Source organism: Aquarana catesbeiana, unplaced genomic scaffold (assembly GCF_042186555.1).
Source record: "Aquarana catesbeiana isolate 2022-GZ unplaced genomic scaffold, ASM4218655v1 unanchor237, whole genome shotgun sequence".
Lineage (NCBI taxonomy): Eukaryota > Metazoa > Chordata > Amphibia > Anura > Ranidae > Aquarana > Aquarana catesbeiana.
In genome coordinates, this window is record NW_027362665.1 from 2953664 (window position 1) to 3086763 (window position 133100).

Sequence of the window (133100 nt, forward strand, 5' to 3'; positions counted from 1 at the left end):
TGAAAAACATTTCCCGCACTCAGGACAGGAATACGGCTTCTCCCCCATGTGAGATCTCTGATGTCTGTTAAAAGTGTAATTGTTTGAAAAACATTTCCCGCACTCAGGACAGGAATACGGCTTCTCCCCTGTGTGAGATTTCTGATGTCTGTAAAGATGGGACTTCTGTGAAAAACATTTCTCGCACTCAGGACAGGAATACGGCTTCTCCCCCGTGTGAGTTCTCTGATGTATGTAAAGATTGGACTTCCGTGAAAAGCATTTCCCACACTCAGGACAGGAATGCGGCTTTTCACCTGTGTGTAATCTCTGATGGGTACGAAGACTGGACTTCCTTGAAAAAAATGCCCCGCACTCAGAAAAGGAAAGTGGCTTGTCTTCTGTGTGAGATCTCTGATGTGTGTAAAGGCGGGACATCTGCGAAAAAGATTTTCCGCACTCGGGACAGGAATATGGCTTTTCACACATATGAAATCTCTGATGTCTGGAAAGATTGGATTTATCTGAAAAACATTTCCTGCATTTAGAACAGGAATATGGCTTCTCCCCTGTGTGGGACCTCTGATGTGTGACAAGTTTTGCTTTTAATACAAAACATTTCCCGCACTCAGGACAGGAATAAGGCTTCTCACCTGTGTGCAGTCTTTGATGTGTGTAATAAAGGGACTTGTGTGAAAAACATTTCCTGCACTCAGAACAGAAGTACGGTCTTTCCCTCGTGTGAAGCCTTTGATGTCTGACCAGATATGAGTTTTGTATAAAACATTTCCCGCACTCGGAACAGGAATACGGGTTCTCACCTTTGTGCAATCTTTGATGTGTGTGATAAACGGACTTGTGTGAAAAACATTTCCCGCATTTAGAACAGGAGTATGGTTTTTCCCGTTTGTGAAGCCTTTGATGTATGACCAGATGTGATCTTTGCATAAAAGTTTTCCCACACTCAGGACAGGAATGTGGCTTCTCTCCTGTGTGAGATCTTATATGCACATTAAGTTTGGATTTAGAAGGGAAACACTTCCCGCACTCAGTACAGGAAAAGCTCTTCTCTGTTGGAAGGACGGCACCGTCCCTCACAGTCTGAGGTTCCTCAGGATAAGAGGAATACGATGGTCCAGCTACACTGTGTGGTGCCGGATGGACATTTGAGGTAGTCGGGTTTTCTCCTGGACTATACTGTGTGATGTCCTCATCTTCTACTTTACAGTCTGGAGACAAAGTGAGACAATCCTCTGAGGTTTTCCTCATCTCCCGTCCATCTACTAAAATAGAAATAAAAAGATTATTACTAGACATGAGCTGATTGGTTGCCCTAAACCAGGACTCCGCCCACATCAGGCAGCTTTGTCTCTGAGGATCTTACAATTCCCCCCTCAAGGTAACTAGTAAATGGGTCCTCTGATCTCCTACCAGATCATTTCTTTATTCATAGACCTTAGTCAGAGAGTGAGGAAACAATGAGAACTGTCTTTTATAGGAGTGACAGTGATGAGGGGATTATAGGACGAGTGTCCCCACCCCCTCTATCACTCATTGCCATCTTCCCAACACAAGAAGTCCTGCACTTCCTTATTTAGTCCATGATTTAGTCATGAATAACAGCGGGGCTGAGCCCCACCAGAGGTCAGAGAGTGAGGATGGGGAGAGAACAACCAAGATGAAGACTGGACTGATCCTGAAGACCACCATCATTGGGTTATTGACTCCTCCCTCATTATCACTTTCTGTTTAAGGTTCCAAAGTTTGAGGATGTTATCACATTATTATCAACATGTAAAAGTCTGTGCTCCAATCACATCATCAGATATAAAATGTCCAGCTGGTAGGAAATGGATGTAACAAAAGAGAATACATATTATGTGTATGTAGTGTGTAGAGGGGAGAGAGCAGAAGTTAGGACTATGTAATGTACAACATATTGTATAAGATACAACAGATAGGACTATATAGTATCAGAATGATGTAATGTACAACATAGAGTATATAGTGCAGGGATCATGACTATGTAATATATATATATGTGTATATATATATATCCTTCAATGGAGTAGGGACTATTATGGGCACATCAAACAAAACAAATTCCAAAAACATGGATTATAAAGCAATATAAATGTTATTACATACAAATTAATAACATGGATTATAAAAGAATGTGGCTTGTGAACATTTGTGTAACAACATGCTAGAAAGAGAGGCTGAATTGTGCTCATGTAACATGAACTTCCAGACTGGAGAACAGACTGGAGAAGAAGGAGTGGTGCAGCTGAGCTGACAAAGCGGTCCTGTGCTTTGCTGTTGCCGGTGTTTTGACAGCTTAACTACAGCTAATAAATAACGTTGGGTAATATCCGCGCTCAGATTGTAGGGCACATAAAAGATACCAGCAGCTGACATAAATATTGTTGATTGCAATATATAAATAAATACAAAAGTCCATATGCAGCGCTAAAAGTGGAATGTAAAGAAGTCCAAAAGAAATGGTGAGCAAAGATAAACGAAGGAGGTAAGACCCACACACCAGCTTCAGTGTATATTCAAACACACCACCGTGGTCACACACCTCTGACGATGGCCCATAGGCTGAAATTCATCAGGTGATGCTGTGAGGACGCTAGCACGCTACAACCGCGGTTCTTTTGAAAAGGCATCTCTTATGCTCGATTTTGCCAGTTGTTTGTGAGTACCCCTTTTTTAAATAAATTTGAGGTCCTTCTCATATGGGCTTCACTATATGCCTCTTTATTTCCTTCTTGGGGTGAATTCATCTAACCGATGTGACTGGAGTTGATGTCACATTCCTTGGTAGTGAAGGCTGCAGAAGATCCTCTACCCTGAGAGCTCCTGTGCTGATTACACTGTGTGAGAGAGGTATATGGCACATCCAATATCTATGGGAGATATATACCCATATACCCATATGCCTGCTTTATCTAACTTTCTGGTAAGAAGAATAGATGTGAGCACGGTGGTGTGTTTGAATATACACTGAAGCTGGTGTGAGGGTCTTACCTCCGATTATCTTTGGTCACCATTTCTTTTGGACTTCATTTACTTTCCACTTTTAGCTCTGCATATGGACTTTTGGCCTGAACTACACCACCCAGCCTGATTAATCTGTGAGTGTGGAAGTTCATGTTAGATGACCACACCTCAGCTGCCTGCTCTGTATTCAGCACCTATCATTGGATGACCGTTCCATCTAGCAGCATGGTGTTTGCTGTCATTAGTGTAATTATAGGGATCTATCTGAGGATACCTGCTCCTATTTTGATGCTCCCTGCGGCTCTGCAGACTGAATCACAGCGCCCTCTATCTTAGGTCCAAGACATCAACGTGGCGGGGCACAATTTCTCATCTTAATGATCCTTGGCTTGTCCATGTGAAGGCACCGTATATGGCCTGAATACCTTTATACCCACCATATGAGCATCCCCCAAGAAGATTGCCAACCCTCATTTTCAAAACGCCTCGGATGTATCATCTCATTATTATGTTTTGGTTGAGATCCGGGTAGTCACACTGTTCAGCTGCTATTGGACAAATGTTCACAAGCCACATTCTTTTATCATCTAGTTTTTAACCACTTAAGGACCAGCCTCGTTTTGGAATTTAGGTGTTTACATGTTTAAAACAGGTCTTTTTGCTAGAAAATTACTTAGAACCCCCAAACATTATAGATTGTTTTTTTTCTAACACCCTAGAGAATAAAATGGCGGTCATTGGAATACTTTTTTTCACACCGTATTTGCGCAGCGGTCTGACAAGTGCGCTTTTTTTGGAAAAAAAATTCACATTTTTGAATAAAAAAATAAGACAACAGTAAAGTTAGCCCAATTTTTTTTATATTGTGAAAGATAATGTTACGCTGAGTAAATTGATACCCAACATGTCACGCTTCAAAATTGCGCCTGCTCGTGGAATGGCGACAAACTTTTACCCTCAAAAATCTTCATAGACAATGTTTAAAAAATTCTAGAGGTTGCATGTTTTGTGATACAGAAGAGGTCTAGGGCTAGAATTATTGCTCTCGCTCTAACAATTGCGGCGATACCTCACATGTGTGGTTTGACCACCGTTTTCATATGCGGGCGCTACTCACGTATGCGTTCGCTTCTGCTCGTCGGGACGGGGGGATTTTAAAAGAACATTTTTTTAATTTTTCTTATTTATTTTACATGATTTTATTTATTTTTACACTGTTTAAAAAATAAATTGTGTCACTTTTATTCCTATTACAAAGAATGTAAACATCCCTTGTAATAGAAAAAAGCATGACAGGTCCTCTTAAATATGAGATCTGGGGGGTCAAAAAGACCTCAGATCTCATATTTACACTAAAATGCAATAAAAAAAAAAAGTCATTTAAAAAATGACATTGAACAAAATATACCTTTATGACGTATGGGCGGAAGTGACCTTTTGACGTCGCTTCCGCCCTGCAGTGTCATGGAGACGAGTGGGCGCCATCTTCCCCTCACTCGTCTCCAGGCACAGAAGGGAGACGGACATGATCGCCTCCGCCGCCACGACGGCTCTGGTAAGCGGCGGGAGCGGGGGCCTTCTCCTGCCACCGATATAAGTGATCTTGCGGCGAATCCACTGCAGAGACCACTTTTATCTAAATGATGACCGCCACACAAAAACGGGGATACCGGGGTTATGGCAGCTAGCTGCTGCCATAACGATGTCCGCCGCAAAAACTTAGGACGTACATCGGCGTGCGGCGGTCGGCAAGTGGTTAATCTGTATGTAATAAAATGTATATTGTTTTATAATCCATGTTTTTGGAATTTCTTCTGTGTGACACACCCATAATAGTCCCCACTCCATTGGAGGGTATTTTTTAAATGTTGTGAATGAGATGATGGCATTCTCACAGCTTTCCACCATTTACATTTATAATATAAATTATACAGTGTAAGGGTCAGGACTCATAATATTGGTATTCAGTAATCAGTGGAAGATTAAATGTTTACATGAGACAAGTTGCAGAGGTCCCACACCGCTGCCTCCCATCTCCTGAGACTGAATACATTGTTTCTATGTGTTTATCAGATGATGGGGGATCTAGGTGGACCCTCCGTACTGCTCTCTCCTTTACAATAAAGTCTCCTCTTACCCGGTGATGTGAGGGGCGGCTGATTGTCCATCATGACGTCCTTGTAGAGATCCTTGTGTCCTTCTAAATACTCCCACTCCTCCATGGAGAAATAGACAGTGACATCCTGACACCTTATAGGAACCTGACACACACAATGATACAGTCACCATCCAGACACATCCCTTGTCTGTTACTGGATCATGTCCCAGAATTCCCAGAATCCTCCTCACCTCTCCTGTCAGCAGCTCCATCATCTTCTTGGTGACTTCTAGAATCTTCTCCATGTTGTGTCTCTCAGGTTTTAGGGAGTCACATGGAGGCACTGTGATGGTCATATGATCACCTGACTTCACAAGAGGAAATCTCTGTATTGAGGAAACAATAGGAATATCATGTTAGAATCCCAGAATCCTCCTCACCTCTCCGGTCAGGTCTGTGTTTTATTAATAGAGATAAGAGTGATGTCATGTGACCTCCCAGAATCCTCCTCACCTCTCCGGTCAGGTCTGTGTTTTATTAATAGAGATAAGAGTGATGTCATGTGACCTCCCAGAATCCTCCTCACCTCTCCGGTCAGGTCTGTGTTTTATTAATAGAGATAAGAGTGATGTCATGTGACCTCCCAGAATCCTCCTCACCTCTCCGGTCAGGTCTGTGTTTTATTAATAGAGATAAGAGTGATGTCATGTGACCTCCCAGAATCCTCCTCACCTCTCTGGTCAGCAGGTAGATGATCTCCAGGGTGAGGTTTAGTATCTTCTCAGTCATGTGACTCCGGTCCTCCTCCATCCTCATTGGTCCCGTCATTTGATCTATACAGGTCTCCTTGTAGACGGATAACTTTGGGAAATGAAAGTAAGAATTATTTGGATGGTGTTGGTCACACAATAATAGGATGTGGATGTGAGGGGGTAATAGGAGGGTTTCTATACATATAAGAACTACTCCCCCCCATGGGAACAGATTTAGTTTGGACTGTTTAGCGTCTGATTTTTTTGTGGGCTCCTGGGACCCTCTTGTCCTGCCAGATCAGAAATTCTCTTTTCTCTATTGGGTTTGTTTGGTTTCTGAACTGGATTTGATTAGTTTTAGATCTGCAGACAAGGAATGATAAATACGATCCTTCCTTTGACTTGTTTGCTCTGAGGCAGTGCTGTGAGGACAATGTCGGGTCATCATGATGTCCAGGAAGGGGAACTTGCTGACTTTTGGTCGGAGTTGTCGGCTAATCAGGATAATTGGCAGAACTCCGGCTGCAAGGCTCCAATCTCCGGCAGCCTGCTGACTGATCGGAGTGATGTCACTGTCACTCTCTGCAGTAAGAGAAGGGATCGGATTGGATAGCAGGAGGATGCTGCTGGTGGAGTACAGAACTGTGGGGGAGGAGTCAGTTTTGTTCTCTCCAATAGCAATTCAGTGTGGGTAGGAGGAGGGCAACAGGGGGAGGGGTTTGTTCTCTTGGTCTATTTTGTGTTGTGGAACATTTCTCTTGACCAGTGATATGGTGAGGTGAAGACTTCCTTCACTTACTGAAGAAAAATGTCAGAGAGACGACTCAGTGCAAAGTGTCACATGAGAAAATCCTGGGAAATAATTCCGGACTAATAGGTAGAAATAAATCGATCAGCCAATGATTTGATAAATGATTAATAAATTATAAATTGTATACAGAGACAACGTCCATTACAGAATTGAGGTTAATAATGGAAGGAATATGACATTGCATATAACGGTCTCTTTTCATCATCAAGTCCTGTTTGACTGAACTATTGTCTTATTTCCACTTAGAACTTTACTATTGTCCGGCTCCGACCTCTGTTCATTGATTCTGGTTCAGTGGAATAGCTCCGATTAATCACTACAGCCTTATTGATCAATCAACTGCTGATTTGGATTACGTTCAGTCTAAAGGATACACAGCTGGTTATCATCTACAGCTTGTTGGACTTTGTATATCTGCAGTTGCAGACGGCTCCCTGTTTTCATCTCCCCCTTTTCTCCAATCCCCTGGACTAATTTTGTCCTTTTACCCGGCAATTTCTACCACGGACTGTTATATTAAATGTCACATTGTTTACATTATTAACCTCAATTCTGCAACGGCCGTGGCCTCTGTATACAATTTATAATTTATTAGGCTTGGTGGTGATGTTCTTTTACTGTCTATTACATTTATAGCGCTATTTGATGAATTTTGTTGGTGGAGTCTTGTCTCTGTCTTATGTGTGTCTTTGTTTGTCTTTGTCCCCAGACCTTTTGTCTTTTCTTAGTATAAGATGTGGAATTACTGTCATTTTAACAATCAATCCTTTTTCAATAAATTAATCATTTATCAAATCATCACTAATCAATGTATTTATACCTATTAGTCCGGTATTATCTCCCAGGATTTCTTCATGTGACACTTTGCACCGAGTCGTCTCTCTGACACAGAGCACATTTTTCTTTATGTTCCCGCTTAATACAAGTGTGCGGTACAATACCGGTGGGTTCCTTATGTACCACAATTTTTTGGTTCCCTTCCATCCCCCTTTTTGTTATATTCCTTCATTTGCTGGCAGAAGTTCTTTAAGAAGGTCAGAAAAGTAAGTGCAGGTGGGGTGGGAGGACCATCAGAGACCAAGAGCCCCTATGAGCCCTGAAGCCCCCTCTTATCTCAGAGCCTTACAGCCTGACTACCCCCTTCAGAGCCCCCCACAGCCCTTCAGCCCCACTAACCTCTCAGAGTTCTTCAGTCCTATTACTTCCTAGGAGCCCCCCAAAGTCCTTCATCTACACTTCCTCCTCGGGGGTCCCAGAGCCCTTCACATGAAGTCAACTCTTTAGAGGCTCCCAGAGTCCTTTAGTCCTACTACCTCCTCAGAGACCCCTCAGCTCCTCTAGATTACTCAGAACCAGTGGCAGAACTATTACGGTCACAAAAGTCACACCTGTGACCCTGGCATTCTGCCAACGCAGGGAGGGGGGCACCAAGACAGCAGGAAAGGGTCTTGCTGCCAGACGAAAGGGTCCCAGGATCAGGGGAGGCTCCCCTGGTGATCGCCAATTAGGATTGCTGAGAACAGAGTGTGCCGCACATTCAGCCTTTGCAGAGCCCCCTTGCTGTCTCTGATCTGCTCCCAACACGGGCACAACGCCCTCCAACATCAGCCAACTCCTCTCCCCGCTCCTCCTCCCCCAGACACAAGCTCCAAGTTCTCCATACTGGGCGGACTCTGTGCCCTGTGCCAGCTCTGAGGGACCCGTCACTGATGCCAGCTACAGCGCCAGAGCCTGGTGAGTGCCTGTATGTGGTGTGGGGGTCCTCGGTGTGTGTGGGGCCATGAGATGTGTGAGGGGGGCAAGATCAGCTCTCTGCACATCCCAAACTCCTCTTCTACATCTGCCAGCTGCTCTCTGGAGTTTCTGCCCAGCCCTCTGCCCCCCCCATCTCTCCCCAACACCTTCCAGGACTGCCCATATTATTGCCCCTTCATCTGTCCCACCCATTCCTATCCATCCTCCTCATCTCATCTCTCTGCCACCCCTGCCCATAACCCCCTCTGACTGGCACCCCAGTACAGACCCCCTCCCCCCATTCATACATCTCATCTCACCCTTTGTCATCACTTGGGAATCTCAGTGTCTGCAATGTGCCATGTTTGGGGTCACCGAGAACAAAGAGCCTCACTGGGGGCTGCTGGAAGTGATCGGTGGAGGTGACCCCGGTGTGTGTAAATAGAAAATAAGATCTTATTACCTCCTCTGATGTTACTTCCAGCAATGTCTTCTCTTCCCTGCCACATGGAATGTCTTGTCTTTATTCCAGATTACTTCCTGTCTGTAAATGACATCACTTCCTGTCTGTAACTGACATCACTTCCTGTCTGTGACTGACATCACTTCCTGTCTGTGACTGACATCACTTCCTGTCTGTGACTGACATCACTTCCTGTCTGTATTCCATAGAAACTTCCTGTCTAAATATGAGTGAGATCACCACCTTGTGGAGTTCAGCAGAGCTGCAGCCCCAAAAAATGTCTCATAGTAACCATTCCTGTAAAATATCTTACAGAGCTACCACAGAAGTTCAAATATAACATAAAAATAGTAAGAAAAAAATAAGAAAAATAGATACCGTTCTTATGTAACCAATTGTTTAACAAAGATATTTTTATTACATATAGAAAAGTCTTAAAGATACAGAACACAAGGTCACAACAAATGTATAGCTAATAAAACAGATACCCCCCAAAACTGATCCTTTTGGTGAAGAAAATGCAAAAATATATCCAAAAACATACATAAATATATATCAATCCACTTATAATGAAGAAGTTAAAGATAAATTGCAAGTATGTAATGTTCATATAGGAATGGTGGTGAGGATCTCTCAAAGTAAGAACACTTCCTTCAATGCTTATATATACAGTATCTGACAAAAGTAAGTACACCCCTCAGTCACATTTCAGTAGATATTTTCTTCTATCTTTTCATGTGACAACACTGAAGAAATGACACTTTGCTACAATGTAAAGTAGTGAGTGTACAGCTTGGAGATTTTCACTTAGGGGTGTACTGACTTTTGTTGCCAGTGGTTTAGACATTAATGGCTGTGTGTTGAGTTATTTTGAGGGGACAGCAAATTTACACTGTTATACAAGCTGTACACTCACTACTTTACATTGTAGACAAGTGTCATTTCTTCAGTGTTGTCACATGAAAAGATAGAAGAAAATATTTACAAAAATGTCACTGAGGGGTGTACTTACTTTTGTGAGATAGTGTACATAAATGAATGAATTATTGAGTGAAAAAAGCTGTAAAGCAATAAATAATATATAAACTGGGTCATCCACTTCATCCATAAAGACATTGTGATTCCAGATCTTCTAGATCACATAGAAGGAGGACTCATCAAGGATTTCATACATTTGTTTGGAAGGATAGAAGAATCCTCAGAAGGGATCATGTAGGATGACAGGAAAGTCTCCTGACTGGTGAGATCATCCAAACATAATGATTACATCCATGAACTGGAGCTCGTTGGGGTGATAAAGCCAATCTGTAAACACTGTGTAGACGTTATCCAAGAACTCAGCACACTCCAGGTGTGGAGAAAGTCTCAAGGTGGATTTATCCTGTCATTTATCATAGGTAGAAATGTCCACACATGGATTTCCACAGGGACCACCGAGACTACATATATAAAATGTACAGTGTCCCCAGGTGGATTTAGCCTGGAATTAGCTGCTTCTCGTCAGACAGATAGCAGCATGATGGACAAGTGGGAGCTCTCCCATCCTGGGTGGACATCATATGAAGTCCTTCAAGTCTAGTAGCCATGCTGCAGCTCCATCGAATGACAGATCATTGTACCGGGCTGGTCCCAGTACTGTGTGATCTCTGTCACCAATCACAGCGATCACATGACAGTTGTACACAATGAATGGCTTTCATTCATAGTTATTCATTGGGGCTGATTTACTAAGAACAGTGCATTGCACCGGTTCATACCTTAATTGGTGCGCCAGAAAAGTCATTAATCTAACGTGCGAACCGGCGCACTTTGAAGCGCAAAACGATAATAAATATGTAAACGGCAACTGTTGGCAGGGTAACGGCTCTTTTTTCATTGATAATAGCGCATCTCATTGGATGTGTCTTGTTAGGCAATTAGTAGTTGTTCTCTCTTAATTAAACCTTTTGATGCTAATCTCATTCCTATTACTTCTAATATATCTTTTTTTTTCTATTTTTACACAAATATTTCAATACATTACAAAGAACAGAAAAGTGTTTCTAAACCCAAAACATTAATATTTTCAGATCTTGATCTTTAAAGGTGACCATACACTGCAATCAGTTAGATCTTAAAAAAATTTGATTTAGTGCAAGAGCCTGATTGATTTCCTATAATTTGAATTATATGTTCAAGTGCGTCTTCCTATTACCTATTTTGCAGAAATATTGAGTTGTACAGAGATTGGCCAATCAGATTGCATAGTGCATGACCATCTTAAGTGCCAAATTTGGAATGTAGAAAACTGACCCCCTTTTTTTTTCACAAGTGGACACAAGAACCTACATCTATAGATATATATTTGTGCAGCACAGTGGTGTAGTGGTTAGCACTTTCACCTAGCAGCAAAAAGGGTCGTTGGTTCGAATCCCTCCCATGACACCATCTGCCTGGAGTTTGCATGTTCTCCCTGTGCCGGTGTGGGTTTCCTCCCACAATGTAAAAACATGCTGTAAATCGTATTCTGTCTAAAGTGGCCCTCGTATGTATGAATATGTGTTTTTCCAGGACTGGACTAACAAATGTTTCTAGTGAAAGGCAACTGATGTTTTCTATTAAACAAGGTGTAAATGGGCCATGGACATGCATCACAGTTGTACTTAGGAATGTGTCATTGAAAAGTTAAACTAAATGAAATCCTTTCTTATTTTTGCTTGGGAATAGAGTGCAGAGGGATTAGAAGTCTGGTCCGTTTTTGGGAATGTCTGCACCCCTGATAGGGTGAAGACACCTCCCAATTTCTGCCACTTTCTCCTTCAAATTTACTCACTTCCTGTCACATAGCCAAACAGGAAGTGAGGGTAAAACCCTACCAATGTCTTTCTTTGGGGACACACAGGTCAATCTAAATAGATTCCCCATTATGTAAATTGCACTCCAGCATTTTGCTGTGTACACCCCAAATTATTAGGTACCTTGGACTTTGGGGTTTATTTACTAAAGGCAAATCCACTTTGCACTACAAGTGCAGTTGGTGGAGATCTGAGGGGGACATGCAAGGAACATAAAAATACACCATCTTTGCTTCTACTTGATTGGATGATAAAATCACCAGTGCTTCCCCTCAGATTTTCAGCAACTACACTTGTATTGCAGAGTGGATTTGCCTTTAATAAACCCAAAAATTTCTAATAATTTGGGGTGTACACAACAAAGTGCTAGAGTGCAATTTGCCTAATGGGGACACTAGTTAGATTGACCTATGTGTCCCCAAGAAAAGACATTGGTAGGGTTTTACCCTCATTTCCTGTTTAGCTATGTGATAGGAAGTGAAGCCAATTTTAAAAAAAGGGACACAAAGCCCAACCTAAAAAAGACAATCAGGGGTTCTAACACTCACTTGGTTTCCCTCAAATGTCCACAATTGGAATAGGATTGTCTTGACCTCGATTTTAGTGCAGTGCTCTAAATCAGTGGTTCTCGACCCTGTCCTCAAGTACCCCCAACAGGCCATGTTTGCAGGTTTTCCTTCATCTTGCACGGGTGCTTTAAATCACAGTCAATGGCTTGGTATTTTGGACAGCTATTCTAGACAAGATAAATTCACAAAACATGTCCTGTCGGGGGGGGGGGGGGTACTTGAGGACTGAGGCTGAGAACCTGTGTGCTAAAAAGTAAAATTGAATACTTACCACTCTGTAGATTTCCTTTTCTGGTGACTATCCATGGCAACATACACACAATCCATGCATATGCTACCAGGCACCAGGAAAGTAACTTTTAGACAAATCACACCTTTTTTTTGTTTTGTCATGCCAATCAGCCTAGTTAAGCTGCAGCTGGAAAATCTGTTCCATGAAAAGTAACAAAGACACAAAAAAAAAACATTTTAAGAAAATTCTATTGGTCAACAAAACAGGACTTGGAAAAGAGCAAGGAAAGCAAAAAAAACATGTAGGTTAATTTGAGATACTAACAGAATATGGTTTTTGAGGTCTGACCATTTTGCATTGGAAATTAAAAGGACTGTACACACAAATGGACATCTATTAAGGATTTAAACATTAATTAGTCACAACATCTTGAGAAAGATTTTGCAAAATAATGCAGCACAGACAATTAAATCAAAGTGAACAACCTAAAATCGACACACATTGACAACATCATAAATTTTCAGGGGAAAATATTCTCCACCCAAAAAAATACAATTATTATTATACAGGATTTATATAGAGCCAACAGTTTACGCAGCGCTTTACAATATAAAAGGGAAACAATACAGTTATAATACAATAAAATACAAGAGGATTAAGAAGGCCCTGCTCAGAAGAGCTTACAATCTAATAGGGTGGGGCAGTTGGTACTAAAGGTTGTAACTGTGGGGAATGACCTGTTGGAAGTGGTAGGAGATTAGTTGGAGACGTGATAGGCTTTCCTGAAGAGATGAGTTTTCAGGGTTCGCCTGAAGGTAGCAAGAGTAGGGGATAGCCGGATAGATGGAGGTAGCGAGTTCCAGAGGATGGGAGAGGCTCTGGAGAAATCCTGGAGACGAGTATAGGAGGAGGAGATGAGAGAGCTTGAAAGCAGGAGGTCTTGAGAAGAGCGGGGAGGTTGATTTGGGTGATATTTGCAGACAAGATTGGTGACGTAGCTCGGGGCAGAGTTGTGAATGGCTTTGTATGTTGTGGTTAGTATTTTGAATTTAATTCGCTGGGCGATTGGGAGCCAGTGTAGGGATTGGAGGAGAGGGTTGGCAGACACTGAGCCGTTGGTAAGGTGGATAAGTCTGGCAGCAGCATTCATGATAGACTGAAGAGGGGAGGGGCCTATGGAGAGGAAGGCCAATGAGAAGGGAGTTGCAATAGTCAAGGCGAGAGATAACAAGGGAGTGAATGAGGAGTTTGGTGGTTTCATTTGTTAAAAAGGGGCGAATTTTAGAGATGTTACGGAGGTGAATTCTACAAACTTTTGACAACGATTGGATTTGAGGCTGAAATGACAAGTCAGAGTCTAGGATTACACCGAGTACCCTGGCATTAGGGGAGGGACTGATAGTTGCATTGTTGATTTTGATGGAGAAGTCATGGAGGGGGCCACGGGCGGGGGGAATATTAATAGCTCAGTTTTAGAGAGATTTAGTTGAAGGAAGTGGTGCGACATCCATGCTGATATGTCAGTTAGTAAGTTAGTAATGCGAGAGGAGACTGAAGGAGTGAGGTGAGGAGTAGACAGATAGATTTGGGTGTCATCAGCATATAAGTGGTATTGGAAGCTGTGGGCTGTTATCAAGTGACCAAGGGAGGATGTGTAGATAGAGAAGAGAAGGGGTCCAAGAACAGAGCCTTGGGGGACCCCCACAGAAAGGGGCAATGGAGAGGAGGAGACAGAGTTGTAGGTGACACTGAAGGAGCTCTGTGATAAATAGACAGAGAACCAGGATAGAGCAGAGTCTTGGAGGCCAAGGGAATGTAGTTTATTGAGAAGGAGCGGGTGGTCAACAGTATCAAAGGCCGCAGAGAGTTCAAGTAGTAGAAGTATGGAGTACTGGCTGTTGGTTTTAGCAGTTAGTAAATCATTAGTGAGTTATAGAAAGGCAGGTTCCGTGGAGTGCTGCGAGCGAAAGCCAGACTTTAAGGGGTCAAGAAGGTTATTTTCACTGAGGTAGGAGCTAAGACGGTTGTAGACCAAGCGTTCTAGAAGTTTAGAGGTGAATGGGAGCAATGAGATGGGTCTTAAGTTGTTCAGGTTGGTGGGGTCCAGTGAGGGCTTTTTAAGTATGGGAGTGATCTGCAAATGTTTTAGAGAGGAGGGGAAGATGCCACTAGAGAGGGAGAGATTGAAGATGTAGGTGAGGGAGCATAAGATAGAAGAAGAGGGTGATCGCAGTAGTTGTGAGGGAACAGGATCCAAGGGACAATTGGTTAGGTGGGCATCCGAGAAAAGTTTTGTAACCTCTTCAGTAGTAGCCAATTCAAAACAGGAGAGTGTTGAATGTGCTGCTAGGCAAGGTATGTTGGGTGGGGGAAGACGTACGCACAGTGGAGATGTCCTCACGAATTGCATCCATCTTGTCTTAAACCAATAAACCAAAGTCAATGTTTTGCAAAGACATGACATAAACAAAATACAAAGAGAAAATACATGTGTTACAAACTCGATAAGGACACCCGAATGTACTCTCTTGCCGGCCCCCCATACCCTTACCCATACCCATACACACACACACACACACACACACACAATCTTGCCTCCTTTCAGAGCAAGGTAAAGAATGTTATCTGCAAGCTTTATATGAAATAGGTTTGTGTGCTAATGAGGCAATTGAAAACACATCCACAGTCCATGAAACACACAAAACGCAAGTTCACCCAATGTAGACACAGAACTTTAAAGTGGGTACACCTGTTAAGGAAGTCTTTAAATTACTAACCCAAAAAACACGCTCTATGAGCATGCCCAGAAACATCCAAGTGCTGTTCACACACAAAAAGAAGAAAAAAATCAAAGTCCCTGAGCATGCCCAGACCAACCCAAATGCAGCTAGCACAAAATAAGCCACCCCCTGTCCAAAATTAAGCACATCTTCCAGCATGCTACTAAATAAGAGATGGGACAAACACCCCCTGATCCAGGAGGGCAAACAAAGAGCCTAACATGGGCAAAAGTTAAACAACAAATACCATTGCAGTCTATGGGAACCGACTTGTTCATTTTGCGAGTCTCCACTTGGCTGGCTTATCTTCTAGTTATTGGCCTTAAAATGAGTATGGGGGCCCAGGTCCCATCCTGAGGGACATAGATCAATGTCACCAATTTTGACAACCCCAAAAAATGAAACAAGGAGAAATTCCTTTAAAGTTCCAAAATGTATTAAAATCTAGTAACTGGGGGGTGCTTACTTTGCCTGTAAAGTGGTACATCTGTAGCATGTATCCAAAATGCTGCATCAAAGATGTACGGCTTTAGAGAAAACGTACAAATCTACATTGCAGCCGCAAGATTTTAACACAAAACAAAAAATAGCCTGCCCCCCCCCCCAATACATACAAGGCCATTTGGGTCTGTTAAGGCTTAAAATGAGAACCCGCACATGAAAAATCCCACCCCAAACTAAAAAAAGATTGTGCCCCTCCCACACACTAACAAACCCCTAGCCAAACACAGCAAGCCAGCCCATGAAAGGGGGGTGTATGCTTGGGGGCAGGAGGGGCTCGGGCACCCCAAAAGTCAACCACCTTGTTCCCATATTCAGGGGGACAGGGGCCTCTTCCACACAACCCTAGGCCGGGGTTGTGGGGGCTGCAGACAGGGGGCTTTACAGAATGTGGAAAGCCCCTTTAAACTAGTGTGTACAAGGTGCTTTGTGGTTGGTATTGGGCTGAGCCCAACATGCCCCAAAGGCACCCACCTATGTTGAGTGCATGTGGCCTTGTATGGTTCAGGAGGGGGTTGGGTGATCACTCTTCTCGCCCCTTTCCTAGCTGGCCCTGTTGTTTGCTCTGAAAAAGGATGTGGTTTGGATTGGTGAAGGCAGCTCACAGCCTTTTGAGAATGAAGTGGAGTGTGGAGTTCCCCTTTAAAAGCAAAAGCTATCTCATGGAAATCCATGGGGTTAGAGGGGGGAGACATGAGCATTGGAGTGTAGAGTTCCCCTTTAAAAAGCAAAAACTATCCCAAAAAAATCATATGCATTAGAAGGGGAGACAAGAGCATTGGAGAATGGAGTGTGGAGTTCCCCTTTAAAAACAAAAACTAGCCCAAGGAAATCATATGCATTAGAGGGGGAAGGGTAAATGCTCTTTTAGGAGGGGCTAGAGGAGCGAGAGTCTTTTTACATAATTCTAACAAGGTACATGTCACATGTTGGCAACGTAACACGCTAACATGACCTGTGTGCAAATATCCTTAAAAAATACATAACGGTGAACCAGCGTAAACAAAAAATTGTCAAGATTAGAGTTGCGCCCGTTCAACCCACACAATTGCATTTACGTTGCTTGACTTTTACTAAGATTTTGGCTGCACAGTGAACAAACGTATTTGAACGAGCGCAAGAGACACTTGCGCATGCGCAGTGCTTACATTGATCTTACGCAGTTCTAAACGTACTTGCAGGCACAGCAGGCTTGTTCAGAAAAAGTTACTTTCTCATTATATTTTGGGGATATTTGTTACTTGTGCAGTTATTACTAAACTTCCTCACATCACCCCATAATATTGGCACTTCCAGCTTCTTTTCATTTTGAATTGAAGATGCCGTGCTCCATGTCCATAGTGGCGCACTGATCGCACTCTCCTGTGTGCCAAGATTACTTTCGTAAATGGGGATTAGCGATGTGTTACCGGCGCAAACGTTTCATAAATATCGAAATGTACATTGCGCCTCGCTGTGCGCCTCAACTCACGGCGAAAACGTTTCATAAATCAGCCCCAATGTCTGTTCACTGTTATTTGAGACCTAGGAGTCCCTTATCCATGGCCGCCATCAGGGGGGTACAGCCGTCACAACTGTAAGGGGCCCCAGAAGAAGGCAGGACGGGTGAAGGGGAGACGTGTTGTGCATTACAGAAACGTTTTCACAGCTTCTGCTCTTCTCGTCTCATTGAGATTAGACATCGAGCTCTTTACTGCCACCTCTGGCTACTATGTGATCTGCACAATGCTTCTTAGCAACATGTCAGCTTTGTGAAAACAGGCTGGGACCAGGTAGGAAGATCTTCTTTACAAGTAGGGGCTGTGAGGGAAAGGGAGGGGGGGCTGTTTGTGTACAGGGAGGGGCCAGAGCCTTGTGTGTTAATAGATTTGTGTATGTGAGGGGCTGGCATATATACAGGGTTGTGTGGGGGGCTGGCATATATACAGGTGGGGGTGACATATATACAGGTGTGTGTGGGGGGGGGCTGGCATATATACAGGGTTGTGTGGGGGGCTGGCATATATACAGGTGTGAGGGACTGGTATATATACAAGTGTGTGGGGGGCTGACATATATACAGGTGTGAGGGGGCTGGCATATATACAGGTGGGGGTGACATATATACAGGTGTGGGGGGCTGACAAATATACAGGTGGGGGTGACATATATACAAGTGTGAGGGGGGCTGATATATATACAGGTGTGAGGGGGGCTGATATATATACAGGTGTGAGGGGGGCTGACATATATACAGGATTGAGGGGGGCTTACATATAAACAGGTGTGTGGGGGCTGACATATATACAGGATTGAGGGGGGGGGCTGACATATATACAGGTGTGTGGGGGGGGCTGACATATATACAGGTGTGTGGGGGGCTGACATATGTACAAGTGTGTGGGGGTGACATATATACAGGTGTGTGGGGGGGCTGACATATATACAGGTGTGTGAGGGGGCTGACATATATACAGGATTGAGGGGGGCTGACATATATGCAGGATTGAGGGGGGGCTTACATATAAACAGGTGTGTGGGGGGCTGACATATATACAGGATTGAGGGGGGGGCTGACATATATACAGGTGTGTGGGGGGGGCTGACATATATACAGGTGTGTGGGGGGGGCTGACATATATACAGGATTGAGGGGGGCTGACATATATGCAGGATTGAGGGGGGCTGACATATATACAGGATTGAGGGGGGGCTGACATATATACAGGTGTGTGGGGGGGCTGACATATATACAGGTGTGTGGGGGGCTGACATATGTACAGGTGTGTGGGGGTGACATATATACAGGTGTGTGGGGGGCTGACATATATACAGGATTGAGGGGGGCTGACATATATACAGGTGTGTGGGGGGGCTGACATATATACAGGTGTGTGGGGGGCTGACATATATACAGGTGTGTGGGGGGACTGACATATATACAGGTGTGTGGGGGGACTGACATATATACAGGATTGAGGGGGGCTGACATATATGCAGGATTGAGGGGGGGCTTACATATAAACAGGTGTGTGGGGGGCTGACATATATACAGGATTGAGGGGGGGGCTGACATATATACAGGTGTGTGGGGGGGGCTGACATATATACAGGTGTGTGGGGGGGGCTGACATATATACAGGATTGAGGGGGGCTGACATATATGCAGGATTGAGGGGGGCTGACATATATACAGGATTGAGGGGGGGCTGACATATATACAGGTGTGTGGGGGGGGCTGACATATATACAGGTGTGTGGGGGGGGCTGACATATATACAGGTGTGTGGGGGGCTGACATATGTACAGGTGTGTGGGGGTGACATATATACAGGTGTGTGGGGGGCTGACATATATACAGGATTGAGGGGGGCTGACATATATACAGGTGTGTGGGGGGGCTGACATATATACAGGTGTGTGGGGGGCTGACATATATACAGGTGTGTGGGGGGACTGACATATATACAGGTGTGTGGGGGGACTGACATATATACAGGATTGAGGGGGGCTGAGTGTGTACAGGTGAGGTGGCTGGTGTTTGGATTCAGTGGGATGGCCCGTGGGCAAGCCCTGGAGAATGTTGGTGGTCAGGCTGGGGGGGGGGGGGCAGGCCTAAAGCTGTGTAAGGGGCCCAAAAATGTCTGATTTCTTAACATAACATTGGGCCTCCTTGGCTAATGCCTTAACTGATTAACTAACGAGGATTCATAATTTATAACTTAGTAGAATATATGGTGAGGCCTTAAAACCTTCCTATGAAAATCTCTTCTCTAAGGACAGTGAACTTTGTTTAATCTCTTAAAAAAAGATTTTGAACAAGATGGCTACTACTCATGTCCAGAGAATCAAAAATAATATATTTAGACCATTACAAATTATTGTTTTTAACCTCAATAGGTCTGACGATATACAGACACTTGTATACAGACACATATATATATATATATATATGTACCAGCATCTTGCTTTACGGGAAAATAAGTAGAGCTTCATTATCTGGTCATTGAAGTCCACCCCTCCCATATAAAGATTATATTCGTGGACACAGAGAGGCTCTTCAACTACATCAGATACCGTGCAAATTTGAACCATAGTTTCTGCATTAATGGAATTAACCACTTGCTGCCCGCCCCGCTGTCAAATGACGATGGGGCGGCTCTCGTTCTGGGTGGACATCATATGACGGCACCCAGAACGCCCGCTCTCGCACGCCCACGGGGCGATCGCAGCTGCGCCGTGTTGGTAGGACACGGGGGGACACCGATCTCTGTAAAGAGCCACGACCGCAGCTCTTTAGCCATGTGATCAGTTGTGTCCAATCACAGCGGGTCACGTGTAAACACGGAGATGCCGGTAATCGGCGCTCCTCGCTTCACACTGACAGAGTGTGAGGAGAGGAGAGCCAATAAGCGGCATCTCCTCGCAGAGGACATCTAGGTATGTAATCAGGGCACTGATCATCAGTGTCCTGATTACAGTAAAGCCCACACAGTGCCAGCAATCAGTGCCCACCAGTGCCAGCAATCAGTGCCCACAGGTGCCAGCAATCAGTGCATATTAGTGACGCCCATCAGTGCTGCCTATCTGTGCCCACCAGTGCCACCTATCAGTGCCCATAAGTGTGGCATATTTGTGCCTCTTCATCAGTGCCCATCAGTGAAGGAGAAAAATTACTTATTTACAAATATTACTGACAGAAACTAAGAAAAACCTTTATTTTTTTCAACATTTTCTGTCTTTTTTTTTTAGGAAAAGATAAAAAATCCAGAAGTGATTAAATACCACCAATATAAAGCTCTATTTGTGTGAAGAAAATGATAAAAAAATCCACATGGTTACAGTGTAGCATGACCGCGCAATTGTCATTCAATGTGTGACAGCGATGAAAGCTGAGAAATGGCCTGGGCAGGATGGGGGTGAAAGTACCCGGTATTGAGGTGGTTAATTGTCCTTCCACTTCACTGTGAACAATTCATTAGTTCTCAAGCAGGCTTTCTCCTCCTTTCTAAGTTGGATGTTTTACAAGCCGTTGGGGGAAGCCCCGGCATTTAGGTCACACGGTGCCACGAGCCAATTCCAAGATTGTGTCTAAAAAGTGTCACGTGGGCTGCACAGACTCCCTAGACCCGGAAGTCCAGGGAAGGTTTCCCAGAGATTGTGGTTAATCCACTAATGTAAAGTGGTGTTTATGTGCTGGATATTATATAAAAAATAATTACATGTATAGCCTGTGGTCCTATCACAGAGCTTCTACATTTGGACCTCAGATCTTGCACGCTTGCTGGGGAGATGCTGTTTGATTGGAAGGTGACCAGTGAAATGTATGATGGACTCATCTATTTAGATGGTTTGTTGGGGCGTATACACATCTGAAAATTTCTGGGAGGGGTAGTTTATGAGGGGCAGAATTTTGTAAAGCTGATCATATTCAGGGTCACCCCGAGGACGACAAAGTGTGTGATCACTAAAATACATAAAACGCATTATCATCTCATATCTATGCCTGGCCATTGCAGCAGAGAACATGGGCATATGATGAATCGGGTCTCTAGACCAATTTAATTAAACTAAAGAAGAAAGCCGCGCTTAGGAAAAAGGTGAGGTAAAAAAGTGAAGGTTGCTGCCTCCCCTGATAGGGCTCCCCTAGGGGAGCTCTAGAAATACCAAAACCAACAAATGATAGGGGTTAGGTGGTGCTACCTGTTGACTAAGGGCACTAAATGTATGGGAAGGGGCGGGGGGCTAGGCCAAGGGTAGAAGAGGGACTATACCCTGGGTATTAAATCACCACCAAGCCTCAGCTCCTATATCACAGCTTGAAGACCTCAACCCAGTGCCTAATGTGGGATTACTACTGTTGTGTGTATGTGTAAGTATGTGAAGAGCACACATCCAAAAAACCATATAATACATAAAAAAAGGAAAATGTATTGTCAAATACTTACCGTAATTTTCCTTTCCTGATGGACTCCATGGCAGCCTACGTGTGGGTTAACCTCGCCTCCTCTCCAATGCTATAGGACCCCATTCCCATAAATGAGTACTCACCACTAGCTACTGTGTTCCGTAACTAGCCTACTCTTTGACCAATGGGTGGAAACTCCGTCTGTCATGGAGTCCATCAGGAAAGGAAAATTACGGTAAGTATTTGACAATAAATTTTCCTTTTTCCTGACAGACTCCATGGCAGCCTACGTGTGGGAAATAACTAGCCAACCACATGGGTGGGTATGCTGAACAAAACATAATTTTAATTTGCCCTATCAGCCGATAGGATTTTCAAACCAAAGTTTACAGAGGACAGTGAAGCTGGCTCTATGCAGTAATGAGACATGAATGTATTAATAGAAGCCCATGAGGCTGTTTTGCAGATGGTGTCCGGAGCCACATGTCGGGCTGCCGCCCACGAGGCTGCCATTCCCCTGGTAAAGTGAGCTGTCACCGCCTCTGGAGGAGCCAAGCCCTTAGCCCTGTATGCTTGCTTGATGGTCTGCATGGTCAAGGCCGAGTGTCCTGGTTGAGGGTTTCTTCCCTTTATTGCTGTCTGAGTGTAAGACAAAGAGATGATCAGAACGTCTAAAGGGAGAAGTAATTTTCATATATTCCTTTATAGCTTCGCCTACATCCAAAGGGTGAGTTTCAGTGGACCCTGGGGACATGAACGTAGGTAAGACGATCTCCTGATTCTCGTGGAACACGGAAGACACTTTCGCGTTTGAACCCATCATAGGAATGGGAACTACACGGTTTGGGAAAAACGTCAAGAAGGGTTTTTCATGACCCAGTGATCCGATCTCAGAGACCCTTTTAGCCGAGGTAACGGCTACTAAGAAGGCGACTTTTGCTGAAAAGTCCTTGATGGAGAGCGGGGAGGGCCCCGTAGTACTGAGTCCAGAGATTGAGTCAAGGATAAATGGAAGGTCCCACTTGGGAAATCTGGATTTCCTTTGGGGCTTGAGCCTTTATGCCCCGCAAAAAAATTGCAGAATCAAAGGATGAACTGCCCACAAAGTACCGGAGAAGGCCGATAACGCAGATACTTGGACTCTAAGAGGGCTGATAGATAAGGGTAAATCTAGGCCTGTTTGAAGGAAGCTTCGAACAGTATGTTGTCTACTGGGCGCTCGGGTTCAGCACATCACGGATCTTGTGGACCGATTACTGGGAGGGGCTGGGGAAGACCCAGCTGTCATGGTGCACGTTGGCACCAATGACAAAGTCAGAGGCAGATGGAGTGTCCTAAAGAACGATTTTAGGGACTTAGGAGCTAAATTGAGGAAAAGGACCTCCAAGGTAGTATTCTCAGGAATACTACCGGTACATCGAGCCACACCAGAAAGGCAGAGGGAGATTAGGGAAGTAAACAAGTGGCTGAAGAGCTGGTGTAGTAAGGAGGGGTTTGGGTTCCTGGAGGACTGGGCCGACTTCTCAGTCGGTAACCGGTACTATAGAAGGGACGGACTGCACCTAAATGAGGAGGGTGCAGATCTGCTGGGAATAAAGATGGCCAAAAAGTTAGAGGGGTTTTTAAACTAGGCGATGGGGGGGGTCCAGAGGTAGAGATAGTCAGCGCGGAAGATATTCCAGAGGGTAGTATTGGGGGCATTAGTGGTAGGTTAACCAAAGCACAAAAACACAAGGTAAGTATAGTAGCAAGTCCTAGTTGCAATCTCGAAACACCCAATACGAGGAAAATATGCGACCGGTCTAAACTATGTGGCATGTTCACCAATGCCAGGAGCATGGCGGACAAGATGGGTGAACTAGAGATACTGTTGTACGAGGAGGATTTGGATTTTGTGGGAATTTCAGAGACCTGGTTCAACAGCTCTCATGATTGGCTGGCAAACATTCAAGGGTATACCCTATACCGCAAGGATAGAGAGGGTAAAAAAGGGGGAGGGGTATGCCTATATATCAAGAATAATGTACAAGCGAATGTGAGAGATGACATCACTGAGGGAGCTAGGGAGGAGGTGGAATCTTTATGGGTAGAGCTCCAAAGGGATGAAGCTAAGGGGAAAATAATACTGGGAGTATGCTATAGGCCCCCTAACCCGAGGGAGGAAGTGGAGACGGATCTCCTATCACAAATTGGATTAGCAGCAAGGATGGTAAGTGTTATCATAATGGGGGATTTTAATTATCAAGACATAGACTGGGCGGAGGAAACCGCGCATTCATTTTTTTTACAATATTTATTTATGAAAACGTTTTCAATAACACTTTATCAAACACATATACATCCAAATGATAAAACAATTCTATTATTTTTTATCAGAACCTTATTCAGATTTCTTTTTCACTTTAAGTCTTCATACTATTAAATCAAGGATGTAGAACCTATATTTAGAACCTACCTACCCGCCCACATCCCCTCACTCATGCCCATTCATACAAACAGAAAAAAAAAAAACCCTTTTAGAGGGGGTCTCTTCCTATTTATGTTCTTCATTCTTTCTAAATTGTCCTCAGAAGTCTCGGAGAGGCTCTGAACTCCTCCCATCTAGCCCATATATTTAATGTTTGTTTTTTTAACCCTTCTTCTATTATCATTCTTTCCTCCAGGGCACGCATCTCCATCATCTCACATTCCCATTCAATAACAGAAGGCCCAAGTGTATTTTTCCATTTTCTTGCTATAACAGTTCGAGCCGCTGTCAAAAAATATTTCAAAATTCCCTTTTTTATGGTTTTTATTGATCCTGGAATCATAGATAATACTGCCACTTGTATTTCTGGATACAGTTTGGTCCCGGTCAGTGCTCTAAAGATCTCAAATATTTTTTGCCAGAATGGTTGGATTTCTGAGCAATAGTACCAAATATGTGACATTGTACCTTGAGCTATATGACATCTCCAGCAGATGTCCGTATTGTCCAGATTAATTTTATGTAAGTCCACTGGGCATCTTTACCATCTGGCTAAGATTTTGTAATTTCTTTCCTGATGTTTAGCCGATATTGAGAGTTTATGAGTCGCTATAATTGCCTTTCCCCATGTTTCCCTGGGAAATTCTATTCCTATCTCTAATTCCCATTTTTTAACATATGGTAACGTCTGTCTATTGTTTTCTGAGATTAAATATTTATAAATCTTAGATAAGACATGGGTGGGTCTAGGTTCTTGCAAGAAATTTTTTTCTAAATTTGTCAAAGGCCTATCTATTATGGATTCCTTTGTTAAAGATTCTATATACCGCTGGAGCAGACCATACTGCATCCATTTACTTTTATGTTCTACCCCCAACTTTTCCAATGGGAGGAGTTTATTCCCTTCCATCGTTTCCACTATCCTAGTGTCCTCACTTCTTTTCCACTTAAGAAATGTTTTAGATTCAAGTGTCAGTGGAAACTCTGGGTTGCTAAATAATGGGGTCATAGGGCCTCTATAAGTAGATCCACTCCCTCTTTTTATTATATTATCCCAAGCTTTTAATGTTGATACCACTAGAGAGGGCATCTCCCTCTCCGGCGGTCTTTGCACTCTTTTGATCCAGGGAAGGGATTTTAACTTAAAGCTGTAATCTCTTCTTCAAGCTTCACCCACTGTTTATTATCTCTGTTGTGGAACCAGTCTACTATTCTGGTTATTATTATTGCTCTGAGATACATATCCATATCTGGAAGGGCAAGGCCCCATCTTCTTTTGTTTTATTTAACACCGTTCTTTTAATTCTGGGGGTCTTGCCTCCCCAGATAATCTTTCCTATTAACCTATGCAATTTTTCCAGAGTATTTGTTGAAGGAAAAATGGGTATTGCTTGAAGAATATATAATATTTTGGGCAGTATATCCATCTTTACTATACTTATTCTACCCATCCAGGAGAACATCCCCTTTTCATATTGTTGTAACGTTCTCATAATTTTTTGCACCATTGGGACGTAATTATACTCCTGTAATTTGTCAAGATCAGTAGGGATGTAGGTACCTAGATATTTAATTGCGTTTTCTTGCCATTTGAATGAGAAATCTTTTTTAAGGAGTTCCACCATAGCGCTTGGTAAATTAATATTCAAAGCTTCAGATTTACTATAATTTACTTTGAAGTTGCTTAATGCACCAAATCGATTAAATTCAGATATCAAATTTGGTAATGATATCAATGGATTTGTAATATATAGTAGAATATCGTCTGCATATACAGACATTTTATACTCCTTATCTCCTGCTTTAATTCCTTGTATATCCATATTTTTTTGGATCACTATTAATAAATGCTCCATCACCAGTATGTATAATATTGGGGATAGCGGGCAACCCTGTCGGGTTCCATTTGTTATAGGGACTACCTCCGATAGATCATTGTTTGCCCGTATCTTAGCTGTTGGATTCTTATATAGAGACATTATTTTATCCAAAAGTATAGGACCCAATCCCCATTGTACTAAGGTCTCTCTAAGGAAGCTCCATCCCACCCTGTCGAATGCTTTCTCAGCATTGATCGCTAATAGGCAGGATGGGATGGAGCCCCTTTGTGCGTGTTCCACTAATGTGAGTGTTTTTAGAGTGTTATCTCTTGCTTCTCTTCCCTCTATAAAACCCACTTGATCTAAGTGTATGTATACCGGCATTAATGGGGCAAGTCTATTGGCAATTATTTTAGCATACAATCTCAGGTCAATATTTGTTAGAGAGATTGGTCTATAATTTCCACATAGAGTATGGTCCTTCTCTGGTTTGGGTATAAGTGAAATATAGGCCTGCAGGCTTTGTGGGACAAAGGGGCGTGCTGTGGATATTGCATTGAATGTCTGCTTCATAATGGGGACGAGTTCTTCTTTAAATATTTTATAGAATCTTGGGGTAAAGCCGTCAGGGCCTGGGCTTTTCCCCAGTACTAATGCATCAATTACACTTTGTATTTCTATCTCTGAGAAGTCCTGATCTAATTGTACCCTATCTGTCGGAGCAAGTACTGGGAGTGCTGTTTCTCTCACGTAATGTTCTATACTTTGTTGAGTTCCCTCTAAATCTCTATTCGTGACATAATTAGGAATATTATACAATTTCGTAAAAAAAAGTCTGAAACTCCTTCAGTATCTCCTTTGGGTCGTATCTCAAATCTCCTTTTTCTGACTTGATCTTAACAATAGGCTGTGTATTGCCCCGATGGCGCAAAGCTCTTGCGAGAAATTTACTTGGTTTATTACCGTGTTGATAGTATAGGGCACGGTTATTGTCTCTTATACGTAAAGTTTGCTCATTTATCAAAGTTTTTAATTCTGTTTTCTTTTCCGTTAACTCTATTAATATTTCACGCACTGGGTTTTGTTTATGTTGAGCTTCTATTTTGGGTATTTCTTTTAATAGTTGAGTTATTCTGTTGCCTTTTCGTTTTTTCAATCTAGCCCCGTGTTTTATAAAAAGGCCTCGGATTACACATTTTAATGTTTCCCACTTGATCGGCAAGGATGTAGTATCCTCTCTGTGATCATGTAAGAAATCTGATATTGCCTTCCTTATTTCTGTCACACATGTCTCATCATGAAGCAGGTTATCATTGAGCCTCCAGTTCCCCTTGTTATTGTTACCCTTAAGCAGGTCCAAAACCAAAAATATTGGTGCATGATCTGACCATAACGAACTACCTATTTCGGTAGATAAAGTTACCGCCATCCCCATTTGGTTTATCAAAAAAAAGTCCAGTCTATGGTATGTCTCATGCACTATTGAGTGAAATGTGAAATCCCTTTCTGTTGGGTGTAGTACCCTCCATATATCGATCAGCTGGTATTTTGATATCATTTCTAAAAAAAAAATTTTCTCCCTGCCCATCTGTATTATTGAAGGTGCTGTAGTATCCATTTCCCTATCAAGGACAAAATTAAAGTCTCCTCCGATTATTATTATCCCCTCGGCTTTTTCCATAAGCTGTTTCAGCATTTGTGTTCCTATTTTATGTTGTCCTTGATTTGGTAAATATATATTGATAAATGTATACTTTTTGCCATGAATAATAAGTTTGAGTAGTATTGCTCTTCCATCCTTATTGTACCTGGTGAGGTATTGTTTTATGTATTGCTATAGAGACGCCTTTTGATTTTGAGTACCTATAGGAGTCATGATACCAAGTAATGTAGAATCTATTTTGTAAATTTGGGATGTGGTCCGTACAGAAATGCGTCTCCTGGAAAAAGATTAACCCAACTTTCTGTTTATGAAGAGAATACAGAACCTGTGACCTTTTTGTTGCTGAATTAAGACCCCTAATATTATAAGAGCATATTATTATATCTTAAGAGCCAATAAGAAGAGAGAAGAGGAAAGAAAAAAAAAAAAAAAAAAGAACCCCGCCCTCGGGAGAAACAGATACAACCCACACTCACACTCCTCTCACACACAATCTATCCTATATCTATTTGACTTAAAAAAAAGTCTTTCTTACTTTCTAAGTAAGTTCCCTACTATGGGGGGTTGTGAGTCTGGTGACCAAGGGTCGCCTCTCGACCGCTGACCTCCTGCTGCAATTTACTATTTCTTTTTCTCTTTCTCTTGTTTTGGGTCTCTTTCGCCTCTATTTTCTTTAACTCTCTTTCCCTTTTTTTCCCTCTCTTTCCTTGGGGAGGGGTGAAAAAAGGGGGGGATTCCTGTAGTACTTCCCAAATACGCTATTTATCCTTTTAGCCTTATTGTTTCATAATATACAATTTTGTCCGAGGAAAAACGTTCGAATATAATTTATAATGTAGTTATCTTCTCTATACTTGGGGGAAAAAAAAAAAAAACACCCTGCACTCTTTCTTTAAGTCATATATTCCCTTTCATATCACCTAGTGCATAAAACTGACATATTTCAAAATAATTACATAATAAAACTTACAAATATCATTACCTCCAAACACATTTCATATATCCCAGCGTGATATAACGTACATATAAATATTACCTTCTCTGTCTATTATTCGAAAGAGAAAAAAAAATGTGTATCAACTCTTACATTTATATATCTTAGTGCAAACAGCCCACACATCAAAAAAAATAAAAAAAAACACCCTGCACTCCTTCTTTAATTCATATTTTCCCTTTCATAACACCTAGTGCAAAAACCTGACATATTTCAAAATAATTACATAATAACACTTACAAATATAATTACCTCCAAACACATTTCATATATCCCAGCGTGATATAACGTACAAATAAATATTACCTTCTCTGTCTATTATTCGAAAGAAAAAAAAAAATGTGTATTAACTCTTACTTTTATATATCTTGGTGCAAACAGCACAAAAAAAAAAAAAAAAAAGAGAAAACCCTCCATCCTGTGCTACAGTTTACTGTGTACCTTCTACGTACATGATTACCTTTTCATATCACTTAGTGCATAAACTTATAAACATCATTATCTACCTGTGTGTACATTACATATCTCTTAGTGCGAACAACATAAATATATATATTATCTCCTTTGTGTTGTGTAAGGAGAGAGGATCAAAAAAAAAAAAAAAACCCCATCCGATGCTACTGTTAACTGTATACCTTCTACGTTCGTAATTACCTTTTAATATCGCTTAGTGCATAGACTTATGAAAATCATTATCTACCTGTGTGTATATTACATATCTCTTGGTACAAACAACTGCCTATATCATAAAAATATGTATTATCTCCTCTGTGTTGTGTAAGGAGAAAAAAAAAAAAAAACACAACCCTCACCCCCAAACCACGTCTAAATTTTACGTCAATATTCCGACTTATCTAATTATTATACCCCGCTTCCTCATCCTTTTATCTTATCCCCCCTCCCCCCTTTCCCCTCAAGGGCCCGCTTATGGTTTCTTAAATGTTTGCATATATTTTATGGGCCAGTCCGGTAATGCTAGCTCTGAGATTTCTAGAACCACTAAAAATTCCGGTAAGTCCTCCAGATCTCTGAATGAGATGGTTTGTCCTTCCTTTTGAATTTGCAGCTGAAATGGAAATTTCCATCTATATTGGATATTATTTTTTATTAATTGCTCCACCAGGGGCCTTAGCGCTCTTCTGCGATCCAATGTATATTTTGATATATCTTGAAAGAGCAGGAGAGGTTCTCCTTCAAATTGGATATTCTTATTTTGGCGGGCTGCAAGCATAACTTTAACCTTGATATGAGCATAATGCATTTTGCAGATAACGTCCCGAGGTTTGTTTATATCTGGTTTCCTTATTCCTGCTACCCGATGCGCTCGGTCAATAATTAAATCTTTTATATCAATGTCCTGAGTAATTTCCTGGAATATTTTTTGTAGTGTTGTTATAAGCTCTTTTGGGCCCACTGACTCTTTTAAACCTCTAATTCTTATGTTGGATCTTCTGCTTCTATTCTCCTGTTCGTCTAAGTTATTTATTACTTGCTTTAGTTGGATTCCTTGCTTCTGCATTTTTTCTTTTATCTTCAACAGTTCCTGTTCCGTTTTTAACACCCTCTTATCTATTATGTCCATCTTTTCTTGCATATCTTTTGTAGATATTTTAAGCTCATGATTCTCTTCTTTATATGATTTTTCCAGCCTATATACATATTGATCCATATCTGCCCTGGTTGGAAGCGAACGGATGTATGCTCTTATATCCCATTTTTCTTTATCTTCCTCCTTTTGTTCACTTGAAGACCCTGTTGTGTCCATTAGTGAACTATTTCTGGGATGATTTAATTGCTCTTCCCTTGATGATCTAGATGTTTCTATTGGTTCTGCTATATTTGACAGATCATGTGATGTATGTAGTATGTGAGTTACTTGAGGGGAGTGTAGCTGTAGCTGTAACTGTTGAAAAAATTCCTTAATATCAGTTGTTTGTGTTGGTTGTACACCTGTAGTGCTTTTGTTAATACCTTCTATTTTGTCCTTTTTACTTTTTTGAGCTTGCGGTGTCTTACTGCTCTTCTTAGGGGCCATGTTTCTTTCTTTTCCCCTTTTTTCCTCTTCTTCTTTATCCCCTCTTCCTCTTTTTCCTTCTTTACTCCTTCCTTCTTTACTCTTTTACCTTCACTCTCTTCACGCTTTTTTTTTTTTATTTACCTCTTTATCAACTCTTTCTTTTGATGCTCTTTTATTTTTGCATTAGGGAAAATAAAGAAAAAGAGGAGGCAAAGGGGTGTCAAAGGAATCCCGTTGTCCTGTTGTCTGTTACTTGCTTTGGGGTCCCTTTAATTCAGTAGTTTATGTTTATTTATTTACCTCTAATATATGTATCAATCTGTATAAACGGCTGTAAAATTTTCCTTCCCTTTTTCCTTCTTTCCTTTCCTTTTCTTCTCCTCTGCTCTCTCCTTCCGCTTCCTTTCCTCTCTTCCTTTCTCTCTTTATGTATTTGATTTATTTTAAGAGCTATATCTTTTAGGTCCTTAGTATGTTGCACGGATTTCAAATCTACAAAATATTTCAGAAGATGACATAAGAGACATGGAAGCAGGGTTTTATACCGCTCCTATGTCCTGCCTGCAGCTCCAATCTTTGTGCTGTGACATTCAGTGGTTTAGTAGCTTAGTAGTGAGGCGGCTGACCTTTATGTTTTGGAGATCCCGGGTCCGTCTGTTCTCTGCCGTTCCGTTCCTGATGACTCTGTCGGAGAGGATGCTCTCAAGCGAGGACCACTGCCGTCCGCTTCCACAGACCTACAGAGGCTCCCGCCTCCCCGCGTCCGCTGTCTCCTGACTCCGTGCTTGAAGAAACTCCCGGCACTCCACAGGCTTGTTTCCCGTCGTGTCTCTCACAGGTCTCCGCTCCTATGAGTCACGGATGCCGCCTTGACCGCTCTCACTGACACCCCTGTTCTGTTGCAGTTCAGCTGGATAAGTAAGAGGGGGATTGCTCAAAAGGAAGCCGGCGGCATATCAAAAGCATGCACCGGCTGTATAGACGTCAGACGCCCAGTGTTTGCAGCATGTCAGTCCACGATCTACCTAAGCGGCCATCTTGGTCAGCAGCTCCTCCCCCCAATCTTGCTCCCCGCTCATTCATTTAAGGCTCACCAGTTCCTTAATGTCTTGCAGGCCAATTTTATGGGTCAGATGGTAGACGCACCAACTAGAAATAAAACATTACTGGATCTACTGATTACCAACAATACAGACCTGATCACGGATGTGGAAATACGGGGCAATTTAGGTAACAGCGATCACAGGTCAATTAGTTTCAGTATAAATCACACAAATAGGAAACATGAAGTGAATACAAAGACACTGAATTTCAAAACAGCCAACTTCTCTAAACTACAAACCTTGCTAAAAGGCATAAATTGGGATAAAATATTAGGAACAAAGAATACGGAGGAGAGATGGGTTTGCTTTAAGAGCATATTAAATAAGGGCATTAGCCAATGTATCCCATTGGGTAATAAATTTGAAAGAGCGAACAAAAGTCCTGGATGGCTTAACTCCAATGTAAAAATGCATATAAAAGCAAAGGAGAAGGGCTTCAAAAAATACAAGGTTGAGAGATCATCCTCAGCATTCAGACTTTATAAAGAATGCAATAAGAAATGTAAGGGTGCAAATAGGACGGCTAAGATAGAACATGAAAGACACATAGCGGAGGAGAGCAAAAAAAATCCCAAGAAATTCTTTAAGTATGTAAACAGTAAAAAAGGAGGAAAGACCATATTGGCCCCATAAAGAATGAGGAAGGACATCTGGTTACAAAGGATGGGGAGATGGCAAAGGTATTGAATTTATTCTTCTCCTCAGTCTTCACGAGTGAATCGGGGGGCTTCAGTAACCAAAACTGCAGTATTTATCCTCAGGACACAACACAGGAAGCACCTCCATGGTTAACAGAGGACAGCATTAAAATTAGACTTGAGAAACTTAACATTAATAAGTCACCAGGACCAGATGGCTTGCATCCGAGGGTACTTGGGGAACTCACTCAAGTGATTGCCAGACCGTTGTTCCTAATTTTTACAGACAGTCTACTGACTGGAATGGTACCAGCTGATTGGAGAAAAGCCAATGTAGCACCAATATTTTAAAAGGGCCCAAAATACATCCCTGGGAATTACAGACCAGTTAGCCTAACATCAATAGTATGTAAACTCTTGGAGGGGATGATAAGGGACTATATACAAGATTTTAGTAATAAGAACGATATCATTAGCAGTAATCAGCATGGATTCATGAAGAATCGTTCTTGCCAAACCAATCTACTAACCTTCTATGAGGAGGTGAGTTGCCATCTAGATAAAGGAAGGCCCGTAGACGTGATGTATCTGGATTTTGCAAAATCATTTGACACAGTTCCCCATAAACATTTACTGTACAAAATAAGGTCCGTTGGCATGGACCATAGGGTGAGTACATGGATTGAAAACTGGCTACAAGGGCGAGTTCAGAGGGTGGTGATAAATGGGGAGTACTCAGAATGGTCAGGGGTGGGTAGTGGGGTTCCCCAGGGTTCTGTGCTGGGACCAATCCTATTTAATTTGTTCATAAACGACCTGGAGGATGGGATAAACAGTTCAATCTCTGTATTTGCAGACGATACTAAGCTAAGCAGGGCAATAACTTCTCCGCAGGATGTGGAAACCTTGCAAAAAGATCTGAACCAATTAATGGAGTGGGCAACTACATGGCAAATGAGGTTCAATGTAGAAAAATGTAAAATAATGCATTTGGGTGGCAAAAATATTAATGCAATCTATACACTGGGGGGAGAACCTCTGGGGGAATCTAGGATGGAAAAGGACCTGTGGGTCCTAGTAGATGATAGGCTCAGCAATGGCGTGCAATGCCAAGCTGCTGCTAACAAAGCAAACAGAATATTGGCATGCATTAAAAAGGGGATCAACTCCAGAGATAAAACAATAATTCTCCCACACTACAAGACTCTGGTCCGGCCGCACCTGGAGTATGCTGTCCAGTTCTGGGCACCAGTCCTCAGGAAGGATGTACTTGAAATGGAGCGAGTACAAAGAAGGGCAACAAAGCTAATAAAGGGTCTGGAGGATCTTAGTTAAAGGAAAGGAAAGGAGAGGAAAGGTTGCAAGCACTGAACTTATTCTCTATGGAGAAAAGACGCTTGAGAGGGGATATGATTTTAATATACAAATACCATACTGGTGACCCTACAATAGAAATAAAACTTTTTTGCAGAAGAGAGTTTAACAAGACTCGCAGCCACTCATTAAAATTAGAAGAAAAGTGGTTTAACCTTAAACTATGTAGAGGGTTCTTTACTGTAAGAGCGGCAAGGATGTGGAATTCCCTTCCACAGGCGGTGGTCTCAACGGGGAGCATTGATAGCTTCAAGAAACTATTAGATAAGCACCTGAATGACCGCAACATACAGGGATATACAATGTAATACTGACATATAATCACACACATAGGTTGGACTTAATGGACTTGTGTCTTTTTTCAACCTCATCTACTATGTAACTATGTAAGCTGAGAACATTTTGGACTTCTGGATGTCTAAAAGACCTGCCCTTAGAAGAGCAAAATTCCATGAATTTGGACCAAATTCTTCCATAGACCTTATTTGTGCTAGATCTTCTTGAACTCATGAGGGTGGAGATCACTTTTGAGGCACAGTCAAGGGATTCTAGCCTCTCCCTCTCAAGAACCAGACCATCAGTCTCAGCACTGTCGGACAAGGGTGCAGGACTGACCCCTGAGAAAGAAGGTCCGGCCTGAGAGGGAGAGGCACTGGGTCCCAAAAACTGAGTTGGACAAGGAGAGGGAACCAAGGCCTGTTCAGCCAATAGGGAGCTATTGTCACCACTTCGACTGCTTCCTCTCGGAGCCTCTGCAGGAATCTCAGGATAACTGGAAGTGGCGGAAAGGCATACGCCCTCCTGAACCTCCACCGATCCATCAGGCCGTCTGTTCCGAAGGCCTGGCTGCAGCGGCCCCTAGTATAAAATGTCTTCAGCTTGAAATTGCAGAGGGAAGCGAACAGATCTACTTCGGGATCGATTCCCAGTGACAAGATCCACTTGAACGTCTGTACATGAAGGGACCACTCGTTGTCCAACTCGGTACGTGATAGGAAGTCCGCTTGAGTGTTTTGGACTTCTGGGACGAAGACTGCTGAGATGTTGGAAAGGTTCTTCTGTGCCCATGATAGAATGGGCTCGACTTCCCGAAGGAGAGTGGAACTCCGAGTACCCCCTTGCCTCTTTACATAGTGACCACTGTGGTGTTTTTCATCCTTAACAACACTGACACCCATTTCAGAACGTGAGAGAAGGACTGTAGGGCATACCAGGCCGCTCGAAGTTCCAGGACGTTCGAACCTGGGTCGGGGAGGCAGGTGTCCCACTTGCCCTGAGCAAGGTTCGATCCGCAGAGGGCTCCCCAACCGGTACAGCTGGCATCGGTCGTGACCGTGACCCAAGAGATGGGAGCAATGGAGTGGCAAGTCAGAAGGTTTTTGCGCTGAAGCCACCAGAAGAGGCTGTTCTTCATTGTCGATGTTATGTGGATAACTTGATTCTTGTCCCCTGTCTTCCATTGTTGTAGGAAACCTGACTGGAAGGGACGTAATCTCCACAAGGCCCATTTGACCATGGGAGTCATGGAGACCATTGTGCCGACAATTTCCAGGCACTAGGAGGCTTTCAGGTGCGGTGCGTGTAGGGCCCGGGAAATTGTGTCTCGAACACTCTGGATTTTCTGTAGTGGAAGGGAGATGGTGTTTTCCACTGTGTCGAACTGAGCTCCTAGGTATATTAGACGTTGAGCTGAGTCTAGATGACTTTTTCCTAAGTTCAGGAGCCACCCGAAGCTGGACAGGGTGGAGATCACTTGTTCCCGGTGGGCCAGCAACTGCTCTCTGTTTTGAGACAATATTAGGAGGTCGTCGAGGTAATGGTAAAGACGTACCCCTTTTAATCTTATGAGAGCCACTGTAGCTAGGAGAACCTTTGAAAAGACCTGGAGGGACGTTGTCAGCCCGAAGGGGAGGCAGATAAATTGTAGATGATCTTGCCTGACTTGGAATCGGAGATATTTGTGAAACTCCTTTTCCACTGGGAAGTGGAAATAAGCGTCCTTCAAGTCCATTGAAATCATCCAATCGACTGGCTGTATGGCTCGCTGGATGGTTGACAGAGTTTCCATTTTGAATTTTCCGTGCTCTATGAATTTGTTGAGGTAGGTCAGGTCTATGACTGGGCGCCAAGAGCCACTCTTTTTTTGAACTAGGAAGAGAAGGGAGTATATCCCCTGGAACCATTCATCCTTTGGGATGAGTACCACTGCTCCCTGAGTCTTCAGAAGGTCCACATAGGACAACAACACTTGTCTCTTTTCCTCTGAACGAGGAAGAAGAGTGGAGACGAATCTGTGGGGAGGAGTACTGGAGAAGGCCCATCTGTGACCTGACGAGACTGTCCTTATAACCCAGAAGTCCGAGATTGAGGCCACCCAGACGTGCCAGAAGAGAAGCAGACGAGCCCCCACCCGACCTGCCTGGGCGGGCGCAATCTCAAAAAGACTTGGCCTGCTCACGTCCGCCAGATGTCTGGCTTTTAACAGGCTTACGAAAGGATGCCTGCCCTCTGCTCCAATTTTTCCTGAAGTCTCGGCCAGGCTTGTAAGAGCGTACTTCTCTGGAGCACTCCGGGCTGCGTCTTCTGAACTGGGGTTTCTACCAACCAAGCAGGCGCCTGTCCTGGGGAAGGAAGCCCAACTTACCGCCTGTGGCCCGTTTTATGGCATCATCAAGTTTGTTGCCAGTGAGGACCCCTCAATGGGCATTTTACACCATGCTTGCTTGGAAACCGGATCCGCGAGCCAGGGGCGCAACCATAGGGCTCTCTTGGCCATAACCAAAGACAACATAAAACGTGCCAGTAGGCGAATCAAATCAACAGACGCCTCCCCCAGGAAGACTGCTGCCAGCTTTAGTTCCGTGGCTGCTGAACTTCCGGCCAGTTCCTCTGAGATGCCCCTGAGGAAGGATTCTACGTTCTCCGTCCAGGCTTCCATGGCCTTCGACATGGCTGCTAGTGCCAGGGCCGGTTTACAGGCCATACCAGCAAGCCTATAAATTCTTTTTAGACCCAGATCTATCTTCCTCTCTAGCCCATCCTTGAAGGACACTGCGTCTTCCAAAAGATGAGTAACATGTTTGGCCAGACGCATTAGGGCTGCGTCCACAAGGGGAGTATTCTCCAGACTCTTCACTTCTGACTTGAAGGGGTATAATCTGGAGGTTTTACTTGACATGGAGGACTTCTTTTCTCTTACTCCATTCCTTATCAATGATGTCCTTTAGTTCAGGAAGGAGCGGAAAATTTGAGCGTTCTTTCCCCAGATGTTTAAAGAATGTTTTCTGTTTGGCTGGGGGAGTGGAGGGGTCTTCCCATTTCAGTGCCTCTTTGATTAATGGTGAAACCATAGTGAAGTCAAAGCCTCTGATGTCCTCCTCGTTTACAGATTCATAATTCGAATAGTCAAGAGAGGCAACATAGGATCTTCCTATAAAAACACTATCATCTGTGAGAACAATTATTTTCTGGCCAAGGTCGCTGCTTCTCATGCTAGCATTATGGTATATATCTATGGCACGTCCATCCTATCTGGAACCAAAGGGATGCTTTTGGGATCTACATAGCAGACACTCTGATGAACTGGCATTATAGAGTGCAACAATTATGCGCATTACCCCTGCAGGGGTGATAGGATTCGGTGAGTGGGGACCCTTGAGGGGGAGCACATAAGTCACCTGGACATATAGCAAGCACTCAAGTCACCTATGATGATTTCGGCTATCTCCATGTGCACTACTTGATTAATATTTACATGTGGACTGCTATCATTTTTATCTATCTATATAGTTGTATACACATTCTTTTTGGTGGTGCTTTGATCTTTTTTATTTTTTTGAAATTTGTCATTTTACTCTGGTTTATGGACATCTGAACACTTGGGACATTATTTTTTTTTTCTAGGTTGTTTTTTCTGGATATTTTTCATCCTACAATATTTTATTCATAACATCTATTGGATGTAACACTACTGGGCACTTCATCTTAGATTTCTCTGATTGCACAGATACACATTTGTATAGCATTTTATTGTATATGTTATGCAATTTTCTTATGGTGGTTTCTCACGTATCTGTATGCACATTTTTTATTATGTACTTTAAGGTTAGCCCCTGTGGTACCTTAGTTTAGGAATATTATTTTTTATGTATTACTTATATGGTTTTTTGGATGTGTGCCCTTCACATACTTACACATACACACAACAGTAGTAATCCCACAGTAGGCACTGGGTTGAGGTCTTCAGGCTGTGATATAGGAGCTGAGGCTTGGTGGTGATTGTATACCCAGGGTATAGTCCCTCTTATACCCTTGGTACAGCCCCCCGCCCCTTCCTATACATTAAGTGCCCTTAGTCAACAGGTAGCGCCACCTAACCCCTATCATTTGTTGGTTTTGGTATCTCTAGACCAATATGATCGCAGCTCATTCTTTTTAGTAATGCCCATGTTGGGTTTTAGACCCAAAAAAGTTTTTGAACCTTGATAGGTCTCCAAAAATCTAGGGGAGTTGTTAAATTTGCTGTTTCCACCTGAATTCCAGGTTGGGCAGTGAATGGGGGAAGTATGAGCACTGCAGAATCTGTGGGCTGCTAATCAGGACTTGCACAAGCACATCTGGAAGAACACTATGGGCTCTATGGGTCTGTGGTCGAATTCATGGTGGCTGTGGGATGCCACTAGTGCTAGCCACCTCACCAGCTTGGGCTGCATTTTTGGGACCCACCAGGTCACCACAAAATACTTCTGTCCTGGTATGTAAAAGACTAGGATGTACTAGGCCGCTGGTACCAAAAGGTAGTGCAGCACTAGTACTGGCATACTGCTACATATAAAACAAATCAAGTGTGCCTAGCACTTCAGATACCCGGGGTTGGGTGGGCCTGACCTTAGCAGGGACCTCTCCTCCATCCTCTGAGCTCCCTGTCGGGGTGCCGCTGCTCTGTACAGGTTCGTATTCAGAGCCTGATTCTGTCAGTGAGGACTCCTCCTTCACTCTCAGCTGTCATACTCAGAATCCTGTAGGCCTCTTCACTAGAGTACCTTTGTTGGGACATTTTGGCCACTAAATTCACAGATACCTAGTGTGACTCACGGGAAAAAGAGCTCCTGGCTGTCAGGGACTGCTTGAACTACTACAAATGTAGCAAGGTCTCCACCCTCCTTCAGTCTAATAAGAACCTCCGGGGCCAGAGATAGCTGACATCCTTCTGTATGTGGTTGGTTGTGAGGCATAATGGGTGCAAAGTGGAAGTTATTGGGTGCCAGACACTTCTTGAATGCAAAAGAGATGTTTATTTCTCTTACAAACTTTTTGGGGGAAAGAGGGTTAGGGACAGGACACCCTTACATAGTTGCAAGTTCAATTAGCAGACTCAGAGACTTCAATAGGACAGCTGTGCAGGGAAAGGCATCCAGCAAGACGCCACATCTGCACGTGCAGGAATGCTATCTCCTATGGCAACAGTCTTTACCAGTTCCTAACACAAAGCATAACAGTTCTTTCACCTTCACTACAACTTCTCCTTGTAGTTCTGCAGCCCACTGAGCTCCCGGTCTCTCACTAGACCCTCTGATTCACTGACTCTGAATCCCTTGAGCTTCTCCAATCTTCACGGTGGTATCTTCCTCAAGTGTCACCCCCGCGTCTTTGCTGAGTCCCTAGCACTCCAGATACTTCTCAAGCTTCACCCTACTGGCCTTCTCGGTCCCTGGCTTGACACACAAGGCTGCTCTACAAGTGTCACCTCCGCTGGTTGGGTCCCTGGCTTGATCACTGCCTGAAGTTTCCTGATTCTCCCCATGTCCATTCGGTGAGAATACTGCTCCGGTTCTTGCTTCAGTTACTCACTGTGGTCCCTGGTAATAAAGTGGATGGTCCCTTAGTGGCGACAGCTTGTCCTCTTCCTCCGACCATGACAGGTTCTCAGGCCAGCAGAACCGTCACTTTTGGTTGGACTGCAAGCCACATTCCCAACCCTGCTCTGCTCTCTTGCTTCTGGATAGGCCCTCAGACAGCAGCCAGATATGCCCGGGATAAGCCCAATCTCTGGCCTAGCAGCCCGGGACATACGACACATGTCCGCCTAGACAGCCATCCAGGTGGCACAGAACATCGATCACCTCACTCCACAAGAATAAATAGGCTCTCCCAGCAGGCCAAGGGATTCAAGAAAACCCCTGCCCATTGGCTGAGATACCCCATATACCCATAACCTGACCTTGGATTTCCCTTCTCATATCTAGTACCACCAAGTGCCCGGCCACCTAGTGGTAGAAGAGAAAAGTGCAACAAGGCCAAACTTAGTGAGAAATCAATAGATCTCTATCAACCAGGATAACTACTCCTGGCAAGTAAATTTGTGAGGAGTTCCCTGCCTAAAATCCAGGGTGCTACACAAATAAAACTTACCAGCTAGTGCTAGAGGAGATCAGGCCTGATTCTGCTAACACTGCGGTTATGTGTGCAATGTATCAGAGGTGCCGGTGATCTACTGACACTGCACTTGTTGGGGGGCAGAAGGGCTGATCCTGCTAATGCTGCGTTATTAGGGACACTATACTAAGGGGGGACATTAATATAGTTCTGTTCATGATCAGGATATTGATCCATACAGACACTATACTAAGGGGGGACACTAATATAGTTCTGTTCATGATCAGGATATTGATCCATACAGACACTATACTAAGGGGGGACACTAATATAGTTCTGTTCATGATCAGGACATTGATCCATACAGACACTATACTAAGGGGGGACACTAATATAGTTCTGTTCATGATCAGGACATTGATCCATACAGACACTATACTAAGGGGGGACACTAATATAGTTATGTTCATGATCAGGATATTGATCCATACAGACACTATACTAAGGGGGGACACTAATATAGTTCTGTTCATGATCAGGACATTGATCCATACAGACACTATACTAAGGGGGGACACTAATATAGTTCTGTTCATGATCAGGACATTGATCCATACAGACACTATACTAAGGGGGGACACTAATATAGTTCTGTTCATGATCAGGACATTGATCCATACAGACACTATACTAAGGGGGGACACTAATATAGTTATGTTCATGATCAGGATATTGATCCATACAGACACTATACTAAGGGGGGACACTAATATAGTTCTGTTCATGATCAGGACATTGATCCATACAGACACTATACTAAGGGGGGACACTAATATAGTTCTGTTCATGATCAGGACATTGATCCATACAGACACTATACTAAGGGGGGACACTAATATAGTTATGTTCATGATCAGGATATTGATCATACAGACACTATACTACCAATGGCGGTGATCAGGATATTGATCCATACAGACACTATACTAAGGGGGGACACTAATATAGTTATGTTCATGATCAGGATATTGATCCATACAGACACTATACTAAGGGGGGACACTAATATAGTTATGTTCATGATCAGGATATTGATCATACAGACACTATACTACCAATGGCGGTGATCAGGATATTGATCCATACAGACACTATACTAAGGGGGGACATTTATATAATTCTGTTCATGATCAGGTTATTGATTAATACAGACACTATACTAGTAATGTTGGTGATCAGGATCCTATAGCGTGAGTGTGATAGTGTGTGGACAATCTAATGCTAGCTGACCCTGGCACCATCTGATGTAACAAGTGACCCTAATACAGCGATTGGTGAAAAATACTGTACACTGACGGTGTACTAATGGCACTGGTTGGGTGACAGGGGTGATCAAAGGGTGAATGAGGGCAATCAATGTGGTTAAATGTGCCAATCTAAGGTGTGTGGATGTAAAGTGTGGTGATTATACTCAGTGTGGTGTTCTCTTCTCTTCCTGAACCGAAAAGGACTCGGGAAGAGAAGAAATCACAAGATAGCTCCCCGTGTTTACAAAATAAAACACAGGAGTGATTTGTCATTGGCTGCAGGTGCTCAGCAGGGTAGGGGGCAAAATTAGTGGCTGGAACCTGCTGACAAACTTATCCTACAGCCAATGACAGTGGAGGTTTCTGTGTGTGCGCGTGCATGGGTGCGGACCTGGAAGAAAGCCATGACATAAAAGTACATTACCAGACCTGTATGAGCCGCCCATCCATTGTATTTTTACAACACTTCATCCATGTCTTTGGTGATCTCTGATCTCCTTTATCAATTGTTTCTTACATGATGAAGATCAGCCATGGAGTATATCTGAGGTGTATATCAGGGTGTGCTTCTTCCCCACATGAGAGCTGTGATGTCCAGCAACATTCATATAGAAGACATTTCCCGCACTCAAGGCACTAATATACCTCAAGGGTTGTGTGGGATCCCTGATGTACAGGAAGACAGGACTTCAGTGAGGAACAATTCCCTTACTTAGGGCAGGAATAAGGCTTCTCCCTGTGTGAGATCTCTGATGTGTATAAAAACTGGACTTCTGTGAAAAACATTTCCCACACTCAGGACAGGAATACGGCTTCTCCCCCTTGTGAGATCTCTGATGTGTGTAAAAATGGGAATTCCGTGAAAAACATTTCCCACACTCAGGACAGGAATACGGCTTCTCCCCTGTGTGAGATCTTTGATGTGTGTTAAGATCAGACTTCTGTGAAAAACATTTCCCACACTCAGGACAAGAATATGGCTTCTCCCCGGTGTGAGATCTCTGATGTCTGTAAAAATGGGAATTCTGTGAAAAACATTTCCCACACTCAGGACAGGAATACGGCTTCTCCCCCATGTGAGACCTCTGATGTCTGGAAAGATTGGACTTATGTGAAAAACATTTCCTGCACTCAGGACAGGAATATGGCTTCTCCCTCATGTGAGATCTCTGATGTGTGTTAAGACTGGACTTCATTGAAAAACATTTCCCGCACTCAGGACAGGAATATGGCTTCTCCCCCATGTGAGATTTCTGATGTGTGTAAAGATTGGACTTCTCTGAAAAACATTTCCCGCACTCAGGACAGGAAAACGGTTTTTCCCCCGTGTGAGATCTCTGATGTCTGTAAAGATCGGACTTCTGTGAAAAACATTTCCCGCACTCAGGACAGGAAAACGGCTTCTCCCAGATGTGAGATCTCTGATGTATGTAAAGATGGGACTTCCGTGAAAAACATTTCCCGCACTCAGGACAGGAATACGGCTTCTGCCCTGTGTGAGATCTCTGATGTATGTAAAGATGGGACTTCACTGAAAAACATTTCCCACACTCAGGACAGGAATGCGGCTTCTCCCCCGTGTGAGATCTCTGATGTTTGGAAAGGATGGACTTCTGTGAAAAACATTTCCCACACTCAGGACAGGAATACGGCTTCTCTCCTGTGTGAGATCTTATATGCACATAAAGACCAGATTTAAAATGGAAACACTTCCCACACTCAGGACAGGAATACGGCTTCTCCCCCGTGTGAGATCTCTGATGTTTGGAAAGGATGGACTTCTGTGAAAAACATTTCCCGCACTCAGGACAGGAATACGGCTTCTCTCCTGTGTGAGATCTTTTATGCCTATTAAGTTTGTATTTAGAAGGGAAACACTTCCCGCACTCAGTACAGGAAAAGCTCTTCTCTGTTGGAAGGACGGCACCGTCCCTCACAGTCTGAGGTTCCTCAGGATAAGAAGAATACGATGGTCCATCTACACTGTGTGGTGCCGGATGGACATTTGAGGTAGTCGGGTTTTCTCCTGGACTATACTGTGTGATGTCCTCATCTTCTACTTTACAGTCTGGAGACAAAGTGAGACAATCCTCTGAGGTTTTCCTCATCTCCCGTCCATCTACTAAAATAGAAATAAAAAGATTATTACTAGACATGAGCTGATTGGTTCCTGCTGTGCTCCAATCAGATTATCAGATATAAAATGTCATGTGACAGAACCCACTGAGCCCTCGGAGGGGGCTGTGGGTTGGCCTCCTACTCACAGACTATGGTCCAGCAGAGAACGGGAGATTTGGAGGGCTATTTGCCGTCTCCCACCACCTGGAGAAGATGCCACCTCCAGACATTTGTGTCCGTGGTCGCCGGTTCATCAGAACCGGGTGAATGCGGTCTCTCTGTGGCTGGGCTTGTGGAGTCGTTTCCGGCTACCTAAACCTATTGGCCCGGCTGGGCTATATATATATATATATACTTTTATTCCACAAACAATATACTTTTAGCTGATAAAGACATATACAAGATGGCGGCATTCCCAAAGCGTGGGGCTACGAGACTTGGGGACAAAATGACAATGGGATAATGTAATGAAGGTCCCTATATCAGCTGCATCCCATCCCCCCCTCTTGTTATTGGTGTAATTATGTTGGGTCATGGCCTGTAGACAAAGGTCTGGAGACACATCTCAGGAGGGGATGTGTAAGGAGGGGCTGCCTGCTTATCAGAATCCCTTTATGTGGTTCAACTCTAGTTTCTGTTTCAATGTACAAGTGTTGAGTTCCCATTGGTTCTTCCTTGTCCCCTCCCCCTCTATGACAAGGCTAAGGGGAGTGTCCCTAACTGTGTATAAAGGTGGATGTTTTGTGTTTAATTAACAGTTTTATGCTTTGCATGTTTAACCCTCAACACAATGTGTGGTTTGTCTCGTGATTGGGGGGTTAAGGGCTGGTTATGATGAGTCTGCAGGCTGCGGGTGTGTTTGGAGGACAGGGGGCACAGGTCTGGTGGAGGGGCCCATATGGGGTATCCGAGATCCGTCACAGACCAGCTGGTAGAAAATGGGTGCAAAAGAAGTCAGGACTATGTAATGTACAACATATTGTATAAGATACAACAGAGAGGACTATATAGTATCAGAATGATGTAATGTACAACATAGAGTATATAGTGCAGGGGTCAGGAGTATGTAATGTACAACATAGAGTATATAGTGCAGGGTGTCAGGAGTATGTAATGTACAACAGAGTATATAGTGTCCACAGTCTCTGACTTCCCATGTTCACAGACTCTGACCTCCCATGTGCCATGTCCACAGTCTCTGACCTCCCATGTGCCATGTCCACAGTCTCTGACCTCCCATGTCCACAGTCTCTGACCTCCCATGTCCACAGTCTCTGACCTCCCATGTCCACAGACTCTGACCTCCCATGCTCACAGACTCTGACCTCCTATGTCCACAGACTCTGACCTCCCATGTGCCTTGTCCACAGTCTCTGACCTCCCATGCTCACAGACTCTGACCTCCCATGTGCTTTGTCCACAGTCTCTAACCTCCCATGTCCGCAGACTCTGACCTCCCATGTGCTATGTCCACAGTCTCTGACCTCCCATGTGCCATGTCCACAGTCTCTGACCTCCCGTGTCCACAGTCTCTAACCTCCCATGTCCGCAGACTCTGACCTCCCATGTCCACAGTCTCTGACCTCCCATGTCAACAGACTCTGACCTCCCATGTCAACAGACTCTGACCTCCCATGTCCACAGACTCTGACCTCCCATGTCCACAGACTCTGACCTCCCATGTGCCATGTCCACAGTCTCTGACCTCCCATGTGCCATGTCCACAGTCTCTGACCTCCCATGTCTGCAGTCTCTGACCTCCCATGCCCGCAGTCTCTGACCTCCCATGCCCGCAGTCTCTGACCTCCCATGTCCACAGTCTCTGACCTCCCATGTCCGCAGACTCCGACCTCCCATGTGCCATGTCCACAGTCTCTAACCTCCCATGTCCACAGGCTCTAACCTCCCATGTCCGCAGTCTCTGATCTCCCATGTCCACAGACTCTGACCTCCCATGTACCATGTCCGCAGTCTCTGACCTCCCATGTGCCATGTCCACAGTCTCGAACCTCCCGTGTCCGCAGTCTCTGACCTCCCATGTTCGCAGTCTCTGACCTCCCATGTCCACAGACTCTGAACTCCCATGTCCACAGACTCTGACCTCCCATGTCCACAGTCTCTGACCTCCCATTGACCATGTCCACAGTCTCTGACCTCCCATTGACCATGTCCACAGACTCTGACCTCCCATTGACCATGTCCACAGTCTTTGACCTCCCATGCTCACAGACTCTGACCTCCCATGTCCACAGTCTCTAACCTCCCATGTCCGCAGACTCTGACCTCCCATGTGCTATGTCCACAGTCTCTGACCTCCCATGTCCACAGTCTCTGACCTCCCATGTCCACAGTCTCTGACCTCCCATGCCCACAGTCTCTGACCTCCCATTTGCCTTGTCCGCAGTCTCTGACCTCCCATGTCCGCAGTCTCTGACCTCCCATGTCCACAGACTCTGACCCCCCATGTCCGCAGTCTCTGACCTCCCATGTCCGCAGACTCTGACCTCCCATGTCCCATGACCACAGTCTCTAACCTCCCATGTCCACAGACTCTGACCTCCCATGTGCCATGTCCACAGTCTCTAACCTCCCATGTCTGCAATCTCTGACCTCCCATGGGCGCAGTCTTTGTGGACTGTGATGTAAGGAGGAGTTCTCTGGACTCTTGTGTAAGGAGGGGGCTGTGGTGACCAGAGACTCCCTTTATATCACAGTTTCCCTTTACACCAGAGTCAGCCATCAGATTCCACAGAGTTCTCCTTTACATCAGATTCCACAGAGTTCTCCTTTACATCAGATTCCACAGAGTTCTCCTTTACATCAGATTCCTCAGAGTTCTCCTTTACAGATTCCACAGAGTTCTCCTTTACATCAGATTCCTCAGAGATCTCCTTTACATCATATTCCACAGAGTTCTCCTTTACATCAGATTCCACAGAGATCTCCTTTACATCAGATTCCTCAGAGTTCTCCTTTACATCAGGGTCCACAGAGTTCTCCTTTACATCAGATTCCTCAGAGTTCTCCTTTACATCAGATTCCGCAGAGTTCTCCTTTACAGATTCCACAGAGTTCTCCTTTACATCAGATTCCTCAGAGATCTCCTTTACATCATATTCCACAGAGTTCTCCTTTACATCAGATTCCACAGAGTTCTCCTTTACATCAGATTCCACAGTGCTCTCCTTTACATCAGATTCCACAGTGCTCTCCTTTACATCAGATTCCTCAGAGTTCTCCTTTACATCAGATTCCACAGTGCTCTCCTTTACATCAGATTCCTCAGAGTTCTCCTTTACATCAGATTCCTCCTTTACAGATTCCACAGAGTTCTCCTTTACATCAGATTCCTCGGAGTTCTCCTTTACATCAGATTCCACAGAGTTCTCCTTTACATCAGATTCCTCAGAGTTCTCCTTTACATCAGATTCCTCAGAGTTCTCCTTTACATCAGATTCCACAGAGTTCTCCTTTACATCAGATTCCACAGAGTTCTCCTTTACATCAGATTCCACAGTGTTCTCCTTTACATCAGATTCCACAGTGCTCTCCTTTACATCAGATTCCACAGAGTTCTCTTTTACATCAGATTCCACAGGGATCTCCTTTACATCAGATTCCACAGAGTTCTCCTTTACATCAGATTCCACAGAGTTCTCCTTTACATCAGATTCCACAGAGCTCTCCTTTACATCAGATTCCACAGAGTTCTCCTTTACATCAGATTCCACAGGGATCTCCTTTACATCAGATTCCACAGAGTTCTCCTTTACATCAGATTCCACAGAGTTCTCCTTTACATCAGATTCCACAGAGTTCTCCTTTACATCAGATTCCTCAGAGATCTTCTTTACATCAGATTCCTCAGAGATCTTCTTTACATCAGATTCTTCAGAGTTCTCCTTTACATCAGATTCCTCAGAGTTCTCCTTTACATCAGATTCCACAGAGTTCTCCTTTACATCAGATTCCACAGAGTTCTCCTTTACATCAGATTCCACAGTGCTCTCCTTTATATCAGATTCCACAGGGATCTCCTTTACATCAGATTCTACAGAGTTCTCCTTTACATCAGATTCCACAGAGTTCTCCTTTACATCAGATTCCACAGGGATCTCCTTTACATCAGATTCTACAGAGTTCTCCTTTACATCAGATTCCAGAGTTCTCCTTTACATCAGATTCCTCAGAGTTCTCCTTTACAGATTCCACAGAGTTCTCCTTTACATCAGATTCCTCAGAGATCTCCTTTACATCAGATTCCTCAGAGTTCTCCTTTACATCAGATTCCACAGTGCTCTCCTTTACATCAGATTCCTCAGAGTTCTCCTTTACAGATTCCACAGAGTTCTCCTTTACATCAGATTCCTCAGAGTTCTCCTTTACATCAGATTCCTCAGAGATCTCCTTTACATCAGATTCCACAGAGTTCTCCTTTACATCAGATTCCACAGAGTTCTCCTTTACATCAGATTCCACAGAGTTCTCCTTTACATCAAATTCCACAGAGTTCTCCTTTACATCAGATTCCACAGAGTTCTCCTTTACATCAGGGTCCGCATAGTTCTCCTTTACATCAGATTCATCAGAGTTCTCCTTTACATCAGATTCCACAGAGTTCTCCTTTACATCAGGGTCCACAGAGTCCACCCTCACACTGTAAAGGAGAACCCTGTGTTGGGTTATATTAACCTGACCTTCATGTAAATGGAGAAATATGTTTTTTGCTATAACTTAACCACTTGCTGACTGGCTGCAGTACATACACTGCGGCCGGTTGGCTCTACTGCGCGAAACGACATACCTGTACATTATTCTGTGCAATATCCAGCAGGGGCACTTGCGCTGAATGGCCACAGGGGGAGCCAGTTATTGGGTCTGGCGGAAGCAATGTCCTCCGGCCACCCGGGATCCTTCCCCAGAGGGACAGGACGGCGGTCTCCCAATGTAAACAAGGCAGATCGCCATTCTGTCAGGTATGAGCAGCATGATCTAGTGTTCCTGCTAAGCAGGACACAGATCTGTGTTCCCCCAGTCAGTCCCCCCAAACAGTTAGCAAGTACCTCCCAGGGACACATGTAACCCTTTGATCGCCCCTGATGTTAACCTCTTCCCTGCCAATGTTATTAGTACAGTGACAGTGCATATTTTTAGCACTGATTACTGTATTGGTGTCAATGGTCCCCAAAAAAGTGTCAGTTAGGTGTCTGATTTGTCTGCTGCAATGTCGCAGTCCCACTAAAAATCGCTGATAGCCAACCTGCTATGTATCCTGGGCTCTGCTTGCCCATAGTGGGTGCTTCCGGGTGGAAGGGAGGGAGAAGAACTGACATAGGTCTGCTCTCCTCCCCTTCTTGTTTCTGACCTGGAAGCGACTTTGACAGTTTCCCCAGCCATGAAGGCCGGGAAAGAATGTAATGCAATGAGAAGATGTACACTGCATTATATTCATGAATGAATGCAAGGCAACATTGATGATGTAACGTCAGGCAAATAAAGTGTATGCCATATGGGGGTGGGGGGTTTGCATTGTGGAGGGGAGGGAGGTAGCAGGAGGACGGTTGAGGGAGCACCAAAATGCACCTTCACCTAAGTAGACAAAAATCCCTGCACCGACCCTGGGCAGGAGTATATAATGTACAATATTAATTATACAGTGTAAGGGGCAGGAGTATGTAATATACAATATAGAGTATGCAGTATAAGGGTCAGGAGTATGTAATATACAATATATAGTATAAGGGTCAGCAGTATATAATGTATAATATTAATGATATAGTGTAAGGGTCAGGAGTGGGTAATGTACAATATAAATTAAATTATATAGTGTAAGGGTCAGGAGTATATAATGTATAATATAAATTACACAGTATAAGGGTCAGGAGTATATAATGTACAATATAGATTACACAGTATAAGGGTCAGGAGTATATAATGTACAATATAGATTACACAGTGTAAGGGTCAGGAGTATGTAATGTACAACATAGAGTATATAGTGCAGGGGTCAGGAGTATATAATGTACAACATAGAGTATATAGTGCAGGGGTCAGGGGTATATAATGTACAATATAAATTATACAGTGTAAGGGTCAGGACTCATAATATTGGTATTCAGTAATCAGTGGAAGATTAAATGTTTACATGAGACAAGTTGCAGAGGTCCCACACCGCTGCCTCCCATCTCCTGAGACTGCACTCAGTGACTTGGGTCTGAGACTATACAGACATATCCCTCCACCCGGCACAGCCAGCAGACAACAGAGGAAGTAATCCTGGGGGGATTGTTCTGTCAGAGATCTTACTAGACCCGGGCATGGTGAAGGAGACCAAGGCCTATACCCCAGGTGCCTAGGTCTAGTAACATCTATGGTGAAAATGAACATTTTGCTGCCAGCTGAACCCCAGAATCTCCATAAATCCAGTCTAGATACATAAATTGTGTCTGCAGCACAGAGAAGGAAGATTATCCTAGAGAAATACAGGAATACAGGACGGGGAACACAGCTCAGGAAAGTAACCAGGGGATTACAGGCTGATATCACCCAGTCCCCGCCCTACTCTGGACCAATCAGTGAGCAGTATGGGTGGAGGAATGTATTTAGTGTTAATGACCCACCTGTGCTGATCTCTGTAGGAGTGTCCTCCTCTATAAATGTCCCCGTTATTCCATCCTCCTCCATAGACTGCTGATCATCCCTCACATACCTCTCTTCTTCTTCTGATTTAACCTCAAATTCTATATCGATTGGATCTCCACTCTAAACCAAGAAAACTAAAGTGAATATCATCTGTAAGATATAAGTTCATATAAAAAAATCCACACATCATCTCTACAAGGCCATGTTTTAGACACTCTGTCCCACCAACCTTGTAACGGTGAGGGATGGTGTGACCTTCCTGTGTGGAATCCCGGGAATACAGAGGACGGGGACATCTCTCTGGTGGGTTTCTGTAGCTGGATGACTCCACCATGGTGTCCTGGTACAGATCTTTGTGTTCTTTAAGATACTCTGACTCCTCCGTCACCCCATCCTCATCATCCTCCTCTTTTATCTCCTCTTTAACCTCAACTTTAGAATCTCTCAGGTTTCCACTCTGAATATATAAAAATGACATCAATGGTAACAATGCAGATAATGTACAGATCCTAATGATACTATCAGTGATTGTTCCTCATCTACCTGATGGAGAAATAGACAGTGACATCCTGACACCTTATAGGAACCTGACACACACAATGATACAGTCACCATCCAGACACATCCCTTGTCTGTTACTGGATAATGTCCCAGAATTCCCAGAATCCTCCTCACCTCTCCTGTCAGCAGCTCCATCATCTTCTTGGTGACTTCTAGAATCTTCTGCATGTTGTGTCTCTCAGGTTTTAGGGAGTCACATGGAGGCACTGTGATGGTCATATGATCACCTGACTTCACAAGAGGAAATCTCTGTATTGAGGAACCAATAGGAATATCATGTTAGAATCCCAGAATCCTCCTCACCTCTCCGGTCAGGTCTGTGTTTTATTAATAGAGATAAGAGTGATGTCATGTGACCTCCCAGAATCCTCCTCACCTCTCCGGTCAGGTCTGTGTTTTATTAATAGAGATAAGAGTGATGTCATGTGACCTCCCAGAATCCTCCTCACCTCTCCGGTCAGGTCTGTGTTTTATTAATAGAGATAAGAGTGATGTCATGTGACCTCCCAGAATCCTCCTCACCTCTCCAGTCAGGTTTGTGTTTTATTAATAGAGATAAGAGTGATGTCATGTGACCTCCCAGAATCCTCCTCACCTCTCCGGTCAGGTCTGTGTATTATTAATAGAGATAAGAGTGATGTCATGTGACCTCCCAGAATCCTCCTCACCTCTCCGGTCAGGTCTGTGTTTTATCACTAGAGATAAGAGTGATGTCATGTGACCTCCCAGAATCCTCCTCACCTCTCCGGTCAGGTCTGTGTTTTATTAATAGAGATAAGAGTGATGTCATGTGACCTCCCAGAATCCTCCTCACCTCTCCGGTCAGGTCTGTGTTTTATTAATAGAGATAAGAGTGATGTCATGTGACCTCCCAGAATCCTCCTCACCTCTCCGGTCAGGTCTGTGTTTTATTAATAGAGATAAGAGTGATGTCATGTGACCTCCCAGAATCCTCCTCACCTCTCCGGTCAGGTCTGTGTTTTATTAACCACTTCGCATCCAGGCCATTTCTGACACTTTGCTCCTACATGTCAAAAATCATCATTTCTTTGCTATAAAATTACATAGAACCCCCAAACATTATATATGTTTTTTTAGCAGAGACCCTAGAGAATACAATGGCAGTCATTGCAACTTTTTATCTTGCACGGTATTTGCGCAGCAATTTTTCAAACGCGTTTTTTTTGAAAAAAAAAAACAGTTTCATGCTGTAAAAAAAAACAAAACAGCAAAGTTAGCCAAATTTTTTTGCATTGTGTGAAAGATGAAGTTACGCTGAGTAAATAGATACCAAACATGTCACGCTTCAAAATTGCACACACTTGTGGAATGGCGCCAAACTTTGGTACTTAAAAATCCCCATAGGCGACGTTTTAAAAATTTTTACTGGTTACACGTTTTGAGTTACAGAGGAGGTCTAGGGCCAAAATCATTGCTCTCGCTCTACGTTCGCGGCGATATCTCACATGTGTGGTTTGAACACCGTTTTCATATGTGGGCGGGACTTCTGCGTGCGAGCTCACGGGGACAGGGGCGCTTTAAAAATTTTTATTTTTTTTTTTTATTGTTAATTTTACTTACATTTTTTTATTTTGACACTTTTTAAAAAAAAATTTTTATTTGATCACTTTTATTCCTATTACAAGAAATGTAAACATCCCTTGTAATAGGAATATGACATGACAGGTCTTCTTTACAGTGAGATGTGGGGTCAATAAGACCCCACATCTCACCTCTAGGCTGGGAAGCCTAAAATAAAAAAAAAAAATAAAACGATCACCGCTTCCCAGCCGAAGCGGCGCCGTTTTTTTGAATGCAGAGGCCGGGCGTGACATCATAACATCGCGCCCGGCCTCCGAACGATCATAGAGACTCTGGCGACCATCTGGTCCGCCGGAAATCTCTATGGTGAACATCCGGCGCCAGCGGATCCGCTATCCGACTCACCGATCGCTGAAGTGAGTCGGTAGAAGCACCGGAGGGTGGCGGGAGGGGGGGGAGTCCCCTCCCGCCACCCGTAAGAACGATCAAGTGGTGGAACAGCCGCTATGATCGTTCTTATGGTTTACGGAATCGCCGGCTGAAAATGCCGGTATCTGAATGATGTCTGTAGCCTCATTCTGTAGGCATCATTCAGATATAAGCCCCGAAAGTCAAGGCCGTCATATGACGGCCTCCGGATGTCAAGTGGTTAATAGAGATAAGAGTGATGTCATGTGACCTCCCAGAATCCTCCTCACCTCTCCGGTCAGGTCTGTATTTTATTAATAGAGATAAGAGTGATGTCATGTGACCTCCCAGAATCCTCCTCACTTCTCCGGTCAGGTCTGTGTTTTATTAATAGAGATAAGAGTGATGTCATGTGACCTCCCAGAATCCTCCTCACCTCTCCGGTCAGGTCTGTTTTATTAATAGAGATAAGAGTGATGTCATGTGACCTCCCAGAATCCTCCTCACCTCTCCGGTCAGGTCTGTGTTTTATCACTAGAGATAAGAGTGATGTCATGTGACCTCCCAGAATCCTCCTCACCTCTCCGGTCAGGTCTGTGTTTTATCACTAGAGATAAGAGTGATGTCATGTGACCTCCCAGAATCCTCCTCACCTCTCCGGTCAGGACTGTGTTTTATTAATAGAGATAAGAGTGATGTCATGTGACCTCCCAGAATCCTCCTCACCTCTCCGGTCAGGTCTGTGTTTTATTAATAGAGATAAGAGTGATGTCATGTGACCTCCCAGAATCCTCCTCACCTCTCCGGTCAGGTCTGTGTTTTATTAATAGAGATAAGAGGGATGTCATGTGACCTCCCAGAATCCTCCTCACCTCTCCGGTCAGCAGGTAGATGATCTCCAGGGTGAGGTTTAGTATCTTCTCAGTCATGTGACTCCGGTCCTCCTCCATCCTCATTGGTGCCGTCATTTGATCTATACAGGTCTCCTTGTAGACGGATAACTTTGGGAAATGAAAGTAAGAATTATTTGGATGGTGTTGGTCACACAATAATAGGATGTGGATGTGAGGGGGGTAATAGGAGGGTTGCTGGACATTTAAGAACTACTGCCCCCCATGGGAACAGATTTAGTTTGGATTGTTTGTTACATTTTTGAGGTGTGGGACCCTCTTGTCCTGCCGGATCAGATATTCCCCTTTCTCTGTTGGGTTTGTTTGGTTCCTGAACTGGATTTGATTGGTTTTAGATCTGCAGACAAGGAATGATAAATACGATCCTTCCTTTGACTTGTTTGCTCTGAGGCAGTGATGTGAGGACAATGTCGGGTCATCATGATGTCCAGGAAGGGGAACTTGCTGACTTTTGGTCGGAGTTGTCGGCTAATCAGGATAATTGGCAGAACTCCGGCTGCAAGGCTCCAATCTCCGGCAGCCTGCTGACTGATCGGAGTGATGTCACTGTCACTCTCTGCAGTAAGAGAAGGGATCGGATTGGATAGCAGGAGGATGCTGCTGGTGGAGTACAGAACTGTGGGGGAGGAGTCAGTTTTGTTCTCTCCAATAGTAACCCATCTGCCATCTATGCTGATTATGAAGATTATAACATGTAAGTGTACTATTTGTTTTTATGGAATAAATGACTTCATCATTCTAATGAGGATCTCGCGCTGTCATTTCTTTGTTGTTTAATCTCCTTGGATCTTCCCGGATCTTTATCTGACAAGCTGCAGGACCCTTGTATGTTGGAATGAACATTTGTCCTCATCATGCTGTTACCATAGACTGCTGTCTGTTGGGCTGGACCTTGTAGTGCACATTACTGGTGTGTGATTTTTATTTCAGTGCTGGTAGGAGGACAGCAGGGGGGAGGGGTTTGTTCTCTTGGTCTATTTTGTATCCTGTAACATATTTCTAGAACGGTGAAATGGTGAGGTGAAGGCTTCCTTCACTTGCTGGCAGAAGGTCTTTAAAAGAGAAGTATGATTTTTATTTTCTTTCAGATTCATACTTACCTAGGTGGATGCAGCATCGTTCCCCCGGCACCTCTTCACTGAGAACCGATCGATCTAACATCTGCGATGGCTCGGTTCTCACAGCTCTGCCCCCCCGCACTCACTGGAGATGTGGAGGGACGGGGAGCGCCCGTCTCAGTCTCTCAGTGGCTCGCTGAGAGGCTGAGATGGCCATCAGTCCAGACACCTGGAAGATCCAGACTTCATTGTGGTGATGATGCGGTGCCTGGACTGATTCCAGTGATGTCACCAGAGAGAGGACTTCATCCCGCTCTCTGCTGAAAACAGGTCACAAGAGTGCAAAACGAATTGTACTCCTGTAACCCATAGGAGAAGACCAGCCAAGTGATCTCAAGCTGGACTTCTCCTTTAAGGAGGTGAGAAAAGTATGTGCAGGTGGGGTGAGAGGACCATCAGAGACCAACAGCCTGTGTAGTGTAATAATTGTCCTTTGTAGGCCATGTATGGTCAGGAGGGTCATTGTCTTGTCTATTTATTGTCAGTGATGTTTGTTTAGAGGAACATATTACTAGAATTTATCTCCAAAATGAAGAGAATGTTCCGGCCCCATAAGTGGGGAAATGTTCTGACCCTGAAGGGGTTAATCTAGGTTCTCACACTATATATGTGTGTATCATCATCTGCTGGAGATAAAAGACATCACAGTGACTATGGAGGAAGAGGACGGACATGACGGGGGGTTACTGGGTGTAAATAGAAAGATCTTATTACCTCCTCTGCTGCCACTTCCAGCAATGTCTTCTCTCTACTTCCTTCTGACTCACCTCTCACCCAGAACTTCCTGTCTGTACCTGACATCACTTCCTGTTTTCCATAGAGACTTCCTGTCTGTACCTGACATCACTTCCTGTTTTCCATAGAGACTTCCTGTCTGGGTAGAAGTAAGATCACCATCTTGTGGAGTTCAGAGGAACTGCAGCCCCAAGAAACGTCTCATAATAACCATTCCTGTATAACAGGGCAATGTTAAAAACCTGCTTTAACTGCTAATTGCGCGGTCATGCAATGCTGTACCCAGGAAAATTTGCATCCTTTTTTTCCCACAAATAGAGATTTCTTTTGGTGGTATTTGATCACCTTTGCGTTTTTTATTTTTTGCGCTATAAACAAAATAGACCAACATTTTTGAAAAAAACCCGATATTTTCTACTTTTTGTTATTAAAAAAAACAATAAACTAAATTTTAGTCATATATTTAGGCCAAAATGTATTCAACCACATGTCTTGGGTAAAAAAAAAAACAATAAGCGTATATTTATTGGTTTGCGCAAAAGTTATAACATCTACAAACTTGGGTACATTTTCTGGAATTTACGCAACTTTTAGTTTATGACTGCCTATCTCATTTCTTGAGGTGCTAAAATGGCAGGGCGGTACAACCCCCCCAATTAGCCCATTTTGGAAAGTAGACACCCCAAGGAATTTGCAGAGAGGCATGTTCAGCACATTAAGAAAACTTTTTTTTGTCACAAGTGATTGAAAAAATGACAAAAAATAAAAAAAATTACACAAAGTTGTCACTAAATGATTTATTGCTCACACATGTCATGGTTATATGTGGAATTACACCCCAAAATACATTCTGCTGCTTCTCCCGAGTACGGGGATACCACATGTGTGGGACTTTTTGGGAGCCTATTCACGTACGGGGCCCCGAAAACCAATCACCACCTTCAGGATTTTTAAGGGTGATTTTACTTCCTCACTACCTATCACATGTGACTACCTGTCACATGAAATGCCAAGATAGCACAAATTCCCCCATTTTGGAAAGTAGACACCCCAAGGTATTTGCTGAGGGGCACGGTGAGTATTTTGCAGATCTCACTTTTTGTCACAAAGTTTTGAAAATTGAAAAAAAAAATGTCCTTTTCTTTCTTCATTTTCAAAAACAAATAAGATCTGCAAAATACTCACCATGCCTCTCATCAAATACCTTGGGGTGTCTACTTTCCAAAATGGGGGAATTTGGGGGGATTTTGTGCTATCTTGACATTTACGCCCTTAGAAAGCCTGAATGCAATGATTGGTTTTCGGGGTCCTGTACATGGCTAGGCTCCCAAAAAGTTTCACATGTGATATCCCCGTACTCAGGAGAAGCAGCCAAATGTATTCTGGGGTGTAGGAGACACTTTGGGACAAGTCCTTTATTAAAAAATAAAAAAGTCCTATGATGTAGATCCATCTCACGCCACCCGACGAGCCGAAAAAAGAAAAAAAAAGCTGCAACAGCTCCGCCTCCATGGGAGACTCCCGCCGAGTGGCGCTTCTTCTCAATGACAGCTGTTATATAGCTGAGGGCGGGGCCTCTCAGTGACATAAACGGGTGACCCCGCCTTCCTCTGACGCCACATTTGTCGGGCGGCGTGAGATGAATTTACATTGCGGAACATTTTTATTTTTTGATAAAGGACTTGCCCCAAAGTGTCTCCTGTCATTTTTACTATTTTTTGTAAAATGGTAGGGTTACAATGTACCTGTTACCAATTCACATAGGGGGGGCCCTCTTGTTAAAGGGGGCTTCCAGATTCTGATAAGCCCCCCACAACCACCGGGCAAGGGTTGTAGGGATGAGGCCCTCGTCCCCATCAACATGGGGACAAGATGCTTTGGGGGGCTACTCCAAAGCACCCTCCCCATGTTGAGGGCATGTGGCCTGGTACGGTTCAGGAGGAGGAGTCCTGACCTCAACCTGATAGAACACTTTTGGGATGAATTAGAGCGGAGACTACGAGCCAGGCCTTCTCGTCTAACATCAGTGCCTGACCTCACAAATGCGCTTCTGGAAGAATGGTCAAACATTCCCATAGACACACACATAAACCTTGTGGACGGCCTTCCAAGTAGAGTTGAAGCTGTTAACCAACTCAAGTTGGTTCAATGGTACTCTCACCCTACTCAAGCAAGAACGTAGAAGAGCGGAAAGAGCATGGAGAAGAAACCCTACCAAGGAAAACCTTGCTAACTACAAAGCACTCACGGGGAAATACCACAAGGCAATCTTCAAAGCCAAAAAAGAACATTTCTCAGACACCATCTCATCCGCATTAAACCGTCCGCGGGAACTTTTCAAAATAGTGGCTCAGTCTATGAACCCGACCTGCTTGGAACCCCCAGGAAACGATACTCAAGAATTCTGCAATGAGTTATCAGATTTCTTCATCGACAAAATCGACAACATTCGGAAATCAATCCATCAGAAAACAACTATCACCCTCACTGAACCAAAGCAAAAAGAGGATATTGACACAAACATCACTCAACCACCGAAATTCTTTTTGTCCCCAATCACCATAGACACAACTAAAAACATCATCAGAAGCCTTCGAGACAGCACATCACCGAACGACATCATCCCCACTAAACTGCTTAAAGAATGTTCAGACATCTTGGCCCATATCCTAACACAGCTGATAAATCAATCATTCAAAGAAGGGACTGTCCCAAGCTCCCTCAAGCAAGGCATCATCAAACCTCTGCTAAAGAAAGCCAATCTCGACCCTAAGGACCCTAACTGCCGTAGACCAATAACTAGCCTCAACGCTATCTCCAAGATCATGGAAAAAGCAGTAGTACAGCAGCTACAACACCACCTGGACACACACCTCCTCCTGGACCCTCTGCAATCAGGCTTCCGCCCAGGCCATGGCACAGAAACGGCACTTCTCAAAATATGGGACGATGCCCTTGAAGCAGCAGACGACGGAGAACAGAGTCTCCTGGTACTGTTAGACCTCAGCGCAGCATTCGATACAGTGGACCACAATACTTTACTTGTCCGCCTCGCTGAAGTAGCAGGAGCTACAGATTCTGCCCTAAAATGGTTCACATCCTTCCTAGAGAATCGCTCCCAGACAGTGAAACTAGGAACATTCACCTCGGAAACCCGGGCAATCTCCTGCGGAGTCCCTCAAGGATCACCCTTGTCACCAGTACTATTCAACATATACATGCGCCCACTTCTCAATATCATCAGGAAAACCGACCTCTGCTTCCATTCATACGCTGACGACACCCAACTCTACCTTCGCATCAACGGACAAAAAGACCTTCATCAGCAATTACAGAAATGTCTCACCTTAATAGATGACTGGATGACCACCAGCTCCCTCAAACTTAACGGATCAAAAACAGAGCTTCTTCTCCTACATGCCAACAAAAATTCCAAAATAAAGACTCCGTGGACACCTCCCACCATCCTTGGACAGACCATCTCCCCAAACACCAAAGCCAAGAGTCTCGGAGTCATTTTTGACTCAGGAATGACAATGGACGCACAAATAGGATCAGTGGTGAGCGGATCCCACCATCTCCTCCGTCAACTACGCAGACTCATCCCCTTCATCCCAGAAGAGGACAAAGCGGCAGTTGTGGGAACAATCATCAATTCCCGACTCGACTACGCAAATTCGCTCTACGTAGGACTACCCCAATATCAGCTTGCGCGCTTACAACTCATCCAAAACACGGCGGCAAGACTGTTAACAGGAAAAAAACCCTGGGAATCCATCTCACCCTCCCTAAAGAGCCTTCACTGGCTAACCGTGAAGAATCGGATCACATTCAAGACCCTCTGCCTCACCCACAAATGCGTACGAGGGAACGCCCCACCATATCTCCGCGAGAAAATAAAACACTACACACCGAATCGCAGTCTTCGATCGGCTAACCAAAACCTCCTTACCGTTCCCAAATACCGCTACAAAGCAAAGGGAGAACGAAGATTCGCAGTCCAAGGACCTCGACTATGGAATGCTCTTCCAACTAACATCCGCATGGAAGAAAACCACCAGGCATTCAGGAAAAAACTAAAGACCTTCCTTTTCTGAGAAAGCTGACATCAGAGAATACATCCAGCTCCTTGAGGCGATTCAGTTCGCATTTGCAGCGCTTTACAAATCATTCATTCATTCATTCATTCATTCATTCAAATCAATTGTGAACCCTACGGACTAAGACTGGGATGCCATTAAAGTTCATGTGTGTGTAAAGGCAGGCATCCCAATACTTTTGGTAATATAGTGTATCTCAGGATAAATAAACATGTGTCATAGTGATTAATACAGCCAGGGATCTCATACCCACAGAGCGGCTACAAATCCTGTTCGTGTTTCCCTCCTGTACCAGAACTTCCTCAGGAGGCCTCAGGTGGGTCCTGACCTTAATCTGTATTGAGGTCTATACACAAGGAGATCACATATTATCACTGGGTGTGTGCATGTGTGACTGAGTCTGTTCGAAATTCGAAAGCCGCGGAACACCCTTTAAAAGTCTATGGGAGAAATCAAAAGTGTTAATTTTAAAGGCTTATATGCGAGTTTTTGTCCTAAAAAGTGTTTGGGAACCTGGGTCCTGCCCCAGGGGACATGTATCAATGCAAAACAAGTTTTAAAAATGTCAGTTTTTTCAGGCGCAGTGATTTTAGTAATGCTTAAAGTGAAACAATAAACGTGAAATATTACTTTAAATATTGTGCCTGGGGGGTGTCTATAGTATGTCTGTAAAGTGGCACATTTTTCCCGTGTTTAGAACAGTCCCTCCACAAAATGATATTTATAAAGGAAAAAAGTCATTTAAAAGTAATAGCGGCTATAGTGAATTGTCGGGTCTCGGCAATACCCATAAAAGTCATTGATAAAAACAGCATGGGATCCCCCCAGTCCATTATTAGGCCCTTCAGGTCTGGTATGGATATTAAGGGGAACCCTGCGCCAAATAACTGTTATCTGCAAGGACGCATCATGCGGCGGGTGCCTCCCATGGAGGCAGATCTTTTTTAATTATTTTTTTGGTCCATCGGCGGGGCGAGAGAAGAAGATGAATGGACTTTGTGGGACATTTTTATTTTTTAATAAAGGACTTGTCCTAAAGTGTGTCTTGTGGCTTTCTTTAAAAATGTGACACTTTTTTTGTACCCGTTACCATTTTAAACAGGGGGGGTGGGATCTGGGGGTCCCCTTGTTAAAGGGGGCTTCCAGATTCCGATAAGCCCCCTGCCCGCAGACCCCCACAACCACCGGGCAATGGTTGTGGGGATGAGGCCTTTGTCCCCATCAACATGGGGACAAGGTGCTTTGGGGGGCTACCCCAAAGCACCCTCCCCATGTTGAGGGCATGTGGCCTGGTACGGTTCGGGAGGGCGGAGCTCTCTCATCCCCCTCTTTTCCTGGGGCCTGCCAGGTTGCGTGCTCGGATAAGGGTCTGGTATGGATTTTTGGGGGACCCCCACTCCATTCTTTTTATTTTGGCGTGGGGTTCCCCTTAAAATCCATACCTGAAGGGCCTGGTATGGAATTTGGGGGGACCCCCACGCAATTTTTTTTAAAATTTTGGTTCGGGGTTCCCCTTAATATTCATACCAGACCCAAAATGCCTGGTAATGGACTGGGGGGGATCCCATGCCGTTTTTTTCAATGATTTTTATCTGTATTGCCGGGACCGACAATTATAGCCGCTAGTACTTTTAAATGACTTTTATTCCTTTAGAAATGTAATTTTGCTGTCAGACTGTTCTAAACACTGGAAACATGCGCCCCTTTACAGGCATACTATAGACACCCCCCAGGTACAAAATTTAAAGGAATATTTCACTTTTATTGTTTCATTTTAAGCATTATTAAAATCACTTCTCCCGAAAAAACGGCCATTTTTAAAACTTTTTTTTTGCATTGATCCATGTCCCCTGGGGCAGGGCCCGGGTCCCCAAACACTTTTTATGACAATAACTTGCATATAAGCCTTTAAAATTAGCACTTTTGATTTTGATCTTTTCACGTTCGTGTCCTATAGACTTTAACGGTGTTTGCGTGTTCAAACTAATTATTTGCCTGTTAGCATGTTCTACTGTTCGGCTCATCCCTATTGCTGACCACTGCACTCTATACACAGGACTGTATATGACATGTTCCTGACCACTGCACTCTATACACAGGACTGTATATGACATGTTCCTGACCACTGCACTCTATACACAGGACTGTATATGACATGTTTCTGACCACTGCACTCTATACTCAGGGCTGTATATGACATGTTCCTGACCACCGCACTCTATACTCAGGGCTATATATGACATGTTCCTGACCACCGCACTCTATACACAGGGCTCTATATGACATGTTCCTGACCACTGCACTCTATACACAGGACTGTATATGACATGTTCATGACCACTTCACTCTATACACAGGACTGTATATGACATGTTCCTGACCACCGCACTCTATACACAGGACTGTATATGACATGTTCATGACCACTGCGCTCTATACACAGGACTGTATATGACATGTTCCAGACCACTGAACTTGGTACCCAGGTCTGCATATTATATACTCCTGCCCACTGCACTCTGGGCCATTATTCACAGTTAATTCCAAACTGATGACTTGTGAAGGCTTTTAACACATCACCTAGGAGAAATTGTTGGATACTGTCATCATTGCACCGACACACACCACCATAATTTTTTTTCACAATACATTTTTTATTAAAATGCTCTTTTTCCTCGTTTTTTTTTTCTTAATCAGATACTTTTAATTGGATTTTTTTTTAAATTTACCACAAGACATGCCCACTAAACATACACCAAAAAAATTGCCTTTTAACAAGGTCATAGAATCTGGAAATAGTAAAGGAAGAAATCCAATTGGTCAGGAAAATGATGTGTTTGGAATGTGGAGGCGGAGTCATTATTAATTTGTGTACAATACAATACACAACGTGTTCCATTATTATAACAATATATTGTAGAAAAGATCACAACATAGAAAATGGGGGAAAGTAGAAAATAAACCCGGATATGAAGGTGACATTTGTGTACGAGGAACACCTTAACAATTACCACCATTTTATTCTCCAGGGCCTCTTCTTTCAGAAAATATGTTTGGGGGTTTTATCTAATCTTCAGGCCCAAAATCTGCATTTTATCACGTGTGCAAAAATAATGGAAAACCAGCTCTGGCAGTGAAAGGGTTAATGTGAGCTAGATGGGATCACTCTGCTGTGGTCACACTCTAAACATTAGAGCTCCCCCTAGCTGCAGCCTGGTAATAACATTGCTAGGAGGTCTATTCATTTATCTGCTACATACTTCCCATCTTTATATAAAAACGTCTCCTGACATTTAGGGGTCTATTCTTAATAAACTGCATAGCAGTTAGCCCGGGGAAAGTGCATGTACATTCCTTCTCTGTAAATGGGGGAAAAAGGTGAAAAATTTGTTATACGCATGTGACAAGGATTTTCTCAGTCGTGATTAATTCTGGCAGTAATTTAATTAAAGGGGTTGTAAAGGTTCGATTTTTTTTTTAAATAACAAACATGTTATATTTACCTCCACTGTGCAGTTCGTTTTGCACAGAGTGGCCCCGATCCTGCTGTTGTGGGGTCCCCCGGCGGCTGTCTCGGCTCCTCCCCACTAAAGCTAACCCCCTCTGGGAAGCTCTTTCCTGAGGGGGTTAGCTTGCGGGCTCCTGTCTCAAACAGTTGGCGTCCATAGATGCCAAGTGTATGACTCGGTCCTGTGTCATTGGATGTGATTGACAGCAGTGCGAGCCAATGGCTGCGCTGCTATCAATCTATCCAATCAACGGCCAGACTCAGTGGAGAAGAAGACGCCGGGGGACGCGCACAGCAGGTTAACGGGCTCAGGTAAGTAAAACGGGGGGCTGGGGGGCCCATGACAGCGAGGTGTTTTTGTACCTTGATGCATAGGATGCATTAAGGTGAAAAAACACAAACCTTTACAACCCCTTTAACATTTCCCTTGATTGCAGCTCCATCTAGTGACCATGATGGGGTATATTTCTTGAAATAGCAGGAAAAATAACTTAATACCACTTTATGGCCACTAGATGGAAATTACGATTATAGGAAATCGGTGTATGAAATAAAACTACCACATTCATCACAGCTGGGCAAATGCGTCTCATTTTCCTTAACCACTTGCTTACTGGGCACTTAAACCCCCCTCCTATTCAGACCAATTTTTAGCTTTCAGCGCTGACGCACTTTGAATGACAATTGCGCGGTCATACAACACTGTACCCAAATGAAATTTTTAGCATTTTTTCCCCACAAATAGAGCTTTCTTTTGGTGGTATTTGATCACATCTGCGGTTTTTATTTTTTGTTAAAAAAATTTTTAAAAAACGAATTTAAAAAAAAAAATTATTTTTTTTTATATTTTGTTATAAAATTTTTAAAAAGGGTAATTTTTCTCCTTCATTGATGTACGCTGATGAGGCGGCACCAATGGGCACTGATAGGTGGCAGTGATGGGCACTGATCTTGTACACTGCTAGGTGGCACTGATTGGCACCACTGGTGGGCATTGTTAGGTGGCAATGGTGGGCATTGATAGGTGGCACTTGTAGGCATTGATAGGTGGCACTTATGGGCATTGATACGTGGCACTGGTGGGCACTGTGATGTGGCAATGTCAGGTGGCACTGGCAGAGGGTACTTGTGGCACAATTGAGGCATTATTGCCTCCTCCTCTTCGGGACCGATGTCCCTTGCTGGTGAGCCGGTGATCTTTTTTTTTTTCTCCTCGCACTGTCAGCGCGAGGAGAAAACAAAATGATCACAGAGCTTTTGTTTTGATCATGTGATCAGCTGTCATTGGCTGACAGCTGATCACATGGTAAGGGGCCGGGACCAGCCCCTTACTTGGATCGTTGATCACCCGAGTCTCAGTGACTCGGTGATCACAGGGCGCGCGCAGGGCACGTGCACAGGGGAGGCCGTTATATGACGGCCTCCCGAGAATTCAGGTCCGCGCTGTAGCCGTCATTCGGCTATAGCGCGGATGTCAAGCGGTTAAAGAGGGAGTCCACCTGAAAAAAAAATATTAAAAGCCAGCAGCTACAAATACTGCAGCTGCTGACTTTTAATAAACGGACACTTACCTGTCCCGGGGTCCAGCGATGTCGGCAGCCGAAGCCAAGCAATAGCTCGGCTCTCGGCCGCTGCTGTCACCATTCTTGGTGAGGGAATAAGTGAAGCATGGCGACTTCACTTCCCGGTTCCCTACTGCGCATGCGTGAGTCGTGCTGCGCATCCTAATTGGTCCCCGCTATCTCCTGGGACCTGTGTGTTTCCCAGGAGACAGCAGGGTGGTGCGGGAGGGGGCGTGACTCCCGGGGGAGTCTATTCCCGGAAGTGGGTGAAGATACCTGTCTAATACAGGTATCTGCACCCCCCTGAAAGGTGCCAATTGTTGCACCGGAGGGGGGGGAGGAATCAGATGAGCGGAAGTTCCACTTTTGGGTGGAACTCCGTTTTAAACAACTTTTTTTTAAAGTAGACCTCTAAGTCTTCACCCCACAAAATGTACTCAGCCAATGAAAGGTAATGACTCTATTTTTATTTTTCTCCTGCTATCAATGGCCAACACGGTACAACACTTCATCCATGTCTTTGGTGATCTCTGATCTCCTTATCAACTGTTTCTTACATGATGAAGATCAGCCATGGAGTATATCTGAGGTGTATATCAAGGTGTGCTTCTTCCCCACATGAGAGATGTGATGTCCAGCAACATTCATATAGAAGACATTTCCCACACTCAAGACACTAATACACCTCAAGGGTTGTGTGGGATCCCTGATGTACAGGAAGACAGGACTTCAGAGAGGAACAATTCCCTCACTCAGGACAGGAATACGGCTTCTCACCTGTGTGAGATCTCTGATGTGTGGAAAGATTGGACTTCTGTGAAAAACATTTACCGCACTCAGGACAGGAATACGGTTTCTCCCCTGTGTGAGATCTCTGATGTGTGTAAAGACTGAACTTCCGTGAAAAACATTTCCCGCACTCAGGACAGCAATACGGCTTCTCACCTGTGTGAGATCTCTGATGTATGTAAAGATAGGCCTTGTCTGAGAAACATTTCCCGCACTCAGGACAGGAATGCGACTTTTCACCCGTGTGAGATCTCTGATGTGTGTAAAGATTGGACTTCCGTGAAAAACATTTCCCGCACTCAGGACAGCAATACGGCTTCTCACCTGTGTGAGATTTCTGATGTGTGTAAAGACTGGCCTTGTCTGAGAAACATTTCCCGCACTCAGGACAGGAATGCGACTTCTCCCCCGTGTGAGATCTCTGATGTCTATTAAGATTGCACTTCACAGAAAAACATTTTCCGCAATCAGGACAGGAAAACTGCTTCTCTCTCGTGTGAGATTTCTGATGTGTGTAAAGATTGTTCTTCCGTGAATAACATTTCCCGCACTCAGGACATGGATATGGCTTCTCCCCAGTGTGAGATGTTTGATGTATGCCAAGACTGGACTTCTGTGAAAAACATTTCCCGCACTCAGGACATGGATATGGCTTCTCCCCCGTGTGAGATGTTTGATGTGTGACAAGACTGGACTTCTGTGAAAAACATTTCCCGCACTCAGAACAGGAATACGGCTTCTCCCCTGTGTGTGATCTCATATGCTCACTAAGCTTGGATTTTAAACGGAAACACTTTCTGCACTCAGAACAGGAATACGGCTTCTCCCCTGTGTGTGATCTTATATGATCATTAAGCTTGGATTTTAAACGGAAACACTTCCCGCACTCAGGACAGGAATACGGCTTCTCCCCTGTATGAGATGTTATATGCACTTGAAGATGGGATTTAAAAGGGAAACACTTCCCGCACTCAGTACAGGAAAACCTCTTCTCTGTTGGAAGGACGGCACCGTCCCTCACAGTCTGAGGTTCCTCAGGATAAGAGGAATACGATGGTCCATCTACACTGTGTGGTGCCGGATGGACATTTGAGGTAGTCGGGTTTTCTCCTGGACTATACTGTGTGATGTCCTCATCTTCTACTTTACAGTCTGGAGACAAAGTGAGACAATCCTCTGAGGTTTTCCTCATCTCCCGTCCATCTACTAAAATAGAAATAAAAAGATTATTACTAGACATGAGCAGATTGGTTCCCCTAAACCAGGACTCCGCCTACATCAGGCAGCTTTGTCTCTGAGGATCTTACAATTCCCCCCTCAAGGTAACTAGTAAATGGGTCCTCTGATCTCCTACCAGTTCATTTCTTTATTCATGGACCTTAGTCAGAGAGTGAGGAAACAACGAGAACTGTCTTTTATAGGAGTGACAGTGATGAGGGGATTATAGGACGAGTGTCCCCTCCCCCTCTATCACTCATTGCCATCTTCCCAACACAAGAAGTCCTGCACTTCCTTATTTAGCAGAGTGGATAAAAATCAATGATTTAAAAAAAATAGGATTTTTTCATCATACTTACCTGTAAAATCCTTTTCTTTGAGTACATCATGGGACATAGAGTCAGGCTAATATTCATTACCTGCTGGGTTATACTTCATCATCAGGTGAATGGACACTGGTAGACTAAAGGTCGTTAGAAAGGAAGTGATCCCCTATATAACCCCTCCCATACAGGAAGCACATCCGTTTTGTAGCAAGCACTGAATCCTCAACAAAGAGGGGAGGGATCTCTGTGTCCCATGATGTAATCAAAGGAAAAGGATTTTACAGGTAAGTATGATGTAAAAATCCTAGTTTCTTTTTTATACATCCTGGGACACAGAGTCAGGTTAATATTCATTACCTGCTGGGACGTCCCAGAGCAATAGCCTTGAGGGGAGGGAGACACCCTGTCAAACAATAGCCATCAGAACTTACTGCGGCCGAAAGCCGAATCCTCGGATGCTCGAACATACACTTGATAACATTTTGTGAATGTATGCACTGAAGATCAGGTGGCAGCCTTACAAATCTGAGCCACAGATACCGGATGGCGAAAAACCCAGAAGGTTCCTACCTCCCTGGTAGAATGAGCTCTTACCCTAAAAGGGAGGAGCTTTATGTTTTAGATCGTAGGCCTGAATGACCAATTGACGGGACCCCTTTTTGGGTCCTTTTGGTAAAACAAAAAAAAGAGTCTGATCCTCGGATCTCCGCAGATCTAGGCAAATAAACTTTGACTGCCCAGACAACGTCCAGAGAATGAAGTCTCTCTTCCGCCGAACGAGGCTGAGAGAAAAAAGAAAGCAAAATAATGTCCTGATTTAAATGAAAGGCTGACACCACTTTTGGCAAAAAGGACGACTCTGTCATGGTGAAGGATCAAGTACATTTACCTGAATGTAAGGGCCACCAACTATGACACCCTTCTAGCCGAGGTGATAGCCATCAGGGCTAGCTTGTGTGACAGCAAGTCTAATGGAATCTCCTTAATAGGTTCAAATGGTTGTTTCTGTAACACAGGCAGCACCAAATTCAGGTCCCAAGGACAGATAGGTGACCTAATGGGGGGAAGCAAATGAGTTGCCCCCTGCATAAAGGTTCGGATCAGTGAATGGGAGACTAAAGGCCTTTAGAAGAATACTGATAGGGCCGAAACTTGACCTCTGATTGTACTCAAAGCCAATTTGATTTTTACAGCCGACTGTAGAAAAAATGCAAGTTAGACTTACCGGTAACTTGTTTTCCAATAGGCTTTCAGGACAGCACCCGAGAGATCATGGCTCCTCCTCCCACAGGAAACACCTCATCAATTAAGTCTTTAATTGGAGTCCTCCACGTTGCCTCGTCAGTTGTTTGCAGAGAACTCCAGCCCCAGCTGCAACACATAAGCGACAGTTATATCATAGTATTATAGCATCAGCATAAAAAAAGGGCGGGTTACTGCTGTCCTGAAAGCCTATTGGAAAACAAGTTACCGGTAAGTCTAACTTGCATTTTTCCAAAACTTCTTTCAGGACAGCACCCGAGAGGATAATCGAGACTTACTCCATTTAGGGTGGGACAACAGCCTGTAAGACTTTTCTTCCAAAAGCCTGGTCCCCAGCCATCATGAGATCTAACCTATAATGACGGGCAAAGGTTGTCAGACTTGTCCAAGTAGCTGCCTTACAGATTTGTTCGGGGGTGGCACCAGCTTTTTCTGCCCAACTCACCGCCGAAGCTCTTGTAGAATGAGCCCGGACATTCACTGGACTCTCTTGACCTGTAAGGGAATAGGCTTCTGAGATAGCCATTCTCAACCATCTGGCAATGGTTCCTCTAGAAGCTTGTCTTCCTTTTTTATTTCCGGAAAATAAAACAAATAGAGCATCTGAACATCTAAAGTCTTTAGTGTTTTACAAGTAACTCAAGACTGCTCTTTTAACATCCAGTGTATGGAATTCTTCTTCCTTCTTACCCGATGGATTAGAATAAAAGGTAGGAAGTATTATCTCCTGAGTTCCATTCTGGACCGAAGCGACCTTCGGCAAAAAATTATGATCCGTCTTCAGAACAATTCGGTCTGAAAAAATGGAAAAGAAAGGCTCCCCGATTGATAAGGCTTTCAGCTCACTGACTCTTCGAGCTGTTGTAACCGCCACTAAAAAAAACTGTTTTCAAAGCAACTAATTTCAGGGAGGCTAAATTAATGGGTTCAAAAGGTTCCTTGGTCAGGGCCTGAAGAACAACCGATAAGTCCCATGCTGGACAGCTTTTGATCACCACTGGTCTAGACCGGGTGAGAGCTTTGAAGAATCTAATTACTAAGGGTTCTGATGAAATGGATTTTTCCAGAAATACCCCCAGCGCAGCAACTTGAACCTTGAGGGTGCTGACCGCTAGGCCCATGTCCGCTCCTTCTTGCAGGAACTCAAGAACAGAGGAAGTTTGTTTTGGTGATCTGCCAGATGCTGTGCACCAGGAGTTGAAGACTTTCCAAACTTTGGAATATATTGTTCTTGTAACCTTCTTTCTGCTGGATAGGAGGGTAGCCACCAATCTATCCGAGAAACCTTTTCTCTTCAAGAGCTGTTCCTCAGTAGCCAGCCGTGAGTTTTAGCTTTGCTACTTCCTGGTGAAGCAGAAGACCTTGTAACAGAAGGTCTTTCCTTAACGGAAGGTGCCAATACGGTTTTAGTTGCATCTGCAGAAGGGATGAAAACCAAGGCCTTTTGGGCCAGAAGGGAGTGATGAGGATCATTGTTGTATCCTCCTTACTGATTTTTGCTATGACCCGAGGGATAAGCTGAAATGGGGGGAATGCGTAACAGAGGTGAAATTTCCAATTGTGCGCCAGAGCATCCACTCCCAGTGATGCCTCGTTCCTGTTCAGGGAGAAGAAACGAGACACTTGCGAGTTTTCCTGGGTCGCAAAGAGAGCCACTCTTGGGCGCCCCCATTTCTGCACTATCAAATGGAAGACTTCTGGACTCAATTGCCACTCCGCTTCTAATATCTGGTTCCTGCTTAGGAAGTCCGCTACTCTGTCCCTTTTAAATGGACTGCGGATAAGGATAGAGTATGGAGCTCTGCCCAACTTAGAATGCCTCTTGCTAGGATTTGCAGAACTTTGCTTCTGGTTCCCCCCTGTCTGTTTATGTAGGCCACCGCCGTGGCGTTGTCTGACAGGATCTGAGTATGCTGTCCCTGGACTTCCTTTGCAAAGGTCAGTAAGGCTATCTCTATAGCTTTTAGTTCCCTCCAATTTAAGGACCATCTTTTGTGGATCACGAGCCCTGGGCCCACCGACCGTTCATATGAGCCCCCCAACCCCAGGAACTGGCATCGGTTGTTAAGCTCACCTGGGTTGGAAAGGACCATAACAGACCCACTAAATATCTTGTCTGGTTCTTCCACCACCAAAGTTTTCTTTTCACCGATGTAGGGATCTTCACTAGTGAATCTAGTGAATCCTGCTGGTGATTCCAGGTTTTTAACAGGAAACTTTGCAGAGGTCTAAAATGGAGCTTTGCCCACTGGACGGCCGGTATGGAAGAGGTCAGGGTTCCCAATGCTGACATGACCTTCCTGATGGACAGAAATTGATTGGACTATAGCAGTGACACTACTTGTACCAACTTTTTCTGTTTTCCCTCTGGAAGAAACATTTTTTGTTCCAAAGAGTTGATACGGAAACCCTAGGGGGCTGATATAATTGGCACCTGTCCCTCTGCCCAGGCTAGTATTTAGTTTACCTCCTTCAGAGCTGAATGACTCCTGGTACCACCTTGATGGTTTATATAGGCCACTGCCATGGCATTGTCGGACTGAACCCTGATAGGGCAGTCCTGAAGCTCCACCGTCCATGCCCGTAATTCTAGGACGTTGATGGGCAGAATCTGTTCTGTCCTTGACCATTTCCCCTGACCTGGGAGCCCTTCTAGGGTCACTCCCCAGCCTGAGAGACTGGCATCTGTAGCCAGTACTCTCCAAGTTACCGAGAGAAAGGATTTTCTCTTTTGCAGGTTCTGGTCCTGCATCCACCAGTTTAGGCTTAAACGTGCCTGAGGAAATAAGGATTGGATAATCCAGGGCTTGTCCTCTTCTGTTCCAAGCCAAAAAGATGTCTCGTTGTAGTGGAATTGAACTGGGCATAGGGCACTGCCTCAAAAGAGGATACATCCTCCCTAGAAGACTTATATAGAGCCGAATGGAGGGTTGTCTGGTGCACCCGATTCTTCAGGGCACAGACCCTTGCAGGTGGCAAGAATACTCTTGCTTGGACCGTATCTAGTATCAGACCTAAATACTATAGACTTTGATCTGGCCTCAAGGTTGATTTTTTGGCATTTATGATCCAGCCTAAGCTTTCCAAATACCGCACTGTACATGTTATGCTCTGTTGTAGAGCCTGTAGTGAGTGATCTCTGAGCAGGAGGTCGTCCAGATACCCGAGGACCAAAATCCATTGGGCCCTTAAAAGACCCAGTACTGGTGCTAGGACCTTTGTGAACACCCAGGGAGCTGGAGAAAGCCCAAAGGGTAGAGCCACAAACTGAAAATGACATTCCTCTACTGCGACTCGCAGGAACCTCTGATGAGGTTGAAAGATAGGTACGTGTAAATACATGTTCTTTATATCTATGGAGGCTAGAAAGTCTCCCATTTGGAGTGAGGTTACTACTGAGCGGACAGACTCCATCCAAAAGGATTGGATCAGTAGATACTGGTTCAGGGATCTTAGGTCCAAAATGGGCCTGGTGTCCCCGTTTGGTTTTTGAACCGTAAACAGGTTTGAGTAAAATCCTGTGCCCTTTTCGGCTACAGGGACCTGTATAATCACTCCCTGATGCACTAAATGATGTAGTGCCTGAAACAATAATGTACACACAGGCGGACTTTTCAGCATCAAAAGGTCCGACGGTCTTTCCGACGGTCTTTCCGACGGACTTTCGAACGAACGAACTTGCCTACACACGATCACATCAAAGACCGACGAATTTGTACGTGATGACGTATGACCGGACTAAAATAAGGAAGTTGATAGCCAGTAGCCAATAGCTGCCCTAGCATCGCTTTTTTTTGTCCGTCGGACTAGCAAACAGACGAGCAGATTTTTCGACCGGACTCGAGTCCATCGGAAAGATTTGAAATATGTTCCAAATCTAAAGTCTGTCTGATTTTCGACTGAAAAAGTCCGCTGCAGGTCCGATGAAGCCCACACACGGTCGGATTGTCCGACGGATTTGTCCCGTCGGACCAGTCCAGTCAAAAAGTCCGCCTGTGTGTTCACGGCATTAGTCTCGTTTTGGAGGATCCGAGGGAACGCTGGATCTTAAAAACCTCTGAGGGGAAACCCCCCGCAACTCCAGCTTGTAACCGTGGGATATAGTTAAAGGTGACCCACTCGTCCTGAACTATTGTTCTCCAAATGTCCGCAAAGTGCAGCAGCCTTCCCTCCACCCAATAGAGTGGGGGCGTATCCTCAAAAGGAGGGCTTGGTGCTAGATTTAGAAGAATTTTGGACCCAGGGCTTTTTCTAGCCCTGGCCTTGTGGCTTGCCTCTAGCTCTAGTTCCCTGTTGGCGGCGGAACTGCCTTGGTGCTGAGACATTTGAGGAAACAGTCCCTGAAGTTTTAAACGAGGGATGCCTAGTGCTTTTCTTCACAGGGAAGTAGAGAACTCTTCCCTCCGGAAATCTTTTGGATAGATTTGTCCAGATGATCGCCAAATAAACGTTCCCCAAGAAAGGGGAAACCTTCCAGTTCTTAAACCACAAGAGAGCCAGACGAGAAACCTTCTGTATTGAATCCTTTAAGGTGTCAACAGCAAAACACAGCGCTCGAGGAATATTTACTTATTTTCAGTCAGATCATCCTCCTGGTTAGGCCTATCAGGCTGTTGGACCTGGTCCTTTACGGACTGGCAAATACAATTTGCTGCAACAGCTGGCTGAATAGCTGAACTGGCCAAAGAACTGGAAGCCTTTAATAATGACTCCAATTTCTTGTCATCAGGGTCCTTCAGGCCCAGTGCATTATCCACTGGACAAGTTAAGTTCTTGTTTAAGGAAAAGACTGCTGCATCTATGGCTGGCATGCTCCATTTCTTAGTGAACTTTTCATCCATGTCAGGATGTTCCCAATCAGCAAAGTTACATAGTTAGATAGTTAGTCAGGTTGAAAAAAGACACAAGTCCATCCAGTTCAACCATAAATAAAAAATAAATATATATAATATCATACAATCCCATATACCTAATTCTATACCCACAGTTGATCCAGAGGAAGGTGAAAAACCCCAACAGAGCATGCTCCAATTTGCTACAGCAGGGGAAAAAATTCCTTCCTGATCCCCCGAGAGGCAATCAAATTTTCCCCGGATCAACTTTACCTATAAATGTCAGTACCCAGTTATATTCTGTACATTTAGGAAAGAATCCAGGCCTTTCTTAAAGCAATCTACTGAGCTGGCCAGATCCACCTCTGAAGAAACCTTTCCCTATTTAGAGATGAAATCTCTTTTCCTCTAGACATAAAGAGTGCCCCCTTGTCCTTTGTGTTGACTGTAAAGTGAATAACTCAACACCAAGTTCACTATATGGACCCCTTATATATTTGAACATGTTGATCATATCCCCCTTATTCTCCTCTTCCCAAGAGTGAATAAATTCAGTTCCTCTAATCTTTCCTCATAGCTGAGCTCCTCCATGCCTCTTATCAGTTTGGTTTCCCTTCTCTGCACTTTCTCCAGTTCCCCAATATACACCGCCTGTTCCAACAGAGGGTGTAAGGGGAAAGCCTGTGTGGGCTGAAGAGGCCTCAGGGACCCCAAAGAGGACCAGGGGGCTCAGTAACCTCAGCAAGAGGCAACTTAAAGGCAGAGCAAACCATTTCGGTAAGAGTCAGGGTCAAAAGCCTCTGTGATTGAGAGGCAGACACCAACTGGATATCTTCTTGTCCAGATTGCTCGGAAGCAGACTCATCTGCCGGGCACTCCACTGAATCCTGAGCTTTTAGCTCTTCCCCATCCTCAACCCATTCCTGCTCCAGACTCGGAGGCTCTGTGGAGGGGGATCTGCAATCCTGTCGGCAATCCTGTGCTCTAACCCAGCAAGTGCTGGGGACAGTTCATCCTTAGTGATAAAGGGTGACACAGCAGCGTTGACTGTAGCCACGATACCAGATAGGCGCAGCGGCTCAGCTTGCCCGGGAGCCTCTGGTCCTTCAGGGGATACAACACTAGGGATATGACTAGGTTCATCAGGGACTACTGATGACATAGGTGTGCCCTTCCCTGTAGTGTTAGTCCCACTCCTCTTTTTTGAAGACATTTACTAGCCACAAAAAGGGAGTACTTGGGTGTAGATTTAACACACCTCAGAAGGGAGATCTTTTAATAGGGCTCACCAAGCCCCTATGCAACAATCCTGCTGAGCACCTTTAGCCTGCCAAGCAACACTTGGTGACTCACGTGACCCGGGTAAGGAGAAATGAACCGCTGCAAATGCCTGGTTCAGAGTCTGCTCTGTGTCTCACAGCTGCCTTCTGGAAGCACCGCATGTTTGGCATAAACAGCTTAAATAAGCTGGCTGTGCGCCAGAATGTTCTGTGCGTGCGTACGTGCTCGGTCCTGGCGAACGGGTGTGATGCGAATCTTCTTCACCCAAAAAGATTACTGCGCATGTGTGGCCAAGCCGCGTGTGCCATGGCCACCAAACAAACTGCAAACAAACTGTGAATGCACGTGCAGGACGAATGATCGTGCGCCATCATACAGCTAAAAAACAGTCACACAAGCAAAAAAGGTACACTTTGCAAACAGCTAGCCCAAAACTTCCCCGTATGGTCACCCCACACAGGTGTTCAGCCTCTAGCTAGCTTAACTGATTGTTACAATCACTGGGGCACCCCACAATAAGTAAATAAGGGGGTTTCACTTACCCGTCCAGGCACAGGGCAGCTTAGAAACTAAGAGCCAAATCTTCACCCTTCACGGCAGGTTCCTGTCACTTGGACCTTCAAGGACTGGGTACCCTTTCATGTTTAGGGTCCACTCCCTTGGATCTGTACAACACCCTGCAGGAAATGCCTTAGCGCTGTAGTGTCCAAGATTTCCACTTCACAAGGGTCCAGCGCCCAGAGGCCACATTACAGGCAAAAACTTGCAGGATCTTGAGTCTTCTTTGCGAAGCTTGAGTATCATTTATCTAAGCATAAAAGCCTGTGTCAAATGGATCCGATCGACCTGGAGCTCAAAGAGCTCAAACAAACCGTGCCATCCACCTTGCAGACACTGGTAAAAAACTGATGTGCTTCCTGTGTGGGAGGGGTTATATAGGGGATCACTTCCTGTCTAAAGACTTTTGGTCTACCAGTGTCCATTCACCTGATGATGAAGTATAACCCAGTAGGTAATGAATATTAGCCTGACTCTATGTCCCATGATGTATGAAAAATAAAAAATAAAAAAACATAGCTTTACAATCACTTTAAGGTTCGAAAGTGTGAGGATGTTATCACATTATAGTCACATTGTAAAAGTCTGTGCTCCAATCAAATCATCAGATATAAAATGTCCAGCTGGTAGAAAATAGGTGTAAAAGAAGTCAGGACTATGTAATGTACAACATATTGTATAAGATACAACAGATAGGACTATATAGTATCAGAATGATGTAATGTACAACATAGAGTATATAGTGCAGGGGTCAGGAGTATGTAATGTACAACATAGAGTATATAGTGCAGGGGTCAGGAGTATGTAATGTACAACATAGAGTATATAGTGCAGGGGTCAGGAGTATGTAATGTACAATATAAATTATACAGTGTAAGGGTCAGGACTCATAATATTGGTATTCAGTAATCAGTGGTGATCTAAATGTTTACATGAGACAAGTTGCAGAGGTCCCACACCGCTGCCTCCCATCTCCTGAGACAGTGAGGCCCGGAAAGGAAAAAGAAGAAAGTGTAAAAAGAAGTGTAAAGGGGAGACAACAAAGAGTTAACAGGAGAGGTGCTAAGAGGGGAGGTGATAGTGAGAAGAGTCAGAGGGGGAGTGGTATTATTTAAGGAGGAGGCGGTACTTGCTGAGTAACAGAAGATGGGGAGAGAGAAAGGAGGAGGCAGTTTTTCCCACCCGCCCTCCCTACATGGTGTTTGTTTTCTTTCGTTTCAGGTGTGTTGGAATCTGATCATCTTGGCAGCTGTGGATTGGCGGTGTATTGTTGGTCTTTGATGGTGGCAGTAAACATATGTGATGGAAGGGGTGGGGGACTCATCGGTAGTATGTACCCCTCTGATGTTAGCTGGAATACGGTAATGGTTGCACTGCAGGAAGGGCGTTGTCTCCAAGCTGGTGATATGGCTGGAGGCCTATCATGGTGAAAAAGGTCCCGCAGTGTATTGGTGGAATATGTGTTCGGGGGTGCCGTCAAAGACCAACAGACTGGGATTAAAATAAGTTGTTGCAGATGTTATATTTTGATATTGGAATTATTTAACCTCCCTGGCGGTATGATTATTTCGGATTTTAGGTGCTGAAAGCGGTACAATTATTTTGCATGGAAATTTGGAGTTTTATATTGTAGGTCTGTAATTCTTAACAATAACGCTGTCCAAACAAGAGTCTAGTAGATATCCCGGGGATGATGACGTTTGAAACACAAAAACATAAATTATAATATAATAAATAAAAATAAATAATTAAATAAATAAATAAATAAATAATAATAAAATAAATTTCCCCACGATTCACTATCGCTCAATTCTGCAAGTGTTCTAATTTACTATCGCTGTTTTCTAGCTGGTCTAAAGCCACTTTTGACGTAAAGGGACACTTTTTGGTTGCTATGGACAATCTCCAGTTTCCAGGCAGAAAGAACAGTATATATCACATAAAACTGCATGCAGGACATGGGTCAAAGCACTGGGGACAAAAGGGATGTGAAATCATTTCATACAGTACTGTAATCTGTAAGATCACAGTACTGTATGTGTTATGATTTTTACAGTTTTGTGAATTTGCCGCCAGGCTCCGCCCCCGTGCGTCGCGACGCTCGCAGGGAACAGAGCCTGGCGCGGAGAGGCTTCGGAGGAGGACACAACCCACGGACACTGCGGGGGACATCGCAGGATCCCGGGGACAAGGTAAGTAAAGCCACACCAGGATCCTGCAATGTAATCCCGAGTGTGGCTCGGGGTTACCGCTAATGGTCCTGAATTTTAACCCCGAGCCACACTCGGGAAAACCACCAGGGAGGTTAATATTGTGTTAATAAAAAGGCTGCTATGGCCATTTATACTCCAAATTAAGGTGTGGTCTCATCATTTAAAGGGGATATAAGGGGGTGTTGGAGTACGAGTGGTTAAAGTGGAGTTCCACCCTCTTTTACAACTCTTCAGCATCCCTCACTAAACTGTGCACTGTAAACAAATTGGATATTTTTTTTTCTCAGCACCTCCTGTATTATCTGCTGTATTCATTTTTCACTTCCTCCTCCCTGGCCGCGGCCCATCGCATCATTTCCTGTTTGCAATGCCTTCTGGGAAGGGGCGGCAACTTCCTCTGAAACTGCCGTTGCTATGAAAACCTAACCTGAAACTTATTACACTGCTTGTGCTGCACTGAGCATGTGCGAGATCTGCAAGGATGAGATCCAGGAAGAAATACAGTCTGGCTTCAGATGCCCACACTTAAGATGGCCACGGCCTGCTGTAAGTTTATAAAATAACAAACTACTGCTATAAACTAACAAAACAGACCTTATTTTTCAGACTAACTTTACTAGAATACATTAAGCTTGTGTATTATAGGGGTATTTTTATTTAAAAAGTATAATTTCGGCCGGAACACCACTTTAAGCAGTAAAAGGAAGGTTGGGTACATCTGGACTACACTGGTCATGCACTCAGTGACTTGGGTCTGAGACTATACAGACATATCCCTCCACCTGGCACAGACAGCAAACAATAGAACAAGTAATCCTGGGGGGATTGTTCTGTCAGAGATCTTATCATACCTGGGTATGGGGCAGAAGACCCAAAACACATACCCCAGGTGCCTAGGTCTAGTAACATCTATGGTGAAAATGAACATTTTGCTGCCAACTGAACCCCAGAATCTCCATAAATCCAGTCTAGATACATAAATTGTGTCTGCAGCACAGAGAAGGAAGATTATCCGAGAGAAATACAGGAATACAGGACAGGGAACACAGCTCAGGAAAGTGACCAGGGGATTACAGGCTGATATCACCCAGTCCCCGCCCTACTCTGGACCAATCAGTGAACAGTATGGGTGGAGGAATGTATTTAGTGTTAATGACCCACCTGTGCTGATCTCTGTAGGAGTGTCCTCCTCTATAAATGTCCCCGTTATTCCATCCTCCTCCATAGACTGCTGATCATCCCTCACATACCTCTCTTCTTCTTCTGCTTTAACCTCAAATTCTATATCAATTGGATCTCCACTCTAAATCAAGAAAATAAGAGAGAATATCATCTGTAAGATATAAGCTTTATTATTGTGACATCACATATAAAATCCACACATTATTTCTACAAGTTCATGTTCTAGATGCTCCATCCTACCAACCTTGTAACAGTGAGGGATGGTGTGATCTTCCAGTGTGGAATCCCAGGAATACAGAGGACGGGGACATCTCTCTGGTGGGTTCCTGGTGTTTGGTGGCTCCATCTTATCCTTGTGTCCTTCTGAAAACTCCTCCATCACTCCATCCTCCTCATCCTCCTCTTTATACTCTTCTTTAACATCAATATTATCATCCCCGAGGTTTCCACTCTGAATATATAATAAAACATTCATTGTAACAAACATGCTGTGTATAAATCAGAACTACCAATAATTATCAATCATCTACCTGATGATGGTGGGGGATGGTGTGATCTTCCTGTGTGGAATCCCGGGAATACAGAGGATGGGGACATCTCTCTGGTGGGTTTCTGTAGCTGGATGACTCCACCATGGTGTCCTGGTACAGATCTTTGTGTTCTTTTAGACACTCTGACTCCTTTGTCACCCCATCCTCATCATCCTCCTCTTTTATCTCTTCTTTAATTTCAATTTTAGAATCTCTCAGGTTTCCACTCTGAATATATAATAGAAATGACATCAATGGTAACAATGCAGATAATGTACAGATCCTAATGATACTATCAGTGATTGTTCCTCATCTACCTGATGATGGTGAGGGATGGTGTGATCTTCCTGTGTGGAATCCCGGGAATACAGAGGACGGGGACATCTCTCTGGTGGGTTCCCATTACTGGATCCATCTGTAGGAAACACACACACTGACTGAATACATTGTTTCTATGTGTTTATCAGATGATGGGGGATCTAGGTGGACCCTCCGTACTGCTCTCTCCTTTACAATAAAGTCTCCTCTTACCCGGTGATGTGAGGGGCGGCTGATTGTCCATCATGACGTCCTTGTAGAGATCCTTGTGTCCTTCTACATACTCCCACTCCTCTATGGAGAAATAGACAGTGACATCCTGACACCTTATAGGAACCTGACACACACAATGATACAGTCACCATCCAGACACATCCCTTGTCTGTTACTGGATAATGTCCCAGAATTCCCAGCACCGCTCACCTCTCCTCCATGATCTCTCTGGTGACTTGTAGAATCTTCTTTGTATTTCTCTATTCTATCAGGGAGGGAGGTGGAGACAATGTGATGGTCATATGATCTCCAGACTTCACAGGAGGAAAACTCTAGATCTGAACACAAATAGTAAAATGAAATGATATTCCCAGAATTCTCCTCACCTCACCATTCCGGTCTCCATTTTATTAAAGCCCCACTTCAGACTGAGGTTTTGGTTGCAGCCAATAGCTTCATCACTGATCTGTGTATTCTGAGAGCGGAGGAGCGCCCCCCATTGTCAGAATACAATAGTGCAGCGGAGAGGATTCCCCCATCCCTCTCCAATGTGTGGATGGGGGAATTGGTTCAGATTTTTCACTCAGCCCTAGGGTTGCCACCTCATCCTTTAAACCTGAACACATATGAATTACTCGGGTTCTGAGGCTGATTTAATGCAGATAAGGCACCAAGTGAGTTTAATTACCACCTTAATCAGCCACAGAACCTGTGTAATTATTATGTGTTCAGATTTAAAGGGATGAGGTGACAACTAAGGATGAGCTCCGGCGTGTTCTCACAGCCCACATGCAGAACCCGCCAGGAAGTCGGCACTGCGGAGCGCTAATCTCAGGCAGTGAGACATTTCCCGATCTCTGCAGCCGTGCATCGGGACAATGTCTCACTGCCTGTGATTAGCACATCACAGTGCTGACTTCTTGGCGGGCTCTGCACGTGGGCTGTGAGAACACGCCTGAGATCATCCTTAGTGGCCCACTGGCTGAACGATAAAACTGAACCATGTATGGCCAGCTTTGGAAGCAAAATATATTAATCATCAACTGATCCCCCTGAAGGGGTTAATCTTCATATTACCTCCTCTGCCGCCAAATCCAGCAACCTCTCCTCTCTACGTCCTTCCAAATGGAATGTCCTGTGTACCTGACATCACTTCCTGTCTGTATTCCATAGAGACTTCCTGTCTGGGTAGAAGTGAGATCACCATCTTGTGGAGATCAGAGGAACTGCATCCCAGAGAATTATCTCATAGTGTGAACACGGCCTTGTGCTGTGTGTTTATACTGTATACCCTTTCTCTCCTCGCTGAGTGTTTATGAAGAGGCGGAGCTCTGAGTGTGTATGAGGAAGCGGAGCTCTGAGTGTGTATGAAGAGGCAGAGCTCTGAGTGTGTATGAAGAGGCGGAGCTCTGAGTGTGAATGAAGAGGCGGAGCTCTGAGTGTGTATGAAGAGGAGGAGCTCTGAGTGTGTATGAAGAGGCGAAGCTCTGAGTGTGTATGAAGAGGAGGAGCTCTGAGTGTGTATGAAGAGGCGGAGCTCTGAGTGTGTATGAAGAGGCGGAGCTCTGAGTGTGAATGAAGAGGCGGAGCTCTGAGTGTGTATGAAGAGGAGGAGCTCTGAGTGTGTATGAAGAGGCGGAGCCCTGAGTGTGTATGAAGAGGCGGAGCTCTGAGTGTGTATGAAGAGGAGGAGCTCTGAGTGTGTATGAAGAGGCGGAGCTCTGAGTATGTATGAAGAGGCGGAGCTCTGAGTGTGTAGGAAGAGGCGGAGCTCTGAGTGTGTACGAAGAGGCGGAGCTCTGAGTGTGTACGAAGAGGCGGAGCTCTGAGTGTGTATGAGGAGGCGGAGCCCTGAGTGTGTATGAAGAAGCGGAGCTCTGAGTGTGAATGAAGAGGCGGAGCTCTGAGTGTGTATAAAGAGGCGGAGCTCTGAGTGTGTATGAAGAGGAGGAGCTCTGAGTGTGTATGAAGAGGCGGAGCTCTGAGTGTGTATGAAGAGGAGGAGCTCTGAGTGTGTATGAAGAGGAGGAGCCCTGAGTGTGTATGAAGAGGAGGAGCCCTGTGTGTGTATGAAGAGGCAGAGCCCTGAGTGTGTATGAAGAGGCGGAGCTCTGAGTGTGTATGAAGAGGCGGAGCTCTGAGTGTGTATGAAGAGGAGGAGCTCTGACTGTGTATGAAGAGGAGGAGCTCTGTGTGTGTATGAAGAGGCGGAGCCCTGAGTGTGTATGAAGAGGCGGAGCTCTGAGTGTGTATGAAGAGGAGGAGCTCTGAGTGTGTATGAAGAGGCGGAGCTCTGAGTGTGTATGAAGAGGCGGAGCTCTGAGTGTGTATGAAGAGGCGGAGCTCTGAGTGTGTATGAAGAAGCGGAGCTCTGAGTGTGAATGAAGAGGCGGAGCTCTGAGTGTGTATGAAGAGGCGGAGCTCTGAGTGTGTATGAAGAGGAGGAGCTCTGAGTGTGTATGAAGAGGAGGAGCCCTGAGTGTGTATAAAGAGGCGGAGCTCTGAGTGTGTATGAAGAGGAGGAGCTCTGACTGTGTATGAAGAGGAGGAGCTCTGTGTGTGTATGAAGAGGCGGAGCCCTGAGTGTGTATGAAGAGGCGGAGCTCTGAGTGTGTATGAAGAGGAGGAGCCCTGAGTGTGTATGAGGAGGCGGAGCCCTGAGTGTGTATGAAGAGGCGGAGCTCTGAGTGTGAATGAAGAGGTGGAGCTCTGAGTGTGTATGAAGAGGCGGAGCTCTGAGTGTGTATGAAGAGGCGGAGCTCTGAGTGTGTATGAGGAGGCGGAGCCCTGCGTGTGTATGAAGAGGCGGAACTCTGAGTGTGAATGAAGAGGCAGAGCTCTGAGTGTGTATGAAGAGGAGGAGCTCTGAGTGTATATGAAGAGGCAGAGCTCTGAGTGTATATGAAGAGGCAGAGTTCTGAGTGTGTATGAAGAGGCGGAGCTCTGAGTGTGAATGAAGAGGCGGAGCTCTGAGTGTGTATGAAGAGGCGGAGCTCTGAGTGTGTATGAGGAGGCGGAGCCGTGCGTGTGTATAAAGAGGCGGAGCTCTGAGTGTGTATGAAGAGGAGGAGCTCTGACTGTGTATGAAGAAGAGGAGCTCTGAGTGTGTATGAAGAGGCGGAGCCCTGAGTGTGTATGAAGAGGCGGAGCTCTGAGTGTGTATGAAGAGGAGGAGCTCTGAGTGTATATGAAGAGGCAGAGCTCTGAGTGTATATGAAGAGGCAGAGTTCTGAGTGTGTATGAAGAGGTGGAGCTCTGAGTGTGAATTAAGAGGCAGAGCTCTGAATGTGAATGAAGAGGCGGAGCTCTGAGTGAGTATGAAGAGGCGGAGCTCTAAGTGTGTATGAAGAGGCAGAGCTCTGAATGTGAATGAAGAGGCGGAGCTCTGAGTGCGTATGAAGAGGATGTTAAGTGCAATTCTCAACTGAATTGCCTCTAGTTTATATTGCTTTGCCAAATTTAGCTCTCAAAGAAGTAAGACACAGAATCAGGAGTATCTGTATATTAGTTCCGAGCATAAAGGACCCGTACTGTCTGTAGCTGCCCTTCTTTATTGGAGCTTTTATAGGGCTGGTTACAGAAACATATGTTTCAGCAAAATTTCCATATAAGGTAACAAGCAGTATATTTCAACATACATGTGTTGGACACCCATATAGGGGAAACCTCAAGCTAGTCTTGCAACATATGCTGACATGTACACATAATGCAGAGGAATGAAAAACAACTTAAGTAGAACTCTAATCCATTATTTCCAATCTTATCAATTTCCCCCTTTGACATCATCCCCTCCACGATTCTGGGTCCTTGCAAACAAGTGAACAGCCGATACTTCAAAGAGTACTATCCCTGACTGCGGGTTGTCAGAGGAGGATAAGTCTTCTCTATTTACCCTCATCCCTTAAATCCATACCTGCATCTTATAAGCAAAGAGAATAGAAAAGGGGTGATGTCAAGTTACCCTTTTTGTCATTAGAGTTCCTAATACCTTTCTCTTTCTATTCTGTCTGTTCGTGCCTTAATCTTCCTATATAAGCAACAGTTTATCACGGTAAGCAGTACAAAAGCTAAAATTAGAATAAGTATCGGATTGAGCATCCAGTTAAGAATTGCCGTAGCAGTGGGTGACCATCCAGCAAATACATCATACCAGTGATGTGTTGTTTCATCTCTTATTTGTGAGGATAAATGTATTAATTTCCCTTTATCTATAACCGCAGATATTAGATTATTTTGAAGGGTATGTTCTTGTGTCTCTATGTGTTTTCTAAGTATTTCGGACTCATTTAAGATTTGCCGTAAGGGCTCTAATGATATTATAAAAGGAGTAGTATCAGTAAGATTATCTACCGTCCATTCTAGATTAAATATTTTATGTGCATCTGGTTCAAAAAGGAAAGTGTCATTCTGCCATTTAAGCATTTTAACATTCTTTACGCATCCTGAAAAAGGGGCCGTTTTATTTAAACTTTCCATAGTTTCCTGATCATTTGTGACTAAACAAATATGTTGTGGTCCTATCTCCATAAATCTGTTTCCTACACTTACTGGTAATCTCTGAAACTTACATATGTTAGATTGATGTTTCAATAAGCAAGGTTCATAGACAGGAGAACTTCTTCCATAGACTATTCCCTTATTAGTTTTAGCACATAGACTTAGATCATGAGTCATGTTTTGTGTATCTACATAGTGTCCATAAATCTCAGAATACCAAAATTCAGGTAGATCCTTTCCTATCAGGAGTGGCATCACTATTAACTTACACATTACCTGGACCTCCTCCACTTTGTATACATCAAACCTTCCAGCACACCATCTTTCCTCACATTCAACTTCTTTTCCTGATACTTCAAACCATGTACTTTCTAAATTTAAACCCTTGAAATAATTCATCCAAGTGCGATAATTCCCTAATCGTAGCTCATCTCGAGCTCTATTAATTTGAAAGTGATAAGATAGTGTAGAAAAAGCACATTGAGTAATGTTTATGAACTTCTGATTTGCTTTCCACAACTCCAGACTGGCTAGTGCTGTGTGATTAACCATAATATTGAGATATTTAGTTAATTGTACCTGGCTAATTTGTGTTTCGAATGTTGTAGGTAACCATTTGCTTGTGATTATTAAACTATCAGCTATGTGACTTCCTGCACGTTTCCACTTATTTTGTATCATTTCCATCTGTATCCCATTCATTATTCCCATTCCGGGTTCCTGCAGCCCCGAGAACTGTATCATACCATCCTCGTCGATACCTACATTCTGGTAGCTGGGGCAAAGTTACATTAAATTTGATTTTTGTTTTCTGTTGTGATACCGAAACATTTATGCAAGATCTAGGAAAAGGAGTTAATACAGAGGATTCGAAGATGGTGGGTAGAGCGTCCTCTATCTTTATATTGAAACCATAATGTTGCCATTGTATATATCCTCCTGTTGTGTAGTCTGATTTCCTTACTAGTACAAAATACCATGCTGTACAAATATAAGTTGCAGATTGATTGGTACTAAGAGGACCTATTAGATTGAATTGCCCACTCCCCCTTGCTGGTCTAGGACCTTTTCCCTTTTGTGCTGTCTCGTATTCTTTTGAATTCGGAGTTCTAAGTAACTGTTGTAATTTGTCTTTTACTTCCCTCCATGTTTCAGATGGACCTAATTTATGACATTTATGTGGTGTGTGTTATTAAAGGGCTATGTTAAATTGTCCCTCCAATGGAAAGTTATGTTTACTTGTGCTTGTGATTTGGCTTTTATCCACACTACTGGTGAATCCATATTCTGCATCATGTAAAAAGGACCCTCCTGCCCTGACACCGTGAAATTTCCTACCGTATACCATTCGTAGTAAGGATATTGTGTTATACTCTTATCCTGATTTACCCATCTAAGATCAGTACTGTTTTCATGAACTGTTACATTGATACCGGGAGTCCATGTGTAAACAAACATTTGAAAACATTCAAGCACTATTATCATAGTTAGAAGGATCGTCATTCTGTTTCTCTCGGTTCAGGACTCTTTTTGCAGTGTGATGCGTGGATCCAGGCTGCTTTTCCTTCCAATTTCACTGAGGTGGCTGTGGTCAAAAGCACTTGATAAGGACCTTCAAATCTAGGTTCCAATGTCTTTATGGTGTGTTTCTTAACATATACATAATCTCCTGGTAGCAGTGTATGTGTACCTGCTATTGAGTTAGGGTCTGGAAGAGAAGAATACACACTTTTGTGGATCTTAGTTAGACGTTGTTGTAATTGTATCACATATGCAGTCAAACTATCACATTGCAATTGCATACTCTGTGGAAAGTATAAACCTAATCTAGGTGCATTCCCAAAAAGTATTTCATATGGGGACAACCCCGTTTTTCCTGTTGGGGTATATCTTATGGAAAACAAAGCCAAAGGCAGGCATTCAGGCCATGGCTTGTTTAATTCTTGCATGGCTTTCTGTATTTTTAACTTTATTGTCTCATTTACTCTTTCTACTGACCCTGAACTCTGTGGGTGATAAGGGGTGTGGAAACTCTGTTGAACCCCTAACATGGTCATCACATTCTGCATGATTTCTCCTGTAAAGTGTGTCCCCCTATCTGATTCTATGGTTTCAGGAAGACCAAACCTAGGTATTAACTCAGTGATCAGTTTCTTGGCTGTGGCTTTTGCTGTAGCTGATTTTAATGGATAGCTTTCGGGCCAACCTGAAAATAAATCGATACACACGAGGACAAATTCAAAGGGGCCGCTCTTAGGCATTTGTATGTAGTCAATTTGCAGTCTCTGGAAGGGGTATTGGGCCCGGACCTGGTGTTTTCGTGGGGTTTTTACTTTCTGTCCTGGGTTATTCAGGAGACAGATTTGGCAGGCTGCACAGCAGTTTCTCGCAGTACTGCTGAATCCAGGGGCGAGCCATCCTTGGTTCACAATCCTATACATGGAATTGGAACTGACGTGTGTGGGTAGGTGAACTGCCGCTGCCATTGCTGGGTACAGAGAGGCAGGTAGGCATACTTTGCCTCCTTCCCTCCATACATTGTCAAGGTCTGGTGCTGCTCCCATCCTGACCCACTTATCTTTCTCGCTCTCCCCTGCTTGCTCCTGTAATTTACTCAGCTGCTGCCATGTTGGTTCTGGGATACTCACCTCTACCGCTGCTAAGGTCTCAGGGCCTCCTTCCCCTAGAGCTGCCTGTTTTGCAGTCAAATCTGCAAATGCATTTCCTTTTGCCTCAATTGTTTTTGCGCTCGTCTGTGCTGCTATCTTCATGATGGCCACTCGTTTAACCTTTTGAAGATTGTTCAGCACTCTCTTAATCCCTTCTCCATGTTTTACAGGTGTACCTGCTGCTGTCAGATAACCTCTAGCCCTCCATATGTGGCCATAATCGTGCGCTACACCATAAGCGTAGGCAGAGTCAGTGTAAATATTCCCTTTTCGTCCTTTTAAGTATTCTAGGGCTTGTTCTAAAGCTTTTAATTCTGCTTCCTGTGCTGACATGTGGGCTGGTAAGGGCTGTGCTTCAATCACCTGTGTATCAGTCACTACAGCATACCCTTGTGATATTTACCCTTGTCATCAGCAAACCTGCTGCCATCTATGTACAAAGTGTGCTCAGCGTTTAAGATTGGTGTATCTGTAACATGTGGGAATCCCATTGTCTCCTGTTCCATGAGCTGAAAACAATCGTGCTCATCTATTTCTTTAAACTGAAGGGTGTCAGTTTCCTCATCTCCTTCCTTATTAGCACTATTAGCACTATCATTATCATTCCCCCTTGCCAAATCTGGTGACTGAAGAGGCAAAAAGGTGGCCAAATTTAAAGTTGTACAGCACTGAAAAGTGACATTTGGAGGTAAAAGTAAAGTACACTGTAACCTAAGTTGCCTAGCCATGGAAATGTGTTTGGGCTGTACCTTAGACAAGATTGCATGTATGTCATGTTTGTACTACAACTGGATTGTCTAGAACAATCTCTGACGACTTATCTATGATTATCGACAACGCTGCTACCGCCCGTACACAGGACGGTGAACCTCTGGACACTGGATCTAATGCTGCTGAAAAGTAAGCGACGGGTCTTTGTTTTACATGTGCCTGTGTCAAAACACCTGTGGCATGTCCGGTGATCTCAGCAATGTACAGATGAAATGTCTTGGTGTAATCTGGTATACCGATGGCCGGTGCAGAAATCAACAACTTTTTCAAAGTGACAAACGACTCATAAGCTACTTCCGTAAGCATATACGGTACAATTTTCAAACAATCATATAATGGCTGCATCAAAGCGCTAGCGTGTGGTATCCATTGTCTACAATATGACACAATACCTAAAAACATACGCAATTGTTTGAAATTCCATGGGGGTAACATTCCCTTTATCACTTGAACCCTCTCCTCAGTGAGATGTCTCGTACCCTGTGATACACAATGTCCCAAAAAGATAACTTTTTCCTGACACACTAGAAACTTTTTCTTATTAACCTTGCAACCTTTTTCTGCCAAAAATTGCAACAAATTAAGGGTGGTGGCCAAACAAGTTTCCTTGTCAGGGCAGCATAACAATAAATCATCCACATATTGTAACAATACACAGGAATCTGGTGGTACCCATTCTCCCAATACTGTTTTTGTTGGGGAAGCACTGCTCCTGGAATCAGCTATAGGGTAACCGGAGGTATGGGCAAAAGTCCAACATCAGCTGGATGTTTCTCCCATAGTTCTTCTGGAAGGGACGACAAAATCTGATCTAAGTCTGAAGGAGCTGGACCAGACAGTTCTGATTCCTCCTCTAGGTATTGTATCAGGTTACACATCTCCATGTGTTCTTGATTATTCCCTATAGCTAAGGTGACAGTGCCATCTGGATGATAGGTAATGTTAGCTCCTATTTTCTGCAAAATGTCAGCTCCTAGCAAGTTAGTGGGGGCTCCTCTAGATACCAGAAAGCGTGAAAGGAACATGTGGTTCCCTACTTTAACTTTTAGAGGTTTTGTCAGCGGGGCGTCGGCTAAAATGCCATCATATCCAGTTATCAATAAAGTGTCAGGTGATTCTTGCTCAGGGAGTAGTACAGAATCAGAAAGTAGCGAGCATGAAGCTCCTGTGTCAACTAAACAGGAAATTTTCTTATTACCAACCGTTATAGTAGTCTTAAGCATTTTTGTTTTGGATTTTTCTAAAACCGGGGCGAGTCATGCCCGTGGATCATCTCCCTGCCGCCTAATATCACCATTGTTATTGCCCCTGGGCTGGTTCCTTCTCTGATTAACTGGAGAATCAACACCTTACTCTCCTTCATCCCTTATTCTTTTCCTACAGTTGCATCTGATGTGACCAATCTTGTTACAGTAGTAACAGGTAAGGGGTTTGCGGGAGAAACTCTACCTTGCTCTTGGGGACCCACAATCGCATTGATTGCATGATGTTTCCTACCTTTGGTTTCTGCTAAGTCCGCCTCTATGCCTTGTGCTTTCTGTAACAACGTCCCTCTATCTCTAGTTGCCCTCCACTCTGGTGTGCAGGCTTTCAGTCTTTCACTTATCTGTGGAATTAATCCTTCCATAAACTGTCTATTGAAGGCTCGGACCGTGACTGGCAGAGCTAAATCCAATCCCTCATCTGCCATCATACTTTCCATAGATAAGTAACATTCCAATACCGTCTGTCCTGGCATTTGTTTCATGGGTGATATGGACCCCCTCTCTTGTTGTTTTACCGTACAGAAAGCTTCTAATCTAGCAATAAAAGGGGCCCTTGAGTCTATGTGTCTGACATGTCCTGCCTCCAGGTTGCCATCCCCGTCAGCTCGGTCTGCAGGTCGGTGCGGACCTATTTCAGTCATAAACTGGTTAAACAGGGTCAGAGTCATTTTATGTCTGCATAAATCCTCCCCATCCTGCCAGGTTGCTTCATGTGTATTCATTAACTGTGTCACAAATCTACAGAAAGCAGCTGGCTTTGCTACCGGGTCTGGGGCGCTCTGTATTAATGCCATAAGGGTGTCTTCTGACCATGGTGCCCAAGTCCTTATTTGCATCCTATGAGTAACAGTAGGTGGGGCGTGTGGATGGGCTGCTCCGAAGTCTGGATTGTTTACCTGTACAATGCGTGTATCAGTGCGTACGGGGGCTACAGTTTCTGGATGAGGTTTTTGTGCCCCACAATGCACACATTCTACTGCCCATTCTGGATTTTGTGCTCCACAAACCTGACAAACCCATCCTCTCCCCTCAAGTACAGGATATATCTTGTGTGGTTTGCATTCTATGTCAGTATATGGGGGTGGGATGACTGAGCTGGGGTCAATCAGAGCCTCAACATTTTTTGTTCTTCTATCTTTCATATCCCAACCATCACAATCTGGATTATATTTCCACCCCTCTTCTTTCGCTCTATTTGAGACCTTAATTAAACATTGAACCTGGCGCATCCATTGCTTCTCTAACACCTCTCCTTGTCTGTGCCTTTTTATTTCACTCCATACATCCGGGTCTAAGCCCGCTGCTCCTTTCACCTTAAATTTACGAAGGACATCCTTTAAGTCCTGTGCTTCGTCTTTCCCATAGATGTTCTTAATTATCTGTGGTACCGTATAATGCGCCACAATTCCCTGACGGGGTTTCGTGTTCTGCTGGCCCATTCTGACAGTCCGTGCCTAGGTAGCGTGTGGGACCCTTAGTGTACAATATTAAATACTGAAAAAGCTACACTAGTTCCTCATTGCCTTCCTCCTAGGGTGCCAGAATACTAAAAACCTCTCCTGGATGAGATTTCTGAAAACGAATTACCTTATATGCTAGCCAACTGACAAATATTATGACCAGACTGACGGCTACAACATATACAAGCATTCCTTTAAGTGGCCAGGTATCCAACTAGATCTCCGGACTTTATGGAGACCTTATTCCCCCCTGTATCTGGGATCCCTCTCGTGCACTCTTATCCCTGCTCTATGGAGCAGACAGGGCTTATACTCTCAACCCGCCTATGGTTTATGAATTAGATGTGAGGTTAAGCATAAGCGTCAGACCCCCCGAAAGGGCGCATTCCGTTGCTTAGTTCAGCAATCCCCTTCTAACTTATACCATCCTTGACAAGGCTCATTCACTTTCTCAACAAGACAGACAGACAAACAACAAATAATTCCAGCAATATAAACCAAAATGTGCAGTAATTCTAGACTCACCACCACAGAGGCTGGTGTTTTAAAACCAGGAGAACTGTAACTGACAGAACGGATAGGCACAAATCAGGGGAGCACAGAATATAAGAAAAATAAAGCTTTTTCTTACCTGCGCAGGTTTTCGATCTGTGGTTCCCGGAATGCCTGTTCCTTTTGTTCCGTCAGCCTCGTTCAGCCACCTCTTGTAGTATCATTGGTGAGTCCCTGTGTTCGGGCGCCAAAACTGTTAGGTGCAATTGTCAACTCAATTGCCTCTAGTTTATATTGCTTTGCCAAATCTTAGCTCTTAAAGAAGTAAGACACAGAGTCAGGAGTATCTGTATATCAGTTCCGAGCACAAGTTGTCCCGTACTGTTGCCGTCCTTCTTTATTGACCTCAAAGCATTTATAGGGCTGGTTACACAAGCATAGGTTTCAGCAAAATTTCCATATAGGGTAACAAGCAGTTTATTTCAACATACATCACGCGATGGACACTCATTTAGGCGAAAACCTCAGGCTACGTCTTGCAACATATATTGACACGTACACATAATGCAGAGAAATGACAAACAACTTAAGTAGAACTCTAATCCATTATTTCCAACCTTATCAGCGGGGTATGGCGGGGTATGGCAGAGTATGGCGGGGTATGGCGGAGTATGGTGGGGCATGGCGGAGTATTGCACAGGGTTGCACAGGATCATTACAGAGTATTGCACAAGGTTGCACAGGGTTGCAGAGTATTGCACAGGGTTGCACAGGATCATTGCAGAGTATTGCACAGGGTTGCACAGGGTTGCAGAGCTTTGCACAGGGTTGCACAGGGTTGCAGAGTATTGCACAGGGTTGCAGAGTATTGCACAGGGTTACACAGGATCATTGCAGAGTATTGCACAGGGTTGCAGAGTATTGCACAGGGTTGCACAGGATCATTGCAGAGTATTGCACAGGGTTGCAGAGTATTGTACAGGGTTGCAGAGTATTGCACAGGGTTGCACAGGATCATTGCAGAGTATTGCACAGGGTTGCACAGGGTTTCAGAGTATTGCACAGGGTTGCACAGGGTTGCACAGGATCATTACAGAGTATTGCACAGGGTTGCACAGGCTTGCAGAGTATTGCACAGGGTTGCACAGGGTCATTGCAGAGCATGGGGGGGATGGCTGAGCATGGATGGATGGATGTGACTGTACATGTCACTGAGCTGCGCTGTGGGCACTACACATCCAGCCCACAGCACGGCTCCCATCTGTTCTCTCCCCCTCTGTACCGATCGGTACAGAGAGGGGAGGGAGGGACCGGCATCATGACATGACGCCGGTTTGTTTACATGTGATCGCTCCGTTATTTGACGGAGCGATCACATGGTAAATGGCCGCGATCAGCGGCCATTTACCGTGATCCGTAATGCGCCGGGTCCTCTGGACCCGGCGGTCACGGATGTTCCTGTGTGCGCGCCCCAGGGGTATATGACGTGATCCCAGAGTTATTCAGCCGCCCTGCAGCCGTCATTTGGCTATGGGGCGGTTGGCAAGTGGTTAAAGGTGACCATACACTGCAATCAGATCTTAAAAAAAATAAATTTAGTGCAAGAGCCTGTTTGATTTCCTATCATTTGAATTATATGTTCAAGTGCGTCTTCCTATTACCTATTTTTCTGAAATATCGAGTTGTACAGAGATTGGCCAATCAGATTGCATAGTGCATGACCATCTTAAGTGCCAAATTTGGAATGTAGATGTGCCATGACCCCCTTGTATTTTCACAAGTGGACACAAGAACCTACATCTATAGATACATATTTGTGCAGCACAGTGGTGGAATGGTTAGCACTTTCCCCTGGCAGCAAAAAGGGTCGCTGCTTCGAATCCCGACCACTGACACCATCTGCCTGGAGTTTGCATGTTCTCCCTGTGCCGGTGTGGGTTTCCTCCCACAATCTAAAAACATGCTGGTCTAAATTGGCCCTCATATGTATGAATATGTGTTAGGGACCCACACAAACACCACCCCATATTAAAAAAATAAATAATTGTATTAATTTGCAAATAATGATGATCTCTTCCTCAGAGAACAGTGAGCGGGGCATGGTGGTGGGAAGAAATTAGCCCCAGTACAAGCAACTTCCTGTATGGGCGTGATGTCATTCCTGTGTGCTGGTCACCGCTTCCGGGAACCAGATATGTGCCACGGGCACATACCTCCGCGCACATCTCATATACACGGCGGTCGCACATCTAGATGCATTTGGCACATCGAGCTACAGAAACCCAATTTTTATGGAAGTTAATAGTAAAGCAGATGCAGATTTCCAGGACTGGACTAACAAATGTTTCTAGTGAAAGGCAACTGGTGTTTTCTATTAACCACTTGCCTACCAGGCCAATTCTGACACTTCGCTCCTACATGTAAAAATCATCATTTTTTTGCTAGAAAATTACATAGAATCGCCAAACATTATATATGTTTTTTTAGCAAAGACCCTAGAGAATACAATGGTGGTTGTTGCAACTTTTTATCTGACACAGTATTTGCGCAGGAATTTTTTGAACAAAACAGTAAAGTTAGCCCAATGTTTTTGCATATTGTGAAAGACTAAGTTATGCCGAGTAAATAGATACCTAACATGTCACGCTTCAAAATTGCACACGCTTGTGGAATGGCGCCAATGTTCGGTACTTAAAAATCCCCATAGGCGACGCTTGAAATTTTTTTACTGGTTATATGTTTTGAGTTACAGAGGAGGTCTAGGGACAAAATGATTGCTCTCGCTCCAACGTTCGTGGCGATACCTCACATGTATGGTTTGAACACCGTTTTCATATGTGGGCGGGACTTAGGTATGCGTTCGCGTGCGAGCACATGGGGACAGTGGCGCTTTAAAATTTTTTTTTTTGTTTTTTATTGTTAATTATATTTTCTTTTTTTTATTTTGACACTTTTTTGAAAAAAAAAAATGTGATCACTTTTATTCCTATTACAAGGAATGTAAACATCCCTTGTTATAGGAATATGACATGACAGGTCCTCTTAATAGGGAGATATGGGGTCAATAAGACCCCACATCTCACCTCTAGGCTGGGAAGCCTGAAATAAAAAAAAAATAAAACGATCACCGCTTCCCAGCTGAAGCGGTGCCATTTTTTTGAATGGAGAGGGCGGGCGTGACATCATAACATTGCGCCCGGGCTCTGACGATCATAGAGACCATCTGGTCCGCCGGAAATCTCTATGATCTACATCCGGCACCGGCGGATCTGCTCTCCACCTCACCGATCGTAACAATGAGTCTGAAAAAGCACCAGAGGGTGGCGGGAGGGGGGGACGTCCCCTCTCGCCTCCTATAGGAATGATCAAGCGGCGGAACGGTCGCTATGATCATTCCTATGGTGTAGAGATTCGCCGGCTAAAACTGGCAATATCTGAATGATGTCTGTAACTACAGGCATCATTCAGATATACCTGCTCAAAGTCCACAACGTCATATGACGTGGGCGGTAGGGAGGTGGTTAAACAAGGTCTAAATGGGCCATGGACATGCATCACAGTTGTACTTAGGAATGTGTCTTTGTAAATTTAAACTGAATGAAATCCTTTCTTATTTTTGCTTGGGGATAGAGTGCAGAGGGATTAGAAGTCTTTCAGTTTTTGGGGATGTCTGCACCCCTGAGAGGGTGAAGACACCTCCCAAATTTTGCCACTTTCTCCTTCAAATGTATTCACTTCCTGTCACATAGCCAAACAGGAAGTGAGGGTAAAACCCTACCAATGTCTTTCCTTGGAGACACACAGGTCAATCAAAATAGTTTCCCCATTAGGTAAATTGCACTCCAGCATTTTGCTGTGTACACCCCAATTATCTTGGACTTTGGGGTTTATTTACTAAAGGCAAATCCACTTTGCACTACAAGTACACTTGGAAGTTGCAGTCGCTGGAGATCCGAGGGGGACATGCAAGGAAAAAGAAACACCATCTTTGCTTCTACATGATTGGATGATAAAATCACCAGTGCTTCCCCTCAGATTTTCAGCGACTACACTTGTATTGTAGAGTGGATTTGCCTTTACTAAACCCCAAAACTACCTAATAATGTGGGGTGTAAACAACAAAGTGCTAGAGTGCAATTTGCCTAATGAGGACACTAGTTAGATTGACCTGTGTGTCCCCAAGAAAAGACATTGGTAGGGTTTTACCCTCACTTCCTGTTTGGCTATGTGAAAGGAAGTGAAGCCAATTTTAAGAAAAGGGACACAAAGCCCAACCTAAAAAAGACAAGCAGGGGTTTTAACACTCACTTGGTTTCCCTCAAATGCCCAAAATTAGAATAGGATTGTCTTGAGCTTGATTTTAGCTCAGTGCTCTAAATCAGTGCTTCTCAACCATGTCCTCAAGTACCCCCAACAGGCCATGTTTGCAGGTTTTCCTTCATCTTGCACAGGTGCTTTAAATCACAGTCAATGGCTTGGTATTTTGGACAGCTATTCTAGAGAAGATAAATTCACAAAACATGTCCTGTCGGGGGGGTACTTGAGGACTGAGTCTGAACCACTGCGCTAAAATGGAAAATTGAATACTTACCTCTCTGTAATTTTCCTTTCCTGGTCACTATCCATGACAGCATACACACAATCCATGCATATGCTACCATGAAGGCACCAGGAAAGGAACTTTTAGACAAATCACACCATTTTTTGACACGCCAATCAGGCTATTTAAAGTGGAGTTCCACCCAAAAAAAAAAGTCATTAATGTGCATGAAATAAATGAAAAAGAAAAACATTTGGATATTTTTTTCTCTTACCTTTAAATAGCTGTTGCTATGCGGTCCCTCAAAATCTTCCACCTTTCATCACTTCCCTCGGCGCCTCCACTCGCTACTGCTCCTGGGAGATGTGTGTTATCATTTCCCAGGAGTCAGTTGGCCAGCACCGAGGGCTAGGTTGCCATAACAACAGGGCGGGCACTTCCGACACCCGTTGTTATGACAACCTGTATACTTTACAGTGCTGCTACGACGCATTACTGCGCATGCGTGAGAACGGGCAGGGAACGGGCGGTGCATGCTGGTCCAGCAGCAGCACCGTGTCCCTGGAACTGGATGCTTGTGGGATTCACATGCCCACAAGTAAAATGAAAATGGACAGGGCACAATTATATAACTTCATTTTTTATATTACAGCGGACATCGGGGGAAGAAATCTACTAAACAAGTCAGTGTTATATTGTAATGTTCTGACCTTTAGAAGTGTTTTTTAAAAAAAAATTGAACATGTCGTTGGAACTCCACTTTAAGCTGCAGCTAGGAAATCTGTTGCATGAAAAATAACAAAAAACACAAACATCAAAATTTGCATCAAATTTTATTGGTCAACAAACAGGACTTGTAAAAGAGTAAGGAAAGCAAAAAACACTTGTATATTAATTTGAGATAATAACAGAATATGGTTTTTGAGGTCTGACCATATTGCATTGGAAATTAACAGGAGATAAAAGGTCTCCGCCCACAAATGGACATCTATTAAGGATTTAAACATTAATTAGTCACAACATCTTGAGAAAGAATTTGCAAAATAATTTAGCACAGACAATTAAATCAAAGTGAACAACCTAAAAACGACACACATTGACAACATCAAAAATATTTCAGGGGAAAAGATCCCCCACCCAAAAAAATGCAATAAACAAAAGTAAAAAAAAAAACTTGCTTAAAAACACATCTGTTTTGCAAAGACATATCAAACAAAATACAGTAGGTGACCGCGATATTGTGTCAAGGTTGCTGCTGTTATCGGTGAGATTTGACACCTGCGAGCCCCGTCGCGGGAGCCAGCGCCGAGCGACAAGCAATACTGACAGGTGTTTGGTATGAATCATGAGAGAAAACTCCATGTCAAATTTTAAATAAAAAACTGGCATGGGTTCCCCTCCAAGGGCATACCAGGCCCTTAGGTCTGGTATGGATTTTAAGGGGAACACCCTAAGCCGAAAAAACGGCGTGGGAGTCCCCCCAAAATCCATACCAGACCCTTATCTGAGCATGCAGCCCGGCCAGTCAGGAAAGGGGGTGGGGATGAGCGAGTGCCCCCCTTCTGAACCGTACCAGGCCGCATGCCCTCAACATGGGGGGTGGGTGCTTTGGGGACCCCAAAGCACCTTGTCCCCATGTTAATGAGGACAAGGGCCTCTTCCCGACAACCCTGGCTGTTGGTTGTCGGGGTCTGCGGGTGGAGGGCTTATCGGAATCCGGGATCCCCCTTTAATAAGATCCAGATCCTGGCCCCCCACCCTATGTGAATGAGTATGGGGTACATCGTACCCCTACCCATTCACCTGGGGAAAAAAGTGTCAATAAAAAAACACACTAGACAGGTTTTTAAAGTAATTTATTAGGCAGCTAGGGGTTCTTCAGACTTCGGAGGTCTCTTCCGACTTCTCCGCTCTCTCCGGCCTCTTCTCCTGGTGTCCAGTTCTTCTCCCGCCCCTTCTCCCAGTGTCCAGTTCTTCTCCCGCCTCTTCTCCCAGAGTCCGGTTCTTCTCCCGCTCTCCAGCCTCTTCTCTCGGTCTCCGGCCCCTTCTCCAGGTCCCCAGTTATTCTCCCGCTCTCCAGTTCTTCTGCCGTGATCCTCTGTTATCTTCTGCTCTTTTGCTAGCGGTGGCCCAGTCTTCTCCATCATCTTGTTCCCTCTTCTCTTCTTCAGATGTTGACACGACACTCTCTCCCACTGTAATGCCGTGTGTGCGAGGTGCACAACGACTTATATAGGCATGGGGCGTGGTCACCGGTTGATGTTATCCAGTGACCCCGCCCCTTATGACGCCACCGTCCCGGGGCATGATGGGACTGTGACGTCATAAGGGGCGGGGTCACCGGATGACATCATCCGGTGACCACGCTCCGTGCCTATATAAGTTGTTGCGCACCTCGCACACGGCATTACAGCGGGAGAGAGCATTGTGTCAACATCAGAAGAAGAGAAGAGGGAACAAGATGACGGAGAAGACCGGGACACCGCTAGCAAAAGAGCGGCAAAAGAGCAGAAGATAGTGGAGGAGCCCGGAGAGAACCGGAGAGCGGGAGAAGAACCGGAGACCTGGAGAAGAACCGGAGACCTGGAGAAGAGGCCGGAGACCTGGAGAAGAGGTCGGAGACCTGGAGAAGAGGCCGGAGACCGGGAGAAGAGGCCGGAGAGAGCGGAGAAGTCGGAAGAGACCCCCGAAGTCGGAAGAAGACCCCCGGAGCTGCCTATTAAATGACTTTAAAAATCTGTCTAGTGTGTTTTTTTATTGACACTTTTTCCCCAGGTGAACGGGTAGGAGTACGATGTACCCCATACTCATTCACATAGGGTGGGGGGCCGGGATCTGGGGGCCCCCTTATTAAAGGGGGATCCCGGACTCCGATAAGCCCTCCGCCTGCAGACCCCGCCAACCAACGGCCAGAGAATGTCGGTAAGAGGCCCTTGTCCTCATCAACATGGGCACAAGGTGCTTTGGGGTGGGGGGCCACAGGGTACCCCCCTTCCCCAAAGCACCCACCCCCCCATGTTGAGGGCATGCAGCCTGGTACGGTTCAAGAGGGGGGCTCTCGCTCGTCCCACCCCCTTTCCTGACCGGCCGGGCTGCGTGCTCAGATAAGGGTCTGGTATGGATTTTTCGGCGTAGGGGGTTCCCCTTAAAATCCATACCAGACCTAAGGGCAGAGTATGCCCCTGGAGGCAAATTCTTTCTCGCACTCGCTGCAATAGGAAAATGTGTTTTTGCTATTGCAGCCAGAGCGAGATGTACAGTATCCTGTTGCCGAGAACTAGCGCAATGGGATCGCGCTGGAAACACAATCTCGCGGGCAGGTACTGTACGAAGAGAAAATACATGTGTTCCAAACTCTATAACAGGGATATGCAATTAGCAGACCTCCAGCTGTTGCAGAACTACAAGTCCCATGAGGCATAGCAAGACTCTGACAGCCACAAGCATGACACACAGAGGCATGATGGGACTTGTAGTTTTGCAACAGCTGGAGGTCTGCTAATTGCATATACCTGCTCTATAAGGACACCCAAATGTACTCTCTTGCCGTGCCAGCCCCCCCACCCCACCCCACACATAAAAAATTGCACCCCAAACTAAAAAAAAGATTGTGCCCCTCCCACACACTAACAAACCCCTAGCCAAACACAGCAAGCCAGCCCATGAAAGGGCTGTATGCTCGGGGGCAGGAGGGGCTCGGGCACCCAAAAAGTCAACCACCATATTCAGGGGGACAAGGGCCTCTTCCACAGAACCCTAGGCTGGGGTTGTGGGGGCTGCAGACAGGGGGCTTTATGGAATGTGGAAAGCCCCTTTAAACTAGTGGGTACAAGGTGCTTTGTGGTTGGTATTGGGCTGAACCCAACATGCCCCAAAGGCAGCCACCTATGTTGAGTGCATGTGGCCTTGTATGGTTCAGGAGGGGGTTGGGCGATCGCTCTTCTCACCCCTTTCCTAGCTGGCCCTGTTGTATGGTCTGAAAAAGGATGTGGTTTGGATTGGTGAGATTCGTGGACACAGAGAGGCTCTTCAACTACATCAGATACCAGGCAAATTTCAACCATAGTTTCTGCATTAATGGAATTAACCACTTGCCGCATGCCCCACTGTCAAATGATAACGGGACGGCTCTCGTTATGGGTGAACGTCATATGATGGCGCCCAGAGCGGCCGCTCTTGTGCACCCATGGGGCGATCGCAGCTGCGCCGTGTTGCTTTTTTTTTAGGTAAAGATAAAAAATCCAGAAGCGATTAAATACTACCAAAATAAAGCTCTTTGTGTGAAGAAAATTATAAAAAAAATCACATGGTTACAGTGTAGCATGACCGCGCAATTGTCATTCAAAGAGTGACAGCGATGAAAGCTGAGAAATGGCCTGGGCAGGATGGGGGTGAAAGTGCCCGGTATTGAGGTGGTTAATTGTCCTTCCACTTCACTGCAAGCAATTCATTAAGTTCTCAAGCAGGCTTTCTCCTCCTTTCTAACTTGGATGTTTTACAAGCCGTTGGGGGAAGCCCCGGCATTTAGGTCACACGGTGCCACGAGCCAATTCCAAGAATGTGTCTAAAAAGTGGCCCCTGGGCTGCACAGACTCCCTAGACCTAGAAGGCCAGGGAAGGTTTCCCAGAGATTGTGGTTAATTTACTAATGTAAAGTGGTGTTTATGTGCTTGATTTTATATATTATATAAAAAAATGACATGCATAAAGCTTCTACATTTGGACCCCAGATCTGGCACGCTTGCTGGGGAGATGCTGTTTGATTGGAAGGTGGCCAGTGAAATGTATGATGGACTCATCTATACAGATGGTTTGTTGGGGCGTATACACATCTGCAAATTTCTGGGGGAGGTAGTTTATGAGGGGCGGAATTTTGTAAAGCTGATCATATTCAGGGTCACCCCGAGGACGACAAAGTGTGTGATCACTAAAATACATAAAACGCATTATCATCTCATATCTATGCCTGGCCATTGCAGCAGAGAACACGGGCATATGATGAATCGGGTCTCTGGACCAAAATGATCGCAGCTCATTCTTTTTAGTAATGCGGGTAATGCCCATGTTGGGTTTCAGGCCCAAAAAAGTCTTACATTTCTAAACCTTGATAGGTCTCCAAAAATCTAGGGGAGTTGTTAAATTTGCTGTTTCCACCTGAATTCCAGGTTGGGCAGTGAATGGGGGAAGTACGAGCGCAGCACAATCTGTGGGCTGATAATCAGGACTTGCACAAGCACATCTGGAAGAACACTATAGGCTCTATGGTCGAATTCTTGATGGCTGTGGGATGCCACTAGTGCTAGCCACCTCACAAGCTTGGGCTGCATTTTTGGGACCCACCAGGTCACCACAAAATATTGCAGTGCTGGTATCTGAAAGACTAGGATGTACTAGGCCGCTGGAACCTGACAGCTCACCAAAGGTAGTGCGGCACTAATTCTGGCATCCTGCTGCATATTAGACAAATTAAGTGTTCCTAGCACTTCAGCTACCCGGGTTCAGGTATGCCTGACCTTAGCAGGGACCTCTCCTCCATCCTCTGAGCTCCTTGTCAGGGTGCCGCTGCTCTCTACAGGTTCGTATTCAGAGCCTGATTCTGTCAGTGAGAACTCCCCCTTCGCTCTCATCTGTCATACTCACAATCCTGTAGGCCTCTTCACTAGAATACCTTTGTTGGGACATTTTGGCCACTAAATTCAGAGATACCTAGTGCGACTCAGGGGAAAAAGAGCTCCTGGCTGTCAGGGACTGCTTGAACTACTACAAATGTAACAAGGTCTCCTGCCTCCTTCAGTCTAATGAGAACCTCCAGGGCCAGAGATAGCTGACATCCTTCTGTATATGGTTGGTTGTGAGGCATAATGGGTGCAAGGTGGAAGTTATTGGGTGCCAGACAGTTCTTGAATGCAAAAGAGATGTTTATTTAGCTTACAAACTTTTTGGGGGAAAGAGGGTTAAGGCCGGGACACCCTTACATAGTTGTAAGTTCAATTAGCAGACTCCGAGACTTCGATAGGACAGCAGTTCAGGGAAAGCCATCCAGCAAGACACCACATCTGCACGTGCAGGAATGCTGTCTCCTACGGCAACAGTCTTTAACAGTTCCTAACACAAAGCACAATAGTTCTTTCACCTTCACTACAACTTCTCCTTGTAGTTCTTCAGCCCACTGAGCTCCCAGTCTCTCACTAGACCCTCTGATTCACTGACTCTGAATCCCTTGAGCTTCTCCAATCTTCACAGTGGTATCTTCCTCAAGCGTCACCCACGCTTCCCTGCTGGGTCCCTAGCTTGGCACTCCAGATACTTCTCAAGCTTCACCCCACTGGCCTGCTCAATCCCTGGCTTGACACACAAGGCTAATCTGCAAGTGTCACCTCCGCTGGCTGGGTCCCTGGCTTGACACACAAGGCTGCTCTACAAGCGTCACCTCCACTGGCTGGGTCCCTGGCTTGATCACCGCCTGAAATTTCCCAATTCTCCACCATGCCCGTTCGGTGAGAATACTGCTCCGGTTCTTGCTTCAGTTACTCACAGAGGTCCCTGGTAATAAGGTGGTTGGTCCCTTAGTATCAACAGCTTCCCCTCTACCACCGACCATGACAGGTTCTCTGGCCAGCAGAACCATCACTTTTGGTTGGACTGCAAGAGGCAGTCCCAACCCTGCTCTGCTCTCTTACTTCTGGATAGGCGCTCAGACAGCCTTGCAGCCAGATGTGCCTGGGATAGGCCCAATCTCTGGCCAAGCAGCCCAGGCAATACAACACACATCCACCTAGACAGCCGTCCAGGTGGCACAGAACATCGATCACCTGACTCCACCAGAATATATAGGCTCTCCTAGCAGGCCAAGAGATTCATGAAAACCCTCGCCCATTGGCTGAAATACCCCATGTACCCATAATCTGACCTTGGGCTGGCCTTCTCATATCTAGTACCACCAAGTACCCAGTCACTTAGTGGTAGAAGAGAAAAGTGCAACAAGGCCAAACTTAGGGAGAAATCAATAGATCTCTAACAATCAGCCAGGATAACTACTCCTGGCAAGTAAATTTGTGAGGAGCTCCCTGCCCAAACTACAGGGTGCTACACAAATAAAACTTACCTGCTACTGCTAGAAGAGATCAGGCCTGATTCTGTTAACACTGCAGTTATGTGTGCAATGTATCAGAGGTGCCGGTGATCTACTGACACTGCACTTGTTAGGGGGCAGAAGGGCTGATCCTGCTAACGCTGCGTTATTAGGGACACTATACTAAGGGGGGACACTAATATAGTTCTGTTCATGATCAGGATATTGATCCATACAGACACTATACTAAGGGGGGACATGAATATACAGTCAGGTCCATAAATATTGGGACATCAACACAATTCTAATCTTTTTGGCTCTATACACCACCACAATGGATTTGAAACTAACAAGATGTGCTTTACCTGCAGACTTTCAGCTTTAATTTGATGGTTTTTACAGTGGGGACGGAAACTATTCATACCCCCTTAAATTTTTCACTCTTTGTTATATTGCAGCCATTTGCTAAAATCATTTAAGTTCATTTTTTTCCTCATTAATGTACACACAGCACCCCATATTGACAGAAAAACACAGAATTGTTGACATTTTTGCAGATTTATTAAAAAAGAAAAACTGAAAAATGACATGGTCCTAAGTATTCAGACCCTTTGCTCAGTATTTAGTAGAAGCCCCCTTTTGATCTAATACAGCCATGAGTCTTTTTGGGAAAGATACAACAAGTTTTTCACACCTGGATTTGGGGATCCTTTGCCATTCCTCCTTGCAGATCCTCTCCAGTTCTGTCAGGTTGGATGGTAAAGGTTGGTGGACGACCATTTTTAGGACTCTCCAGAGATGCTCAATTGGGTTTAAGTCAGGGCTCTGGCTAGGCCATTCAAGAACAGTCACTGAGTTGTTGGAAAGCCACTCCTTCATTATTTTAGCTGTGTGTTTAGGGTCATTGTCTTGTTGGAAGGTAAACCTTCGGCCCAGAGCACTCTGGAGAAGGTTTTCATCCAGGATATCCCTGTACTTGGCCACATTCATCTTTCCCTTGATTGCAACCAGTCGCCCTGTCCCTGCAGCTGAAAAACACCCCCACAGCATGATGCTGCCACCACCATGCTTCACTGTTGGGACTGTATTTGACAGGTGATGAGCAATGCCTGGTTTTCTCCACACATTCCACTTAGAATTAAGGTCAAAAAGTTCTATCTTGGTCTCATCAGACCAGAGAATCTTATTTCTTACCATTCTGGAGTCCTTCAGGTGTTTTTTTTAGCAAACTCCATGCGGGCTTTCATGTGTCTTGCACTGAGGAGAGGCTTCCGTTGGGCCACTCTGCCATAAACCCCAGACTGGTGGAGGGCTGCAGTGATGGTTAACTTTCTACAACATTTCTCCGATCTCCTGACTGCATCTCTGGAGGTCAGCCACGGTGATCTTTGGGTTCTTCTTTACCTCTCTCACCAAGGCTCTTCTCCCCAATAGCTGTTTGGCCGGACGGCCAGCTCTAGGTAGGGTTCTGGTCGTCCCAAACGTCTTCCATTTAAGGATTATGGAGGCCATTGTGCTCTTAGGAACCTTTAGTGCAGCAGATTTTTTTTGTAACTTTGGCCAGATCTGTGCCTTGCCATATATTACATTACATAGACAGGTGTGTGGCTTTCCTAATCAAGTCTAATCAGTATAATCAAACACAGCTGGACTCAAATGAAGGTGTAGAACCATCTCAAGGATGATCAGAAGAAATGGACAGCACCTGAGTTAAATATATGAGTGTCACAGCAAAGGGTCTGAATACTTAGGACCATGTGATATTTCAGTTTTTCTTTTTTAATAAATCTGCAAAAATGTCAACAATTCTGTTTTTCTGTCAATATGGGGTGCTGTGTGTACATTAATGAGAAAAAAAATGAACTTAAATGATTTTAGCAAATGGCTGCAATATAACAAAGAGTGAAAAATTTAAGGGGGGTCTGGATACTTTCCATCCCCACTATACATCCAAATCAGGTGAATGGTGTAGGAATTACAACAGTTTGTATATGTGCCTCCCACTTTTTAAGGGACAAAAAGTAATGAGACAGATTAACAATCATCCATCAAACTTTCACTTTTTAATACTTGATTGCAAATCCTTTGCAGTCAATTACAGCCTGAAGTCTGGAAGGCATAGACATCACCAGACGCTGGGTTTCATCCCTGGTGATGCTCTGCCAGGCCTTTACTGCAACTGTCTTCAGTTCCTGCTTGCTCTTGGGGCATTTTCCCTTCAGTTTTGTCTTCAGCAAGTGAAATGCATGATCAATCGGATTCAGGTCAGGTGATTGACTTGGCCATTGCATAACATTCCACTTCTTTCTCCTAAAAAACTCTTTTGATCATTTTCGCAGTATGCTTCAGGTCATTGTCCATCTGCACTGTGAAGCGTCGTCCAATGAGTTCTGAAGCATTTTGCTGAATATGAGCAGATAATATTGCCCGAAACACTTTAGAATTCATCCTGCTGCTTTGTCAGCAGTCATATCATCAATAAATACAAGAGAACCAGTTCCATAGGCAGCCATACATGCCCACGCCATGACACTACCACCACCATGCTTCACTGATGAGGTGGTATGCTTTGGATCATGAGCAGTTCCTTTCCTTCTCCATACTCTTCTCTTCCCATCACTCTGGTACAAGTTGATCTTGGTCTCATCTATCCATAGGATGTTGTTCCAGAACTGTGAAGGCTTTTTTAGATGTTGTTTGGCAAACTCTAATCTGGCCTTCCTGTTTTTGAGGCTCACCAATGGTTTACATCTTGTGGTGAACCCTCTGTATTCACTCTGGTGAAGTCTTCTCTTGATTGTTGACTTTGACACACATACACCTACCTCCTGGAGAGTGTTCTTGATCTGGCCAACTGTTGTGAAGGGTGTTTTCTTCACCAGGGAAAGAATTCTTCGGTCATCCATCAGAGTTGTTTTCCGTGGTCTTCCGGGTCTTTTGGTGTTGCTGAGCACACCAGCAACAGATTCCAAATGCAAATAGCACACTTGAAATTAACTCTGGACTTTTTATCTGCTCCTTGTAAATGGGATAATGAGGGAATAACACACACCTGACCATGGAACAGCTGAGCAGCCAATTGTCCCATTACTTTTGGTCCATTAAAAAGTGGGAGGCGCCTTTACAAACTGTTGTAATTCCCACACCGTTCACCTGATTTGGATGTAAATGCCCTCAAATTAAAGCTGAAACTCTGCAGTTAAAGCACATCTTGACCATTTTATTTTAAATCCATTGTGGTGGTGTATAGAGCCAAAAAAAGTTAGAATTGTGTCGATGTCCCAATATTTATGGACCTGACTGTAGTTCTGTTTATGATCAGGATATTGATCCATACAGATTCTATACTAAGGGGGGGACTCATATAGTTCTGTTCATGATCAGGATATTGATCATACAGACACTATACTAGTAATGTTGGTGATCAGGATCCTATAGTGTGAGTGCGATAGTGAGCTGACAATCTAATGCTAGCTGACCCTGGTGCTATCTGATGTAACAAGTGACCCTAATACAGCGATTGGTGAAAAATACTGTACACTGACGCTGTACTAATGGCACTGGTTGGGTGACAGGGGTGATCAAAGGGTGAATGAGGGCAATCAATGGGGTTAAATGTGCCAATCTAAGGTGTGTGGGTGTAAAGTGTGGTGATTATACTCACAGTGTGGTGTTCTCTTCTCTTCCTGAACCCGAAAAGGACTCAGGAAGAGAAGAAATCACAAGATAGCTCCTCGTGTTTATAAAATAAAACACAGGAGTGATTTGTCATTGGCTGCAGGTGATCAGCAGGGTACGGGGCAAAATCATTGGCTGGGACCTGCTGACAAACTTATCCTACAGCCAATGACAGTGGAGGTTTCTGGGTGTGCGTGTGCATGGGTGCGGACCTGGAAGAAAGCCATGACATAAAAGTACATTACCAGACCTGTATGAGCCGCCCATCCATTGTATTTTACAACACTTCATCCATGTCTTTGGTGATCTCCAATCTCCTTATCAACTGTTTCTTACATGATGAAGATCAGCCATGGAGTATATCTGAGGTGTATATCAGGGTGTGCTTCTTCCCCACATGAGAGATGTGATGTCCAGCAACATTCATATAGAAGACATTTCCCACACTCAAGGCACTAATACACCTCGAGGGTTGTGTGGGATCCCTGATGTACAGGAAGACAGGACTTCAGTGAGGAACAATTCCCTCACTCAGGACAGGAATACGGCTTCTCCCCGTGTGAGAACTCTGATGTTTGGAAAGACTGGATTTCTTTGAAAAACATTTCCCACACACAGGACAGGAAAACGGCTTCTCCCCCGTGTGAGATCTCTGATGTGTGTCAAGACTAGACTTCACTGAAAAACATTTCCCACACTCAGGACAGGAATACGGCTTCTCTCCTGTGTGAGATCTCTGATGTGTGTCAAGACTGGACTTCACTGAAAAACATTTCCCACACTCAGGACAGGAATATGGCTTCTGCCCTGTGTGAGATCTCTGATGTATGGAAAGACTGGATTTCTTTGAAAAACATTTCCCGCACTCAGGACAGGAAAACGGCTTCTCCCCCGTGTGAGATCTCTGATGTATGTTAAGATCGGACGTCTGTGAAAAACATTTCCCACACTCAGGACAGGAATACGGCTTCTCCCCCGTGTGAGATCTCTGATGTATGTTAAGATCGCACTTCTGTGAAAAACATTTCCCGCACTCAGGACAGGAATACAGCTTCTCCCCTGTGTGAGATCTCTGATGTGTGACAAGATGTGATTTTTGTACAAAACATTTCCCGCACTCAGGACAGTAATAAGGCTTCTGCCCTGTGTGAGATCTCTGATGTATGTAGAGATTGCACTTCTCTGAAAAACATTTTCCGCATTCAGGACAGGAATACGGCTTTTCCCCCGTGTGAGATCTCTGATGTGTGACAAGATGTGATTTTCGTACAAAACATTTCCCGCACTCAGGACAGGAATACGGCTTCTGCCCCGTGTGAGATCTCTGATGTGTGTCAAGATGTAACTTCACCGAAAAACATTTCCCGCACTCAGGACAGGAATACGGCTTCTGCCCCGTGTGAGATCTCTGATGTTTGGAAAGACTGGACTTCCGTGAAAAACATTTCCCGCACTCAGGACAGGAATACGGCTTCTGCCCCGTGTGAGATCTCTGATGTGTGTTAAGATCGGACTTCTGTGAAAAACACTTCCCGCACTCAGGACAGGAATATGGCTTTTCCCCTGTGTGAGATCTCTGATGTGTGACAAGTTGTGATTTTTGTACAAAACATTTCCCGCACTCAGGACAGGAATACGGCTTCTGCCCCGTGTGAGATCTCTTATGTCTGTAAAGATTGAACTTCTGTGAAAAACATTTCCCGCACTCAGAACAGGAAAACGACTTCTCCCCCGTGTGAGAGCTCTGATGTTTGGAAAGACTGGACTTCTGTGAAAAACACTTCCCACACTCAGGACAGGAATACGGCTTCTCCCCTGTGTGAGATCTCTGATGTGTGACAAGTTGTGATTTTTGTACAAAACATTTCCCGCACTCAGGACAGGAATGCGGCTTCTCTCCTGTGTGAGATCTTTTATGCACATTAAGATGTGATTTAGAATGGAAACATTTCCCGCACTCAGGACAGGAATGCGGCTTCTCTCCTGTGTGAGATCTTTTATGCACATTAAGATGTGATTTAGAATGGAAACATTTCCCACACTCGGTACAGGAATACGGTTTCTCTCCTGTGTGAAATCTTTTATGCCTATTAAGTTCAGATTTAAAACAGAAACACTTCCCGCATTCAGGACAGAAATGTGGCTTTTCTTCTGTGTGAGATCTCTGATGATTGTAAAGATCGGATTTCACTGAAAAATATTTCCCGCACTCAGAACAGGAATACGGCTTCTCCCCCGCATGAGATCTCTGATGTGTGTCAAGATTGGACTTCTCAGGACAGGAATACGGCTTCTCCGCTGTGTGAGATCTTTTATGCTCATTAAGCGTGGATTTAAAACGGAAACACTTCCCGCACTCAGTACAGGAAAAGCTCTTCTCTGTTGGAAGGACGGCCCCGTCCCTCACAGTCTGAGGTTCCTCAGGATAAGAGGAATACGATGGTCCATCTACACTGTGTGGTGCCGGATGGACATTTGAGGTAGTCGGGTTTTCTCCTGGACTATACTGTGTGATGTCCTCATCTTCTACTTTACAGTCTGGAGACAAAGTGAGACAATCCTCTGAGGTTTTCCTCATCTCCCGTCCATCTACTAAAATAGAAATACAAAGATTATTACTAGACATGCGCAGATTGGAGCACAGCAGGAACCAATCAGATCATCAGATATAAAATGTCCAGCTGGTAGGAAATGGGTGTAACAAAAGAGAATCCATATTATGTGTATATATAGCAGTGGGTAGAGGGGAGAGAGCAGAAGTCAGGACTATAATGTGCAACATATTGTATAAGATACAGCAGATAGGACTATATAGTATCAGAATAATGTAATGTACAACATAGAGTATATAGTGCAGGGGTCAGGATTATGTAATGTACAACATAGAGTATATAGTGCAGGGGTCAGGAGTATGTAATGTACAATATAGAGTATATAGTGCAGGGGTCAGGAGTATATAATGTACAACATAGAGTATATAGTGCAGGGGTCAGGAGTATGTAATGTACAATATAGAGTATATAGTGCAGGGGTCAGGAGTATGTAATGTACAACATAGAGCAGGGGTGTCCAAACTTTTTTCAAAGAGGGCCGGATTTGATAAAATAGAACATGCTTGAGGGCCGACCATTTTGCCTGACATTCTTAAACCATTAAAATTTGGTCTAAGTGTGTCCGTCCGAGCGCTAACACATGGCCCAACAAGAATTCTCCCGCCTTTGTGCTGTGTGTGGTGAATAGATGAGCCTGGGCATGTTATTTGGATATACCGGATTTAATCGGCTTATAACACGCACCTTCACTTTAAAAAGGAAGTTTCAGGAAAAAAATCTTAAATTTTAAATAAAGAACTGTGAAGCAAAATAAGGGTCAGTGCCCATCAATGCAGCCTAATCAGTGCCTATCTGCAGCCCCCACCACATTGACATGAATGCAGCCCCCACCACATTGACATGAATGCAACCCCCACCACATTGACATGAATGCAGCCCCCACTGTATTGACATGAATGCAGCCCCCACCACATTGACATGAATGCAGCCCCCACCACATTGACATGAATGCAGCCCCCACCACATTGACATGAATGCAGCCCCCACCACATTGGCATAAATACGGCAGCCCCCACCACATTGACATGAATGCAGCCCCCACCACATTCACATGAATGCAGCCCCCACCGTATTGACATGAATGCAGCCCCCACCACATTCACATGAATGCAGCCCCCACCACATTGACATGAATGCAGCCCCCACCACATTCACATGAATGCAGCCCCCACCACATTCACATGAATGCAGCCCCCACCACATTGACATGAATGCAGCCCCCACCACATTGGCATAAATACGGCAGCCCCCACCACATTGACATGAATGCAGCCCCCACCACATTGGCATAAATACGGCAGCCCCCACCACATTGACATGAATGCAGACTCACCATTGCCGTCATTGCAGCCTGATTCATGTCCATCTGCAGCCTTGGAGGAGACAGGGAGGGGGCGGGACGAGCGCCCACAGATATACAGGAGAAACTCCTGTTTACACGGCGGCCTCTTTAATTGAAAGTCCCGCCTCCTATGATTGACAAAACAATTGTCCAATGGCAGCGCAGGAGACAGGACTTCCTTTTACACAGCACGCCGTGTACACAGGAAATTCTCCTGTATCCTGTACGGCGCTTGCCCCGCCCCCTCCAAGGCAGCCAGCATATCTATCTTTTGCGGCCCCCGGCGCTCTGGGATTAGTTGGGGGCCACAAAAGATATATATGTCAAAATTACCAGACGGGCCGTCCGAAACCGGACCGCGGGCCATGATTGGCCCGCAGGCCGAACTTTGGACATGCCTGCCATAGAGTATATAGTGCAGGGGTAAGGAGTATGTAATGTACACCATAGAGTATATATTACAGGGGTCAGGAGTATGTAATGTACATATAGAGTATATAGTGCAGGGGTCAGGAGTATGTAATGTACATTATAGAGTATATAGTGCAGGGGTCAGGAGTATGTAATGTACAACATAGAGTATATAGTGCAGGGGTTAGGAGTATGTAATGTACAACATAGAGTATATAGTGCAGGGGTAAGGAGTATGTAATGTACACCATAGAGTATATAGTGCAGGGGTCAGGAGTATATAATGTACAATATAAATTATATAGTATAAGGGTCAGGACTCATAATATTGGTATTCAGTAATCAGAAGAAGATTAAATGTTTACATGAGACAAGTTGCAGAGGTCCCACACCGCTGCCTCCCATCTCCTGAGACTGCACTCAGTGACTTGGGTCTGAGACTATACAGACATATCCCTCCACCCGGCACAGCCAGCAGACAACAGAGCAAGTAATCCTGGGGGGATTGTTACATAGTTACATAGTAGGTGAGGTTTAAAAAAGACACAAGTCCAACCTATGTGTGTGATTATGTGTCAGTATTACATTGTATATCCCTGTATGTTGCGGTTATTAAGGTGATTATCTAATAGTTTCTTAAATGCCCCCAGCTTAGACCACCGCCTGTGGAAGGAATTCCACATCCTTGCTGCTCTTACAGTAAAGAACCCTCTACGTAGTTTAAGGTTAAAGCTCTTCTCTTCTAATTTTAACGAGTGGCCACGAATCTTGTTAAACTAACTTCCGCAAAATAGTTTTCTCCCTATTTTGGGGTCACCAGTACAGTATTTATAAATTGAAATCATATCCCCTCTCAAGTGACTCTTCTCCAGAGAGAATAAGTTCAGAGCTCACAACCTTTCCTCATAACTAAGATCCTCCAGACCCTTTATTAGTTTTGTTGCCCTTCTTTGTACTCGCTCCATTTCCAGTACATCCTTCCTGAGGACTGGTGCCCAGAACTGGACAGCATACTCCAGGTGCGGCTGGACCAGAGTCTTGTAGAGTGGGAGAATTATCACTTTATCTCTGGAGTTGATCCCCTTTTTTTTTTTTTTTTTAATAATCTTTATTCAATTCTGCACAATATACAAATATTTCCAAATACAAAATTCTTACATGCACCATGTACATTATAATGTATATATCACATACCATAGGTGATTACTCGCCTCTTTTTTTTTTTTTTTCCCCCTTTCCAACCCCCCCACCCCACCTCTGATAACCTACCTACTTACCCTCCCCCCTATCTTATATTCCTTGCTTACATGATTTCTAAGCGCCATATATAACTCTACACCTTCACCTTTCTGCTCACACCTTATATAGGATACCCCAATTCCTCTAGCCATGGATTCCATATTTTTTTGAACTCCTTTAGGTTTTACCTCCTTGCATATACTACTTTTTCTTTCCAAACTGTATCGGTTACTGTTCTAACCCAATCGTCCTTTGAGGGGGGTCTCTCTGCCTGCCATCTTTGTGCTATTAATTTTCTTGCCTGAAAGAGGCATCTCAACGCTGCTTTCAATTTACAGTTGCCTCTCCCTAGACCCTCCCCAACTCCAAGGATACACAACTTTGGATCCATTTTCAGTTCTAATTTAAAGATCTTATTTATAGTTTCTAGAATTTCCCCCCAATACCGGAATAGTTTTGGACATTTCCATATCATATGGATCAAGTCCCCAGTATTCTGGCAACTTGGACAGTTAGCGTCCACCCTCCGCCCGAATTCATATACTCTTTTTGGTGTGTAGTAGGTCCTATGCAAGAGCATTAAGTGTGAGAACTTCTGAGCAGGTGAAACCGAGACCTGGTAACCTCCCACCAGTATCTTTTTCCACTGTTCATCCGATATGTTACCCAGGTCCCTTTCCCATTTACTTCTGCACTTAAGTTTTTCAGGTCTCTCCATGCTATCTCTACTTATATATGGGTATATTTCTGCTATAGATCCCCTGGGTCCTTCAGAGCTACCTATTCTTTGAAGAATGGGAGAATGACTCCACCTCGGACCTTGTTCCCCGAATTGAGCTTTTAAGGCATGTCTAATTTGCAGATAATTAAAGTACGAGTAGTTTGGTATATCGAATTCCTCCTTTAGTGAGGAGAATGTTTTCAGGGTGCTACCATTGTACAGTTGGGCCAGTCTGACTATTCCCCTTGTTTCCCACGCCTTTATTTTCCCCATTGGTATTAATTCTCGTAGATTCTTATTATCCCATAGAGGGGCAAACTTAGCCATACCACCCATTCCTTTCAAGGTTTTAATAGATTTCCACACTTTTGTTATTAATTTAACCGACGGGGCTCTGAAGGCAAAGGAGTTCGCCTCCAGGACCTCCGGTAGTGATTCATGTGGTGCTCCCGCAGTCAATATTCCCCCATTACTATGCCCTGATCCTATATGTTGTAACTGAGCAGCTAGGAAGTAACTTCGGGGGTGTGGGACCGCCATACCCCCTTCTTGAGTTGATAGTTGTAGGGTTTGTAAACCTATCCTAGACTGTCCCCCTTTCCATATAAGCTCTCTAAGCAATGAATCAATTTTTTTAAACCATTTCCTGTGGATCCACATTGGTGTATTATGCATTACATACAATAACTGGGGCAACCACAGCATTTTGATCAGATTACATCGACCAGCAACTGACAATGGGAGCCCTCTCCATATAACAATCTGGTTTTTAAATTTAGACAGCAAGGGAACCAAGTTGTCATTTATATAATTACCCGGATCCCTTGTTATATAGATACCTAGGTATTTTGTTGTCACTACTGTTTCCATTTGGAGTTTATCCAAGGGGATGTCATTCTTGATTGGATCTATTGGTAATAACGCTGATTTCTCCCAGTTTATGGTGAGACCAGATAGCCTTCCAAAACTCGTGAAGATATCTATCACCTGTCTAAGTGAGTGCTCCGTGTCCCCCAGAAATATGAGGACATCGTCCGCGTATAACGCAATCCTCTCCTCTCTATCCCACCTCCGAAACCCTTCCATAATGTGATGTTGCCTCACTGCAGCTGCCACCGGTTCCATTGCCAGGGCAAAAATCAGAGGTGACAGAGGGCACCCCTGTCTTGTGCCTCTTTCAAGTCGGAACCTATCAGAGAGAGAATTGTTGACTTTAACTTTAGCACTGGGGTCATTGTATAGAATTTTAACCCATTTTCTAAAGGAGGGGCCGAAACCAAACTCCTTCAGGACACGCCACATAAAACCCCATTCAAGGCTGTCGAACGCCTTTACCACATCTAACATCATAGCCGCCCGTGAGCCTGCATTTTCTATTGGGATTTGCAGGTTTAGAAAAAACCTCCTAATATTCCTACTGGTAGATCTATGAGGTATAAACCCTGTTTGATCTGGATGGACTAATTTATGAATTATTTTTTTAAGTCTGGTAGCAAGAATCTTGGCTAAGATTTTAGCATCTGCACAAAGCAAGGATTTAGGTCTATAAGACCCAGGATCTAGGGGGTCTTTCCCTTCCTTGTATAACATAATAATTGTTGCCTCGGACATTGAATTGGGTAGCTTCCCCTCTTTCTTTGCCCAGTCAAATACATTGAGGAGCTCCGGGAGTAGTACTTCCCCGTATTTTTTGTACGTCTCTGTGGGGAGGCCATCAGGGCCAGGCGATTTCGGGTTTGCCATTTCCCTTACTGCTGTTCTAATTTCTTCTAAAGTTAGCGGTCCCTCCAGTATCTCCCTGTCGGTGTCTGTAAGGGAGGGCAGCACAATGTTCCCAAAGAAGCTGTCCATTTCCTCGTCTCCCACCGCCCCCCAAGATTTATACAACTCTTCATAGTATTTCTTAAAAGTGTCGCCAATCTCGTCTACCGAAGACGAGACTTCACCACACTTAGTTCTAATAGCGGGGACCGTGGAGGGGGAGGAACTAGATTTAATTATATGAGCCAGAATTTTCCCAACCTTTTCCCCTTCCCCAAACGCTATTTGTTTTTGGAGCAGTCTCTTGTTTTCAGACTTCCTACCCATTACATCCTTGTATATCTGTTGCTTATTCTCCCATATACTTTGTTTAGCAGAGGATGGGTCTTTCACATACTCCTGTTCTGCGGCAACTCCTTTCTGACCTTCTCCTCCCAGTTCAACGACATTTTTTTAATTCTTGCGACCTGCTGGATAAGTAAACCCCTTAGGTATGCCTTTAACGTGTCCCACATCACCCCTCTTGTTGTTGTATCCTTATTGAGCACTATAAATTCGTTCAACTTAGCTGCAATCTCATTCTGATCCTCTATTATTTCAAACCACATTGGATTCATCTACAAGATTTCTTATATCCTATATTTATCGTGGCTGTCAACAGTGAATGGTCCGACACCCCTCTAGGTTGATAAATTATATCTTTAATTATTGGAGAGGCTAAATCGTTACTCAATATAAAGTCTATCCTTGAAAGTGTAGAATAGGAACCCGAATAGCATGAAAATTGCTGTGCCTCAGGGTTCCGTATTCTCCAGAGGTCCAGCAGGCCCGCTTCTTGTAGGAATTGGCCCATTCGATTTTCTTGTAGCCCCCGCCCCTGATTTCCTGGGGGGAACCTATCTATTTTGCTATTAATAACAACGTTGAAGTCCCCAACTACAATGATTGGTATGCTTGGTTTACCTGCTATGAATTCCAGTAAGCGAAACAAAACTTCTAATTTAAAAGGGGGGGGGGATGTAAATATTTGCTAATAAACATTCCTGGTTCTCTATTGTACAATGTAAAAAAATATAACGGTCCTCCGTATCTATATCACACTGCCTGCAGGAGAACATTACCCCTTTACCAATCAGCACCGACACACCTCTAGAGTATGAGGTGTGCACCGCATGGAATTGGTGCTGAAATCGCTTCTTTCTTATTTGGGATTTGGTGTCTTTGGACAAATGTGTCTCCTGTAGGCAGACAATGCCCACCTTAAAAATATCCAACGTATCAAAGACAACTGCCCTTTTAGCAGGGGTACCCATCCCTTGAACATTCCTTGATCCGATGTTCAAAACCATTTATTATTCTAAAAAATAGTTAACCAGGAGAAGCGAGACATAGAAACACATGCTTAACCTTAAAGATTTCATGGAAAGAGAGACAGCTAATACTAATAGTCCTTATAGAGCACCTTGCAATGTTAGATCCCAGACTCCGGTTGTCACTACTGCCCTTTGTGTCATATTTGCCCATTTTACCTAGGTTGCTCCCCTTTGTCAGAGAGGCAAACTTCCTCCTTATCGGATATGTGAAAATCAGTATCCCAATATTTACAAAGCATACACATACTTTCTCACTCCAAACTTTACTAATGTGTCCATATTTTACTGTGCCCATTGTGTTATTACATATTCCAGTGTACAGTAAGGTAACCTATCTTTTGTTGTGCCCAATGTGCTAGAGCAGAGTCCAGTGTGTCCGTGTATTTTCTTACCCTTTAGTGTCTCAAATATTCCCCTCCAATGTGTTCTCCTAATTACATACCCTTTCCCCTCCCCCCACCTCCCCGAGCCCACCCAACTCAAGATACTTATGTTGTTTTCCACCCTCCCCCCACCCATCCCATACCATTCTAGGTTACCCCACAAGGCTTTTTTAATGACCGTCACATAAAATCCTATCCATACCGTGCTCCAACCTCCCGTTCCCTCATCTCCCCTCCCCCCCACCCGACGCCCACCCCACCTTCCCTAAGACCGTGTAAACACTTTTTTTAAACCAACCCCATTCCATTCCCACTTCCATCTACCGTATCAAAAACCCCACCCCACTCCACTTAAAAAGCAACATTATTATTTTAAATATTGTGCCCCACCTATGTGTGTCCTATTCAAGCCATTTTACTAACTATTTCACAGTTATTTCATGGGTAGTTGATCTCTCTTATCCTCTAACCATGCTAGCGCACCAGCAGGTGAATCAAAAATCTGACTGCCTCCCAGTGCATTTATCCGAAGCCTGGCAGGGTACAAAAGAGCATATGTGACATTAAATTTTTGAAGGCTACGTTTGACTCCTAAGAATTCAGCTCTACGTTTCTGGAGGTCAGGGGAGAAGTCTGGGTATATTGATATCCTAGTGCCTCTGTACAAGACTTTCCCCAACTCTCTGGCCTTTCGAAGAAGTCTTACTTTGTCCTTGTAATTTAAAAATTTCACTATCAACGGTCTTGGGGGACTTCCTTGTGTGGGGGGCCTAAAAGGGACTCTATGCGCTCTTTCAATCGAGAACTGTTGCGTAAATGTCTCCCTTCCAAAAGTCTCGATCAGCCAGCCCTCTAAGAATGCTATCGGATCTGGGCCTTCACTCCTTTCAGGTAATCCCACCACCCTCACATTATCCCTTCGGAGTCTGTTTTCTATTTCATCAAATTTTCCTGCCAGACTAACTATTTTCTCTTTCCAGACTTTGGCCTCCTGCTTCATAGGGTACAGCTCATCCTCTATCGCACTTATTCTTTTTTCCGTTTCGGTTACTCTTTCTACTGTTTTCTGGAGCTCATACCGTGCCAGGACAAGCTCCTCTTTGATGTCCTTCATTTGATCTCCTAATTCACCCAGGGAGTGCTTGCATGTGTTAATTGCCAAAAGAATGTCTTTCAGGGAGGGTTCTCCTTCCACTAGCGGTGTTAAGGTGGCGGGGGCCTCTATTTCTTTTTCAGTCCCTCCTGGCCCTTTACTAGTGGAGTTCTTTATACCAGAGGCACTTGTGGGCAAACTCGGGAGCCCTTGGCTCTTTCTATCCCTTGATGATTTTGTTTGTGCATGCTGCCCCCCTTATTTGGAGTGTGTTCTGCTATGTGGACCATTCTCTCCAGTTTGGCGGTTGCTGCCACAGCCGCCGCTGTTGCATCTGCCACAGTTGGCTGAGCCCCTTTGTCCTTCTCCTTTTCTTTGGCCGATCGTAAAGATTGAACTCCCACACCCTCCTGGCTAGTGTGTTCATCTGCTTTCCTCCTTGTCGACATAGTGCCCAATCTACTAAAAAGGTTTTTTGACTGTGGTGGGGTGCACGAATACTTTAATTATCGCACAAAGCACGGATAAGCAGCCCCACTCATCAACGCCTGTTATACTTTAGCTATTGCAGCAATGAGATAAAAAAAAAACAGATTATTGCTATACTAATGTGCCCAAAGCAATGTTTCCACTCATGCTGTGTATAAAAGTCTCTTCCCAGGCACACCGCTCGGCCTTACAGTCCTCCACAATCCACATCCCCTTAGTAGATCACCCTCCGACCACAGTGTATATATAGGAGAGAGGAAAAAGGAATTTAATGCAGACAATACCTCCGTCTTGCCGAGCTGAATGTGTTTTTACTCACTGCCTTATCAGTGTACTGGTATCCACAGCATGTCCTTAGTGCCGCCCCAAGCTGAGTACAGTTCTTTACATGGCTTCCCAGAAACCTTTCGGAGTGCACACACAAACGCCACCGCTGCTGTCTCCTGTTCCTGCAGCGGCCATCCCTCCTCAAGGTCCCTAGTCTCGCGAGATTACGCTGCAGCTGTCAGGCTACAAGCGCCCTCCGAGATTCGGCAGGTGTCTACGGGTACACTGTGCAATCCCCGACAGATGCTCACAGGGGGGATAGGAGACACAGGCAGCTCAGCGGTGAGAGAGGCTAGAGACACCAAGTACTACCGCTGATTACGCCAGGGGCATCGTATTCGTGGAGCAGGGTGCGCACACGCTCTCACTCCTCACCAACACACACCACCATCTGCTTCCAGTTACGCCTCCGACTCCCACCGATGTACGGGGAAACTTAGCATGGAGTTGATCCCCTTTTTAATGCCAATATTCTGTTTGATTTGTTAGCAGCAGCTTGGTATTGCATGACATTGCTGAGCCTATCATCTACTAGGACCCCCAGGTCCTTTTTCTATCCTAGATCCCCCCAGAGGTTCTCCCCCCAGTGTATAGATTGCATTCAGATTTTTGTCAGCCAAATGCATTATTTTACATTTTTCTACATTGAACCTCATTTGCCATACAGTTGCCCACCCCATTAATTGTTCTGTCAGAGATCATGCTAGACCTGGGCATGAGGTAGAAGATGCAAAGAACATGCCCATGGTGCCTAGGTAGAGCAACATTTATGGTAAAATTCAACCTTTTGCTGCCAGCTGAACCCCAGAATTTCCATAAATGCAGTCTAGATCCATAAATTGTGTCTGCAGCACAAAGAAGGAAGATTATCACCCAGTTCTTGCCCTACTCTGGACCAATCAGTGAGCAGTATGGTAGAGGGAGGTATTTAGTGTTAATGACCCACCTGTGCTGATCTCTGTAGGAGTGTCCTCCTCTATAAATGTCCCCGTTATTCCATCCTCCTCCATAGACTGCTGATCATCCCTCACATACGTCTCTTCTTCTTCTGATTTAACCTCAAATTCTATATCGATTGGATCTCCACTCTAAATCAAGAAAATAAAAGTGAATATCATCTGTAAACAATAGGATTTATAATTGTGACATCACATAAAAAAATCCACACATCATCTCTAGGAGTCCATGTTCTAGATGATCCATCCAACCTACCTTGTAACAGTGAGGGATGGTGTGATCTTCCTGTGTGGAATCCCGGGAATACAGAGGATGGGGACATCTCTCTGGTGGGTTCCTGGTATTTGGTGGCTCCATCGCATCCTTGTGTCCTTCTGAAAACTCCTCCATCTCTCCATACTCCTCATCCTCCTCTTTATACTCTTCTTTAACATTAATATTATCATCCCCGAGAATTCCACTCTGAAAGATATAATGAAACATTATTTGTAACAAACATGCTGTGTATAAATCAGAACTACCAATAATTGTCAATCATCTACCTGATGATGGTGAGGGATGGTGTGACCTTCCTGTGTGGAATCCCGGGAATACAGAGGACGGGGACATCTCTCTGGTGGGTTTCTGTAGCTGGATGTCTCCACCATGGTGTCCTGGTACAGATCTTTGTGTTCTTTTAGAGACTCTGACTCCTCCATCACCCCATCCTCATCATCCTCCTCTTTTACCTCTTCTTTTGCTTCAATTTTAGAATCTCTCAGGTTTCCACTCTGAATATATAATAAAAATGACATCAATTGTAACAATGCAGATAATGTACAGATCCTAATGATACTATCAGTGATTGTTCCTCATCTACCTGATGATGGTGAGGGATGGTGTGATCTTCCTGTGTGGAATCCCGGGAATACAGAGGACGGGGACATCTCTCTGGTGGGTTCTCATTACTGGATCCATCTGTAGGAAACACACACACTGACTGAATACATTGTTTCTATGTGTTTATCAGATGATGGGGGATCTAGGTGGAGCCTCCGTACTGCTCTCTCCTTTACAATAAAGTCTCCTCTTACCCGGTGATGTGAGGGGCGGCTGATTGTCCATCATGACGTCCTTGTAGAGATCCTTGTGTCCTTCTAAATACTTCCACTCCTCCATGGAGAAATAGACAGTGACATCCTGACACCTTATAGGAACCTGACACACACAATGATACAGTCACCATCCAGACACATCCCTTGTCTGTTACTGGATAATGTCCCAGAATTCCCAGCACCGCTCACCTCTCCTCCATGATCTCTCTGGTGACTTCTAGAATCTTCTTTGTATTTCTCTATTCTATCAGGGAGGGAGGTGGAGGCAACGTGATGGTCATATGATCTCCAGACTTCACAGGAGGAAAACTCTAGATCTGAACACAAATAGTAAAATCAAATGATATTCCCAGAATCCTCCTCACCTCTCCATTCAGGTCTCCATTTTATTAAAGTCCACTTCAGACTGAGATATGATTTACCCACACAGGACCCCAAAAGGTTAAAAGCTTGTAGCAGACATTCTGATGTCATTACATACAATGCAGGACCAACAGTCCTACTTTGCTAGTGAGGATGCCAAGGGTCCGCCCACATCCTAAGAGCATCAGAAAAAAAAGCCAGATAGAGGGACATTGGGAGGAGGAGCTGTGAGGTCAGTGTGATGTCATAGGACATATAGACTCTGGATGGAGGGACATTGGGAGGAGGAGCTGTGAGGTCAGTGTGATGTCATAGGACATATAGACTCTGGATGGAGGGACCTTGGGAGGAGGAGCTGTGAGGTCAGTGTGATGTCATAGGACATAAAGACTCTGGATGGAGGGACATTGGGAGGAGGAGCTGTGAGGTCAGTGTGATGTCATAGGACATATAGACTCTGGATGGAGGGACATTTGGAGGAGGAGCTGTGAAGTCAGTGTGATGTCATAGGACATATAGACTCTGAATGAAGGGACATTTGGATGGGGAGATTTGAGGGGTCCTCTATATGAGGCTCATGTGCAAACCAAATCATTGTTCCTGGGTGCGTCCTACCTCTCCTAAACTGAAGAGTGAACTTTGACCTTTACCATACAGAAATCTGTCAGGAATCTGTGAAAGTAAGCTCTCATGTGATCAGGTGATGTGCGGAGGAACGGAGTGTAAATAGCAAACAATTTTCTCCAGAGCTTCTAATGGTGGGGATGGATTTTGCTGAGTGCTGGTGCCAAGTTTCCACCCCCCAGGATCACTGCAGGTGTGGAGAAAAGCTGTGTAAGAGGATATGGAGGAGAGATGAGGAGGAGATCCAGGAATCAGGATAAAGGTCAGGACAAGCAACAGACGAGCGCATCCAAGAGATGAAGCCGGGGTCACTACACAGAAAATCAATCCAAGGAAACAACAGGCAGGACGAGGAATAGCAAGAAGGAGCTCAGAGACAAATGAGAATTTTGCTCAGCCAATGGGAGATTATCTCAGCATGACTTACATAATGAAGGAGATGAGGGGGAGGGGAGGAAGTCACTTATGGTGACCATAGATACATGGAAATTCAGCTGGTTCAGCAGGGATCGGTCACATTTCCATCCATGTGTGGTCACTGCCGGATAAAAGTCACTCGATCAGCGGCTGCAGCCAATAGCTTCATCACTGATCTGTGTATTCTGAGAGCGGAGGAGCGCCCCCCATTGTCAGAATACAATAGTGCAGCGGGGAGGATTCCCCCATCCCCCTCCAATGTGTGGATGGGGGAATCACTTCAGATTTTTCCTCTCATCCCGCTGGCTGAACGATAAAACTGAACCATGTATGGCCAGCTTTGGAGGGAAGATATATTAATCATCAACTGATCCCCCTGAAGGGGTTAATCTACATATTACCTCCTCTGCCGCCAGTTCCTGCCACGTCTCCTCTCTACGTCTTATGGAATGTCCCGTGTACCTGACATCACTTCCTGTCTGTACCTGACATCACTTCCTGCCTGTATTCCATAGAGACTTTTTTACTGGGTAGAGGTGAGATCACCATCTTGTGGACCTCAGAGGAACTGCAGCTGAAGAAACGTCTCGTAGTGTGAACACGGCTGTTTCAAGTATTATTATTATACAGGATTTATATAACACCAAATGTTTACACAGCGCTTTACAGTATAGAAATGAAGACACTGCAAGCTGTTTGAGGAGTCATATTGAATTGTATAACAGGAACAGCAAACACAGAACAGGAAACAGGAAGTACAAGCAATGCAATATTACCATAGAGTATATTACCATAGAGTATATTACCATAGAGTCCCTGTATTTGTATAAGAACTCCATAACATCTCCTTTTTTTTACATTCAATCCAAAAATGTGTAAACAACCTAAAAACAGATTGTGAAGAGTCTTAAACATAACATGCTGTGTTACTGGTAGATACACTACAGATGGAGTCTATTTGGTGGTCTTGAAACTCGAACGCTGCACAAGACCACAGTGATTTTGCCTGGGAAATGCTGTTCAGCTCCAGAAGGTGTTGAAGAGCTGCTTTCTTTCCTGGCTGGTGTGTTTGGTACAGAAGAACTTACTGATATAGTGGCTTCATTATGTCATCCTCGTGGTATGCTTCAAATATGACCAAAGTATTGTCTCTGCTTGCTTATGTGGTCCAGTAGGACATGGGGCATTGTAGGTCTAGGGACATTGTAGGTCTAGGGAAATTGTAGGACAAGGGGCATTGTAGGTCTAGGGGAATTGTAGGTCTAGGGGCATTGTAGCACAAGGGACATTGTAGGACTAGGGTCATTGTACGTCTAGCTACATTGTAGGTCTTGGGACATTGTAGGACAAGGGGCATTGTAGGAATAGGGGCACTGTAGGTCTGGGGACATTGTAGATCTAGAGGCATTGTAGGACAAGGGGCATTGTAGGACTAGGGCATTGTAGGTCTAGAGGCATTGTAGGACAAGGGGCATTGTAGGACAAGGGGCATTGTAGGTCGAGGGACATTGTAGGTCTAGAGGCATTGTAGGACAAGGGGGATTGTAGGACTAGGGGCATTGTAGGTCTAGGGACATTGTAGGTCTAGGGACATTGTAGGTATAGAGGCATTGTAGGACAAGGGGGATTGTAGGACTAGGGGCATTGTAGGACAAGGGCATTGTAGGTCTAGGGACAATGTAGGACTAGGGGCATTGTAGGTCTAGGGACATTGTAGGACAAGGCACATTGTAGGACAAGGCACATTGTAGGACTAGGGGCATTGAGTGCCTTAGGAGGATCATGTGCACAATGCTCATAGGCTTCTGCTGTGAGTTGTTCTGCCACTCGCAGATCCACCCGATTGCGGCAGTAGAGATTGCCTTCCACATCCACAATATATGAGTGAGGAGCAACTCTCTGAACAGAGGTGCCCAGTCTTCAGTGACCAGTCCTGTCACCAGGCAGCAGCTTCATACGGATTGACTCTCCAGTTCTTAGGGCCCTTTTTAAATATTGGTGCTACATTGGCTTTTCTCCAATCAGCTGGTACCATTCCAGTCAGTAGACTGTCAGTAAAAATTAGGAACAATGCTCTGGCAATTACTTGACTGAGTTCCCTAAGTACCCTCGGGTGCAAGCCATCTGGTCCCGGTGATTTATTAATGTTAAGTTTCTCAAGTCTAATTTTAATTCTGTCATCTGTTAACCATGTAGGTGCTTCCTGTGTTGTGTCATTAAGGATACACACTGCAGTTTTGGTTACAGAAGCCCCCGATTCACTCGTGAAGACTTAGGAGAAGAATAAATTCAATACCTTCGCCATCTCCCCATCCTTTGTAACCAGATGTCCTTCCTCATTCTTTATGGGGCCAATATGGTCTGTCCACCCTTTTTTACTGTTTTTTTTGCTCTCCTCCGCTATGTGTCTTTCATTGTCTATCTTAGCCGTCCTTATTGCACCCTTACATTTCTTGTTGCATTCTTTATAAAGTCTGAATGCTGATAGTGATCCCTCAACCTTGTATTTTTTAAAAGACCTTCTCCTTTGCTTTTATATGCATTTTTTACATTGGAGTTAAGCCATCCAGGACTTTTGTTCACCCTTTTAAATTTATTACCCTATGGGATGCATTGGCTAATTCCCTTATTTAATATGCTCTTAAAGCAAACCCATCTTTCCTCTGTATTCTTTGTTCCTAATATTTTATCCCAATTTATGCCTTTTAGCAAGGTTTGTAGTTTAGGGAAGTTTGCTCTTTTGAAATTCAGTGTCTTTGTATTCCCCTTATGTTTCCTATTTGTGTTATTCATACTGAAGCCAATTGACCTGTGATCGCTGTTACCTAAATTGCCCCGTATTTCCACATCCGTGATCAGGTCTGTATTGTTGGTAATCAGATATACTCCATGACTGATCTTCATCATGTAAGAAACAGTTCATAAAGAGATCACCAAAGACATGGATGAAGTGTTGTACCGTGTTGGCCATTGATAGCCAGAGAAAAATAAAAATGGAGTCATTACCTTTCATTGGCTGAGTGCATTTTGTGGTGTAAAATTTTACAAACAATTAGAGGTCTAATTAAAAAAAAAAAGTTTAACAGTTATGACCGGCATTCGTCCAGCCATGATGAATATTGGCCGTATTTTATTTCATACACTGATTTCCTTGACTCCATCTAATGATCATAATGCAGTATTGCACTAATTGGGGTATTTCAGGAAAAATACCCGATTATGGCCACTAGATGGAGCTGATGATCATAGGAAATCACTGTGTTAAATCACAGCCAGAAATGGTAACAGCTTGATGAATGATTGTCACATTAGTCTAATACATAGACCTCTTAATCTCCTTCATCAGACATGTCTTCATACTAATACCTGAGATCATACTCATACACTTATCAGTACAGCACACACTGAAGGATATAACTTAAATAAGCCAACACTATTAGACTAACCATTGAATTAAAATGAGAAATACTATGTTTGGACTTTAGATGGTACTAAGTATAATAGCAATTATCTCCAGCTAGTGGCAAATGTAGTATTTTCTATTTTAAATCAATGGAAATTATTCGACCAGCAAATAGCCAATTGAACTCCATTTTTCCCTCATTCACACAGAAGGAATGTACATGTATTTTCATTGGGTGAATTATTATGTAAATTATTTATGAATAGACCCCTAAATGTCAGGAGACGTTTATATAATGATGGGAGGTATGTAGCAGATAAATGAATAGACCTCCTATCAATGTTATTACCAGGCTGCAGCTAGGGGGAGCTCTAATGTTTAGAGTGTGACCACAGCAGAGTGATCCCATCTAGCTCACATTAACCCTTTCACTGCCAGAGCTGGTTTTCCATTATTTTTGCACACATGGTAATATATAGATTTTGGGCCTGTAGATTAGATAAAACCCCCAAACATATATTTTCTGAAAGCAGAGGCCCTGGAGAATAAAATGGTGGCAATTGTTAAGGTGTTCCTTGTACACAAATGTCAACTTCATATCTACTTCATATTTTCTACTTTCCCCCATTTTCTATGGTGTGATCTTTTCTACAATACTTTGTTATAATAATGTAACACGTTGTGTATTGTATTGTACACAAATTAATAATGACTCCGCCTCCACATTCCAGACAAGTCATTTTACTGACCAATTGGATTTCTTCCTTTACTATTTTTCATTTTTTTATTGCTATCTTGTTCAAGGTGTGTCGGTGCAGTGAGGAAAATCTTTGGTACCCAAAATTGCTCATAGATGACGCTTTAAATCCATTACAGGTCATCAGTTTAGAGATAACCAGAAATAACGGCCCAGAGTGCAGTGGTCAGGAACATGTCATATACAGTCCTGTGTATAGAGTGCGGTGGTCAGGAACATGTCATATACAGCCCTGTGTATAGAGTACAGTGGTCAGGAACATGTCATATACAGTCCTGTGTACAGAGTGCAGTGGTCAGGAACATGTCATATACAGCCCTGTGTATAGAGTGTGGTGGTCAGGAACATGTCATATACAGTCCTGTGTATAGAATGCAGTGGTCAGGAACATGTCATGTACAGTCCTGTGTATAGAATGCAGTGGTCAGGAACATGTCATATACAGTCCTGTGTATAGAGTGCGGTGGTCAGGAACATGTCATATACAGTCCTGTGTATAGAGTGCGGTGGTCAGGAACATGTCATATACAGTCCTGTGTATAGATACACAAGGACGTATATATGGGAGGGTTTGGGGGTTGAAACCCCCCAGAGTGTCAGTGTAGATTGCAGATGAAGTAGAAGTTATGTGTGCTGCTTTGCCTTTAACTAGTGGCGCCGGCAGCGCCTCACTTGGCACTGACTTACACACGATGTTGTGTGTTGCCTGAGCCTGGTCTGCTGTTACACCTCCCGACCACCGGGGCTCAGCTTTGGGAGGGAGGCTCTGTCAGCAGGGAGGGGCGGGGCCGGGAGCTCCACTGACTCTTTGACCCTGCCCTGCCTTGCCCCATGCAGCCTGTATGTGCTTAGAGGCTCGGAGCAGCAGAGAAACCCAGCGGGAGCACTGAGCGCACCTCACCCAGACCTATGAGAGCCCCGTCCCCGGACCCATGAGAACCCCACCCCTGAGCCCCTGAACCAGAGATAGCCCCGCCCCCAGACTGTTGAGAGCCCTGCCCCCAGAACGGTGATAGCCCTGCCCCCAGACTGGTGAGAGCCCTGCCCCCAGACCGGCGAGAGCCCCGAACAATCAGACCTCTGAGAGTGGGAGGTGAGCCCGGCTGGTCAGGTAGGTCTTTCTGCCCACAGGAACTTGCAGTGTATTACTAGTATGTACAGCTGACATTGTAAATGCTAATATGTTTGAATGTAGCAGAGGCTGCAGAATATTATCTAGTGTTTATGTTGTAAAATCATCCTATGCTATGCTATACCTCTGCTGTCATTCTCTCACTAACATAATGACTTAGCACTGTCCAGATGTTACATGCAATAATCCTTTATGAGCTGATGATTGGGAATGGTTGAAAAGACCTGACTATTGACCTCTTTAACCTACATGTGAACATAACCGTTAGACCCCTTTCACACTGGGGCGGGGGCAGCGTCGGCGGTAAAGCGCTGCTATTCTTAGCGGTGTGTAAGCGGGTGTCGGGTGTAGCGTCTTCACCGAGCGAATCACACGTACTGACTTTATAAACCCGACAATGTTTATTACAGGAGAGGCGGTAGTAGGAAGAGTATTTCCAGCAGTAAGGCACGTAGATTCACTCCAAGCATGGAGGCACAGATACACAGAACTGTCACTTCTGATGTAAGTGGTAGTTGTATTTGTCAGCACTATAGGCACTTTCCACTGACTGACAGTATAAACCCGAGCACACAATGGGGCTGATTTACTGCGCCGGTTCATACCTTAATTGTTGCGGCGGATAAATCATTGATTGGGTTGTGAACCGGAGCACGCAGACCCACAACACAATAATAAATATGTAAACAGCAACTGTTGCCAGGGTAACGGCTGTTTTCTCATTGATAATAGCGCACGCCCATCTCATTGGATGTGTCTTGTTAGGTAATTAGTAGTTGTTCTCACTTAATTACCCCTTTTGATGCTAATCTCATTCCTATTACTTCATATATCGTTGAAATGTTTTTTTTTTCTATTTTTACACAAATATTTCAATACATTACAAAGAACAGAAAAGTGTTTCTAAACCCAAGAAATTAATATTTTCAGATCTTGATCTTTAAAAGTGACCATACACTGCAATCTTAAAAAAATTGAAAAATTAAAAAAAATAGAAAAATTTGATTTAGTGCAAGAGCCTGTTTGACTTCCAAAAATTTGAATTAATTGTTCAAGTGCGTCTTCTTATTACCTATATTTCTGAAATATCGAGTTGTGCAGAGATTGGCCAATCAGATTGCATATAGTGCATGACCATCTTAAGTGCCAAATTTGGACTTTAGATGTGCCATGACCCCCTTGTATTTTCACAAGTGGATACAAGAACCTACATCTATAGATACATATTTGTGCAGCACAGTGGTGTAGTGGTTAGCACTTTCACCTAGCAGCAAAAAGGGTAGCTGGTTTGAATCCCGCCTGTGACACCATCTGCCTGGAGTTTGCATTTTCTCCAAATCTTTTCACTACAAGGGCACTTGGAAGTTCAGTTGCTGGAGATCTGAGGGGGACATGCAAGAAAGATAAAAATACACCATCTTTGCTTCTACATGATTGGATGATAAAATCACCAGTGCGTCCCCTCAGATTTACAGCGACTACACTTGTATTGCAGAGTGGATTTGCCTTTACTAAACCCTAAAACTACCTAATAATTTGGGGTGTACACAACAAAGTGCTAGAGTGCAATTTTCTTAATGGGGACACTAGTTAGATTGACCTGTGTGTCCCCAAGAAAAGACATTGGTAGGGTTTTACCCTCACTTCCTGTTTGGGTATGTGACAGGAAGTGAAGACAATTTTAAGAAAAGGGACACAAAGCCCAACCTAAAAAAGACAAGCAGGGGTTCTAACACTCACTTGGTTTCCCTCAAATGCTCACAATTAGAATAGGATTGTCTTGAGCTCGATTTTAGATCAGTGCTTCTTAACCCTGTCCTCAAGTACCCCCAACAGGCCATGTTTGCAGGTTTTTCTTCATCTTGCACAGGTGCTTTAAATCACAGTCAATGGCTTGGTATCTTGGACAACTATTTTAGATGAAATAAATTCACAAAACATGTCCTGTCGGGGGGGTACTTGAGGACTGAGGCTGAGAACCACTGTGCTAAAAAGGAAAATTGAATACTTACCGCTCTGTAATTTTTCCTTTCTTGGTGACTATCCATGGCAGCATACACACAATCCATGCATATGCTACCATGAAGGCACCAGGAAAGTAACTGACAAATCACACCGGTTTTGTCTTCCAATGCCAATCAGCCTAGTTAAGCTGCAGCTGGGAAATCTGTTGCATGAACAGTAACAAAAAACACAAACATCAAAATTTGCAAGAAATTTTATTGGTCACCAAAACAGGACTTGGAAAAGAGCAATGAAAGCAAAAAACACATGTAGGTTAAATTTGGGACACTAACAGAATATGTTTTTTTAGGTCTGACCATTTTGCATTGGGAATTAACAGGAGATAAAAGAACTGCACCCACAAATTGATATCTATTAAGGATTTTAAAATTTTCACAACATCTTGAGAAAGATTTTGCAAAATAATGCAGCACAGACAATTAAATCAAAGTGAACAACCTACAAACGACACACATTGACAACATCAAAATAATTTCAGGGGAAAATATCCCCCACCCAAAAAATACAATAAACCAAAGTAAAAAAAAAATCTGTTTTGCAAAGACATAACAAATAAAATACAAAGCGAAAATACATGTGTTACAAACTCGATAAGGACACCCAAATGTACTCTCTTGCCGCCCCCACACACACAATCTTGCCTCTTTTCATGGCAAGGTAAAGAATGCTATCTGCAAGCTTTATATGAAATAGGTTTGTGTGCTAATGAGGCAATTGAAAACACATGCACAGTCCATGAAACACACAAAAAGCAAGTTCACCCAATGTAGACACTGAACTTCAAAGTGGGTAGCACCAATATTTAAAAAGGGCCCAAAATACATCCCTGGGAATTACAGACCAGTTAGCCTAACATCAATAATAAACTCTTGGAGGGGATAAGGGACTATATACAAGATTTTAGTAATAAGAACGGTATCATTAGCAGTAATCAGCATGGATTCATGAAGAATCGTTCTTGCCAAACCAATCTATTAACCTTCTATGAGGAGGTGAGTTGCCATCTAGATAAAGGAAGGCCCGTAGACGTGGTGTATCTGGATTTTGCAAAAGCATTTGACACAGTTCCCCATAAACGTTTACTGTACAAAATAAGGTCCGTTGGCATGGACCATAGGGTGAGTACATGGATTGAAAACTGGCTACAAGGGCTACAAGGGCGAGTTCAGAGATAAATGGGGAGTACTCGGAATGGTCAGGGGTGGGTAGTGGGGTTCCCCAGGGTTCTGTGCTGGGACCAATCCTATTTAATTTGTTCATAAATGACCTGGAGGATGGGATAAACAGTTCAATCTCTGTATTTGCAGACGATACTAAGCTAAGCAGGGCAATAACTTCTCCGCAGGATGTGGAAACCTTGCAAAAAGATCTGAACAAATTAATGGGGTGGGCAACTACATGGCAAATGAGGTTCAATGTAGAAAAATTTAAAATAATGCATTTGGGTGGCAAAAATATGAATGCAATCTATAGACTGGGGGGAGAACCTCTGGGGGAATCTAGGATGGAAAAGGACCTGGGGGTCCTAGTAGATGATAGGCTCAGCAATGGCATGCAATGCCAAGCTGCTGCTAACAAAGCAAACAGAATATTGGCATGCATTAAAAAGGGGATCAACTCCAGAGATAAAACGATAATTCTCCCACTCTACAAGACTCTGGTCCGGCCGCACCTGGAGTATGCTGTCTAGTTCTGGGCACCAGTCCTTAGGAAGGATGTACTGGAAATGGAGCAAGTACAAAGAAAGGTAACAAAGCTAATAAAGGGTCTGGAGGATCTTAGTTAGGAGGAAAGGTTGCGAGCACTGAACTTATTCTCTCTGAAGAAGAGACGCTTGAGAGGGGATATGATTTCAATATACACATACCATAGTGGTGACCCTACAATAGAAATAAAACTTTTTCGCAGAAGAGAGTTTAACAAGACTCGTGGCCACTCATTAAAATTAGAAAAGAGGTTTAACCTTAAACTACATAGAGGGTTCTTTACAGTAAGAGCGGCAAGGATGTGGAATTCCCTTCCACAGGCGGTGGTCTCAGCGGGGAGCATTGATAGCTTCAAGAAAGTATTAGATAAGCACCTGAATGACCGCAACATACAGGGATATGTAATGTAATACTGACATATAATCACACACATAGGTTGGACTTGATGGACTTGTGTCTTTTTTCAACCTCACCTACTATGTAACTATGTAAGCTGAGAACATTTTGGACTTCTGGATGTCTAAAAGACCTGCCCTTAGAAGAGCAAAATTCCACGAATTTGGACCAAATTCTTCCATAGACCTTATTTGTGCTAGATCTTCTTGAACTCATGAGGGTGGAGATCACTTTTGAGGCACAGCCAAGGGATTCTAGCCTCTACCTCTCAAGAACCAGACCATCAGTCTCAGCACTGTCGGACAAGGGTGCAGGACTGACCCCTGAGAAAGAAGGTACGGCCTGAGAGGGAGAGGCACTGGGTCCCAAAAACTGAGTTGGACAAGGAGAGGGAACCAAGGCCTGTTCAGCCAATAGGGAGCTATTGTCACCACTTTGACTGCTTCCTCTCAGAGCCTCTGCAGGAATCTCAGGATAACTGGAAGTGTCGGAAAGGCATACGCCCTCCTGAACCTCCACTGATCCATCAGGGCGTCTGTTCTGAAGGCCTGGCTGCAGCGGCCCCTGGTATAAAATGTCTTCAGCTTGAAATTGCAGAGGCAAGCGAACAGATCTACTTCGGGATCGATTCCCAGTGACAAGATCCACTTGAACGTCTGTACATGAAGGGACCACTTGTTGTCCAACTCGGTACGTGATAGGAAGTCCGCTTGAGTGTTTTGGACTCCTGGGACGAAGACTGCTGAGATGTTGGAAAGGTTCTTCTGTGCCCATAATAGAATGGGCTCGACTTCCCGAAGGAGAGTGGAACTCCGAGTACCCCCTTGCCTCTTTACATAAGTGACCACCGTGGTGTTGTCCATCCTTAACAACACTGACACCCATTTCAGAACGTGAGAGAAGGACTGTAGGGCATACCAGGCCGCTCGAAGTTCCAGGACGTTCGAACCTGGGTCGGGGAGGCAGGTGTCCCACTTGCCCTGAGCAAGGTTCGATCCGCAGAGGGCTCCCCAACCGGTACAGCTGGCATCGGTCGTGACTGTGACCCAAGAGATGGGAGAAATGGAGTGGCAAGTCAGAAGGTTTTTACGCTGAAGCCACCAGAAGAGGCTGTTCTTCATTGTCGATGTTATGTGGATAACTTGATTCTTGTCCCCTGTCTTCCATTGTTGTAGGAAACCTGACTGGAAGGGACGTAATCTCCACAAGGCCCATTTGACCATGGGAGTCATGGAGACCATCGTGCCAACAATTTCCAGGCACTGGGAGGCTTTCAGGCGCGGTGCGTGTAGGGCCCGGGAAATTCTGTCTCGAACACTCTGGATTTTCTGTAGTGGAAGGGAGATGGTGTTTTCCACTGTATCGAACTGAGCTCCTAGGTATATTAGACGTTGAGCTGGGTCTAGATGACTTTTTCCTAAGTTCAGGAGCCACCCGAAGCTGGACAGGGTGGAGATCACTTGTTCCCGGTGGGCCAGCAACTGCTCTCTGTTTTGAGACAATATTAGGAGGTCGTCGGGGTAATGGTAAAGACGTACCCCTTTTAATCTTATGAGAGCCACTGTAGCTAGGAGAACCTTTGAAAAGACTAAGGGGGACGTTGTCAGCCCGAAGGGGAGGCAGATAAATTGTAGATGATCTTGCCTGACTTGGAATTGGAGATATTTGTGAAACTCCTTTTCCACTGGGACGTGGAAATAAGCGTCCTTCAAGTCCATTGAAATCATCCAATCGGCTGGCTGTATGGCTCGCTGGATGGTTGACTGAGTTTCCATTTTGAATTTTCCGTGCTCTATGAATTTGTTGAGGTAGGTCAGGTCTATGACTGGGCGCCAAGAGCCACTCTTTTTTTGAACTAGGAAGAGAGGGGAGTATATCCCCTGGAACCATTCGTCCTTTGGGATGAGTACCACTGCTCCCTGAGTCTTCAGAAGGTCCACATAGGACAACAACACTTGTCTCTGTTCCTCTGAATGAGGAAGAAGAGTGGAGACGAATCTGTGGGGAGGAGTACTGGAGAAGGCCCATCTGTGACCTGACGAGACTGTCCTTATAACCCAGAAGTCCGAGATTGAGGCCACCCAGACGTGCCAGAAGAGGAGCAGACGAGCCCCCACCCGACCTGCCTGGGCGGGCGCAATCTCAAAAAGACTTGGCCTGCTCACGTCCGCCAGATGTCTGGCTTTTAAGAGGCTTACGAAAGGATGCCTGCCCTCTGCTCCAATTTTTCCTGAAGTCTCGGCCAGGCTTGTAAGAGCGTACTTCTCTGGAACACTCCGGGCTGCGTCTTCTGAACTGGGGTTTCTACCGACCAAGCAGGCGCCTGTCCTGGGGAAGGAAGCCCAACTTACTGCCTGTGGCCCATTTTATGGCATCATCAAGTTTGTTGCCAGTGAGGACCCCTCGATGGGCATTTTACACCATGCTTGCTTGGAAACCGGATCGGCGAGCTAGGGGCGCAACCATAGGGCTCTCTTGGCCGTAACCAAAGACAACATAATACGTGCCAGTAGGCGGATCAAATCAACAGACGACTCCCCCAGGAAGACTGCTGCCAGCTTTAGTTCCGTGGCTGCTGAACTTACGGCCAGTTCCTCTGAGACGCCCCTGAGGAAGGATTCTACGTTCTCCGTCCAGGCTTCCATGGCCTTCGACATGGCTGCTAGTGCCAGGGCCGGTTTACAGGCCATACCAGCAAG

The 133100-nt window shown here is 44.4% G+C and overlaps 2 protein-coding genes across 2 annotated transcripts in view; both read right to left on the minus strand.

Moving 5' to 3' along the window:
• Positions 1-9079, minus strand: part of LOC141122070 (uncharacterized) — a 9539-nt gene extending 460 nt beyond the window's left edge. The window contains exons 1-5 of the mRNA XM_073611865.1: positions 8844-9079; positions 5816-5944; positions 5335-5469; positions 5094-5246; positions 1-1257 (exon numbers count right to left, since the gene is read on the minus strand). The exon at positions 1-1257 is cut by the window's left edge and continues 460 nt beyond it. Of these exons, the coding sequence (XP_073467966.1) occupies positions 1-1257; positions 5094-5246; positions 5335-5469; positions 5816-5911 (1641 nt within the window). The 5' untranslated portion in view covers positions 5912-5944; positions 8844-9079. The remainder of the gene's footprint in view (positions 1258-5093; positions 5247-5334; positions 5470-5815; positions 5945-8843) is intronic.
• A 31657-nt stretch (positions 9080-40736) lies between these two features.
• Positions 40737-121572, minus strand: LOC141122038 (uncharacterized). The gene is made up of 10 exons (XM_073611838.1): positions 121384-121572; positions 119768-119895; positions 119558-119681; positions 119344-119441; positions 119027-119254; positions 118740-118946; positions 118474-118615; positions 106350-108368; positions 65377-65572; positions 40737-43306 (listed from the first exon to the last, which is right to left on the minus strand). The coding sequence occupies exons 3-10, from the start codon at positions 119640-119642 to the stop codon at positions 42094-42096; spliced, it is 4188 nt and encodes a 1395-aa protein (XP_073467939.1). The 5' UTR covers positions 119643-119681; positions 119768-119895; positions 121384-121572; the 3' UTR covers positions 40737-42093.
• Positions 121573-133100: the final 11528 nt, after the last annotated feature.

What these genes read in the sequence shown, in the direction of transcription:
- LOC141122038 (XM_073611838.1), bottom strand. Translation starts at nt 119,642, where the DNA reads ATGGAGGAGTGGAAGTATTTAGAAGGACACAAGGATCTCTACAAGGAC. An exon ending in CCATCCCTCACCATCATCAG is followed by an intron (nt 119,255 to 119,343) that starts GTAGATGAGGAA and finishes TTATATATTCAG; the next exon opens with AGTGGAAACCTGAGAGATTC. An exon ending in CCATCCCTCACCATCATCAG is followed by an intron (nt 118,947 to 119,026) that starts GTAGATGATTGA and finishes TATATCTTTCAG; the next exon opens with AGTGGAATTCTCGGGGATGA.